The following is a 144179-nucleotide window of genomic DNA, read 5'->3' as shown; positions in this document are numbered from 1 at the left end:
TATATTTTAGCTACTAACCCATATCAGATATATGGTTTGCAAATATTTTCTTCCATTCTATAGATTGCTTTTTCATTTTGTTAATGGAACATAACTATTTCTAAATAGTGAACTTTATATTATAAATCTTTATTTCTGTGGGTGCTGGAAACAAAATCATAAAGAAATCATAGTTTCTCCCTAGGCATGAAAAACACACTTTCTTGAACACTGGAGACCATAAGCTTTTATCCAACGAGCAGGGTTTGATGAGCTGAAGTGCTGTTGTACAGGGTTTAAAAGTAATTGGAGTCAACATTTAAAAATTAAAAACTTTCCTATTAAAAAAATTCAAATTTGCAGTTCTTGTTGAGAAGTCAAAACATCTGTCCACACTGGGCTCACTTTCTTGTATGGCAGTGGTTACCTAGAATAGAGGAGCAGCTACCCCTTTCAAAGGTGCATGTATGTTTTCCACTTCAACAGTCCCCCCCATATTTATTTTTTAAAAATGGGATATACAGTATATGTGTATGTGAGTGTGTGTATACATTTAACTACATGTGTTTACATATAAGCTTATCTATACATATATAAATATAGTCACTTACATGTTAAGAGAAACATTTCTGTTAGGATACACATCACAGCAAACTATTATTATTATGTACTTCTCCCTGTTATGATACATCTGCATGCTTCACCCATTAGTGTTGCCTATTGAGTTTCTGCCATCATTAAGTTTTTAATCACCTTTCCAGATATTATGAAAACTGTGTTACTGATAATAACCTCCTTAAAAATTGATACTTTGAAATTTGATCATCTGGGAACTGTTCATACAACATTTTTTTTTAAGTTTATTTTGAGACAGAGAGCAAGACACAGACAACATGAGCAGGGGAGGGGCAGAGAGAGAGAGAGGGAGAGAGAGAGAGAATTGCAAGCAGGCTCTGCACTGTTAGCACAGAGCCAGACGTGGGGCCTAAACTCACAAACTGTGAGATCATGAGCTGAGCCGAAATTCAGAATCAGACGCTTAACCGACTGAGTCACCCAGGTGCCCCTACAAGATTCTTATAGCAAACATCTATTATCTAGATTATTCACAGAGATCTTTTCTTATTGTCTGATATAGTGTTTTATTAGCTGTTTTATTTTGTTCATTCAGACCTTATTCATTTGAATATAAGCTTCTACTCATACTCTTGGCCCACTTTGTACAACCCAGTATAAAGCTGGGCTTTATACTATGGCCTTTGTCCTATCCCATCTGACAGACTCTTGTGACATGATGTACATATATGTAACACTTATTTGTAATCTATATTTATGTTTGCAACCTGTAGCAACATGTTGTTTGCTGGAGTCTGAAGCCCAGCGTTTTTTTTTCTTACGTTTGTAATATCTAATACCTAAAACTGTTTTGTGCTACACAAGTAAAGAAGTCACAAAGTAAAGGTGCAAGTAAAAGGAAAGGGAGCATTGTATGATCAGAGAGACTGGGGTTGGAGGGGAAAATACACATATAAATAAGTTATGAGGAATATTAGTGGTTTAAAGTAAAGCTATGAGGAATATTAGTGGTTTGGAAGTCACAGTGAGCAACCCTCCATGCCTCTGAGTTTTGACCTATTGAGGAAAAGATCTAAAGAGCTAGATATGCAAATAGGATGACAATTACAGAAAACCTAATTGAAATTGCATAGGAATCCTATCAATTCTTATGGTTAGAACACTGAATTACTAAAGCGGAAGTGGTTATGAGGTGTTGGCCAATTTCATTCACAGTTAATTTAGGTAATGGTATTTGTACCATTATACAAATCTTGTGGGTTTGTATAATTATTATACAAATCTTGTGGATCCAAGTATGACAAAGTACTTGTCATATATGCAGAGCCTCTCTTTCTCTGTCTGAGGTGGACAGACTGTAGTTATTGCTTGAGATAATTCTTATATAACATTCTTGGACTGCTTTTAAAATTCTTTCTAACTAAGGCGATTTTTAAGAAATTTTGTACCATCTCTTGTTTTGGTGTGGACTTATTGTATGGCATGTTGGCACTGTCTTACACACAGGGAAACACCTATAGTTGTGGTTTATAAAGGGCTTGTAACAATATGTGTTTACAAATTGCTTACTTTGAGATGGACAGGTGAAAGACACTATATAAGTGCCAAGTATTATTATCTGTCTAAATCTAGCTGAGTGAATAAATCTTTTTAATGCCCGTCTTAATGACACAGTTGTTCCATATGGTGGACTTCAAACGCATAAAACAATCCAGAGTTAGTACGTTCCCTGGAGAGAACCAGATTGTCCAGGTGTGCCATATTTTAAAATTTTTTTTTCAACGTTTTTAATTTATTTTTGGACAGAGAGAGACAGAGCATGAACGGGGGAGGGGCAGAGAGAGAGGGAGACACAGAATCGGAAACAGGCTCCAGGCTCCGAGCCATCAGCCCAGAGCCTGACGCGGGGCTCGAACTCACGGACCGCGAGATCGTGACCTGGCTGAAGTCGGACGCTTAACCGACTGCGCCACCCAGGCGCCCCCAGGTGTGCCATATTTTAAACTCAGGGTAGAATTAAGAGACACAGCTTCTCAAAATTCTAGCTCAAACAGCAACTCAGACCAAGTTAATTTCTCCTTTATTGTTTCAGACAACGCAGAACTCTTCCGCTAATGAAACAAAACCATGTATTATCTACTGAAAAGCAGGTCCTATTCATATTACGGTATTTGGGTCTGTATGGATTTTGGGAGGAAGGCCCCTGGAGCTAAGCTACTGAGACTGAGTTATTTTCATAAGCTTGATTAAGTTTGATGAGACTCATTCTGGGAAATGCTGAGTCCACGGCGATGGTGCTTCTCAAGGAGGTCTTTGGTGGTATCTTCTAGGTCTTGATGCATTTTGTTCACTGTGGTTCAAATTCCTCATGACCATAAGCCTGGCAGATGGAATTACCAGATACAGGCAACAAGGTCCAACAACCTCTGAAAATTATGGTACATTCATAAAATAGATCTGGCTTTGAGAATGGTTTGATTTTTGGGGTGTCTGCGTGGCTCAGTCAGTTAAGCCTCTGACTTTGGCTCAGGTAATGATCTCATGGTTCCTGAGTTTGAGCCCCGCATCGCGCTCTGTGCTGACAGCTCAGAGCCTGGAGCCTGCTTTGGATTCTATGTCTCCTTTTCTGTCTGCCCCTCCCCTGCTAGTGCTCTGCCTGCCTGTATGTCTCTCTCTCACTCTCTCTCTATCAGAAATAAATATTAAAAAAAAAAAAGAATGGTCTGATTTTTATTGAGACAATTTCTGTTTTCTTCTTCTTCTTTGTATCTATTGTTGAAATGGAGCTCTTTATTTCTGATTGATGTAACATTCTTCTTGCAAAGTAACTCAGGTGTCCTATGTGGCATCTTGGGGAAGCTGGCTAGTCCTGTGGCCACGGAGGACTGGAAGACAAAGTCTGAATGAGTGACTGAAACCAAAAGTCTTGCTTCTTGTTGGGTTGGTCTGATTAGCTTGGTGGTTATGTCTTGACTGTTGCACTGCTTAAGGCATAGTCATTATGAGGTCAAAGTGGACCATGCTGACACTAGATCAAATGCATAGGCCATATTTTCCACCCCAGTTAGCAAGTGAATGCTTTGAGTGCAGAGAAGACTGGAAGAGAGGTCAGACCTTGAAATATGATTCAATTGTCCTTGTTGTATAGCTAGAAAAATAGTCTCTGAGTTGCCTTACTTGTAATAACTTCTTACTTGTGTACAGTTTACAAAGGGTTGGGTATCCTAAACCCAACTTAATGCTTCAGCCACCATCCCATGTTGTAAGTCTTCCTAAGAAGATTTTAAATGCTACCTGATCCCAAATTCAAAGAACTATGGGGTCTCAGATGCAAATGATAACTCCCAGAATAATGATAACTATGTATTGGTGACAGTGATGACAGAGATTGCAAAAATTTACTGAGCACTTGCGATGTGAAAGGCGTTAGCTTAACTAACTTGCCCTTAACTCTTGTCAACTCACTGAATTTGTACAACACCCCACTGAAGTTTGTATTACATTATCCGCATTTAACAGATGGGGACTCTGAGGACAGAAAGTTTGTTTTATTGCCCAGCTAATATTTGTTGGGTCCAGAATTCAGATCAGGGAGTCTGGCAACATAATCCATGTCATAAGCCCCTAAGCAACTTATATTGGAATTGCCAAAAAAAAGAAGGATTCCAGAATTGGTGGGCTTATCGACAGAAGAACTTTTTCTAACATAACTTTGAAATAAAATAAGGTAATGGGGCAGGGGAATTGGCAAAGGTGATGACACAAGTCCCATTAACTAGTTTGTTACAGAAGAGGATGGGAGGACTCGTTAGTCCTAAGAGCTCCACCTGAACAATGCCACCTTCAGTCCAAATTATTGCTGAATGAAGGGGAGGGACAGAGTGGCTAGGTGATCAAAGGCCTTCAGAGAAGGATGAAGGATGAAATGACAGCCGTGGGCTCTTCCCTGTCTCCAGAAGTTCACTGCACTGCATTTAATAATTGCTTCCTATTATTGCCTGACTGTCCTTTCCAAATAAATCTACCTGATTGGGATGGATTTGGTGTAGGAATATCTGTTCCAGCCTATTAGCCAGCAACTTTCTTGAGATTTCCCTGTCCACATTTATTAAAGGAGATTGGGTGATAATTCAGCCTGGGTTCTGGTTCTCCTCCTGGTTTTAGAATTACAATAATGAGTACGGATCTTAAGCCTGAAAGTCAGCATTTTGTTTTCACATCATCCTTGTCCCTTAGCAGCAGAGGCAGGAGTATGAAACTTTGGGTGTGAAACAAAACCATCATACATCAGTGCTCTTGGTGCATTTATGATTGTGGGAGATTTTAGGGACAGGTTTTCTCCTTTATGCTTTTATTTTGCTCTCTCAAAGTGAATGTATATCTAGCTATGCTGGATGCTTCTGTCATTATCAAGCAATAAAATAAACCTCTGGAGCCAAAGGATGGGGCATCATATACCTTAGGATGGATAATATGGAAAAAGCCCTCTCTTCCTTCTAGAGAATTGGATCTTCACAGTTCCTGATAATATGATAGATACAGAAATGTTTCTGGGTCTCCTCAAGTTCTGAACTTAGTACCAATGCATGACCAGGCCTCCAGAAGAGCAGTGATTTTGTTTAAAAAATCACTGTCCCCAATATTATTGACGGTATTATTGTTGAGCTCATAATATGGGCCAGGCACTATTCAAAGCACTTCACCTGAAATAATTCAGTATGCACAATGGCTTTGTAATTAGGTATTACTGTTGGCCACATCCATTTAGCAGGATTGGAAATTGAGACTTGAAAAGACCAAGTACTTACCCAAGGCCATGTAGCAAGCACACTGGGACTCAAACATAGATCTTCTGGAGTCCTAGGTTAGTGCTCTACCTATTCTCCTCTTCCACCTTTCAGCCCTGGATGATCAGGGGACAACTTGGGTGTCAGTGAAATGTCACCAACACAGAAGACAAAGCAGAAAAAGATGGAGATAAAGAGTGCAGAAAAGAGCAACAATATGGATTCATGGCCATGGCAATCTAGGAAAGATTTCTGGAATGAAGAAGATAATTCAGCCACACTGGTCATGAAATTATGCTTGAAGTAATCAAACATAACATTTTCTGAGGCAGCAGAAAGACACTCAGCTCTGAGGGGCAGCAATTAGAAGCTAGGTGTTTTCTACCCATCTCACTTAATCCCCACCACCTCTTGTTCCCATTTTACTAACGGAAAAACTGGGCTGAAGTTGTCATTTCCTTGTTTGCAGAGTTAGGAAGTATCAGGGCAGTTATATTAGCCCAGGTCAGGGTAGTTCCACATGGAACAGCCCACAAGGAGTAAAGTGGAGTCTAACCAGCACATACCTCCAGAAATCATTTTGGGAAATGTTTCTATATAAACAGAGACAATTCAAAGAACCAGCATGAGATCTGTTCCTATCTCTGTGTCTGCTTTTGTCTCTGTCTCTCCCCTACACACACACATACACACACACACACACACACACACACACGGTCCTGGTGCAGTTCCACAGGAAAAACCCAAACAATGAGACTTTTTAAGGAGGAAGACAGTGTAATATTACTGCATTACTTTTCAACTTCTGTAATTCCTGAGAGCATATCTGGAAAAGTGAGGGGGTTTAGTGAGAGAAGTTAACATGCTTTATCTAAAACAACCTTTGGTGATTCGATTGTAACTTTGATAAGGGAATTCTACCTTTTTGGTTCTTTAAATATGTTAGAATTATCAGTGGTCTGCACCTAATCCTACATAATGTAAAAGTCATATTTAATTAAATTAATGTAACTGAAATAGTTCAGTTGGCTTAACTTGTTCATTTTCTCTAACTAAATATCAGCTTACACTAAAAATTTTATTAATCACAGTAATGAGAATTTTTATATTAAATATATATATTACATTTAGTTTAAACGTTAATAGTCTACATTATTTTAATAAATTGTGCTAAGGGAGTATATATGGAATAAGTCTCTCATGCAGATTTTATTGGTTGCTGCATAGTTAATAGACACTAATGTGATCAGAGCCTGGATGTGATCATAAGATCAGTAGTTAAAATGATTGAAATATAAATTAGGAGCTGGAATAATTGTTTGTTAGAAGCTCAGATAATAACTGTTTGGTAATGCTCAGAGGGTCGAAGAAATAAAACATTCAAATGTGCAGCAGTAGCAGGCAAGAGAAACACTTTGAGGCAGACAAAGGCACTGGATGCTTTTCTGCTAATTGCTTCCCTCTCTCTCTTTCTCTCTATGGAGGCCTAGCCCCGCTCACATCTTGCTCCCTGTTGGTTTCTCAGTGAGCCTTCTACCCAGCAACCAGAAATGCTGCTTTGTTTCCATCTCCTTTGCTTTCCCTACTCACAGTGCCTGAGTCCTTACTAATGCTGAGAAACCATCTTGCTGCCATCTTGCCATTAATATGCCTGATTCTTTAAGAACAGGTAGGAAAGCCACCCTTGGTTTATATGGGCTGAGATGCTCTCTTTTCTATGGCAGAGGTCAGTAGATTCTTTCTGTAAATGTCTAGATGATGACTATTTTAAGCTTTTTGGACCTTATGATCCATGCGAACTTCTCAACTTCGCTCTTACAGGAACAGAAAGCAGCCATTAGATGATACTAAGCAAAGGGACATGGATGTATGTCAATAAAACTTTACAAAAACAGCTGGATTTGGCCCACTGATCATAATTTGCTCTCTCTTCTATTTTGCCAGAAGTTCTCCTCACCCAAGGCACATTTAACTTCTTTTCCTAAAAGGAGATTCTCAGTTGAAATACCTTTCTCAGCAATGGAGTTATAACAAACTTCTTAAACCTGCTTGTGTTCTGTGAAGTCCCGGCAAGGGAAAATTGGTGATAGTTAATAAAACAAGTCATCTATACTCCATGACCTGGTAGCCCAGAGGTTAATTTAAAACCAGTGTGGTTGTATATAAGAGACTTAATCAAATTTCTGTCTTATAGCTATGAAGACTTTCTCCAGACGGGATTTGATGGTGACCAGATTTAATCCTACAGACTTTTTGTGTAATTTTGATAGGGAATTTCTCTTTCGTATTTGAAAATTTTCTCCCAAATTCTTGGTAGAGTACTGAAAACTGTGTTCTTCCCCTTCTCCTTCTTCTCCTTCCCCGTCCCCTTCCCCTCCTTCTCCTTCTCCTTCTCCTTCTCCTTCTCCTTCTCCTTCTCCTTCTCCTTCTCCTTCTTCTTTCCAGAGCCTTTGTCTCCTATCTATCCTCCCCATTCTGATTAATTCACCTGTCTACCTTTTGGAATATTTTCCTTTAATTATTTATCTTGGTGGTTTGACTTGGAAAGTTAAAGTTACTTTCCCACAGAGAATATTTAGTGTTTTTGAGCAATATGCCCTCTCAATCTCTTTAATAAATTCCTTAAGGAATTTGGGGATTTCTGACAGCAATTTTTGAATAAAGGGCCTCTGATTTCCTTTTCTTCCACACCCCCAGATACCATATAATTCTAACATTGTTTCTCTTAATCTCTTCTACAGGTCAACTATTTCAACTTTTGACTTCAATTATTCACTTTCAATGTTTATGTATGTTAAATTCATTAATTTCTATTAAATTCCCTTAATTTATTCACTGTGGGCAAAGCACTGTGAAAGACGATATTGATGGAGACACACTTAAAATAGCCTCTGCCCTCAAGGCACTGATCATTAACCTAAGATACAAGGTTGCATATGATAAGTACTATGTGAGTGGCACAAAAGAAGTTAGTAAATGTGTAAAGGTCATGAAGACCATTGTTCTGTGGGGCTAGAGTGTAATAGCGGATGTTGGTTGATTTTTCTCTGGAATATCTACATTACTTTTGTGTGACAACCATAACCCAATTTGCTTTGGGACTACCATGCCTCTTTATTCTTAGTCAATGTTCCAACTGACTTTATTCCCAGGGCCTCACATGCCAGGCTAATGCTCAAAGTCTACTCACCTGGCTATAGTTGGATTTGCTAACACACATAAAACACCAGTCTGGGCATCAAATGTTGTGTGTGTGTGTGTGTGTGTGTACACACATGTGCATGTGTGCCATCCCAGAGGCAATTTCTCTCTTTTGCTGGACTGAAATTTTTTGACAAAGGGAGCCTGCAGGTGCTGTGGGCCACTATGGAGATCCTCAAGTGTAGTGAGTACAGAGAAGCCCAGTAGAGAGTTGGATCCTGCTGACCTCATTTGAGGTCTGTATCAATCTGGAACTGAAACTGAACTGGACCCCTGAACTGCCTGAACCCTACGTTTATGAGCTACCTGAACTCTACATATTTTTAGCTTAAACCAGTTTATGTTAAATTTTCTGGAACAGAGATATTGATAGAGTACATGGTAACAGAATGTGAACTTGAAAGATGGTAGAACCTTTATAGGTAAAGATGAGGTCACAGTTTCTAAACATTTTTGTTTACATGCAAACTTCTGTATTTGACAGTGTTGAATATAGTTTTCCATTTGGGGCAAAAATACTGATTCAGATGTTGCTAGTGTTGGAAGTACTCACTGTATTCATGACATTGCCCACAGATGCCTAAACCATTCTAGGAATCCAAAATAATCAAAACTGGAAAGGGAAGTTCTGAGCACTTTAACACATTCCTTTATGTAACCCACTCATTTCCCCCAGTAACATTTCCACTGGCAATCTATGTTACACTTCAAGGTCTCCATAAGTGCCTTACTTTTTCACCTGGTATTTCTAGGCTTTGCATCCCATGAGATTTCTTAGCAGAAAATTGCTATTTTTACCCCTCTGTGAATGTATGGGAAAAGGAAAGAAAACGAATATTTTTAGAAATCCACTATATATAGAGATTTATATTTTATCTCAGGATTTTCTGTAATTCTAAAAGGAAATTACTATTACTCTCTTTAAAGATGAGAAAAGATAGGCTTGATGGGCTTATTTAATTCATAAAAGTTGCATAACTAGTACACAGAAGCATCAGGATTTGAACCTAGGTCCCCGACTCCAAAGCCCCTGCTGATTCCGCTATATCACATTGTTGTCACTTTCTACATAATCTCTGGATGACAAGCCAACCATACCCCATTTTCACTTTCTACTCATTGACCAAGGTAGGGGAGCTGGCAAGAGCCCAAGAAAAGATTTCTCTGGTTTGACCTCTCTGATACTCCTCATGGAGTTAGGCCATTATTGTGGTCCAATGTCAGAGCCATTGTTGTACCTTGGGGTAGCTGTTATTTCACTTTTTTTGTCTATTGTGATTGGTGGAGGTGCCTTAAGGCTCCCGACAAGGTGACAAGGCGTAAGGCTGAGAGTGTAGTGTTGTGGCTTTTGGCTGCAGTGAGTCTCTGTAGCTTCTGTTGTTAATGGCCACAGCTGTTGGGGAGGGCTGGGGGAGGGCTTGGTGCTTGTCACCTCTTCAAGCACTTCCGGGCCCTTCACAGCTGGACAGCCCAGATTCTATCAACACTCTGCAGAGTGCTATTCACAGCTGGATCCCTGCTCAGCTCTGACACTGTACAGCTTTTTCAAATAACAGCACTTTCAAAGAACATGTTTAAAGTCAGCACTTCTACCCTCGCCTTTGACTCTAGCCTTATTTGATGTACTGTCCCTTAACTAGCAAACCTAAGGGGACCCACTGCACCTGCTCAGCAGGGCCATATGGAAGGAAGGAATCTAGGGAAGTTGGCAATTGTCCCTCATCCTTCCCATTTCATTAATCATACACACCAAACTCTAAGACCAGCTCTGAATGCCCAATCATCTGCCAGGATAGACAAATAAACTAAATTTTGGTGATTAACAACCTGGCCTTGGAGTTGGTCAGAAATGGATTTGAATATCTGTGCTAGCATTTAGTAACTATATTATTACTAGGGGTGTCTGAAGTTTTAAGTCTCAGTTACAAAATGGGGATAGATTCTACTTCACAGGGTCTTTGTGACAATTAAATGAAAAAAATTATCAAGAGCTTGGCTCACAGTATGTATTAGCATGTAGTAACTGTTTTTACTGAGTGTTCTTGGTTCCTCTATTATTTTCCTGTTTTCAGTTTACATCTACTTCTTTGATGAACAAAAATGCAAATTATCTTCCAATTTCCATTGCAGACCTTAATATTTTGCACTTCAACTTTCCAGATGTGTGGGAGAAAATGTTTCTAATACTCTAGGGTATATCTTTAAACTATCTTTGAATTTTGTTACTGAACTCAAATAACTTTGCCCAGAGGGACAGTTGTGTAATGTCATATTGCAGCGTGTTTTTGGAAGGAGCGAACCACATCATCCCATATGGTAGCTCCTCCAAAGGGGAGTTTGAGGGCCAATGATTAAGACCTTGCTCTTTTGATTTGCAAAGTCTGTGGTCCTCACATGGATATCAAGAACTTTTACCCAAGCCCCATTTGCTCTATACTCAGAGAGATGCTTTCAGGATGATATGTTTTGAAAAATTTGGATTCTGCCATCATGAGTTTTCTGAAGGGTTTTCTGCAGTGCAGTATTTCTTGAACCAGAAATCAGGTGTCCATAGCATCCATATTGCTGAGTAGAAGGAATCTCAAGTCAATGGTCTCAGCTTTGATAGCAGCAGGACAGGCAAGCATAACTGGCAGAGAAGGGGCTGGTAGGATTCCCTGGGGTCTTGGAGATTCTATTATTCTCCCTCTATCTTGGGCCTGATTTTAATACCATCCTTGGACTTATAGAGAACTATCACCTGAAGCCCTCTACAAGAATCAGACCCCTCCCTGGAAGGCAGAAGGCATATCTGCACAACATTCTTCACCTTGGCACCAGATCACTTCTGGCAGTCAAATGCCAGGATCAGCAGCACAGTGTGGTTCTGAAGACACTTCAGGGTGGTTTGTAGTCGAGTAACAGTTGAACGTAGCTAGTGCTTTTAGGACACAAGAACTGGGGCAGAGAAAGAGCACATTGATTGATCCCCTGCTGAAAATGTGATGAATAAGTTGAATGAAAGGGAGGATCACTTAATGGGTTCAACTCTGCTGTAGATACTGTGAGGCTGGAAAGAAATACAAAGCTCAGTTTCTGTCCTTAAAGAACTAGTATTTGTGTTGGCAAGGCAAGAGTAAGGCACATGAAGCAACAGGCTAGATGGGGGAGTGTGTGATTAAGTGACGACCGAGTAGTACAGACAGAAAGTGCTCTTGGGGCCTGGCCTTGGGAGAGATGGTGGAGACGGCCAAGTGTTGACAGGTTTGCAGTGATCTGATGTTTTTGTGAGATGTTCGCCCAGGGTTAGAGACGCAGTCATGGCTGTGAATGTGGCAATTCCAAAAATCACATCTCAATGATTGTTTCATCTTCTCAAGTCCCAGACCCCTGTTGATTGAGGAAATCACATTGGAAACTTTTCAGGGTCATAGGATAGTATTTTGTGCTTTCTAAGAAGCCATTTAGTAAGAGTTTCAACAGTTCTCAAGTTCTGGTAGACTTGTAAATTTCTAAATGTATGAGATCAGGGTTGCCTTACTTCTACTCACTGACTGCATGACCTTGAGCTTGTAAACCTGCTAAGCTTCACTTTCTCTGCTGAATGAGAATGATAATACTATCCTCACAGAGTTGTTATGAGGATCACAGAAGATAATGTATACAAAGTGGTTGGTACATGGGTGGGTTTTTTTTTTTTTAATTTTTTTTTTTCAACGTTTTTTATTTATTTTTGGGACAGAGAGAGACAAAGCATGAACGGGGGAGGGGCAGAGAGAGAGGGAGACACAGAATCGGAAACAGGCTCCAGGCTCCGAGCCATCAGCCCAGAGCCTGACGCGGGGCTCGAACTCACGGACCGTGAGATCGTGACCTGGCTGAAGTCGGAGGCTTAACCGACTGCGCCACCCAGGCGCCCCCATGGGTGGGGTTTTAATACAAGATAGTTTTATCATGGCTACTGGTGGGGCTGTAAAGAAACATCTTTGAAATATAAAATATAAATCAGAAATCTATAATTTTTTTTGAAGTATAAAATCAGAGAATGTGAGGGCTGCAAGGGAGCAGAACGATCACTTGGGCCAACTCCTTGTTTTATAGACAAGGAATGGAGGCTGAAATAAACTAAATTATTTGTGTAACAACACACCAGCACTAACGTTGGATAAGCCACCATGCCTCCTAACTGGTATTTCATAGCATTTCCTTATCATACGGCCTCCTATGCTAGATTGGTACAGTAAATTATTGAGTTAAGAAACTCCTTCTTCATACCTGTCTCCTTCTTTCACTGTCTTCCTCTGATATTATCAATAACTACTTTGTGTTATGCATTATGAGGGAATTAAAAGTAAACGAGATTCAGTCCTTGCTCTCAAGGACTGGGGTCAGAAGCAGGCAGATTGGGTTTATATCCTTGGACTTAACCTTCAGCAAGTTACTGAAACTTCCTATCTGTCTATTAAAAGGGTATAATAAGTATAACTACTTTCTCGGGCTTTTGTGCAGATAATTGAGAATGCAGTACAGTGCTTGGCACATAAGAAGTGTTCCATCAAGGACAGCTATATTTATACAGGAAAGGCACCAGTGGCATTGTGTATAGGAGAGAACAGAATGGTAAAAATGGAATCACAGAATCATAATAAAGGATGTCTGATGCTAAGTAGTGATTCTATTCCAATCCTGGAAGTAAAGTTCTTTCATGACTGATTTTTTCATTCTTCAGCAATGGGTTCTAAGGTATTACACTAGACAGGAGACTCAGAGTTACTAAAGCCTTTTTTCAAAGAATGCTTTCCACCATGCTTAACATCACAGAGTGATGAGGCTCAACAAATATGAGACCATTAAATTTTCTTGGGAAGTCAAAAGTGGTGAATCTGGACTCCTTTTTTAAAGTATCTTTTGCCAAATTTTTATTTCTCAAACCAGTTTCTGATTTGTAGCTTCATCTAGGCATATGAACTCCCCGTGTTCCTTACGGTTCTATTTCAGATCCTTGTTTCATCAGCTCTATTATTATACATCCTTTTCAGACTCACTCTCAATGTAATCATACCTACCATTTCCTTTATAGTGATTTACGACTTTATTAAAGCTCTTAGATTTCTGTTCAGATTTCTAATCTGTTGACTTGGGTCACTTTGTATAATTTAATTATTGTCAGAGGTTTTGCTAAAGGTAGGGACACCTGCATTTAATTAATGCACTGTTTGCATATTTTACATCATAAATAATGATGCCCAATAAATTACATCTTAATACTAATCCTGTAGTAGTCTCACCACAACTCCCTGCATTTAAATCCCTGCCATGGATCAAATCATCGTCAATGGCACTTGACATCTAAATTTTTCCCCAGGACCTTTCTGACCACTATGATGATTCTTCCTTTTTACTCACATATATTATAGTTCTATCCAGAGCTTTTTTATAAGTTGACCGGTAAAGATGAAGAGTGACACAATTTGACTTTTTTTCTCTGTGATTTCCTTTTCCGGATATACAAATATCAAGAATCCATGGCCAGGAGCCAGTTCATCTTTTTCTAGACGCTTAATCACAAATCTACATAAAGATCACTGTGGGTTATGGTGGAATTGATGGGCCCCTGTTTCGAATACAGCTCCTTCAGACTGTACAAATCAAAGTCACCATTTTAAGAAAGTATTTCAATTTTACTTTCATCAAAGAGTTAAAAAGCCAAAGCCTTTTAGCGTCTCATTTCACTTACACACATAGCCCATTATAACCTGCATAAACAAGGATGACAAGTTGAGATTAATGAGAGTCCCCAAGTGACAGAACAATTTAATTGTCAGAAATCATAGGAGCTGAACTTTACCAGTGTATTTATATAAGACAACCATACTCTAAAAACTTCCCTAATTGATTATGACCAATAAGTAATAACTTGGAAAGCAGTTTTCTGGTATACAAATAACAAATGACTCATAATAGTTAATTGAGGTATTAAGATGCATAAGGGAAGAATATTAGATTGACTAGATAAATGATTCATAATGTAAGGCAAATAATTGGAGAGTTCATACTCCTAAGTAGGATATAGCTCATAAGCAATGCTGAAAGTACATCAAATAAAGGGAATTGTGTTGCTAAATGAACTCCCAGCTAATTGGGTATCATAGCTATGTTGCCTCCAGGACCCACTGGATCCTTGCTTTCAGGCAAAGTAGTCTTCTGTAGATCCTTCTAAACCACAGTCTTATCTTGGATCCTGCAGCCCTTGCAACATAAGGGTATGAGGTCAGAGGTGGGGTGGTGGGTGGAGCAGCAGGAAGTGGACTGTATTTTGGCCAAGTGCATACTATATCGCCTAGTCCTGTCTTTCAAGGGTAAGTCTCTGACTGGCCATTGGCCGAACTTTGGGGATCAAGGGCACACGATCTAAAGTCTCTCTCAGCAATCTCCATGCTGAACTTACTTGCAGATGGCGGCAGCAAGTTTGGGGATCCTTTGCACCCAAATATCTCTGTTTTCCATGTGTGTTAGATTGTTCTCCATCTCAAATCCCAGTAGGTTAAGAAGTTTGATCAAAGTCAACAGCAGAAGTAAGTGGGTACATTTAAGCATTCCAACACCAGGTTATGTTCTCTGTAGTCTCTGTCTAATATAATTAAGGATAGTTTCAGGGGTGCCTGGGTGGCTCAGTTGGTTAAGCATCTGACTTTGGCTCAGGTCATGATCTTGAGGTTTGTGAGTTTGAGTCCCCTGTCGGGCTCTGTGCTGATGGCTCAGAGTCTAGAGGCTGCTTCAGATTCTGTGTATCCCTCTCTCTCTGCCCCTCCCTTGCTCATGTTCTCTCTCTCAAAAATAAACAAACATTTACAAAAATTTTTAAAAAATTAAAAAAAGAACAGTTTCTCAAAAATGTGATAAAAGAGCACAGTTTTCTTTTAAGTCATTGTCTATTTTGTCTTCATTTGCCACATACAGGTTTTAGTGAGTGTTGTATATAGTATTTATGCATTAGAGCTGTACTACAATTTCTTGTTGGGAATTTCATACAAAATCCTGCACTCTCAGTGCACTTTGGCTGACTTTAATTTCTGACTGCACAAAGGTTCCAAATATTCCAAGCCCATTTCAAACTTCTTTCTGAACATCTTCTAAAATTCTGTTTTGCAAGTACATGGATGTCACTTAACTTCTCCAATAGCAAAGTTGGTACCCTGTAAGTTTCATCTTACTTTAATTTTAAAACAATAACATCTTTCACTGATTTTAGTGAGAGACACACAGTGTTTGTTAAGTGACTAACTACAACATGTGTGCCCCACGCCATTCCAGGTGTTTGACTTTTAATCCTCACTAACCTTTCAGAAATAGAAGCTAATCTTTTGTTTTGCAGATGAGAAGCCTGAACTTGAGGGAGATTAAGAGACAAAGTGTATTTTATACCCTTCTTCTCTTGGTACCCTTTATTCCCAGTTATGATGGGCACATTTTCTAGCACCGAAGTAGACAGTTCAATAAATACCAGTAGAATCTAATTCTGCAAATGCCTGATTAGGCTTTAGGATTAATGGGTAAATAAATTTAGACAGAGAAACACTGTTCTATTTTCCCAACTAGAGAACTAACACTCGGTGTCTGATGGTGATTTGGTAGCATTTTTAAGAAATAAGAGACTGGGGGCACCCGGGTGGCTCAGTCGGTTAAACGTTTGACTTTGGCTCAGGTCATCATCCAATGGTTCATGGGTTTAAGCCCTGCGATGGGCTCTGTGCTGACAACTCAGAGCCTGGAGCCTGCTTCAGATTCTGTGTCTCCCTCTCTCTCTGCTCCTCCCCTGCTGGTGCTCTCTGTCTCTCTCTCACTCACTCAAAAATTAATAAACATTAAAAAAAAAAGAAATAAGAGACCGTACTTACATACATACATATCTTAATTGTCTGAGGAAACCTTCATGGAATATAGTTTCTTAATTTAGAAACATAGTTGGTCACAGCTCTCTTCTGGGCAAATCCCCGCAATAGCTTCTAGTGCCTTTTGGGGCAAAGAGCCACAGTCTTTACAGATACCTGCTGTTCCTTGAACTCTAGGCTCTTCCTCACATATCTACATATAGCTCAATCCCTCACCTAGAAGTATTTGCGTAACTGTCCTTCACCTTCTCAATGAGGTTTATTTACTCTGGCCACTGTATTTAAGAGGGCAACCTATGCTGTCCCCAACTCCCAAACTCCTGATCCCCTCAGTCTATTCAATTTTCTCTATCTTCCTTAGCACTTAACATGCTTTAACTTATAGGAAAAATTTCTAATTTATTGTTTTTATTGTTTATTGAATTTCTCTCACCATGAAGATGTAAGATACAGGACGGCATGTATCAACATCTTGTTCACTGATATATCCCAAGTGCCTACAGGAATGTCTTCTCATGGCACTTGGGTGGCTCAGTCACTTAAGCCTCTGACTCCTGATTTTGGCTCAGGTCATGATCTCATGGTTAATGAGACTGAACCCCATGTCAGGCTTCGCACTGGCAGTGCAGAGCCTGCTTGGGGTTCTCTTTCTCCCTCTCCCCCTCCCCTACTTGCTCTCTCAAAAATAAATAAATAAACATTTATAAAAAAAGAATGTCTGCTCAATAAGGGCTAAATGAATGGATAACAATAAATATTTGTTGAATGAATAGAGAGTAAACTACTTTTTTCTTAAATAATTTAGTCTTTGTACTAAACTATTCTTATTGTCTGGGAGTTAAAAATGATCATTGCTGGATCTGTGCAGATTTTCAAAACTTCTTCATTTTATTAGGTGTCTTGCCTTTTAAAATTTTTTTTTTTAACGTTTATTTATTTTTGAGACAGAGAGACAGAGCATGAATGGGGGAGGGTCAGAGAGAGGGAGACACAGAATCTGAAACAGGCTCCAGGCTCTGAGCTGTGAGCACAGAGCCCGACGCGGGGCTCGAACTCATGGACCGCAAGATCATGACCTGAGCCGAAGTCAGCCGCTTAACCGACTGAGCCACCCAGGCGCCCCTGTCTTGCCTTTTAAATTTCACCTAAAGATGTAAAAAAATACACCATTTGGTTATTTTTAAGTACAGTGAAAAAAACTACTAAAAACTTAACTTCTAATTTTCAGTAGTGACTAGCTCTAAGGAGAACATGCTGCCATCTTGGTCTGTCTAACTTCTTTCACTGATGAGGCATTCAAAGAACTATGGCGGTAAGTACTACACTCACGGATGCTCTGCTGGTGAGTGGTTGGGATATGGAGGAGACACTTGAATGTTGATGGCTGGCCTCTCAGAATATTCTTGTTGGACTCTGTTATAACTGCCCCACCAGTCTGGCATGTGTGTTATGTATGTCATTCTCCTAAGTGACCACAGGGAAGTTTGTTCTTTAAATCTCATGAACGTCTTTCCTCCCTCTTCTCTTCTTAAATGATCTTCAAGTCAAAAGCTGCAGTTCAAGTGAACTGCACAGTGGGGAAAGCTATCGCTGTAGCATTCCAGCTCAAGTCTGGCCCTTTTGCTTAAGAAGGCCAAGAGCAGTACTTTTTGAATGTTCCTTCTAGACGTGCTTGAAAAATAGCCCAGCTAGCATTCCCCTAGCCTCCATCTATGATTTCACTGGGAAACTATGCATAAGATACTTTGGAAATAAATATACACAAGAAATTACAACTTTGTTTGAATGACCCTCTACCTTGGAATGTCTAGAACTGTGAGAATTATAAGGCCAAGAAATATGTCCAGGCCTGCTTGCTTGAAAAGTTACTGTTCCTTATATGGAATGTGAACAGACAGGGAGCTGAAGTTGTATAAACTAAATGTAGATTTTTTTTTCCCAGCCACTTCTGTGCCTCATCCTTGACCTATTTCATTTATAGGTTTCTTTAAGATATTATGGCTTGTAAGTTCATTGCCTTCTTGATGATCTTCCAGCAGTGATTTTCAAAATAGTCACTATTTTACATGGTCAGAAATATCCAAGGATGGATGGACCTAGAAAGGGTCAGCCCATGAGTGCACGGGTGCAATCAAATCAGTAGAATGTGAGGCCTGCTGACATGTGGGGAACTTGTTAGAGTATTCCAGGTACAGTTTATTCATTAATGTTAGAAAATTTAAAATGTAGACATCCAGAAATATTTAGTCTGGTTTTCAGTAAGGAAGAAGGATGAGTGGATTCAGTCAAAGACCCACAGCACAATAAATATTTCTTTTACTCTATTTCCTTGATAATGGAGAAAACAGAGCAACAAGCAGTTGACCTAAAGATAAAAAATAGAAATTCTATTTTTTAATAGGGGTACTTATTTTATTGTACACCACGTAGAATGGACACCTTTTATAATTTTGCTTTGCACAGAATATTTTAATGTAAGCAATTCAGGATACTGATAGCATATGTTTGAAAGGTTATGCTTTCATTAATCCTCACCGGCAGTTCTTAGGTCTGCCTGGGTTCAAATCTCAACTATACCATTAACCAGGATACATGTCTTATCCTCTCTAACCTACAGTTTCTCATCTAAAAAATGAAGATTAAAAATAGTACCTACCTTATAGGATTGTTGCAAAAGTTTAATAAGTTAAATCAACATAAATACAAAGACTGACAATTACATAGTGTTTGGTAAGTAGACACAATTATTAATCTCACTAGCCATATGTATTGATTGCCATATTTGACAATATTGGAATTTTGTAAAAAGTAGAAGGTAGATTGTAGAAAGATTCCACACATATTGAAATTGGCCCCCTTAGAGGAACTCACTGTCTTGTCACTCAGGTTTCTTTCCCTTTTCTAGACTTAGGTCTACATTTTTAGTACAAATGGAGAAGAGTGACAGTTACCTAAATAATTCAAAGTAAGTGTTCATTTTTGCCTTTATTATTAGAATCATTCAGATGGAACCTTGCATTTCTTATATGCTTAGAGTATGATCTTACACTTGTACTTCACTAAGTTGCCCAGATATGTACAGATTGATCTACAGATTGACTCAGAAATAAAAAAAAAAATCTGTAACAGATAAAATATTGCTGTTTCTCCCTAAAGCTTATATGTCAATATTCCATTTCACTAAATGCAACACTCTCAACTCATTTTATGAGGTCAGAATTATCCTGATACCAAAATCAGAAATAACACTGCAAGAAAAGATAACTGTAGGCCAATATCCCTAATAAATATAGATGCAAACGTTAAAAAAATCTTTTTAAATGTTTATTTATTTTTGAGAGAGAGAAGAGCACATGCATGAGCAGGGGAGGAGCAGAGAGAGAGGGAGTCACAGAATTTGAAGCAGGTTCCAGGCTCTGAGCTGTCAGCATAGAACCCGACATGTGGCTCAAACTCACAAACCATGAGATCATGACCTGAGCTGAAGTCGTATGTTTAACTGACTGAGCCACCCAAGTGCCTTTAAGTGTAAACATTCTTAACAATTCAGCGAACTGAATTTAGCAGCATATTAAAAGGATCACTCACCATGATCAAGTGTTATTTATCTCTGGGATGTAAGCATGGTTCAATATATGTAAATCAATTAATGTGAGACATCACATTAATAGAACAAAAGAAAAGAGGGGTGACTGGGTGGCTCAGTCAGTCGAGTGTCCAACTTCAGCTCAGGTCATGATCTCATGGTTTGTGAGTTCAAGCCCAGCCAGCATCAGGCTCTGCACTGTAAGTGCGGATCCTCTGTCTCCCTCTCTACCTCCCCCACTGTCTCTCTCTCTCTCTCTCAAAATAAATAAATAAATAAATAAATAAATAAATCATTAGAAACATTTAAAAAAGAATCATGATCATCTCAATAGATGCAGAAAAAGCATTTGACAAAATTCAGCATCTATTCATAATAAAAACTCTTAACAAATTAGGCAGAGAAAGAACATATTGAACATAATGAAGGACACATGTGATGAGCTGATAGCTATCATCATACTCAGTGGTGAAAGGTGAAAGTTTTTCCTCTAAGATCAGAAACAAGACAAGGGTGCCCACTGTTACCACCCCTAATCCACACAGTACTTGAAGTCCTAGCTAGGGCAATCACGCAAGAAAAAGAAATAAAAGGTATCAGTATTGGAAAGTAAGAAGTAAAATTGTTTGTCTTTGCAGAGTACATAACTTACATGCAAAGAATCCTAAAGATTCAACTGAAAAACTATTAGATTTAATCAATGAATTCAGTAAAGTTTCAGAATACAAAATTAACATACAAAAATCAGTAGTGTTTCTATATACTAACAATGAATTGTCTGAAAAAAAAGAAATTGACCTCATTTACAATAGCATCAAAAACATAAAATACTTAGGAATAAATTTAACCAAGGAAGTGAAAGGTCTCCACACTGAAAACTACAAGACACTGATAAAAGAAAGAAGGCACAAATAAATGGGAAAGTATCTCATATTCAAGGATTGGAAGAATTAGTATTGTTAAAATGACAATACTACCAAAAGCCATCGATAGATTCAACCCTGTCAAGATTCTAATGCATTTTTTATAGAAGCACACAAAACACTCCTAAAATTTATATGAAACCACAAAGATACCAGATAGCCAAAGAAATCCTGAAACAAATCAGGAGAAGAAGAACAAAGCAGGAGGCACCACACTCCCTGATTTCAAGCTATATTATGAACCTATAGTCATCAAAACAGCATGGTAGTGGCATAAAAACAGACAAATAGACCAAGAGAATGGAATTGAGAGACTAGAAATAAACCTATGCATATATAGTCAACTAATATTTGACAAGGGAGTCAAGAATACTCAATGAGAAAAGGCAATCCCTTTAATAAATGGTGTTGGGAAAATTGAATGTTCACATGTAAAAGAATGAAACTGGACTCCTATTTTACCTCACTCAAAAATAATTAACTCACAGTGGATTAAAGACTTAAATGTAAGACCTAAAACCATAAAACTCTTCGATGAAAACAGCAATTATACTCCTTGACATGAACCTTGGTAATGATATTGTGATATGATACCTACAGCACAAGAAACAAGATGAAAAACAAGTGGGACCACATCAAACTAAAAAGCTTCTGTACAGCAAAGGAAACCATCAACAAAGTGAAAAAGCAACCTACCGAATGGGAAAAATACTTGCAAACCAGATATTTGATAAGGGGTTAGTATCCAAAACATATAAATAACTCCTACAACTCAATAGCCAAAAAAGTAAATAACCCAATTTTTAAAAATAGGCAGGGGTGCCTGGGTGGCTCAGGTGTTTAAGTGTCCGACTCTTGGTTTCAGCTCAGGTCATGATTTCGTGGTTCAGTTTGTGAGTTGGAGCCCCACATGGGGGCTCTGTGCAGACAGTGTAGAGCCTGGTTGGGGTTCTCTCTCTGTGTCTCTCTGCCCTTCCCCCACTCAAGCTGTCTCTGTCTCTCTCAAAATAAATAAATAAATAAATTAATTAATTAATTAATTAAAAAAATAAAAAATAAAAATAAAAATGGGCAAAGACCTAAATTGACATTGCTCCAAAGAAGATATACAAAAAGTCAACAGGTACATGAAAAAAATGTTCAGCATCACTAGTCATCAGGGAAATGCAAACTAAAAACATAGTAAGTTACCACTTTACACCTATGAGCATGATAGAGATAAGAAATGCTGGCAAGGATGTGGGGAAGAAAACCATTGTGCACTATTGTTGGGACTGTGAATTGGTGCAGCCATTGTGGAAAACAGTATGGAGGATCCTCAAAAAAAATTAAAAAGAGAACTACCATATGATCCCATAATCCCACTTTTGGGAATGTATCCAAAGGAAATGAAAACACAAACCCAAAAAGATATCTGTATTTCTATAGCCAAGACATGGAAACAACCCAAGTGACTATTAATGGATGAGTAGATAAATAAATTGTGGTATATATACATGCATACACATGCATGAATATATAATGGGATATTATTCAGCCATAAAAAATGAGGAAATCCTACTATTTGTGACAACATGGATAGTTCCTGCAGGCATTTGCTAAGTAAAATAAGTATTATACAGAAAGATACGTACTGTACAATTCACTTACATGTGGAATCTAGAACAAAAACAGAAACAAACTCATAGAAAAAAAGACAGACTTGTGGTTACCAGAGGTGGGGGTAAAAGGAGGGAGAACTAGAGGAAGGTGGTCAAAATGTACAAACTTCCAGCTATAAGATAAATAAGTACTAGGGATGTAATGACAACATGATGACTATAGCCATAACACTGCTGTGTAATATACAGGAAATCATTAAGAGAGTAAGTCCTAAGAGTTCTTATCACAAGGAGAAAATTTTTTTCTTTTCTTCTTTCTTCTCTTTTTATTGTGCCTATATGAGAAGATGGATGTTAGCTGAACCTACCATGGCAATCATTTCACAATATATGTAAATCAAACCACCATACTGTATGCCTTCAATTTACACAGTGACGCATGTTAATTATTTCTCAATAAAACTGGGAAAAAGACTCCTCACACTGCTTCCTCTTCAGGGCAGTCTCTTTCATGTGTACAATGACCCAACAGCAGACTTTTTCAGAGAGGAAAGCACGTGGAAGGCTTTGCCACTGCTGTCAATGAGAAAAGGTCAGCTTGGAGGAACATATTATAATTTTGAAATGAGTAAATGTAGAAAGAAGGTATTTGGGCTCTGGCTTACATATCAATCTGTGGTTTAAGCTTAGTGTTTTTATTTGAAGTGCAGGGGGCCGGAAGTGATGTCATCAGCTTTTCCTTGATTAGTGCCTCTACAGGACTGAGTCGAGAACTGGTCTTCCAGATGACTGGAATACTTTTATAGCCGCTTAGGTATTTTTTTCACGAAAATAAATACATATTTTACACTTAGAGAAGACTAAAGGAAGGAGTCTCAAATTGGCTTATAAGCTCAGTGATGGAAATAGAATGAGTATTAAATCTTTCTATTTCATTTGAAAACACCATTTGTTGCTAGAGGCTTGGATATAATTCAGGCTCTGGGTAACTTTGATTTTGGTAAACCTGATTTTCTAGTTTTTAAATCTCCAATCACTAAGCATCTGGGTTTTACTCTTTAAAGAAGCTAATACTCTGACAATACTTAATATTTTCCATTTTCAGCAAAGGCAGCTTTAAACATTTCCTAGTGCTAATGCATGATTTGTCTAAGCATATTAGCTAAATCTAATCTTTCATTACTGCTGGTTTGCATCTCTATTTTCAGATGGTTAATTGGCTGACTTTCTGCAAAGTTCAGTTTTTGTTACAGGTCTGATCAAGCTTAACAATAATTTCCTATATTATATTAGCCAAAGTAATGTTTGTTTATGAGCTTAGAGTCATATTTATTAACATCCATGATTAACTGAAAATTGCCCCATGTGGTATTTCAATCCACAAATGTGTTTTGATTAGAGAAGGGACAATTATTCCATTTGCATTTGATTCTAACACAAATGGTATAATTTTCAGCTCTCTTAGTCAAACAGATAATAGTGGAGAAAAGAAAAGGTAAGGCCTCCAAAAGACTGCCCATGTGGCTGCTGCTTTCTGATCGTTTAGATCCTGATGTAATTCTTTTCTTTGTAGCACATTTCTATAAAATAGTTTTTGGTATGGATAATTACCTTAATTGTTCATCTAGTCTCTAAAGCATCACTGGGGCATTATCTGTTATGCCGCTTGAAACTGATCATTGTGTACTTTCTAACATATTTCATCCTCTTTAGGATTGGATGTCTGACTATTTAGATTTAATACTTGACGAATATTCTGCGTGTAGAAATCTGGTATATAAGAAAAAAATATATTTTGAAAAGATGATTTATGTTCTCTTTAATTCTGACTACTTTCTCTGAAGCTTTTGTGACCTGACATAAATCTCCAAGTCTGCCTTTTTATCTGGTAGAATAGAATTTAGCTTTTCACAGACTGTTTGGACTATCAGCAGTCTTTGAATGATCAGGGGATCAGGGGGGTCTTTGGAAGCATTGAAGTTCCAGCATGGGGTTTAATGGGGGCCCAAGGCATGACAGGGCGGGGGTTGGCCTCCCCGCACCTGCTGACATTGGAGTCACCGCACAGCAACTCCTAGGAGACTCAAGTCACTTTATGCTGGAGATAAGAACCACCCTTTAGGGCCAAAAATCTTGTTTTTCCCTTTCAGACAGGGGAGTTACCCTTTCATTCGCTGCTCAGAATAATTTATATAAGATGACCTGACTTTTGCTGTCTTCCTTGGGCTGAGAGCTATATAGATGCAAGTTTTGGTCCTATGCTCTTTTAAAGCTGGAGTTAACAGAATGACAGAAAGGCACCAGTGCTTAGCACAGTTCCCGAACATCTCCACCATGCTGGTTGAATGAATGAATGAATGAATGGTTCAGAACATCCTATGTGACCATAGACCTGAAGCTTCCATTTCAAGCTTCTATGCTTCTGATGGTTTCTTTACCCTGTTTGCTCAATTAGCTGTATCCAAAAGTTTTGCTCTAATCCCTAAAAAAACTTCATCAGCACATCTTAAATTTTTTTGATGAGCTTTAATCTGCATAGAACCCCCTTTTTGTGCCAGAATGCTAGCTTGAATAAATCAGCCAGCTCAAATTGAATAAATCTATTTAAATACTTATAAAATATTAAGGATGCATTTGGGAAAAGCCTCTAAGGTTATTGTGGCACCCATGTACCTCACAGTAACTAATTTATTAAGCAGTTTGCAAACCTGGGAAGAAAGGAAAAAGAAAAATGGTTTCATAAACCAAGAGCAGAAGCCAATTTTTCAGCTCAGATGATGAAAGGAAGCATGCATTTCTAATCAAAAAGACAGATAAGCCTTCTCTCTCCCACCATTCCCTCACCGGTAAAGTGCCTTTTCATCATCAACAACACTCCATTCCTAATGGCTGCCTGGGCCTTTCTGCACCTTCCCCGTACGCTGGTAATGTACACACAGCATCCCTTGAAACAGGAGCCCATTAGCTGCGGCAGACTTACCTTTTCACATGACGATCTTCTGTTGCAAGTCATCAGCGCGGTGTTAAATCATCCCTACTGGGCACGCTCAGAACCCTGTCGGAGGGATAAACCGATATTTAGAGCCATAGCATGAAAATTGCTTTTCAGCCCCCTTGAAGGACAGTTAAAAAAAAAAAAAAAAGGAAGGAAAGGGAAAAGGTCATCAACTAGGCAGTTACCACCAAGCTCATTCTTTTGCCTGGGAGCTTTTCTTCTTTGGATTTCTTTAGATGATCATTTGTGACCCTTAGTCTGGTACGTGTCATGGCGGTCCCTTTGTGCGAAGAGTAAGGTCAGGGCCCACATATCGCTATTGTTCGGTATTCCAGGTGATCCTGCCTCTCCAGCACTTAATAGTACCCCCCTCCCATGGCACTGCAATACATGTTTATATTAATGACAGCTGTCATTTTAAATGAGTTTGGCCTGCCTTGTAAGGTTCAGAAATATTACCTTTCCATTATTCTCCATGCTATCTTGCACAGGTGTTGCTGACTGTAGCCGTTGTGGGGGCCTATGGAGAATCCTATACATAGATCCCTAATAATGCCTTAATTGTCCCATCATTTCCCACAGGCCACCCTGAGAGAGTGCTCACTGGTTCCTCCTGCCTCTCCCCACATGCATTTATTGGGCATACATTGATACATTAATAATAACTGTATTAGGTTTAATACAGCATATGTAAAGCATGTGGAAATATTGGGGACAGGGAAGATAGAGTCTGTAGGAGTCACTTTGTTGTTTATTTTTAAGGGACAGTATTAACAAACTACATGTTAAACCTAGCCGTGGCTTTTTTTAGCATCATCTGCCCAGTTTGTGCAGGAAACAATAAACATGATGCCCAACAAGGACTCCAAGTTCAGTAATGGTTTTTCCAGGCTCAGCTACTGGACAAAGAAAAGGGTTTTTAGGGGTAGCCCATATCTTCTTTTACCCAGGTAAAGGGGGAGGGTGGACTTGATTTCTGACAAGCTGCAAATATATGTGGAGTCAAGTCATTTGTTATTTTAGGCCTGAGTTCCCAGGCACGTTTTCTCAAGGTGCTTACATGCAGCACATTTCCATGTTTTTCTTGCTCCAGGAAGCTGGTCAAGACATGCTTGAAAACAGGAGTATGTTCGACAGAACTAGAAACTCATCTTTCCCAGCAGGTAGGGTGACATTTCCCCACAGCTCTGAATACCGAAGGAAAGATTGCAAGCAAGTTGAACAAGACCACCATTCCTGAGCATAATTCATTTCCTGGCCACCATCAGTGCCTCCTAACATTTGTCACCATATCCCGGCTTCTCCCAGGACACAGCCTTCTGGCTGTGGTCACTCTGATCTGGTCCAGTTCAATTACCATGGGACATCAGCACGTCTGAGGGTCTGCAGCCCTGTGATTTTTCCTTTGATTGGTTTTGTCCCTTTAATGGGTCACCACTTGAATCTTAGTTTAACAGAAGCATTCAGACAAATTGGAGGAAGAGCTTAAAGATCAGAGAACTAGAACTGACTTTTTCCACCCCAGGCTAACTTCCTGCAAGGGAAGTGGCAGGACAAAGCTCAGCAGTTTCCCTGGGTTTCCCCGAGGATAGGATTCCCTGCATCTCTCCAGAGGCCACCCTCTCCCTGGAAAATTCAGATTCAGTAAATCTCCGTTGAGGCCTGTGAATCTGTTTTTAATAGAAGACTTGGTGATTTCTCTCAACAGGGAAGTTTCTTTGTAAGGATTTTGGGGAATGTTCTTTTGGTAAATATATGCCAAAAATTCCTGTTTAGACAGCAAGCTGATGAGCATTTTGATGCATTGAATGAGTGAATACTTTCATTCCAAGTCCAGCCACACAGAGTCTACTGGATAAGATGATGCCAAAGAACAAGTTCGTGTAAAGGGAGCAGTAGAGGGAGAGGGGAAGGACGTGACGAGATGAAAGAAAGTTCTGAAAAACTCAAGGCAGTGGTGGGGGGTGGGGGTGGGAATGGGGAGCCTCAAGGAGACTGAAGCCCCAGGACAGTTATCTCTGCCTTCACAAAGGCTGGTTTTAATCACTCTCTTGTACCTTTTGCTGGTGTCGTTTGTCAAACCTTCCCATAAAAGTTGCAGAGTGAGGTTATGCAGCGGGTACCATCATCCATCTCCAATTATTGACCGGAGTGGGAGGTGGTTCTCCATTCCTCCCTCTCCAGCCTGCCGTCTGCTTTTGTTCTATCCTGCAACCTTTCAGCCCCACGCTGGAATGGAGCACAGCCCCCACGGCCTTGCAAACAAAACCCTTCGCAGCCTGTTGCATACGCCTTCTGGGTGTGCTTTCCTGGCATCTGCTTTAGAGACTTCCTCTTCTGGGGATTTACCGATTTGAAACAAATCCCTGGGCTTTGGCCCTGAATCCCATAATTTTAAACTGTGTGATGATCAGAGTTGTTCATCAAGCTCTAATAACAATGTGGTAGGAGCTGCTTTCCTCTTGTCTGATCTGTCCTCGGTTGTACTGCCTGCTTTCTGCCATGGGGCTCAGATGTTGCAGTTGATCTGCCCAATGGGTTTACAGGCAGGACGGGAGCAGGTACATCAGTAGATGGGGAACAGGAATACCTTCATGTACGTTTGGCCCTATTTTAATCCAAAGACAACTGAAAATACCAGTGACTAAGGTTCGTGAAGCACTTAGCATGCCATGCTGTGGGCAGTATTCCAGGGGTTTACGTGGGTTAATTTGTCAATCCTCACAACAACTCCACAAGGCGCAAGGCTGGTACTATTGTTGAGCCCACTTTGCATATTCAGTCTGTGATCACATGGAAGCAGATTCAGGTCCCTACGTCTATCAGCTTCCCTACTGAACACATGGCCTGGAGTTTGAAAGAGGAAGGTATCTCCAGACAAGGGTACAAGGAACCACAGGGGTTGAAAAGCACCCAGAGACTCATTCTGTATGACAAGTCTGTATAAGATTACAAAAAAATAAGTGGAGTTTTCAGGAAAGGCCAGTGACTAGAACTATAAGATGATTAGAATTTATCCTTTGCCTTAGACCAGGTAAAATGCACAGAAATCAGGCATGGGTGGTCAGCACAGCTAGTGGAATGACCAGGAAGGAAAAAAATGAAGGCACGTGTAAGCTGACACAGCAGCGGGTCCACCAGGGGCTGAGTCTGGGACCAAATAATCAGCATTTGATATCAATGAAGAGAATAACTGGCTGACATACGAATTTGAATATAAATACTTTGAAGCTATCTTGTTTTTCATTTGGCCCTTTACCAACTTTACTGATAACTTCATTTTGAAAAAGATTTCTCTGATTTTACTTGTATTTATTTTTTGGTTTGATAACAAAAGATGATTATATTGCTTCCCTTACTACTGGCATCTTTCTCATGGCCCACAGCACATTATTTTCCTTTTGGCCTTTCTTAAAACTGATGCTAGGGGAGATAGTATTGTCTAGCATGGCACTTTCCAAAAGAAATTTAACGCAAACCATACAGGCATATCAAAAATTTCTAGAAGCCACATTTTTTAAATGAAAATAAAACAGATAAAATTTATTTTAACCATGTGTTTTATTTATCCCAACATATCTAGTGCGTCATTTCAACATTTCTCTGAAATCTGGAGTGTAGTTCACACGGCACATCTCATTTGAGAGTTGTCACAGTGTTCCAAGTGTTCAATGGCTGTATGTGGCTCATCGTTAGCCATCCTGTTGTATGGTGCCATTACAGTAGTTAAAAGTCAACAAAACTGGTCATATTTGGCTGTCTTGCTTTTTAGCAGGTTATCCTTTGAAAAGTTAGTTACCACGCTAAGCCTCATTTTTCTCACTGGTCAAATAGAGACAATGATAATAAATGATTTCATGCATAAAACTGTACTGAACCTGGGCCCTGTGCTGGGCTCCCAGAAGCATTCAGTAAATGTCAACACCAAGACCTCTATAGCCTAGCTCCCACCCTGGATCATCTCCTTCAGAGCCCATGCAGGCTAAAGTTAGTGCTCAGTTGTTAAGAACACTAGGCTCCTTATTTCTCTCTATAACAATATAATTATCTATCTATCTATCATCTATCTATCTTTCAGTAATTCTCAACTGGGGGCATCTAACTGGTAGAGGCCAAGGGATCTGCCAAACATCTATAGTGCACAGGATAACCCCCACCTCCATCATAACAAAGAGTTATCCGACCCTAAATTTTAATAGTGCAGCGACTGAAAAATGCTGATTTAACCAGACTAACCTGTGTGCACATGTGTATATATGATTTTATTATTCTTTGATCACTTTTGAAGTAATTTGGAATATGAATTATAGACATAACTAGGAAAACACCAGCTTTAGTCCTTGGGATACCTCTCACTTATTTTATAGAGGGACTCTGCACAAGAAATTGCATAAACAGGCTTCCTCAGGCTTTCCAGAGGGGAAGCAGTATGATTTGTGCAGTCATATGTGGGAGGCAGATGAGCTCCCACACTCCTGTGACCCGCGACCAGTCAGCAGAGGCTCCACTATTGTGGGGCTGATGGGATCGTGACAAGACTTTGGCTTCCACTGGACTTGCTCCCTTGCCAGAATCGAGTGCCATGTGAAAGCTGACAGCTGCCTTTCTGCTCCCCAGGGCCTGCTGGGTCACAGGACCCAAGGAGAAGGAGTAAGAAGTAGTCACAGTGCCAGTTCTGGGGCAGGTGGCCCCATGATAAGGCCCCTTACTATCCTCTTCCAAGTCCTTTCTCTCATTTATGTTATGAGGAATGTACTCAATTTACTATGCACCCTTAGAGGGGCCTTGTGGGAGATGGTTCCACCACCCTACCTGCAGATAGTTTTAGAGTGCCACATTTATTCACAGGGCTTCCTTGGGAATTTGCAGGCTGCAGGCTATAAGACAGCTGCACCAGCTTGCCTTTTCTCCTTGGCATTGTCTCAGAAGTCTTTGTGAGGTACTTCTTGCCTTAGTTCCTACACTTGTGTGCTTTCTCCCTCACCACTGTGCTATTTTCCCTTAAGGTTTTCCAATTAAAGTCTTTTGGGCATCTCAGGTGACCCTTGGAAAAAGCACTGTACCCCGTGTAGGTGCTGGGGCTCACTTCACTGAAACTTCCAGTAGACAGGGGTTTTTAGTCCCCTTTGCTCCCAATTGTATTGAAACCTCATTTGTAAATCTTGCTGCAAAAAGCTGCTTCAGTGCTTCTTTGATTTCTGCCTTCTATGGAGCAGCTGTTTTGTTCGTCTTTGTTCGTGATTTCCTGGCCGGCTGTTGATGGTGTCTGTCATTCCAGTGACCAGAAGGCACCCTTGCCCCGTTCTCTGTGCGTGAGGGTGAATACAGCACTCTGGTGAGAAGCACGTTACAAGGCAGCTCCTTCAGCTTCTCATGGGATCAACTTGGGCTGATGAAGCAGAGACGTCCGGACTGTAGTCTTCAGCCGCCACTAGTTCTGGTGACCTAGTTAACTCCCCAGACCATACAATCATTCTCAATAAAACAATGCAAACTCTCCATTAAAATTCAAAGTAAGCATGAGCCCCAAGAGGAAATGTTCTGGCTTGAAGACCATGTCTGGTGAACAGATGGATGAAAGCCAAGAGACTGGCTATGTGCCCTTGCCAATGCTGGGGAGCTATTCCTCTCCCACATGGCTTCCTCTTTCACCGAATGATCAGGTTCCTTCTGGCCACCTGGAAAACGCAGAGTCAAACACCTGTTTAAGTAGATAGGCTGAGCTCTGGGCCTGCCTCCACTGATCCATCTGTAGCGCCTGACCCAACATTCACCAGCTGCTTTACTGAGCATGAGGCGGGGCACGGGCTTTGATGACAGCATTAACAATGCACTTAAACCACCGCAGAGTTGATGCTTCCCACATCGGTGGGGATGTGCAAACTTGGAACCTGGGGCCTGCCCAAGTTTTTCCAGACTGGGGGAAGGGAGGTGGGCTGTGAGAGCACAGTACAAGGCCAAGTGAGCCCGCACCCATTGCTGGCCTCAGCGCTGGGGCTGAGGCAGACCTTCTCTAGGAGCAGACGGTGGCTTGGCTGGGCTGGTGTTCCAATTCTAGAGAGAGGAGGGCATTCTGTTGGAAGCAGCCGTGGAAACCATCATTTTACATAGAGCAGTTCTCTCCTCTGTCTGGGTAGAGCTCAGCTTATGGAGAAAGCTCAAGAAAAGAGGAAAGAGGAAAGATCTTCTTTTAGCCTTTGCATTTGTACGTGTGTGTGGCGTTTGCATTTTCCTTTTTGGCTAGGTGATGTTGAGTCTGTGCTCCTTTAATTTTATTGTCACCACTCTCCACCTAATAAAAATGGTCACTAAGCACAATTAATTGTGTGGTGCAAGGCAAGCAGAATACTCTATCCCAGTACATGAGTGCCCTATATTCTCAGAAGCTGGATTGTGATTTGGGAGAATCTCAGGTGATTTTGGAGGGTGGTGCCAGAAGAAATACCACAACCTGGTTCTTAAAGCAATCTCTGAATAGTTGAGTGGTAAAAAAGGAATCACTGCCACCTTTCTTCAGGCCTAATATCTGCATTCAAGGTAGAATAATAAATGGGCCCAAACATTCTATTGAGTCCTTAATATGGGCCAGGCACTGCTGTAAGTACTCTTCCTAATTAACTAATTTAAATCTTCACCACCCTAGAAGGGAGATAGCACAGTTTTACAGATGAGGAATTTGATGCACAAGGAGGTTAAGTAGCTTCCTCAGGACAGCGTTGTTAGCAAGTGCTGGAGGTGGGACAAAGAGGGTTCCAGGCTGCTGCGACCCAACGGCTGCATCGGGCTTGAAAATAATTATGAATTATGTTCACTTACCTCCTAGACAATTTAGAAACAAATTCATTTTTAAACATTTTTACCACAAGGCAATTCTAAAGTGCCTTTTTCCAACATTCAAACACGGTTTTTGGGTAACTCTTTCCCAGGTGACCTTAGTGCTTTCTCCCCCTATGTCTTATGCAGGCCTTGGGTCACAAACTTCATGGCCTCTTGGACGATTTCCAGTCCCATCTACTTCTAACTGCTCAGAACTCTGTGAGCAAAATAATTTGGTGAGTGGTGATGTGAGGGGAATGCGAGCATGGCAGAGTGTGGAAAAACAAAGACAGATTTACAGCTACCAAATGCAGGGGGTGCAGGGTGAGGCGAGAGGGCCCCCGGTCTGTCTTCTCCCTTCCTCTAGTGACTCTCTTCCGCCTGGAGTCACCTGCTCTCCTGTGTCCCAAGTATCCATTTGCTCCCTAACCATCAGGGAGCAATTGTCCTTAGCTTGTTAAGTGTGAGTATTTGACCCAGGGCTCAAATCAGTCTTTGGTAACCATGCTTGACAGATTTATCATTGATGAAAGGACAAGTCAATCTACTGAACCTTAAAGCTGTGTTGTTCTGGGAATCATACCAAGTCTCAGAAGATCTCTCTATAGCATTAAAAGACCCTGGTCTTCCAAGACCAGTGTTTTCCACTGTGGCTCCCCCATAGTCAAGAAATATCCTTTATAGCACATATCATAGGTGGAAGAGGAATGAAGGCAATAGGGGAGCAATCCTTGCAGTCAATTCATCTTTAACACTTGCTGGCTAACTCTCAGGCCTGTGGAGTATAGGCCCCAGTGGGCAAGGCCATGGCAAGTACATCTATGTGTCTGATGTGTGATAGAAACCACCCCCCCCCCCCCACCGCCCATAGATGGTACAGATAGAGTATTCCCTACATTTTATCTAATTCAATTCTAATGACAGGCAGAAAAAAATTCAGAAGACATGGAGTCTAACCTCAATTCTTCACTTATTAATTGTGTGACCTTGAAGAAGTCACCTAAAGGCTTTTGGTGTTTCCTCACTCACTGCATAAAGGGTTTGGGCCAGATCATCTGTCATCTCCTGCTCAGTGATAGTACTAATGCTTATAATTTCAAGGTGTGTGGGTGGAGTCAGGTTTCCATTTTACTTGGGGATTCTAAGGAAAGTGCAAGACTCTTCAAACCATGACAAATATAGAAAGCAAGCAAGTTTATCATTTTCACTGCATGCTGTATGTATATAGATATATAAATATGTAGTCAGCATCTGGAACATAATGTAAAAATTTTTTCTGAGTAATTTCAAAGCATATGCCACGTGCTGAATGGAGATTTCTAGGACTTCTCCAATTGCGAACTTCAACACTCACCTCTAATATATTCCGACTTAAAGTGTGCAACCTTGTTTAAAATGCACTGCTAAAGCATATATTTTCGTGTATTGCTATGTCTGAATGCATGATAACCAGGTTGAAAATCAAATTATCTGTGTTAGGGTGAATATTATAGTGTGAATACTGCCTGCTGTGCTGTGAATGAATCTTGTAAACACAATCAAATGCATCTTTCCCTTTCTCACGCGTTCAGCAACCCCCCTGCTCGGAGAGGCGATTCTTCACCTTCCACTTCCCATTGTCACCGCGGTTCATGTTTATTGTGGGTGACATCTTCAGCTTCCACACAGTGTGAGCTCTGCCATGTTGAAACTGAGCATTCTCCTCAGAACATAAGGCTTTAGGTTAAAACCTCTTCTTGAATTAGGAAAAAGAAAAATAAAATTTGCCCCCCTTTTTTTCTAGCAGTATGTGAAATGCTTTAACTACAAGTGTCCACCCAGAAATTGCAGGTCTCTCAATCTGTTTTGTGGAAAGGAAAGAGGAGATGTGTAAAGGGAGCCATTTTTGCTCAGTTGCTAATTTACTAAGTTATCCCAGCGGGAGGAGAGGGGTATGCCCTGTGACATTCAGAGAGGACCCTGAACTTCCGGAAGCATTAAGCCAGCAGAAAGCCGAAGTCTTTCAGCGGGGAGAGTGAGTGAGCCCCGTGCTGTCACAAACTTTGAGTCACTCCTGTACTGCTGTCTAAATACTTTGTGGAGCAGTCATGGTAGTCATTCATGGAGTGCATGGCTTTTGATGCTAACAAGGGATTAAGGGAGGACTCCATATGATAAAAGGAACTCCATTGTTCCAATGCCATACAAGGCGAGGTTGCCGTGAGGGCTGAGCAGAAGATGGCCCACACAGGGTTGTACTAGATCTTTCCTCCCTCTGGCAGCATCTTTACCTACTGTTGCCAAATCTCCGAGGTTCACAATTGCAACTTCCAGAAAGGGAAAATAAACTCCATGAATTATGGGGTTACCCTGACCAGTTCTTTATGTAATAAGTCACTTAGTTGCTCTCTTAGCAAAATAGTGTAGGTGATAGTATTGGGGATGGAATTTCTTTCTCCTTTCCAAACCCTTCCTTTCCTCTTTTCATATCTATCCTTATTTGACCCACAGCACTTATCACCCCATACAGGCTCTATAGCTCTCAAGAAGACCACCCTGACCCGTACCCACTGCAGAGTGCCTGCCTTGGGCAGCCTTCTATTGCTTTCCTGTACGCTCCCCATATTCTAGTTTTTTCCCCATATTTACATCTCCCTGTCTGTGGACTCTGAGGCATGAGTACCTAAAAGGGTTCATAGCTCAATTCCCAGGCAGAATTCCTGTCTATCAGAAGTCTTCCATTCCAGGAAGAAGAAATGGTGACAACTTAGACACTGGGGCAGACCAGAAGTTTGAGCAGCCTATGATCCTTTTAGTTCTGGGAACATGGCTTACAGGGAGCCACCCAACCACATAGTCAGCCTAGGTTGTTCCCAGGAAACATTCTTATTTATTCATCATGGATTGTGACAATTGGACACTCACAAACCCTCCCAAGAATAGTAATAGGGGTCCAGAGTTATCTTTCAGGCAGGGGTGTCCTCCTCCAGCCCCTAATTTTTTCCATGCATTAAAAAATAAGGCTAAAATGAAGCTCAAATGGAGTCTTAGGAGGAAAAGATCACAAAAGGAGATTCTTTATGCCAAGTATGGAAGAGAGAAGGGGTCCTCGTGGCTGATACTGCTGTTGTCTTATCAGTGACCTGTATAGTGAGAGGCAAGGGTCATTATTTTAGTAACTAGCTGGAAGAACTACCCCCACCTCCCCTGTAGATCTTTGTGGGCATTGACTGATGTTAGCAAAAAGCAGCCCGAGAAAACACTGGGGAAATGCAGGGATTGATCAGCTTTGAACACGGAACCCATGAAGATGATAATATTTCTCCATTTTCACCCCATATCCTCCCATGTTCCATTGCTCCCTCCCACCCACACACCTTCCAGTGTGCAAGCTGTCTCTCCCAAGTCGCCTCCCTCCCTTAAGGTTACACCCATTTTCTGAGGCAGCATAGATCAGGACTCCTCTTTGAAACAATGCAAGGGGCGCCTGGGTGGCGCAGCCGGTTAAGCGTCCGACTTCAGCCAGGTCACGATCTCGCGGTCTGTGAGTTCGAGCCCCGCGTCAGGCTCTGGGCTGATGGCTCGGAGCCTGGAGCCTGTTTCCAATTCTGTGTGTCTCCCTCTCTCTCTGCCCCTTCCCCGTTCAGGCTCTGTCTCTCTCTCTGTCCCAAAAATAAATAAAAAACGTTGAAAAAAAAATTAAAAAACAAAAAAAAAGAAAGAAACAATGCAAAACACTCAAGGCCTGAAACATTTGAGTATTCTAGCTGAGGGATTTCAAGATGGACAGGAGTTTGGAAGTCCCAGAGAAGCATAAAAAACAGGAAACAGGATTCCCTATGGTCTCTTAGCTGTTGCTTCACATACGTTACCCACAATTCAGCAAAGAATTGTGCCTTGGGAGAAAAGCAGGTTTTATATGCCCTAATAATAGAAACAATAATAACTATCATTTATTTACCACTTACTGAGGGCCAGGTACTAAGTTCTAAGCACTTTACACACATTATTCCACTTAGTTTTCAAAGATTCCCATTATTACTCCCTTTTACGGATAAGCTAACAGAGGCTTAAAGAAGTTGCGTAGCCTGCTTAAAGTTATAGTTAGTAAGTGGCGGATTTGGAATTCAAACTGAGGCAGCCTGACTCTGGAGACTACAGAGAGAATGTATGTGTGTGCATATGCACACACACCCACAAGTAAACTCCTGAAAGGGCAAGGGCACTGTTCTCTGCCATAAACTGCAGCCTGAAAACTAGTCCTTCACACATAGTAGACACTCTATAAAGGTTGAATGAGTGGTAAGAGAGTGGATTTAATTAAGGCTCTACTAAATTCATGCATTTAAAAAATAAGATAAAACTAATATTTGTCCATTCTTTTTAGCATTTCAAATTGGCTGTATGTGTTGTCTCATTTTATTCTTATGAAACTATGCAGTTGGGATGGCACACTTCAAAAAAAAGAAAGTGGAGCCCAGAGAGTCAGAGGCAGACATTTCTCACAGCTAGTTAGTGATGGTCATAAAAATGGTTAACATTTCATCATTTCCATGCATCAGGAGCTATGCTATTATTACCTTTTATTTATCCAATTATCTAATCCCAATAATCCCCAAAATGTAGTTTCTATTATCTCCTCTTAATAGAAGAAGGAACCAAAGCACAGATAGGCTAAGACCTCACACTTAACATATTCACCTATGCGTGTGTTAGTATTAAATTTGTTCAGAGTTAGGATTAGCTCCTGTGTCTTAATGGTTTTTCTTGTATTTTGATTCACATGGTATTTTACCTGAAAAGGGTACCTAGGAGATATTTTCCTCTGATAGAACTTGAGGCTAAGAGAAGGCAACAGATTTTCCTGGAGTCAAACAGCTAATGGCATAACCAATAACAAAATGAGACTAGAACTGTGCTGTCCAACGAAGTGGTCACCAGCTACATACTGCTATTTAAATTTGAATTAATTAAAAGTAAATAGCTAAAGGGGCACCTGGATGGCTCAGTTGGTTAGGCGTCTGACTCTTGATTTCGGCTCAGGTCATGATCTCACAGGTTTACGAGTTCAAGCCCCTCCCCTGCTCGTGCTCTCTCTGTCTCTCTCAAAATAATAAATAAATAAACGTTAAAAAAAAAGGAAATAGCTAAAAATCCAATTCCTCAAGTTGTATTAGCCACATTCCATGTGTTCAGTCATCCCACATATTTAATGGTGATCCTATTGGACAATGCAAATGATTGATTTCATGTCTCTTTGGTTTATTTTCCTAATATACTCATGTTTTTGTTGGTAGATCCATGTGCATGTATTTTCCCACTAGATATGACTGTGTGTTAGGAAACCAAGGCTCTGCATTTATCCACTCATTCTTGCCTTCCTGTGTTACAGGCCGGGCCCGGCATTGCCCTAGGCAACATACAGCCCTGTCTTTCAAGAGATTTGTGATTTATTTTAAGAAGCTAAAACCATTTCTGAAACAGCTAAAGAACAATTCAAAGCCATCTTAGGAGTAAATATATTAATTCCTCACATTTATGTTGATATCAAGAGTTTACAAAGGGCTTTCGCATGCCATTGTCTCACTTAACTCCAAAATAACCAAATATGAGAGCAGATATAATTGTTCCCATTTCAGAGATGAGAAAACTGAAGTTCAGTATGTATAAATAACCAACTTGAACTGACATATGTCAAAGCCTAGATTAGACAACTCCTGTATGTATGGTCATATTGGAGGAATTCAAGGCAAGAGATATAACCATAAAGGAAAAATTTCTGATTTTCATCGTCTAGTCCAGGCCCAGTTTAGGAAAAGTAGAGATGCATAGGGCATGAATGAAACACAGCCTCTACCCTCTCAGAGCTTGTCATCCAGTTCAGAAAGTATCCATATATCAATAGAGAAAGTATAAGTTACCAAGCAGCAGATGTCCTGGTAATATGCAGTCTTGCTCCTTCATGTAGCCTCACTACTTAGCATGGAGCCCACCACATAGTAGGCACTCAACATAAATTTGTGTGTGCATGTAATCAATGCTTGGGTCCAAGAGAGGGAACAGACAATGTACATAATAATTCAAGACTCTGAAATGTGACTCCATCTATTTATGTAGTTGTCAGTTAAAATGTACACTGACTTCTTTCATTGCTTTTGAACTGCTTTTCTGATAGCAATTTTTATATAAACACATCTTTACCTCAGGAAATTGGCTAGGGCATTAGATTACCAAGAAAGGCTAAAACTATTGTGGGAAACAGCAAGAACAGTTTGCATTTAAAGTAAAAATAGGAATGGAGGAATGATATAGGAGAACTAGTCACAGACAGCTAGCTGTTGGGCCCAAAATGTGAGAGCCTTTTGGAAAATTTTGGGAAGATAAGGTTGTCATTTGGTTTGGGGTATTTCTGTCTCTTGACCCAATTGCTAATGGAAGGGATGTTTTTATTTTCTCAAAATATATTGAAAAGCTTTCTTAATGACTCCAAGTATCCTAGAGAAACTTTGAATTGGGTACAAAACTGCATACTGGGAGGATCAATTCTATTTTTTTTTAAACTTCAAGGAAAACTTAAGAATATAGAATAAAACTATGTTTTATTCATCTTCACCATCCCAGTAGACAATGACCAAATAAGCAAATATATGAATTATATTTGGGAATGTTTCTAATCTAATTCCAATCAGAAATAAAGATGTAATTGTAAATTGTTTTGGACTGTTATTTTCTCACACAAGTCTTTTCAAACTAAGATGTTCGTGGTTGGTATAGGGGAAGCCTGGAGGAGGGGAGAGCCCAAAGCTCCCCCAAGATTTACCAGTTTCTTAACCACTTGAGGGATGCTACCCCCAAGGTTAAATAGTGTGAAGCCTTGAATTAGACGATGCTTCACTCTAGTACCCATAGGTTCCTCTTTCTCTTGTCTGGGTCCTAACTTGGGAAGCAACATAGGCCTGATAGCTTCAAAGGAGCATCTACAACTTAAATTAGAACAGGAGAGAGACTTTAGGGGATAATTCTCTAAGAGCCTAGGATACTGCCATCCTCTCTTATGTGAATTTCTATAGCAGCCTCCCACAGGTCTCTCTGCCTCAAACCCTTGCTCTTTGCAACCCATCTGTCTTGCCCCTCTACAAACTAGCTCCTTATTGCCTGTGAAATAAAGTATAAACTCCTTGCCCAAGCATTCAAGGCCCAGCACCATCTGACACTAGCCTGCTTGTAAAACCTAATTTCTTACTACTCCAATCTAGACTAACCACTTTGCTCATTACTTTATAATTATATTCATATTTAGGATGATTCTCTAAGGTTTACCCATACCTGAAATTGAACCTCCAGGTTTCTGCATTTCCTTGGCCTGTAGTAAGATGCAATGCTTACTGGATGGATGGATAGATAGATGGATAGATGAATTTCATCCTTGTGTTTCTTCCAATCTCAACAATTCTTTACTAACACATTTTACATTTATCTAGTCCTACTTTGAATCCTAAATTGCTGTCTCTACCTAGTTGGCACTCAGCATATGTTGATTTGAGTGGTTAATTTTTAATTAGCTAATTACTTAATTAAATCAGTGAGTATTTGTTGAGTGCCTGTTATATAGTAGGCACTGTACCAGGCGCCAGGGATACAGACAAATGAGCTTCCAGCCCACTGACAGGAGTTCTCAGCCTAACAGGGGAACAAATGAGAAAATCACCAGTCAGAGCTATAAATGATACACACAAGGAGTGCTGTGTGAGCTCATTGAGGAAATCCAGATGATGGTGATTCAATAACATCTGAGGGACTAAAGAAATATTCCTAAGAAGTGATAATATTTGATCTGATGGATGCTCACTTGTGTGTGTCTTTTTTCTCCAAATCTACCAGCACAGAGCTTTTGTTTTGACCAGAGCCTCATACTTGGTAATAATAATAATCTTTTGAATTTTGAGCTGCCTCACCATGATTAAAGAGATTTCATATCCCTATCTCAACTGAGATTCTCACAAAACCCCCAAGGCAGGAGAGACACAGGACCCAAGAGCAATATCCATTCAATCTCCTGGTCAGTATTTACGTATGTATGTATCTATGTATTTATTTTTGAATTTTTTATGTCTACTTTATTAGCTTTTAGCATTTTCACACTTTTTAATTTATTATTGTTATTGTTTTTATTATTATTATTATTATTATTATTATTATTTTTAATTTACATCCACGTTAGTTAGCATATAGTGCAACAATGATTTCAGGAGTAGATTCCTTAATGCCCCTTACCCATTTAGCCCATCCCCCCTCCCACAACCCCTCCAGTAACCCTGTTTGTTCTTCATATTTAAGAGTCTCTTATGTTTTGTCCCCCCTCCCTGTTTTTATATTATTTTTGCTTCCCTTCCTTATGTTCATCTGTTCTGTGTCTTAAAGTCCTCATATGAGTGAAGTCATATGATATTTGTCTTTCTCTGACTCATTTTGCTTAGCAAAATACCCTCTAGTTCCATCCACATAGTTGCAAATGGCAAGATTTCATTCTTTTTGATTGCCTAGTAATGCTCCATTGTATATATATACCACATCTTTATCCATTCACCCATCGATGGACATTTGGGCTCTTTCCATACTTTGGCTATTGTTGATAGTGCTGCTATAAACATTGGGGAGCATGTGTCCCTTTGAAACAGCATACCTGTATCCCTTGGAAAAATACCTAGTAGTACAATTGTTGGGTCATAGGGTAGTCCTATTTATAATTTTTGAGGAACCTCCATAATGTTTTCCAGAGTGGCTGCACCAGCTTGCATTCCCACCAGCAGTACAAGAGAGATCCTCTTTCTCTCCATCCTCACCAACATCTGTTGTTGCCTGAGTTGTTAATGTTAGCCATTCTGACAGGTGTGAGGTGGTATCTCACTATGGTTTTGATTTGTATTTCTCTGATGATGAGTGATGTTGAGCATTTTTTCATGTGTCGGTTGGCCATCTGGATGTCTTCTTTGGAGAAGTGTCTATTCATGTCTTTTGCCCATTTCTTCACTGGGTTATTTGTTTTTTGGGTATTGAGTTTAATAAGTTCTTTATATATTTTGGATACTAACCCTTTATCTGATATGACGTTTGCAAATATCTTCTCCCATTGCGTCAGTTGCCTTTTAGTTTTGCTGATTGTTTCCTTCACTGTGCAGAAGCTTTTTGTTTTGATGGGGTCCCAATAGTTCATTTTTGCTTTTGTTTTCCTTGCCTCTGGAGACATGAGTAAGAAGTTGCTGTGGCCAAGGTCAAAGAGGTTTTTGCCTGCTTTCTCCTTGAGGATTTTGATGACTCCCTGTCTTACATTTAGGTCTTTCATCCATTTTGAGTTTATTTTTGTGTATGGTGTAAGAAAGTGGCCCAGGTTCATTTTTCTGCATGTCGCTGTTCAGTTTTCCTAGCACCACTTGCTGAAGAGACTGTCTTTATTGCATTGGATATTCTTTCCTATTTTGTCAAAGATTAGTTGGCCATACGTTTGTGGGTCCATTTCTGTGCTCTCTATTATATTCCATTGATCTGAGTGTCTGTTTTTGTGCCATACTGTCTCAATGATTACAGCTTTGTAAAACAGCTTGAAGTCTGGGATTGTGATGCCCCTTCTTTGGTTTTCTTTTTCAAGATTGCTTTGGCTATTCGGGGTCTTTTCTGGTTCCATACAAATTTTAGGATTGTTTGTTCTAGCTCTGTGAAGAATGCTGGTGTTATTTTGATAGGGGTTGCTTTGAATATGTATGTTGTTTTGGGTAATATTGACATTTTAACAGTATTTGTTCTTCCTATCCAGGAGCATGGAATCTTTTTCCATTTCTTTGTGTCTTCTTCAATTTCTTTCATAAGCTTTCTGTAGTTTTCAGTGTATAGATTTTTCACTTCTTTGGTTAGATTTATTCCTAGGTATTTTATGGTTTTTGGTGCAATTGTAAATGGAATTGATTCCTTGATTTCTCTTTCTGTTGCTTCATTGTTGGTGTATAGGAATGCAACCGATTTCTGTGCATTGATTTAACATCCTGCAACTTTGCTGAATTCATGAATCAGTTCTAGCAACTTTTTGGTGGAATCTTTTGGGTTTTCCATATAGAGTATCATGTCATCCACGAAGAGTGAAAGTTTGACCTCCTCCTGGCCGATTTGGATGCCTTTTATTTCTTTGGGTTGTCTGACTGCTGAGGCTAAGTCTTCCAATACTATGTTGAATAACAGTGGCGAGAGTGGACATCCCTGTATTGTTCCTGACCTTAGGGGGAAAGCTCTGTTTTTCCCCATTGAGGGTGATATTAGCATTGGGGCTTTCATAGATGGCTTTTATGATCTTGAGGTACGATCCTTCTATGCCTACTTTCTTGAGGGTTTTTATCAAGAAAGGGGCCTGTATTTTGTCAAATGTTTTTTCTGCATCTATTGAAAGGATCATGTGGTTCTTGTCCTTTCTGTTACTGATGTGATGAATCACATTGGTTGTTTTGTGGATATTGAACCAGCCCTGCCTCCCAGGTATAAATCCCACTTGGTTGTGGTGAATTATTTTTTTAATGTATTGTTGGATCCGGTTGGCTAATATCTTGTTGAGGATTTTTGCATCCATGTTCATCAGGGAAATTGGTCTATAGTTCTCCTTTTTAGTGGGGTCTCTGTCTGGTTTTGGAATCAAGGTAATGCTGGCTTCATAGAAAGAGTTTGGAAGTTTTCCTTCCATTTATATTTTTGGAACACAAGAGAATAGGTGTCAACTCTTCCTTAAATGTTTGGTAGAATTCCCCTGGAAAGCCATCTGGCCCTGGACTCTTGTTTTTTGGCAGAGTTTTGATTACTAATTCCATTTCCTTACTGGTTATGGGTCTGTCCAAATTTTCTATTTCTTCCTGTTTTAGTTGTGGTAGTGTATATGTTTCTAGGAATTTGTCCATTTCTTCCAGATTGCCTGTTTTGTTGGCATATAATTGCTCATAATATTCTCTTATTATTGTTTTGATTTCTGCTGTGTTGGTTGTGATCTCTCCTCTCTCATTCTTTATTTTATTTATTTGGGTCCTTTGCTTTTTCTTTTTGATCAAACTGGCTAGTAGTTTATTAATTTTGTTGATTCTGTCAAAGAACCAGCTTCTGGTTTCATTGATCTGTTCTACTGTTTTTTGTTTTTGGTGTCAATAGCATTAATTTCTGCTCTAATCTTTATTATTTCCTGTCTTCTGCTGGTTTTGGGTTTTATTTGCTGTTCTTTTTCCAGCTCTTTAAGGTGTAAGGTTAGGTTGTGTATCTGAAACCTTTTTTTCCTTCTTTAGGAAGCCCTGGATTGCTATATACTTTCCTTTTATGACCACCTTGGCTGCATCCCAGAGGTTCGGGGCTGTGGTGTTATCATTTTCATTGGTTTCCATGTACTTTTTAATTTATTCTTTAACTTCTTGGTTATCCCATTAATTCTTTAGTAGGATGTTGCTTCGTCTCCAAGTATTTGTTACCCTTCCAAATTTTTCCTGTGGTTGATTTTGAGTTTCATAGTGTTGTGGTCTGAAAATATGCACGGTACGATCTTGATCTTTTTGTACTTGTTGAGGGCTGATTTGTGTCCCAGTATGTGGTCTATTCTGGAGAACGTTCCATGTGCAATGGAGAAGAATGTATATTCTGCTGCTTTAAGATGAAATGATCTGAATGTATCTGTTAAGTCCATCTAGTCCAGTGTGTCATTCAAAGCCACTGTTTCCTTGTTGGTTTTCTGATTAGATGATCTGTCCATTGCTCTAAGTGGGGGTGTTGAAGTCCCCTAATATTATGGTATTATGATCAATGAGTTTCTTTATGTTTGTGATTAATTGATGTATATATTTGGGTGCTCTCACATTTGGAGCATAAATGTTTACAATTGTTAGGCTTCTTGGTGGATAGACCCCTTAATTATGATATAATGCCCTTCTTCATCTTTTGTTACAGTCTTTATTTTGAAGTCTAGATTGTCTTATACAAGTATGGTTACTCTGGCTTTCTTTTGTTGAAAATTAGTATTATAAATGATTCTCCATCCCCTCACTTTCAGTCTGAAGGTGTCTTTAGGTCTAAAGTGGGTATCTTGTAAACAGCATATAGATAGATCTTGTTTTCTTATCCATTCTGCTACCCTATGTCTTTTGATTGGAGCCTTTAGTCCACTGATGTTTAGAGTGAGTACTGAAAGATATGAATTTATTGCCATTATGTTGTTTGTAGAGTTGGAGTGTCTGGTGGTGTTTTCTGGTCCTTTCTAGTCTTTGTTGCTTTTAGTATTTATTTATTTATTTATGTCTTTTCTCCCCTCAGAGAGTCCCCCTTAATATTTCTTGCAGCGCTGGTTTAGTAGTCACAAACTCCTTTAATTTTTGTTTGGGAAACTTTTAATCTCTCCTATTTTGAATGAATGACTTGCTGGATAAAGAATTCTTGGTTGCATATTTTTCTGATTCAGCACATTGAATATATCCTGCCACTCCTTTCTGGTCTGCCAGGTTTCTGTGGATAGGCCTGCTGCAAACCTGATCTGTCTTCCCTCATAGGTTAAGGACTTTTTTTTCCCCTTGCTGCTTTCATGATTCTCTCCTTGCCTGAGTATTTTGTGAATTTGACTATGATATGCCTTATTGATGGTCAGTTTTTGTTGAATATAATGGGAGTCCTGTGCCTCCTGGCTTTTGATGTCTGTGTCTTTCCCCAGGTTAGGAGAGTTTTCTGCTATGATTTGCTCACATAATCCTTCTACCTTTTTTTCTCTCTCTTCATCTTCTGGGACCCCTATGGTTCTGATGTTGCTCCTTTTTAATGAGTCACTGATTTCTCTAATTATTAAATCATGCTCTTTTGCCTTAATCTCCCTCTTTTTTTCTTCTTCATTATTATCCATAAGTTTGTCCTCTATATCACTGACTCTCTGCTCTGTCTCATCCATCCTTGCTGCCGTGTCATCCATTTGAGATTGCAGCTCAGTTATAACATTTTTTATTTCATCCTGACTAGCTTTTACTTCTTTTATCTCCACATAAAGGGATTCTAATCTATTTTTGACTCCAGCTACTATTCTTATTATCGTGATTCTAAATTCTCGTTCAGACATCTTGCTTGTATCTGTGTTGTTTAAGTCCCTGGCTATTGTTTCTTCCTGCTCCTTGTTTTGTGGTGAATTTCTTCATTTCATCATTTTGACGGGAGAAAAGGAATTAATGAGGTAAAAAAAACTAAAAGTAAAAAAAATTAAAATTAAAAACACACGCACAGACAAAAATCAAATAAATTATGCTAGATCCTAGGTGTGTTTTGGTCTGGGCGTTAAAAGGGACTTGATAAATTAGAGAAAAAAGGGGAAAGAAAAAAAAAGGAAATCATTTGAAAATTTGAAAAAATGAATACACTAAAATAGAATAAAATGAAATGATGGAAGTAAAATGGAATTTCAAAAAATTTACAAAAAAGTAAAAAATATAGTAGAAAAAAATTAAAGAAAAATATTTTTAACAAACAAACAATAATTTTCTCTTTCTGCATTCAAGAAAAAGAAATGAAAGAGAGGAAAAAAAAAAGAAAATTGAATAGATGGACCAGACTGAAGTACGATTGAAATTACTTCATTTTCCCCTGGAAGTCAAACTATGAAGCGATTTATAGTCCATAAACTAAGTAGGCGGAGAGATTTGTGTTTCTGAAGAGCAAGGTTGGCCCAGTTGGGCGGGGCTTAGTGTAAAGGTGCCATTCTCCACTTGATGGTGCTGCTTAGCTTACTGGGGTGGGTTGTTGTGGCACTTGTAGGTGTGTATGTCTATACACGGGAGCGGGGAAAATGGCGTCACCCAGCTACCCAGTCTCTAGTATCATAACTCTGTTCTCCAATTGGCGACCATGCACCCGTCCTTTGTCTCCGCCTTCCATCCACTGCCCACTTTTACACCATCCGTGACCAAGCCTCAGGCAGCACCTCCCTTGAGTTTCATCTCAGATGCAGCTGTTTTTCCCAATCCCTTACTTCTGAGGGACTGTAGCTTTGACCCGTTCTGCCCCTCTGCTGGAGGGCCTCACTGAACAATGGCCAGGTGCTGACCACACCCAGGAACGTTTGTGGGACTGTGCTGTTGCTGATGCCTAGAGACTGCGTGGCCAGCCTGCTCCAGAAAAAGTTCATGTGATCATGTAGCAGCTGCGTTTCAGGGATTATGGAAAATCACAACACACATATGGCACCCAGCTTGACCCTCAATGACCTTGTTCCAGCACCAGCGAATGTGGTTGTTCTCCAGGGTCAGCTGGCACATTTGCCTTTGGGGGAGCCGCACAGCCACCAGATGTCCTCTCAGGAGGGGAACCGCCTCTCCCTATGTGGCCTGAGGACCCCCAGACTTCACTTTGCTCCTGGGGATTCGTCCTTCTCAACAGAGCACCACCAGGTATTGAGCTACAGAGTTTCAGACTCTGTGCTCCCCCCGTTTAAAACATCTTAATGGAATTTAAACCTTCTCCTTTCTCCCTTTTTAGTTCAGTCCCTGTGGCTGTTTCTACTTTTCCACTTTCTCTCCAGCTGTTTTGGGGGGGGGGCTTGTCTTCCCCACCCCCGTCTCCATCCTCTCTCTGCACACAAAAACAGCTTCCTGCTGTTATTTTTTTCAGGACAAAAAAGCTTCCATGCTATTCTGCCATCTTGGATCCTCTCCCCTGGTTGGTATATATGTATAAGGAAGGTTTTTTGTTTTTGTTTTTGTTTTTTTTTTAATACCCGCTATTGACATTTCAGTCCCACTGGGAAAATTAAAGCATGAGGTTATTTAGGACAGGTGAGGAATATGTAGTCAGTCTTTAATGAAATTACTCATCAGTTCCACTTTTCATTATGGTTGATTTAGGCCTTATTTTTGGAGGGGTGAGAATTAGGGGCAGGTGGAAAGACACTTGGAGAATCCAACTTCACAGGACATCTTGGAGTCTGAGGGTGGATAAATGGTGAGAGCGAGAAGCTTTCTTTTTCAAATGCATTCAAAGAAAATGATGTGTCAGGGATACTCTCAGCCATAGAGGAGAATGGAGGTGATCTAAATGGGGAAAGAGGAGACATTTATGCTGACTAAAAGAGACCAATATCAAACACTCAAGTTTTAAAATGAAAGTTGAATTGTGATGAGTTTTGGTGGGCCCCCTCCTGCTGAAAGAGCTTTGCCTTCTTTTTTTTTTTTTAATTTTTTAAATGTTTATTTATTTATTTTTTTAATTTTTTTTTTTTAATTTTTTTTTTCAACGTTTTTTATTTATTTTTGGGACAGAGAGAGACAGAGCATGAACAGGGGAGGTGCAGAGAGAGGGAGACACAGAATCGGAAACAGGCTCCAGGCTCTGAGCCATCAGCCCAGAGCCTGACGCGGGGCTCAAACTCACGGACCGCGAGATCGTGACCTGGCTGAAGTCGGACGCTTAACCGACTGCGCCACCCAGGCGCCCCGATGTTTATTTATTTTTGACAGAGAGAGAGAGAGAGAGAGAGAGATAGAGCATGAGCGGGGGAGGGGCAGAGAGCGAGGGAGACAGAATCCGAAGCAGGCTCCAGGATCTGAGCTGTCAGCACAGAGCCCGACACAGGGCTCGAACTCACAGACCATGAGATCATGACCTGAGCTGAAGTCAGACGTTCAACCAACTGAGCCACCCAGGCGCCCCAAAGAGCTTTGTGTTCTAAATGCCAGGGGACTTCTCCCTCACCTCTGCTAGCAGAGTTTTCCTTGTCTTCAGGAAACTGCTATATAAATATGGCAGAAATATGTTCGTGGATGTACAAGAAAGAAAAGATGGGCTTTAAATTGCAACACAGTGAAAGTTTGTAATCCCAGCACTTTACCCCGACTCTCAGTATCTAATCCTTGAAGCCACTTGGTGAAACTCAAAGATTACATGGTAACTTGACTAATAATTTAAGAGCTGACAAAAAAAATATAGTCCACCTTCTAAGTAAAGATCTGTGTGAGTCATAGTCCTAAAAGCTCCTGTATTTAGGCTGCAAATGTAAAAGCACTGAGCAGAAACTACCCAAACTCCTTTGAAATGAAAACAAACCTGGTATGTCAAAGGCACAAAGATTTGTAGCCATCACTCATTCATGTAAGGTCCCAGGATACTCATGAATCTGGGATGGTCCAGACCAGAATTTTCAGTTTTGAGTGGGACAACTTTCTTGAACAGAGGGCCACAAAAATATTGGAAACATTTCCTTTCTTCATGTTGCTGTTGAATTGTTTTTACCCGAGAGACTATTAAAAACACACAAAGCTTTTGGCTCTTAAAATATGAGACCTATTTGTCCAAGTAGCTTTGTTTTCTTGCAAAGTGCGTTCTGGTCTTAGGTTGCAAAGGAGTAAGATCTCCTGCCAATATTTTTGCATGCATGTTAAGATGGATGCATTAGCTACTTCGTGGTAGTGGTAGTTTGTTGTTCTTTTGTAAAATATGCCATGTTTTGAGGAGGATGGGTTAGAGCACATTGTGGAGGTTAAGAATATGGGTTTTGAGGTTAGGTAGATCTAGGTTTGAGTTCTGGCCAATCGGATCACTGGCTTCATGACCTCGGGCAAGTTTTTTAACCTAAGAGTAGACTGCTTCATCTGTAAAATGATGATAAGACAACCTACCACATGGGATTGATGTATGCAGATAAAGCCCTTCACATGGTGTCTGGCATATCATCAGCACTCAATAAATAACAGTAGGTGTTATTTTTGCAATTGCCACTATTCCTACCATCACCTAAATACCATGGAGTCTTGCTGAATCCACAGTCTGATTTAAGACATCAGACTGTTTTCAGGCTTCTAGTGATGGCTTCTCAGTGCATCAAGCATATGCTGTGCTATGATCTGGGAGTTAACAGTCTCCTGGATCTATGTATGATTTAGAGGATAGTGTGCCATTTTGTTTGATGCAATTAAAGAGAGACAAGGACACATTGGAGCATATCTAACACAGTCATTGCAGGATGGTGAAATTAAGTCGTATGCAGAATAATAAGAAACCTGAAGGTATTTACCATAAAGAAGACTTAGAAGGAATAACATAGCCCCTTCCAGATACGTGGAAGGCTACAGTATCAAATAGACACTGGACTAGATCAGAGTTTCTCTATCTTGGCATGACTGACATTTTGGGCTAGATAATTTTTGTTGTGGGGGTGTCAGGTGCATTATACAATGTTTAACAGCATTCCTGGCTTCTATGTGCTAGATGTCAGCAGGAGTTTTGGTGGTTGTGACAATAAAACATGTCTCCTAGGAAGCAAAATCATACCTTTGTTTGAAAACCACTGCAGGAGATAAATCTTATAGAACAGAGTAGAACTATCACCAGCTTATGGAAATGCCCATGAGGAAGGTGTTTGTTCATCCCAAGGAAGACTTTGTTAGTCTTTGAAGACTAACTAACAAGGCCTCGTCACCAAATAGATATCTCAAAGAGCAGTGAGCCCTCAAGCCAAGGCTGGGGGACTGTTGGGATTTTTCTAAATGGAGTACCTATTTTGGGTGGATTATTGGTGTTAATAATTTCCATCTTTCTAATTTTCCCATATTTTCTCTTGTTTTTGAAACAAATTTCTATCATTTTACTTTTTATTGAAAAAATTTTAATGTTTATTTATTTCTTGAGAGAGAAAGACAAAGCATGAGTGGGAGAGGGGAAGAGAGAGAGGGAGACACAAAATCCAAAGCAAGCTCCAGGCTCCAAGCTATCAGCACAGAGGCCAATGTGGGGGTTGGACTCATGAACTGCAAGATCATGACCTGAGCTGAAGTAGGATGCTTAACTGACTGAGCCACACAGCCGCCCCTCTATCATTTTAAATAAGATCTCTTAACTGAGTCTCATCCATCCTCAGTACACAGTTATAAGGAGAGGACCAACATATTGGGATGGGGGGGTGTGTGGCATTGAAACTCTGGACTCTGCTCTACCACTGTTTGTGAGTCGCTAAACCTCTCCGGGCCTCAAGATCCCAGATGCTTTCATTCAAATCCAATATTCCATGGTTCTAGAATGTTGTTTCCTAATTGTGATGTCAAACCATAAACTTTCTGTGTCACTGCTTCTCTTGTATAATTAGTGGCATAATTGGTAATTCTGAAATACTCTCATCCACTCAGATCTAGATAATCTGCTTGCCGAAGTGATTAGCTCTTACAATCTGAAGAACAATAAGATAAAAACTTATGAGTTCTAGATTAAGCACAAATGGATATTACATTGCATTATTAAATAAAAACGTGTAAGCTTTGAAACTGCTTTCTGCAAAAAAAAAAAAAACCAACACAATGCTGTGTGTATAGAAGGTAATCAATATATAGTAACTGCATTAAATGAGATAAAAGTTCCCTGCTATATAGTGGATTTTATGTTTAGAATCCAGCATATAATCTGATTCTTGGAACATTATCATTATTCCCAACTATTTTAAGTTTGAGATACTTTTTTCTGTATATAATATCTAACAACACTGTATTATGTTATCACAGATCTTTCTTACCAAATGACTTTCTGATCATACCTTTCTAATATGAAGAGATAGCATCAACATGTTTTCTTATAAAACTGGCTAAATGTGTCCATTGAAAAGATAATAAACTGATTTTCAGAGGATAATGCATTCTATAATTGTACTTCTTCCAATTGAATTAACCACCATCATCTGCCTAAAATGTATTCACTTCTGAGGTCTAGAGATTTGTTTTGCCTAACACCCCACTTGAGGATGATTAGACTAATAAACCAAGGATAGAGCTAATCCAAGAGGTAAGAATGGGTAAGAAAGAGATCATGACAAGAGGAAGAAAATGCTTGAACTTCTCAAGCAAGGATGCCCCTATTCTTAGATTTATTATAGATGGTCCATTAGCTTTCTTAAAGTGACTATGTCAGTCAGAATAGGCTAGGTTATGATGCAGTAACAAAGGAGTCTCAAACTTTAGTGGTTTACAACAATAAGGGTTATTATGGTCATGTCCCTCCTGGGTGTACTTCAGTACTGTTCCCTGTTCACCCTGTTCACTCCTGTTTACTCCCGAACTCAGACTGGCAATGCAATCTCCCTTTGGGACATTGCTGGTAATAAAGTAGAGGGGAAAGAGCCTGAAGACACACACTGGCTCTTAAAACTTTTGCAAGTCTGTGACACACAGCACTTTCCACATAGTTCACTGGGCTATATAGTAGGTCGCATGGCCAAGCCCAATCAATAAGGGAGTGAAATTATAATTTTCCTCTAGAGAGGGGGCCATGAATATTTGTGAACCATAATATACGCTGCCATAGTTATTTTCCTGCAGAATTAATCACTGGTCAGAGACAAGCTGAATGATGTAAGCCTGAAAAATGGAAGCACACCTGTGTGCCCATTCATGGATGGGGAATTTGGAAGGGCATTTCTTTGTCTGACAATCTTCCTTTCCCTCCTGCTGAGTTGGGTGGGGAATCTGAAGCTCTGTCATCTTTCCCACAGCCCCTGTTAACTTTGGGAGAGAAGGTACCAACTGTGTCCCCTGATGGAGTGGAGGTGGCAGGCACAAACTGAAACACGGTGTTTTCTCATGTAGTTACTCTGTTGGTGCATCTGTGGGTGTGTGGCCACCTTGCTAACTAACCACCTGTAGAGACATTTAGAAATCCATGTGTCTGGCCTTATTATGGCAAGACGGTTCCACTGGAGCTGAGCGTGAGCAGGTGGCACTGATGAGCTGCTGTCTGTCTAGTTAGTTTGCCTTTGTGGGCTTCTCTTCCTTTCCAGTCTCCATTGCTTATGACATGTGTGTTGTTGAAATTGTGTCAGAGTGAAAATCTCTCATTGACCGTAAAAGGGGGAAAAACAGGCAAATGTAGCATATAACTTCTCTGCATAAATCTCCCATGTTGCCTTAACCCCTTGGTGACAGGAAAATAGCTCATCTAGAAGTTCTTTTCATTGCACATTGGAACACAAATTCATTGTTTTCTTTCTCCTCTGCATCCTAAAACAGCACACCTCCCAAATGTTTGGGAAGCTGTGACTCTGCAAAGCTCCTGAGTATTCCCAAAGAACAAACTTGGAGTCTAACGTTAGATGATGTCAAATGCTAAATGTCCTCTTGTTTGGGAAGCCAAAGAACATATTTAGATTTGAAGTCATCACCTATAATCTACTAAATTCATGATTTTATGATATGATTAGGCAGGCTTTTCTCTGCAATGGCCTAAAAATAAGATAATGCAATGGAAACTGAATTCATTGGATGTATAAACAGTCCTCTCTCTGAGATGGTGCTTTCTCCGGGTCAGATTTCTTGTGATTGGCAGGAAGCTGTGACAGCTCATATTGTATGTTCCTAAGAGGAACATAGATAGAAATGGTCAATTAGAACTGCCACTCAGCCTCTCCTCATGTCGGCTGCTGGTGGACTGCCACCTGGGTTCTGAACTAGCTATTAAGATGGGGAAATCCTGCTCCCCATTGTCATTGGGTTAAATGAGGTGATTCCAGAAAAATCTTAATTGCATGCCCACATACCCAAAGTTACAACCCAGAAAAAATGAGGCAACTTACACAGTGGGATAGAATTAGCCATTCTCCAGTAGGTACAGGATAATTCCTCTGAGTAGAATATTTTCCCCTGATTTTTTGTTGTAACCACTGAGGCAGATCTACCCCTTGTCCCCCTGCATAGATTTCTCCTCTGTGCACAAAAATCTTCCCTTACCCTCACTACACATAGACACACCCCCTCCCAAAAGCATGTAGCACTGCAGCTATGTGTGTGATTTTCCTTTCCTCTTTCTTCTTCCAATGCCCTGATTTCTAGGTGAATAGGGTCAGTCCAGAAGCAGCTGGTTGGAGTTAGTCCTTAGCTAATTTCCTCCTTAAGTTGTGAGAGCTGTTGCCAAGTCATTCATCTCTCCCTGCATGTTTGTTGTAATGTTGCAAAAGAAAACAGAAGGCAAGTTCAGCCCAATATGAGAAACTAGATGAGCAGGTGGGAAAGACATACAGAAGTTCCACCAATGCCATCATGAAGAAAATGTCATCATCCTGAAGGTGAGCTAGAGAGAATGTTGAACTTGGATCCAGATATCTTGGAAGTGGTCTTTGGGATTAAGTAGGTGGGAAAGATTAAGGAAAGGAAAAGAGAAGAGGAAGGGAGGAAGGGGAGGGGAGGAGAAAGCATTCTATTCAGGAAGGATAGATGGAAATGAAGGAGAGAGACTCTCTCAGATATCAACATGGTCTGGAGCCTTTCCTCCTGGATTGAGTTGAAAGGAATTAGGAAGCACCTAGACAGACTGCACATGGGGTGAGCTTGAGCAGGGGAATGGGCAAACAGCAAAATATTGAAGTAGACTGTGTGGATATAGAGTGTGTGAGAGCCCCTCCCTTCTGTAAGTCAGAGTCTACTCTACAATTGCCTGGAGCCCAGATGAAAGTGGAGTAGCCAAGAAACATCCTGCTAGCGCTATTGGCTGATACCTGCCTTCTGTCCCATCTTCCAGGTACTGCTGAAGTCACCTCGGGGTCCAGGCAGGCATGGGGAGGAGGGACTTTCCCTCCAGCTATTCATGCAAGAGGGAAATCCTCCAGCAAAGCCACCCAACATATATCCTGTGGTCTAGTCTTGGACTCTCACTTATGGGAGCTCATTTTGAACAGGCGCTTATTTGTGTCAATTCTGTCAGAACATAAATGCTTTGTCCTCTCAGATACAAATGCCTGTACTAGGGATGTTGGTGGCTCATTTCAGGAGCCAGTACTCATTGAGCTATTATGAACTCAGACTGGGATAAAGCTGCAAAATAAGTCAGAAGCTGGTTTGCTGTTCTGGAGAGACTTGTGCTCTAGTGGGAAAGGAATGACTGACTACCTCACATGAAACAGCAAAAGGTGGGTGGGGACTTATACTCAAGTACTGAAGTTTTGGTCAGACTTTAGAACCCTCTGAGATCAGAGAGAGTGGGACTGCTCAGAGATGTCCCTTGGCAGAGCTATGTGAGGAGGTGACAGAACAGAAGGAGGAAAGCCAGAAGAGCATCCTAGGTCAGGCTGAGGTAGCTTGAGTACATTGGGTAAACTGGGTGTGACACGAGTCTGTGGGGACAGAAGCTCAGGAGTTGGAAGGGACTGTTAACATGTGAGAGTTGTTGCTACTGGGTTTTGCACCCTCACCATGATAAAAGACCCAGGATTCAGATTAAAGACCCAGGCTTTTGTAGTATTTATAAAGTGGCTACTAAATGCTTTGGACTATGTCAGGTCCTGTATATATAAAAAGCCAAGGGCAATATCTGGGGCATAATAGTTCCTCAATGCGTGTTTGGGAGTAATTGAATTATTTTCAAATTGTGAGGAACCTCTTTCTTTCTCTTCCTTCCTTCCTTCTCCCTCCCTCCCTCCCTCCCTCCCTCCTTCCTTCTTTCTTTTATTTTCTTCTTTCTTTCTTTCTTTCTTTCTTTCTTTCTTTCTTTCTTTCTTTCTTTCTTTCTTTCTTCTTTCTTTCTTTCTTTCATAGAGGAGGAAAGACTACCAAAGTATGTTGAAGCAAGTGTTGCTTGGAGTGAATTGAAAGATGATGCAGAATCTGACCAGAGCGCTAGACTCCTATATTCATTTGACTCTGGAGAAGCTGAATTTCGCTGTCCAATACCATCTTGAACTCAAATTTTTCAAAGCAGAATTCATTCTCTTTTCCTCAAAACTTAATTTCCCTCCCAATCTTTTTATAATTTCTAATATAATAGCATCCCTGGACTCAGTCACCCAGACTTAAAACCTCAGTCATCTCAGAAGGAGGGAGAGAGGGACAGGGAGAGGTAAAGAGAGGGAGAGGTAAGGAGGGAGAGAGAGAGAGCGAGAGCGAGAGAGAGAGAGACTTTACAGAACCAAAATACATAGAATATATTTTCTATTTATAAGAAATAAATACTGAGGGGTGCCTGGGTGGCTTAGTCAGTTAAGTGTCTGACTCTTGATTTTGGCTCAGGTCATGATCTCACAGTTTGTGAGATCAAGCCCTGCATTGGGCTCTGCACTGATAGCATGGATCCTGCTTGAGATTCTTTCTCTCCCTCTCTCCCTGTCCTTCCCCTGCTCTGGTGTGCATTCTCTCTCTCTCTCTCTCTCTCTCTCTCTCTCTCTCTCTCTCTCTCAAAATAAATAAATAAACTTAAAAAAAAGAAAGAAATATTGATTAAGTGGCATTGTTGCTGAAGAGGAAACTGGAGTAATTTACAAATGAAGTTTAATATTTTATACCAAGATACATCAGGATATTTAGAAAGAGGGAGAAAATAACATTGGGAAGGAATCATAGAGTTTCCTTCTACTTCCTGACAACCAGAGCAGAGAGTAGAAGGAGTATTTTCCCATGACACCTGGCTCCTTACAGGTCAAGAAGACTTAATGGTGGCTCAAAAGTTATGGTAAAATTGACTTAAACACATTTCTGGGACATGGTCCCAGATGAGAATTCCAGCTTTGTTTCACTTAGAGAGGGAAGGATTAGGGATTCCTGATTTAGAGCATTCCTGTCTATGAAGGAGCTGTGGGCTAACAAGAAGCTGGTTTCTGTCTGGAGAAGACATCAAGAAGGACTTATATATGGAGACATTTGTGACAGCGTGGGTCACGAGATCCTGAAGAGCAACATCTCTAAAAAATTTTGTGATTTACATTTTGGAACTCTCTCTTCTCTTTTTTTCTGTCTTGCTGTCTGTCAAATTAGGATCTTCTTATCATTTAATTAACTTCTGAAATATCTCTTTGGGTGTAAGAAGCTTTTATGATGGGTCAGATTTTTTTAAATATAATTTATTGTCAGATTAGCTAACATACAGTGTGTAAAGTATGCTCTTGGTTTTTGGGGTAGATTCCCGTGGTTCATTGCTTACATACAACACCCAGTACTCATCCCAACAAGTGCCCTCCTCTCAGTGCCCATCACCCATTTTCCCCTCTCCCCAACTCCCCCATCCACCCTCAGTTAGTTCTCTGTATGTAAGAGTCTTTTATGGTTTGCCTCCCTCCGTCTCTGTTTGTAACTATTTTTTCCCCTTCCCTTCCCCCATGGTCTTCTGTTGAGTTTCTCAAGATCCACATATGAATGAAAACATGTATCTGTCCTTCTCTGACTTATTTCACTCAGCATAATACCTTCCAGTTCCATCCACGTTGCTGCAAATGGCATGATTTCATTCTTTCTCATCGCCAAGTAGTATTCCACTGTATATATAAACCACATCTTCTTTATCCATTCATCAGTTGATGGGCATTTAGGCTGTTTCCATAATCTGGCTATTGTTGAAAGAACTGCTATAAACATTGGGGTGCATGTGCCCCTATGAATCAGCATTCCTGAATCCCTTGGATGAATTCCTAGTAATGCTATTGCTGGGTTATAGGGTAGATCTATTTTGAATTTTTTGAGGAACTTCCACACTGTTTTCCAGAGAGACTGCACCAGTTTGCATTCCTACCAACAGTGCAAGAGGGTTCCCGTTGACCTGTCAGGCTTGTAAGGGGGATTCCATGGAAAGTCCTAATAATTCACCCCACAATTCACTCCACATATACCAAATATGTTTCGAGCCCCTGAAGTGCTACTGGCAATGTTGCAAATACTGGAAAGTGGGGGAGGAGATTCACGTGCTCATTTATGCCTACCGAGTAGCTGCTGGTAAAAGCCCTGGGAGTATAGCACTGAAGACAGCAGTCACAGGCCTGCCCTGATAAGGCTTCATTTTCAGTGGGCTTGGAAGACATAGGTAAATACATACACAGGTAGGTAATATAGTGACAGACAATGGTCAGTATTAAGAATGGGAAGAAGGGTGAGGGCTGTGATGGTGGTTGTGATTTTATGTTTATATCTTATATGAATGGTCAGAGAAGTTTTCTCAAAGGAGCTGACATTTGGCAGAGATCTGAATGAAGTGAGAGGACCATTCAGGTAGACCTCTGGATAAAGAGACTTCTAGGCAGAAAGGATGGTCAGTGTGAGGGTTCTGAGTAGGTGTGTCTATGGCATGTTAAGAAATAGCTGTGAGGCCCTGTGGCTGAATCCATAAAAGGAGGGGTAGGGAAGGTAGAGGTGAGATTACTAGGTGGAGGATAAAGTGGGGCAGGGTGGAAGCTAGGATAGAAAGCCAAGAAAGCACAGACCTTGAAGAAGCCACTGTCTAGGGAGGAAACACATATGCCAACAAGTGCTCAGAGTACAGTGTGATGAGGACTCAAATAGAGGAGGTCAAAGTGCAAATGCATATCTTGGGGAAATGGAAATGACCTTGGCCAGGGGATCCATGGATGGTCCTAGAGAGAAATCACATCTCAGATGCATAGAGAAGACTGAGCGGGGTGTTTCTAGATGGAAGAAAACAAAACCAGCCTTACTAACTGAAGGAGAAGCATATGCAAAAAAATAAAGAGGCACAAGAGAATGTCACTTGTTTGATGACACCAAGGCATCAGGGATGGTTGGACATCTGGATCTCTGGTGAACATAGTGATTAGCAAGAAGGGTGGTTAGAAAAGCTAAGTCATGCAGACTCTAGAAAGCCTCACTTGTTTGTGAGTTTATTGTACAGACAATGGATATAGAACCATCAGGGTTGTTAGCAGTAAAATGAATAACATTTGGAAAGATTATTCTGCCACTAGTGTGAGGAGATGTAACTATTTCTACCTTTTTTAGAGCACAGAATTTGGGTCATACAGAACTGAATTCAAATCTTGCCTAGGATGGGTATTAGCTGGGTGATCACAGGTAAGTTTCTTATGATCTCTGAGCCTTGCTTTCTTGGTCTTTAAAGTGAGAAAAATAATATCTACTTTAGGAGAGTTATGAAGATTATATTTTATTTTTTTAATTAAAAAATTTTAATGTTCATTGTTTTTGAGAGAAACACTGAGCATGAGTGGGGGAGGAGCAGAGAGAGAGGGAGACACAGATTCCAAAGCAGGGTCCAGGCTCTGAGCTGTCAGGACAGAGCCCAATGCGGGGCTCGAACCCACAAACTGCAAGATCATGACCTAAGCCCAAGTTGGACACTTAACCGGCTGAGGCACTCAGGTGCCCCTGAAGATTAGATTTTAAAAAGTGCTTAGCTTAATACCTGGACCATCATAAGGGATAAATTACTTTGAGTTGCTTTTATTATTGCAGAGTTGGGGTGGAGAGAGGTGGGAAGCAGGCGAACTGGTAAGGATACCATTGTATTGGTGTAGGGGACACATGCCAAGGGCCCAAACTATGACAACGGGGAGAGGAGGGGATGAAAAGAGATTCAAGAAATATTTATAGACTGCAACTGACAGAACCTGATAACTTTTTAGCTATGAGAATTGAGCTGTTGGGAAAGGAAAATGGCTCCAAAATTTCTAGGGAATACACAAGGAGATTGCTGTGTGATGTGATCATTATCAAAATCTGGGAGAACGAAGAAGGAAAAAATATCTAGAGACCTCTTCAACTCTCTAGTGGAATGTTGCCTTACTACCCCACCAAAACTACTCACAATAGAAAATAGGAAATTCTCCCAAAGAAAATCCAAGAGCTATCAAGAAGAGGAAATGGACATAAGGTTAAAAAACACAATATCTTTGGAGAAGTGTCTATTCATGTCTTCTGCCCATTTCTTCACTGGGTTATTTGTTTTTCAGGTGTTGAGTTTAGTAAGTTCTTTATAAATTTTGGATACTAATCTTTTATCCAGTATGTCATTTGCAAATATCTTTTCCCATTCCATCAGTTGCCTTTATGCTGAGTGAAATAAGTCAGTCAGAGAAGGACAGATATCATATGTTTTCACTCATATGTGGATCTTCAGAAACTTAACAGAAGACCATGGGGGAAGGGAGGGGGAAAATAGATACAAACAGAGAGGGAGGGAGGAAAACCATAAGAGACTCTTAAATACAGAGAACAAACTGAGGGTGGACGGGGGATAGGGGGGTGGGGATGAAGGAAAATGGGTGATGGGCATTGAGGAAGGCACTTGTTGGGATGAGCACTCAGTGTTGTATTAAGCCAATTTGACAATAAATTATATTTAAAAAACACAATATCTACTACAATGTCTTAGGCTGGATTCTTCTAATGGACAAGAGTGATGTTTCATACATTTTATTTATTTATGTTTTAAATTTTTTTTAACGTTTTTTATTTATTTTTGAGACAGAGAGAGACAGAGCATGAACGGGGGAGGGGCAGAGAGAGAGGGAGACACAGAATCGGAAGCAGGCTCCAGGCTCTGAGCCATCAGCCCAGAGCCCGATGCGAGGCTCGAACTCACAGACCGTGAGATCGTGACCTGAGCTGAAGTCGGCCGCTTAACCGACTGAGCCACCCAGGCGCCCCATTTATTTATGTTTTAAATTAGAGAGATACCCTAGTGCTATTGATAAATAGGCACTAATGAATAGTCTTGGAAGCTGAGGCTGAAAATGGTGACAATGTTGATGGAAATCTTTTTTTAAAATGACAGACTACTGTCTGTACATACTAATGGACTTAGATAAACCTTTGTTACCTACCCCACCACTACAATTCTATGATGCAGCTCTAAAGTCTTACACTGCAGTGTTACGAAATAAATAATCTCAGATGGTGCCTAACACAAGGCTGTCATCTTCCATGTGACTCCTACTCAGTCCCATTGCCATGTAAAAATGACACTTCTCTTTGCTCAGGGATTGATATGTAAATAGTAGTATCTCGAGGAATATTCTAGAGTTCTCTGAATGGGATCTAGGAGAGGTACATGGAGAGGAGAGATGGCAGAGCAGTATTTACGGACAGCAGTCCAGAGGAAGGTCTCCATTCTGCCCATTTCCCTGGGTCAACTCAAGCTGAAAGCTCACCCGGGGGAGTTGTACTGAACACATAATTTTGCCCTGGATAATTTTTTTTGATATCAAAGAATCAAGTTTATACAAGCCTAAGCCACATTGCAAACAACAGTACTTCCTGGATGGAGCATGAGTAATTAGCTGTGAGCGTCATGACCGTTTGGCCCCTAACCTACACTGACGTTTTGAGACACAGTGGAGTAATCCACATAGTTTTCATAACATAAAAGGCTAGTCCCTTAATGAACATCTTATCTGGGAAGCCCAGCTACAATATATTTCTAGAACCTCATAATGATCACGTTTCCTTTATGTTTTAGTGCTCTTAAGCTAAATAGGGGGTAAAAAAATGGATGGAGAAAAATGTCAAGTTAAAATTCTGTGGTAAGACCAAAGCAAAAACTACTCCAATGTTAACGTGTTTGGATGGACTGCAAAGCAAAATACATGCAATTATTTCTCATGAATATTCTGCAAAGCGTCTGCATTTTCCTTGAAGTGGCAGCAGATCCAGGAATGGGAGGTCTTCTGTTCCACAACTGCTTATGAGCATTGGTATGGTGGGGCGTAAATTACAGAAGCCAGGATTTCATCCACTGTGCAAAAGACTATAAAGATTTCTGTCCCTTATTAACTACCGGGCTGCCACTAGGTTTATGAATGGAGTTTAAAGTTCCAAATAGCATGGTACGTGTTCTCAAAGCACTGAGAAAAGTTTTTCACAGTAGTGGTGGTCAGGCACAGAGAGAGGGAAAGAGAAGGAATGGAAACTCTGTGAGCCTCTCAAGGGCTGGTGGTGGCCATCCGCCAGTCAGGGCAAACAGGAGTGCACTTTCTGTGCTAAGTAAATAAACTTAATTGTAAGTTTATAAGGCCACAGAAAACATAAACTAAGAGTTCTGTTCCAAGTCTGAAATGTCTCCATTGAAAGTTCATGGAAATGAGAACTGTCTCTTTAAAAATCAGAATCGAACTGGCTGGAACTTGTAACTGCCCAGAACAGAGCCCCAGGGGCCAGCGGTTAAAAATATGATTTTTATAAACAAACCTGACATTGCAAACTTAGTGCAAAACCTTATGCATATAGCATCACTTATGTGTGCAACTTGTTTAAATCAGAGCTGCAGGAAGACGGAAGTAAAATTGGCACATTAACCTTCTGTTTAACAATGTTTTATATACAGTGTATTTTGAAGTTGATGGTGATGCCCCCCTAGCCCTCCAAGAGTTAAGACTGTGGGTATTTTGTTCTGAAATTTTCAATGCATATTTTTAGAAAATTCAGCTCTAAGTATATGCTTGGTACACAAAATATTCTGGGTGCAAAATTTTACCTTGCTTCAGAATTCCCTGGGGTGTCACCAAATTCATTCCACTGAATTGAACTTAGAGAGAAACATTATAAATAATACTTAACTAAGGTCCTTCCCTCCCCTCGTGCTTAACGATTAAAATAGAGGTGGTTTCTTTTTCCTTTGGAAATTTATTAGCCAATATTCCCTCACCCCAGTTCATCTCCTTTGGTATTTGAAAAGAAACCACAGAACACTAGCTGTTAATATTGTTTTAAGCCTCACCCTCTTGCTTCACCGTATTTTGGTTACATTTGCTTTTAATATGCCACTTTGCACAAGTTTAATTAAAATCATAACAGCTCAATCCTGTACATTTAGACAACAGTGGATATCAACACGGATTTCAGGGATTATGAAAGAGATGTAAAAATCTTGCAGAGTTGAATGGTTGATTTACCAATAAAGGAGATGGAAAATCTGTTTCTTAAACACAGAAATATTTAACACGATTAAGACTCATTTGCTTTTAGTACAGTTATTCCAAAAGATCATGTGTTGCCCTTGAGAGTGTTGTTCTGAACGACATGGTTTTTATTTGAGTTTGAATCCTCTTCCTCATGCATGAAGTCAGTTTATCTGTGTTCTTAGTGTAACCCCAAACATCATTGCTTCACCCCGCCTCCCTTGAATATCCGTCCAAGTTGGTCGTCTGTCCTTCTCTTCCCTTCCATTCTTGAACTTACAAACATTTTTGAGTCTTTTAGACGGGCAGGAGGATTTTGTTGTTATTTGCTGAAGCAGTGGGACTAAAGCTAGCTTTATATGCCTGATGGGTGGAGGATGGTTAAGGATGGCCGGGTGCAATTTGAGCTTTGGAAAAGATTTACCAGATGGGATGATTTTGAAAAGGTTTGGCCATTATCTTGGATGTGGTACGTGTAGTACTTTCTGCATGATTTCTCTGAAGTGATTAACCATTGTATTGCTTATTTCTGCAGTGCATTCTATGATCTTCTCGGAAGCATGTGTGGTATGCTTAGTTCTACTCTATTAATTATATGGGGTATCCTCAAATCTTTCCTCTATTGTTTTGCTATTAAGGATTAACGAAACATTTTCTGCCATTCATTTGTGAAACTGCGGCCTTCCCCTTCTCAGAGCCTCTTCTCCATGCCTACAGAGGACTATTTTTGGAATATGTAAATTTACACCTCTAAAATATCAAGAAGAAAACCTCTGATGAAAACTACAACATAATTTCAACCACAAAGAAGATGTTAAATTCCATTTTGACATGAATTGGAACTGAATAGATGTCACAATACAATGTAACTTCATGAGATTTACTTATACCCACAGAAGTCTGATATGGAGAGGTGAATTAAGGACAAGGCATCCAATTTTGGTTCTAAATATTGCTGGGCTTTTGTGGGATTCAACCAAACCCCAAATGCTAGACGAACATCTCTTCAGATTAAATTGCAGCAGATAAATATTCAACTCTGGTTCAGTTTACACTCAGATATTTTGTTTGCATTCCCCCAAGTTCCTAGTAGTTACAGAGATGCTGGCAAAGGGAAAAAGGCTTCATGTGAATGTTTCCTATTCAGAAATATCCCTGAATGATCGCTGCCAAGATATTTAAAATTTGTTGTCCTTAAAAATCCAGGTCTGTATTTTGGTCAAGGTTGGGACAAAAATTATTAACTTCTCTCCTCTATACCAAGTAAAATCATGCCTGGCTAGTAATTTACTTGCATTAGGAAACCAAGTAGGGAACTTGTCCTACTTACATGCAATCTTCTCATTGGATACTTTAGCACATCTATAAATTCACTTTGATGAGTTCAAACAGAATTTCATATGTGCAGGAGAATAAAATATCATCGCCTGATTGTTGCCTATCTGACCTTGAATGTAAAATGGGTGTTGAGCCATAATTTTGGGGCCTCTCATTTGTGCAACATAATGAAGAGTCAGAAAGGATTTATTTTTAAAGACATTTCACAAGTACCATTTAGAACCATATTAAATTATTTCCTATTTTCCGTGCTTACTACCTTGCAAACACTGCCAATACTTCAGAGACTATTTTTCTATCTCCCAGTGCCAACAGAAAATTAGATCTAGGTATCTACACTTATAGCTCATGTTGGACCCAGAGTTAAATGTTTTCAAAACATTAGTGGTCATGTTACATGACTGTATTTCAGTTAATTCTCCCTGGTTTCACACCAGCTGATAATGCTCAGCTGAAAAAAAAAAAAGGCATCCTGCATCATATGGCTACAGCCACTTATATTCCAGGGAAATACATACTTCTACAGGACCTGATACCGGGTAGATATCTTCCTATTCTTTCATTTTGTCTGAGGGTCGCAACAGTACTAATTAAGTCTGAACAATAATTATCATTCTGATCTTTGGTATTAGCAACCTATAAATTTCTGAAATTAAAAAATTCATTTCTCTTACTATCAGAGCTTTGCCTTATATTCCTTCTTCTTTCATTTTTTCATTCTTTCTTTTTCTTTTCTTCTTTTAAACAGTATATCAGGATTTGAAAATGCATCTATCTCTTTTTCTGCTGAAAAATAACAAAGAAAATTTACTTCTATTAATCAGGGTTGTGGTTAGCTTTAAAATTTTATGGCACATATCTTTATCATTCATTTATACATTTTCTTCTGATTGCAAAAAAATCTTTTTATTTATTTTTAATGGAGACAAAATTGGACAGTGTAGCAAAAAACAAAGACAAAGGTATTATTCATTCCTATTTCTATTGCATAGAGAAAACAATGCTTTTAATATTTTGGTGTGTATGCTTTGGTCTTTTAAAAATGAATATTTATTACAAAGATATTAGGCAATTTATCTTATTTGCTAAGCAGTAATTGTCTATATTTTCTTGTGGTGTTTGCTTCCACAACATAGGATTATAATTAAAGCATAGTATTTCATTTTACAGTCACATAATTAGCCAATTAACCTATTTTTATTCATTTAGGCTATTTTCAGTGTCTTGCTGGTTAGAGATACTGTTATTTTTATTTTTAAGGTTATCGATTTGATTTGTGTGGTAAAAGCAATACATCATTAATTAAATTTACCAGAAAAAAATCTTAGCTACTTTTGTTTTTTCATTTTGTAACATTCCTACTCATGACCTTTGCCCATTTTTTCATATTGGTATGTTTGTATCTTATTTGCAATTTGCAGCACTTACAGAAAAATACTCTCTATATCAGGGATGTAATACAAATACTTGTATTAAGTTTTGATTTTTTAAAAGAGATTTTTCCCAAATCCTGTTTATTTTCTTTTTAAAAGTTTTTGCCATAGGTTTAATTTGCCATGTTATCCCACCACAAATCATGCATATTTTAACCTACATTTATTTATTCTGGCTTTATGGTCATTTGCTTTTCATTTAAAATGTAATTTATTTCTGGGGCTCCTGGGTGGCTCAGTCGGTTGAGCTTCTGACTTTGGCTTGGGTCATGATCTCATGGTTCGTGACTTCGAGCCCTGCATTGGGCTCTGTGCTGACAGCTCAGAGCCTGGAGCCTGCTTTGAACTGTGTGTCTCCCTCTCACTATCCCCCTCCCACTAGTGCTCTCTCTCTCTCTTTCTCCCTCTCTCTCAAAAAAAATAACCATTTAAAAAAATATTTCATGTAATTTATTTCTAATTTATTTGGGGTATGCTATGGAATTTATCTTTTCTAAATATTAGGAAGTGATACCAATTTATTAATTGATCCGTTTTACATTTATGAGAAAGTTGTTAGTTGGTCCACATTTTTACATTTTAAAATGTTTTTCTTTCCTTTTTCTTTCTTGTATTATTACATCAGAACCTTCAGAATAGAAATAAATAATTATTGAAATATTAGGCTTATCTTGTTTCTGAATTTAATGGAAATGATTCCAGTATTTCACATTAATTATGATATTAAGTATGGATGTTCTGTGACATACACTTTAACATTTAAGGAATTGCCTTGCTACTCCTATCTAGCTGTTTTTTAAAATCAGGAATAAATGCTTAATATTATCAAAATCTTCTATAATGTCTATTAAATGACAGCGTTTTTCAGTATTTCGATTTTGCTATGATACACTATACTCATTTTCCAGAAATAAAGGTGATTTGCTCATAATTTATTATTCTTTTAGCATAATGTTAGACTTAATTTTGTACGGTGTGTGTGTGTGTGTGTGCGTGTGTGTGTGTGTATGTGTGTGCGTGAGTGTGTGTTTCAAACTCAATATTTATATTCTATTCATTCCTACTATGTCTCCTTAACACCAGGGTGATAATCAGGATATGAGAGCTTCAGAAAATGAATTAGAGATTTTTATATTTTTGATGTTCTGAAATTACTTAAATAATATAGAAATAATCTTGAAGTTCTGAAAACACTTTGTCGTTGCTCTTTCTATTGAGGTATTATCCACAAAGCATTAAGATGCACTGATCTTTTGATCTTTTGTGTATAGTCCAGTTAGTTTCCTCAAATGCATACCTCATGTAACTCACATCCAAATCACGTAACTCACTTCCACTATCCCAGGAATTGCATCACGCTACTTTCCGGACAGCATCCCCTCACGTTCCTGAGGGCTGTGCTTTGGTTTTCATCACCTGCCTGTGCTTCTACTTCATATCAATAAAATCATACATTTGACATCCATGTTGTTACATATATTCATGGTTCATTTCTTCGTATTGCCAAGTCATAGTCCATTATGTGCATGCGTCCCACTTTATTTATCTGTTTCTCTGTTGATAAGCTTTTAGTACTTTCTAGTTTAAAGGCCCTTATAGGTAAAATTGCTTGAACATTTTTATACAAGTTTTCCCATGGCTAGCTGTTTTTATTTGTCTTGGATAAATACCTAATAATAGACCTTTGGAGTCATTTGGTAGGCAATCAGTCTGACTGCCAGAAACTGCCACTTTTCCAGAGGTTTTAACTTTTACACCTCTACCGGCAATGTATGTGAATTCTCGATGGTCTACATCCTCACTAACACTTAATATTGTCAATCTTTTTAATTTTACCAGCCCAGTAGGTGTGTGACAGTATGTCATTGTGATTTTAATTTTCCTTTTCTTGATGTCTAATGATATTAAGCATCTTTTCAGGTGCTCTTTTGACATTAATGTATCTTCTTTTGTGAAGTGTCCGTTCAAATTTCTTTTGCCCATTTTTAAATTGGGTTGTTTGTCTTTTTACTATTGAATTGTATGAGTTCTTTACATATTGTGGATACAAATCCTTTGTCAGATATATGTATTGCAAATATTTCTCCCGTGGCTTCATTTTGTCCATTCATTCTCTTAATATTATCGTATAATAATTAAGTTTTATCAGAACATTAAAGATATATCTTATTTTGTACATATTTAGTCACATCTTTTATTAAAATTTTTTTAATGTTTTTATTTATTTGTGAAGGAGAGAGAGAGAGCATGAGAGGGGAAGGAGCAGAGAGAGAGGGAGACACAGAATTCGAAGCAGGCTCCAGGCTCTGTCAGCACAGAGCCTGATGCGGGACTAGAACCAGCAAACTGTTAAGATCATGACCTGAGCCGAAGCTGGAGGCTCAACCGACTGAGCCACCCAGGGGCCCCAGTCACATCTTTTATATATTGATATGTAGATTACTATTTTCATTGTTAATTAACATACAGTAATTGCACTTTCGGTTTTCTCCTTGAATAAAAATTTATTTAGGAGCAAGATATTTTAGTTCTCAAGTTTTAGGAATTAATTTCCTTTTCCTTTTTGTTCCTTTTCTATTGGATAAGGTAACCTTTATTATTTCCAATTTTTTAAACTACCCATGATGGACATGGTGATACACAGCTCGGATTTTCTTTCAGGAAAGAAAGACAGATTTCATTCTGCTGGGACTACTGCAGGTAGATAGACCTCAGCAATCAGAATCCTTGGGATGTGCCCCCACTGAAGTGCTGCCCCACCCAATGAGACACTCCCTTCCTTGGGGGGACAAATTTAATGACAGATCTATATTCCCCAACTCACAGCTCTACTACTGCCTCTGTCCAATCCTGACTCCCCTCCTTCCATTCCATAGATGTTGAACTCCCTTAAATGCTAATCTCCTTCTGAGAATATGGTTTTCTGGGAGGGAGCTATATCTGCAATAATTACTGAGACTGATTTTGTGTGTGTGGTGTCTGAGTCAGCATAATCAATTAAATGATCACATTTGTCATTATTACAGGGGTATTACAAAAACAAAACAAAACCATACATAAACAACAACAAAAGCAAGGTGCATTTGCATTCTTTCACTGGAGGATGCAAAACCTGATACAGTTATTGAACTAAGTATCTATATTTATTTAATCATTTTTTACTTGTATCTACGTTTTGGCACTTGATTCATCAAAGAACATTGTCTTAATTATCTTCTATTGGCTTAAAAAAACTCATTCTTAATATTTTATATGCTTATTTTATATTTTATGTGTTATATAACATTTTGATATAATAATACTGTCTGTATAGAGAGCAAAACAATATATGTTATTAGTGAATTGTATCTTATATCAGCATGAATGAACTCTCATCCATTCTGTGCTTTTGCCTTTTTTACGTGACATTGTTTCAGCCCTTTCATTGCTTTTTACTTATATAATTTATCTTTTTTGCAGCTTTTTACTGTTTACTTATTTGTACTGCTTTCTTTTAGATATGTTCTTATTAACTGATGTAGTTGTATGTTTAAAAAATTGCTTCGAACTAAGAGTTTTTTAAGAAAGGAATGTTTAACTTTTATACTTTTGGTTATAACTCATATATCTGGCCTGACTTCTGTTACTTTCTGTAATTCTGTTTGTCATGCTTTCTTATTATTTATTGTTTTCCAAAGTTCAGGATATAAGCCATGCTTTCTTTGCTGGATTCCTTTATAATGTATTAAGACTGTATATTTTGCTTCAATTCAACTATTGGTGGAAACCTTTCAATTTTTTAAAAGCATTCTTTAACCTACTTTGTTTCAATTTTAGATTAAAAAAACATGTTTTTTTTTAAAATATATATAGGAGGGAACATTTATCAGGCTTTTATTTCTTCCCAAGTCTCCCCAATTTTTCAATTTTGGATTCTGTTAATAAAACCTGGAATTTCCAACCAAGATTATTACTGGAGTTTTCCTCTATTATACATTTTCTCTTAACTAACTTAAGTTCTTAAATTTGTCCTCTCTTTCATGGATTTCACTTTTGTTCTTGATAATTCTGGCCTTTTTAACCTCCAAAGTGTTTTTTTTCTTTTATTCTGCTATAATATTTTTAATTTCCTTGATATCATTCTTATAGTTTCTTTACATTGTGCTACCTTTTAATTTTAGTCTATTTTATTTTTACATGTCCTTGTGCTTGAACATAACAATTTACTGAAATAACCAGATATTTTCTTTCTTTTGATATTCCAGGGCAATTTTTTTTTCTAATTCTCAAAGGCAAATGATTTGTTATTTAATTATTTGTGTCCTGTAGCATCTACAAGGGTGCTTCAGACATTCTATGGGTTCGATAATTTTGAGTTTTTAATTATAACTTCAAACTAGGACTCAGAATAAACTCCTACCTAGTACTCTCAACTCTTAAGTTTCATATTTTTTTGAATGTTTATTTACTTATTTTGAGAGAGAGAAACAGAATGAGCATGAGTGGGAGAGGGGCAGAGAGAGGGAGAGAGAATCTCAAGCAGGCTCTGCACTGTCAGTACAAAGCCTGACACAGGGTTCAATTTCATGATTGATGACCTGAGCTAAAACCAAGAGCTGGACACTTGACTGAGCCACCCAAGTGCTCCTTAACTTTTGTATTCTTAAATCTAACTGGAACCTCATATCCTAATTATATATATATATATACATACATACATATATGTATGTGTATATATATATATATATCCTAATTATATATATATATACATACACATACATATATGTATGTATATATATATATATATATATATATATATATATATTCCTGCTCAAAAATCCTCACTAATTTTAGTGCCTATAGATAAGTCCAAACTACTTCACCTGCACTGGAAACTCTAATCTTCTTTGCCTGTGTTTTCAAACTCATCTACCACTCTTCCCACGTGACTCATATCTGCTCATTTATTTACCCTAGCTGTTTCTCTTGCCAAAAATTCTACCCCTTGCCTCTTGATTTAAATGCTTAACCAGTTTTCAGAGCCCACTTGAAATCCTTCCTCTTATATAAAGATTTTCTTGATCATTTCTTCCCAAAGTGACCTATTCCTTATCTGAACTCCTCTAATAGTTACCATGTATCTGTTCTATTGGGTGCTTACTTTTATTACCTTTTATTTTTGGGTTATCTTGGTAGGTGTTGATATCTCCCCCAGCCAGAGGAGAGACACTGAAGGCAGAAGTCACACAATTATTGTTGCTGTTGCTCTTGTGTCATGTGACTAAAAATCCTCCGATTCCTAGTAGACAACCTTGCCTTTATTGAGTCTATAGTAAATAGTAGCTAACTGACAAACATGAATAAAACTCATCCATAATCTTTGGGCATTTCTATTTCTGATCCTGGTAACCTAGTACTTACAGCTAAAAAAGTACAAAGCAATGTCAAAATCAGTTCAAAAACCACTTTATGAGGGGATTACTTCCCAGTGTGTAATGAATTAATGTTCCAGCAACACTTTAAACAATTATCTTAGTTTCCTGTTGTAAGTTGTTACTCTTCAAGAAAGCATTGGCATGTTCCCTCTTCTGACTTCAATCTCTTGTGGCTTCACTGTTATTTGGCAAAGATGAGTTGAATTTGTCAGAGTCTCTTAACTCGGCTTTGAGAACCAGAATTTAGACTGTGTTCCCACACCTTGATCACTTATTAGGTCCAGAGGCTTTTAAGGCTAAGTCAGGCATAGTAATGGTTTACATGACTAAATTTCTTGGCAAAGCAAATGACATCTGCAGAAAAATGGGAATTCTTTTTTAATCTTTTTTTTTTTAAACGAGTTACTGCAGATGGAGCTGGTGATTTTCCTTGGCATTGGATTTTATGTCACACAAAGACCTGTGCTCTTCTAAAAACATTGCCACAATTTGTTGATTCTTTGTCAAAAGCTCTGACAGTTTGTTGGCACATGATATATCCCTGCACCTGTCTGGATGAACTTAAAAATTTGTGTATTTAAAAGAAATATTTATAAATACTTCAGCATTTAACATGGATTTGAGCATACTCAGTGACTATGTAGAGCACCTAAATTTTGAAATCCAATCCCAAGTCTTTCTGGAGAGGTAGTTAACTTAGTTTCCTTGGCAGTTGTAACAGGGAGCAAGAGGATACTTCCAAATAGTCCAGTGGTTTCTTCCAGTGAGTCTTTAGACTCATTAACCTTCTTTATCCTAATGAGTATGCAAAAGCCCTTGAGAGAGTCACCATTTTTAAAATGAGGTATCTAATACGCCCTTTAAAAGTTCATAGATTGAAAGCCTTATTGTGGCTGTTCCTTTTAAATCTGCAATTATAACAATGAATATCCTCTACCATTCTATCCATCTACATGTGGTTAAACGAAAACGGTGGTTTTTAAAAGTCAGTATAGAAAACCACTGAATGCTATACAAGTGTTGGCTCCAATATCCTCCAATATCCTGAATATCCTGAAATCTTTTTCAGAAAGAGTTATCTATGACATCCCCTTAGCTGGGGATAAAGGATGGTTATGTTGAAGGAATCATTAAATGTTGAGTAAGAAGAATTTCCTACTGGACCCATAACTGACCGTATTGCGTGTGTGTGTGTGTGTGTGTGTGTGTGTGTGTTTGCCATTTCTACTATAATGTTTCTGGTATTTAAAAAATAGTTTAATATTTTATAAAACAGAAATTACAAAGTAGTCTTAGTCTTGTAACCTCATTAATCATAGGATTTCCTGAGACACAGTATGGCATAATAAAATTGAATTGGCTTCTAGTTCTCTCTGATGCTTGCTAGCTGTCTTTTCAGACAAATCACTTGTTTTCTCTGAGTCATCTAATGTAATTCTCACACAGAGCAGAGGTGAGGATCAAATGAAATAATACATGTATAAGTAGTAGATTGTTTTTCTTGTTGACTTGGAAGAAGGGTCATATGTAAACTATTGGCTATTTCAGAATAAAGTTGTGCAAGCCTTGTGGCTAAAGAATAGCTGATGAATGGAAACACGGAAGCTCTAGAAAATAGGAGTCCAAGGGAAAGGGTAGAGCTATGAAAATAAATATCCTACATCATTCTGCCCATGCCTGTTCCTATCACTCTTTGCCTGCTGTAATTAAAAAGGAAAATCACATTCACATAGGAATGCCTGGAAATAATGGTCCACACTTCCCTCTGGATAACTGTGCTTCTGCCAAAGTTCTGAAAGCTGCTGCACATCAAGAAACAGACTATTAGAGAGACCGACTTCCCTTGAAATAGATCTCCAAGGGGATTTTGTGTGACCAGAAATTTCCATTGAAAAGAGATGTAAGAGAAGTGAACAAACAGAAAGGAGGCATTCCTATTTTAAGTGTAGATGAGAACTTAGGAATAAGAAATAAGGATTGGCTCTTAACTAAATGCTTGGAAGTGGAAGAGACCACACAGGTGGGTTTGTCTTATTCTCAATTTTATAGATGATGAAACTGAGGTTCCCAGAGAGAAATCTGTTTACCTAGATTTGTAGGCTGAGCTTGTGCCCCAGTTGGTTGTTGTTCTAGCTTAATTTTTATTAGCACCTTCGTCTCATACTCAAAAGCATCCTGTCTGGCCAGTGACTTGGCTGCCACCAGGAATGGCGTCAGTAACAGCAGGGCCTAGACTGCCCTCCAAATCTCCATTCCTACTCCTCTGCACTCCCACTACTCCACTATCGTCTCTCCTCCAGTTAGCTGGGACTTACTCTATTTTTCAAATAGGAATCCGATTATTTTGCTCATGTGGGTCCAGAGACATTTGTTTAGAACTCTAAGAGGAACATAAAAGATACTCAGAACACTAAGTTAAGTTTAGAATTGCTAGAAGAGAATTCAAGGCAAAGTTGGTCAAATATCACAAGTGGTCCCTCATTCAGTCAGAATATATTGAGGTAACTATGTGTCTAGCAGACTGAGTGAAAGTTCATGAGTCAGCATTTCATGCATTCTTTTTACATCTCTTTTTGGGAAGTAAATAAATAATACTGAGCACCTTCTGAACACAAGGCACTGTGAAAGAATCAAAGAAGTGATGATGGATGATCCTCTAGAGACTACCGACAACTTGAAGAGGTACATTTGGCATTCTCTAACCTATAAGTTTTCATTTAATCAGATAGTATCATGCTAATTTAATGGTCAACATTTGCAGTGTGGATAGTTTAAAATGACTTGGTAATCAGGTAGCAGCAGTCTGGGATATATTTGAAGTATTTGGTGAGGCAGTTGCTGGGTGATGGGAAAAGGGGGAAGAGAGAGAGAATTTCCCAGTACCCCTCAAATCACACCATCGAAGTCATTTCCTACATGAGCCCAGACCACAGGGTTAGGCAGCACTTCCTACGGAATGAACAAAGAGCCTTGTGTACTGGCTACATGGGCTAAGGTGCCAGTTACTTATCCCTGAGAGGTCAGAAGCACGTTAGAAATCCTCCCATCGTGGTTGGTGAATCAGAGTGCTATAAAATATGAGAACACAAAACCTAATGGCTTAATGGTTTTGGCTCTGGCTTGGTTTGCAGGAGCCTATCTTCTTACAGTCAATGAACCGTTTCCAACCTACACTTGAGTTCTTTAGTGGAAGGAGAAAACAGATGCGCTGTTGGAAAAATGGGACTCTAATCCAAACATCTAAACAATATTGCTTGGAGGAATTCAGAATGGGGTCCAAGAGTAGAAAGAGAAATATATTCGAGCACAGGGACTCTTAAAGTTTACTTTCCCCTGTCTACTGTCTTTGGCATGGTTTAGTCATCAGTAGCAGTCATCAGTGGCTAACGATTTGGAAGAAGTTGGAAGTGGGGATGGAGGTAGGGGTCACCCACGATGGTCTATACCAGCTAACAAGGAGGCTTTCTTAAATTGTTTTCCCCACTGCATGGGATGAGATCTTTTATAGGTTTGGGTCAAATCCATTCAGATATAGTTTTTAAGTCTGGCACTTGTTCAAGTTCTCCAGTGGTAGAACCCTGTACGAATTAGATGTCTTTCAATTTCCAGAACCTTATTATGTGATATAAGGGATTCCTTAGACATGGTCTTCTTTCTTTTTGTTTTTTTTTCAGTATATGAAATTTATTGTCAAATTGGTTTCCATACAACACCCAGTGCTCATCCCCAAAGGTGCCCTCCTCAATACCCATTCCCCACCCTCCCCTCCCTCCCACTCCCCCATCAACCCTCAGTTTGTTCTCAGGACATGGTCTTCTTTCAAAAAAGGATCCTTTCTCAAAAACGTTTTGCCAAATTATATCCCACAATTACTGAGATGTTTGACTTCTTATCAGTTGAAACAAGAATTAATTTGTATGTCAAAGACACTGGTTGATACCAGTAAGCAAAAATATATGATGCTATAAAAACTCCATATACTTAAAACATTTCAAATTCGTTTTTTAAAAAATGTTTATTTCTTTATTTTGAGAGAGACAGCAAGTGAGGGAGGGGCAGAGAGAGAGAGAGAGAGAGAGAGAGAGAGAGAGAGAATCCCAAGCAGGCTCCATGCTGTCAGCATAGAGCCAGATGCTGGGCTCTATCTCACAAACATTGAGATCGTGACCTGAGCTGAAATCAAGAGTTGGACGCTTAACCGACTGAGTCACCCAAGTGCCCCAACATTTGAAATTCTTTAAAAAAGCTAATGTTTGTGTGTGTGTGTATGTGCGTGTGTACTCTTTATGCCCTAAGATGCATATAGAGTGTAGAAGTCAGTCAGAATCCTGAATTAAGTAGGAATCCTTGTTAGTAACTTCTTTGTTCCAGCAATCATGTGATATGTTTAAGTCCCATCTTGATATCTATCCATACTTACAAATAAAAATACTTACCATTGACCATGCCTATAATCAAAAGGGTGAACATCAGTGACTCCTTTCTTATCTGTATGTAGCTAACCCCAGATAAAGTCCTATAAATTACAGAAAAACAAACAATAACAGAATAGCTTGCCATTTTAGAAATCTGGGAAACAGATTAGGTCTCTAGACTGAGTAAAATATGAGAGTATACAGTCATGTGTTTTTCCATCAGAATTGTTGGTAAAGAAACCAGCGTATTCATAAGAAACTCTAAAAAATGAAATGCAAGCTAATATATAGTGAGAGAATACAGATGAATGGTTGCCTGAAGATGGGGTTGGAGGTGGAAAGGGTAGATGGAAAGGATTTGTGAGGAAATAGTAAACATTTAGGGATGATGGCTGTATTTACTATCTTGATTGTGGTGATGGTTTCATGAGTGCATATGTATTTGAAACCTTATCAAATCATGCCCTTGGGGTGCCTGGGTGGCTCAGTCGGTTGAGCGACCGACTTCGCCTCAGGTCATGATCTCACAGTCTGTGAGTTCGAGCCCCGCGTCGGGCTCTGTGCTGACAGCTCGGAGTCTGGAGCCTGCTTCGGATTCTGTTCTCCCTCTCTCTCTGCCCCTCCCCTGCTCATGCTCTGTCTCTCTCTGTCTCAAAAATAAATAAAAACATTAAAAAAATCATGCCCTTAAAATACGCAGTTTATTGTATCAATAAATTCAATAAAGCTGAAAAAGATTAAAATTGTTAAAAAATAAATGTAGCGCATGAGAAGCTGTATTAGAATGTAAAGGCATTTTCTAGTGTGGCCCTAGAAGCTCCATTAAGGACATCATGTTGTCTATTACAATGACTGGAATTAAGGAGATTTCAGTCTTACTGATCTCAACTGCTGAAACCTGAAGTCCCAGGACAAACCTTCATGCATAGTAAATGTATAGAGTATAGTTTAAGTGAATATACAAATGGAGGCAATATAATCTCAAAGTATATAGCAAAGAAGGATATACTTGTTAGGATAGGATGATATATCAATTATTTGGCTGATACTAACAGAATCCAACCACAGTGGATAAGTCATACAAGTATTTCTTCTTTTGTGCAACAGTAGTGTAGAAATAGGTGATCCAGGGCTTTCTGGTGACTCTCCAAAAGCATTAGGAACTCAAGATAATTCTACTTTTTTCTGCTTCACACCACATGGCTTCCATCCTCAACAACTAATTTTCCCAGATAGCAGAAGTTCCAGCCATGATTACTGACTTTCAGAAACAGGAAGATGGCAGTTTCTCCCTGCTAACACTGTTCACTGTAAGTGACTTTCTCTGAAGACCCACACAATATCTTTACATTTCATTAGCTACATTTAAATCAAGGGAGACTGGGGAATATAGATTATATGTCAGATGTCAATGTGTGTAGTTAAAAGTCAGATTTCAAATAACAAAAAAGAAGGAGAGACTGGACATTGGGTGACAACCAGCTGAATCTACCATATGGGGACTTAATATTGCTTTTGTGATTATTGTTCCTCCTGTTCTTGGAATCAAAGCTGAATAGTAATCACTTAGGGTTTATGGAGCACATTTCTAGGTGTGGCCTTGAACCACTCAGGTCTTTTATTTCACTATAAACATTTGGCAGACTTCAAGCAGATTGAAAAAGAAATGGCTGTACCTAGAGGAAACCAGCAACACTGAATTCCAACTTAAAGATTCATTCTTCCACCAAGCAAGGAATACAGGTCAAAGGCCATTATAATAAAAAGATTGTCCAGATTCTTTTATTTTATTGTATTGCATATTTCTGAAGACAAATGGGTTATTGCCTAGGGCTCAGAAATCTTTTGCTATATAGAGATTTTTGTCACAATAATATTTGTTGTGATGAAATTTGACCTACATTATATTTCTTTATGTCTGCTGCCTAATTTCCCTTAGGGCTCTGGTGTTCAAATTTTTTTAGATGGGGAAATCCTTTGTTGGAACAAAATCTTGTGGAAGCATACAAAGAAAGCAGATAAAATTGATGTGACTCTAGGTGAAGAATTATGAGTAGGAATAACCTACAAACCCCATGAGCTCATCTACTCTCCAATCTTCACTCTACTTCAGACCACACACACATGTTGGGTCATGGTTTAACTTATTTTGAGTAAGATTTACATCTGTCTGGTCAAGAATGAGTAAGAGAAAATATTTTCCTCCACATATCTTTAGATAAAAGACGACCACTTAAATCTTCTAATTTATACACTAGTTAAGAATTTGAGAGTCAGTAATAATTTGGTGTTTTTAAATAGTATCTTGGCTTGAAAAACAGAAGCTAATCAACTGGTGAGGTTATGCTGTTGTAAAATCTTATTATGGCATGGAAATACAGCTCTTCCCTACACTATTACAATATGTGCACACATCCATTCTAATGGGAGAGAAATTACTGTGTTGATCATTCAGTTAAGGAATAGTTTTTCAGAAAGTGCATAGTTTTGTTTTTGCAATTTGCTTTGTTTTGCTTATCATATCCATAGGTAAGCATTGTAGACTTAATCAAAAATAAAACATAAAGTTCTTTTACTTTTAAAATAAAGAAATTAAAAAATAAAAATCAAAAAGTAAAAATAAAGACAGTTTTAGAGAAAAAAATATTTGGAAATAAGATCATTGGAGAAACACCACTTTTATGGTTGTGAAATAACTGCCGTGTGTGTGTGTGTGTGTGTGTGTGTGTGTGTTGTTAAGAAAAGAGGAAAGTTTTAGGAGTCAATTTGGCTTTTTTCTAATCCAATGAAAGGCCAAACAAAGAGATTCTGATTATAATTGAAGGGAATGCATAGCGATTTCCATTTTGCTGCATAAAAGTCTTGAAGAAGCTACTTGATATTTAAGGTGATTATTAACTTCTATTAAACAGACATTCACATTATTGTCTAAATTGGTGGTACTCAAAAGGGAAAGACATTTCAGATATGTGCGTGTGGGTTTTGATTCTTAAAATATTTGGGGGTGCTACTGGTAATTTGTAGAGAGGCCTGCGGTGTTACCTGTCCTACAATGTGCTGTGTGACTTGTAGGACTTCCAGATGTCCCACTAGACATCCACTCTGTCTTACAAATCAGCACAAAGTTATCTTTTGCATGGTTTTAACATATGCTGACACTAGAATTAGAGATGTCCTTTCCTTTTCTTTTGTTCAAAGCTTTATCCAGGTTTGTTCACCATTTCAGGAAGTCATGTCACGGGCAGCAGAATCCTTTGTGGTATCTGTGCCACCAGCCCCTCTATGTGTGGCAATCTTAGTGATGATTCAGCGAATAGGTACAAGTACCTTCTAGTGTACTTGTCTCTGAATTTTACATACTGAGCTATAGATGATTTTCTTATAAACTATTTTACTTTTATTTCTCCTTTATATTTAATTATGGATGCAGATAGTAATTCCTGGGGTTATAACAAGTAGATGTTACTTCTGATAAAGTTGAGAACTATTAGCCCAGAGATTCTCAATCTTGTCAATATGGACACTATGGGCCAGATTATTATTTGTTGTGGGGATCAGTCCTATGCACTGTTAGATCTTTAGCAGCATCCTTTTCCACCCCTCATTAGATGCCAGTAGCATCCCTTCCACCCTAGTGGTGACAACCAAAATTTTCTCAAGACATTGCCAAATATCCCATGGGGAACAAAATCATCCTCAACTGAGAACCACGGCATTAGTGTAAGATATCATAAGAATTCTAGAATATCAGATGTGCTCCTTTTTCTAGCCCACCATTACTTAATAATGAACGATTCACCTGTGTTCTTTGAAACTACTGTAAACAGTTCCTCCATGCACCCCACGTGCAAGTTCGCTTCAGTAGCCCATCATAAACGTGCCAGCTGTTGTTTCTTTCAGAGTTCTGTTTTTAATTGAGGAGGAAGAAAACTGAGCTTGGAAAGACTGGGTTCTAGCCCAGTTTTGCCATATCCTATTTGTGTTACTTTGGACAAATCATTTCATCCCTCTTGGTCTCAACTTCATCTGTAAAATGGAGGATTGGGCCAGATAATCTGAGGTCCCTTCAGCTCTGAAAATCTTTGATTCACTTTTCTCTGACTCACCTCTTTAAAAATGTGTTTGGCTTCTGGCAATTCTATATGTGATCTGGCAGGAGACATCTCAAACATGTTGAGAAAGTGTACGATGAATTTTAAAACAGTGATACTAATGAAAAAATTTCACTCAGAAATTTTAAAGTAGTTCAACTGAAGTTAACAAAAAAGATTAACTGCTGATTAACAAAATCTAAATTTATTTAAAGCCTTCTTTTCCAGGGGCATCTGGGTGGCTCAGTCGGTTGAGTGACTGACTTTGCCTCAGGTCATGCTCCATGGTTCATGAGTTCGAGCCCCACATTGGGCTCACTGCTGCCAGCCTGTCAGTGTAGAGTTCACTTAGGATCCTCTGTCCCCTCTCTCTCTGCCCCTCCCTTGCTTGTGCTCTCTCTCTCTCTCTCTCTCAAAAATAAAAATAAACATTAAACAAATAAAAACCTTCTTTTCTAAAAAACTGCTCATTTTGAAATAGAGCAAAAATATTCATTAGGATATGAATGAAGGGATACACTTGGACCTCCTTAGGGAGCAGAGTGAGTCAGTAGTTTGGCCCATGATCTAGATTGATGAGGACAGAAAACCTGAAGACTCAAAATGACACTGGTGTCCATGTTGATGACTCTACCTCTAAAAGGCCAAGCCATATGGGTGACAAATGAAAAGTAATCAGGTCATATACTGTTTCTTTCACATGGCTAAATATCTGTATATTTGGAGATAGAGTATACAACTAGTTGGCTGAATTTTCACATATTTCTTCCAATGGTTTTGACTTAAGAAAGATAGAACTGACTTTTTGGGGTTGACAACAGGCATCTCTAAATCTAAAAGGTCTCAATTATGGATATGTCCTATTTCCTCTCTCCCGATACATAAAGAGGCTCTGTTAGCCTTCTCTTTGTCAATGGTGGTGATAATTGGGAACTAAATGCCAAACTTAAAAGGCATTGCAATCCTGTTGAAGGGGAGGGAAACTTACCAAGCACTCCCTATATGCTAGTCATTCATTACTTCTAATCCTCAAAATGGTTTACAAGGTAAGGAATTGTAATTCCTATTTTATAGATGAAGAAACTGAGTCTTTGAGATGATCTGTCCAAGATCATGTAAGTACTAAAGGGAGCCTGAATCCTTCTGATTCCAATGTCTTCACTCTTCCCACTGACCTACTAAGTTGCCCTCAGGTTGGCTGAAGGTGGGTTAGCATTGGTGTATTTCCCAAATACCACCTCTGGCCAAAGTACAGTTGGAAGAAAAAATTGTAAAGTTTGTGTAGCTTGTGTTCATTTCTTCTCTTTCCTTTCTTCATTTTCTGTACCCTTGAAAGTCCAGCTCCATTCCAGGCATCTGTATGCCCACAATGCTCACTACACACTCACAAGTTTCTACAGCACTAGTCAGGACAATCATCCCATAATTCTCCAAGAATCCTCTGCTGTCAAATCTTACCCAGCCAAAATTCCATTTCCTTAGGTTCTGCTCTCTGCTAAGTGGTGTTGTGAGGTCATGGCTCTACAGATGCAACTGCCTGCTACTGGATTAGTTGACTAGTCTTTCAGAGGTATGAGTGTCTTAATCAAGAGACAAATCCACCCAAGAACTTTCAAGAGAAGTTGGGGTGCTATTGCCAGTAACAGGGTCTTGGTGACTAAGCAGACTAAGCACTTGTGCCAATACTATTGACATTTTTATGGACCTCGGAGCTCTAAGCTCAAATGGTATAATGCTGATAAGACATTTCAGGCCAGTGAATTTAAGAGGGGCAATAAAGGGACAACTGGACCTTTTGCGGGGGGCAGGGGGGGTGTCTCTTAAAATACACCTTGCACCAGACCAAATTCTTCCTTATGATGAAGCAATTTTTGATCAAGACAGGAAATGACCAAGGAGTCTAGGTTGGCCTAACTGGAAAAAACAAACAAAACAAAACTTCAGTGTTTCAGTAATAAAGAGTTCCAGCATGATGCAAATGGCAATAACATGGGGAACTAGGCTAGGCATGATCTCTGATTCCGCATTACAAATATGTCAATTACTCCATTGTGCACACAGAGCTTCTATTTATTAATCAATCATCTAGTACTTTATTGAGCACTTATTGTGTCCAAGGCTTTGCGCTGGGTTAAGATAAGGGATCTTGTTAATATGTAAAGTACATTTACAAAATGATGTAAATTAATGTGAGGTTTGCAGCAGGATGTGATATTGATATGTATATTATAACATTCATTTATTTGTGCTCAATTATTCCACATACATTTATATGAGGGATGAATATTCCTTCCAGCCACGATGCTAGATACTGGGAGATATAAATTCAGATACAGTCTGAACCTCAAGGGCCAGTTGTCTGATCAGGGACATGTGTACAAATATGATTATTCTACTACAGTGTGATCAGTGTTGTGAAAAAATCAGTCATCCGGGCAAGTTTTGACATGACAGTATGCAGACAGTGCAGCTAGCCCCTGTCTTGAGATAATGAAGACACATCTTTGGTTGTGTCTTCACAACTCAACTTTTCCCTAGAGTTGAGCCCGAGAGGATGGGGTGTAAGCCCGGCAAACTTTGGGGAAGCTGGGGCAGGAAGGGCAGAGGGTATAGTATATGCAAATTTTGGAGACAAGACAGAGGCTGGCCAGATATAAGACTGTCAGTAGTTGATTACGGCAAGAGTTTAGAATTTAAGGCACAGAAATAGTGGGGGATATTGGTGGAGAGGTAAAGAAAGGCTAGTTCATGAAGATATTTGAATGTATGCCAGGGAACTTAGATGTTATTTTGGGGACAAGAGAACTTCATTGGTGGATTTTAATCATGGCTGCAATTTCAATGATTATATTGTATTATATATGGGGAAACAAAGTAATTTTGCTTTCCTAGAAAATGTAGTAGATTAACAGAAATGCATGAAGCCAATAACATAATTATCTTGAAGATTTTGACTCATCTATGGTGGTGAATGAGCCATAAAGTGCTCAAATATGTTCTTCCTTCTCTCCATGGAGATCTCTGGGGTGAGATTTTTTAGAAAATCAATAAAAGGCATTTTTGAATAAGAAGTTAGTAGAACTCATAAAAAGACTTGAGTTAGAGTAGACATTTTGCAGCTGTTTCTGGCCGAAACCAGAAAGTGAAAATTAAGCAGCTAACACATCTCTCTTTATAGATTTTATTAAGGAGACAACCTCCCTTCACCCCCACCACCCGTATAACTCTATGTGCTTTTTTTTTTTTTAACACGAAAAGATTTTTTTTAATGTTTTAAAGTTAATAAAATATACAACTTGACCTGGGTAATCTGAACCAGTTTGCAAACTCGCTTTATATCTGGATAAAAAAATAAACCTTCAGATTAACAAACTCTTGGCAAATTCCCTGCCTCTCCTGTTAGTGAATTCTTTGCTAGTTACATTTCCGGCTCCCCAGACACAGGGATGAATTAAGCCTGGGAGAATCAGGCTTGGCTGTAATTACATTAAGCATTTTTTTGCAGCGAGAAAAAGTGTGTCACAGTGTACAGATATCCTTAAGGTGACATTTGCTCTGACCTGCCAAGTTTGGGACCATGCTCCAGGTCCTTGGATCTGATAATAAGAGATCAGATCCAAGCCAAAAGCACTTTTTGGCCAAAAGCACTTTCTACCTTTCGGATCATTACGGATTTTGTCATTTAGGTAAGTGATCATGCCGTTGGCTAGACAAATTAGAAGGTGGAGGTCAGGTTACTCAGAGAAGGCTGTAAGAACCGGAGTCAGTACAAGTTTGTACACTCCAGACTTAATATTGCCTTAGTTCTTAAGAAACTAGGCTCTGGTGAACATGTGAGGGAAAGTGTATTCTGGAAAGAACTGTTATCCAGGACTTGGGAGCAGTCAGATGTCGCTCTCATCTTTTTCCTAACATCCGTCCTCCCAACTTTGCTTCATGACTCATCTTTTCCAAGAAGCCTTTCCTGATGAATCTTCTTCCATCTCAATCATTTCCATGGGGATATTATTTGAATGATACAACGTTGCTTTTTAGCCTGCTTTGATTCTCTACAATGGCTGCATATCTTTTGCCTTTCTCTTGGCACTGTACTCAATGCTACTCATGCAATATGTGCTTAATACTTTGTTGAGGACATTATGAAAGAACTTAATGCTCAGAAAGAGAAAAAGTGTAATGCCAGTACCCAGTTACCTTGCAAGCAAATTTTCCTTGCATAATCACATTTATTACTCTCATAAAATATAACACTATCCTTATTACTTTTGGCAGTAAAAGAAAGCCTCTAATGTATACCTTTCCTACCACACCTCGCACACTTAACCATTAAGGGAGTTCTAAATAGAGGGTGGAAAGACATGGAAAAGGCCAAATTCTTCCAGCGGGAGCCAAATGACTTGGAGTGTGGAAGTTTGATTCTGAACTTAAAGTGGTCTGGGAAAACATAAACCTTTATGTCTTAAGTGACCCACTGGCCCCTCCAGTGTTTTGAAATGGAGTCCTCCTTTCAAAGTCTTCCCCTAGTTCTTCTTTGAGGAAAAGAAGTCTGAAACTTACTTTCAAAGCTCTTAAGTGTAAAAATAAACAAGCATTCAGTCAATGGGGTCCCCGATGCCTCTCTATACTACAACACATTTTTGAGTCATAAATCATGGCTCTGACAGGTCTATGATGATGCATTGTGTTAATACATCATAATGACAATGCTGATGATGTATTAGTGCAATATATCCTGAAAGCCTATCACTTTAGAAATCTATGTTTATAGATAGCAAAGAAAGGATTTGAGGGTAGCAAAATTGAGAAAGAAACAGGCACAGGGAGCGTTCAGGATTGTGAACATCTCTTTTTTACAAACCAAGAGCCAGAAAGAGAAGTCAAAAGCTTCTCCCTCCCAAGAACCAATGGCTTCCCTCTCCCAGTAGTTGTGTGATGGAGACAACTCCTGGAAATGTATCATCTACCAAACTGAGGGCCACATAATCGGCTCTTGGCAGGGCCAGACTGAACACAGATCTTCTGAGTCACAGCCCCACACTTTTTCCAACACCTCTGAACTCTGAGATGAATGAAATATATTCTATGTACACTAAACAGAAGCTCTGTTCTAGGTAAACCCATTGGCTAAAATGTTTTGGTCACACGTGCACACGCACATGTGCTTTCGCAATCTTTAGCAGTCAGTGGTCTTTTCTCTCTAGGCTTCTGGTAAGTGATGAGATTCAATGAGCAGCCTAAGAATATTAATGCAACCATTTCTTTTGTTGGAGATTGAGTGTTGCAACAGATTGGGTCCCAGCATTTGCTATACTTGGCCATCAGACTAGACCAAGTGTTAATCATACATCAGTCTTTCCTTCAAAGCAATTCAGCAGGGGAGCATTTGTGGTGGCTTGACAGTGATGAAGGCAGGTAGTCCTCTGATTTAGCTTCTAGTCCTGCCTATAAAATAAGCTGAGTTATATAAAAACTTGTGCTGTCTTCCTAATGGGAACAGTTGGGAAAAACACATACTTTTTGTGAGAGAAAATTCTTATTACATCTTTTCTATCATATCTTCAGTTGTCATTTCCAGTCAATCTATAACTGACTTTGACATACTTAACTCATTTCAGTTCAGTTTTAAGATGTTCCTCGAAAAGCAAAACAAATAAACAAAAGAGAGAAGAAAAAAATAAGTGGAATATAAAAACCATTTAGAAGTGCAACGAAAGTACTGAAGGAGAATAGAAAACTCAGTAAAACTGATATCTCTGGTTAGGAGATGGGCTGAGACCTCATTTTACATCGTTGAAAAGTAAATTAGATTAGATTTATAAATTAGATTATAAAATGGTTGGTAAAACAGAGTCAAATGAATCCATATTTAAGGATGAGCCACTTACTTTTTAAAATCAGATTATAAGTGAGTTTACTGAAATACATAGGTAAGTACATTCTTAAAACAGCAATTCTTTTCCAACAAAATTCTGGAATTCAGATTTTCCCAAATTAAGGCAAGTGCTACATACCATAAGTGAAAGTCTGATGCACATCCAAGTTGGGCAGGAAAGAGGGCACTTATCTGTTAGTGTTTTCCTGACACTTGAGTCACATTTTGTGAGTGCATATTTTGCTGCACATAGTGTCTGTTTCTTATGAACTTGCATATAGTCTGTTTCCCTGTAGACATGCTGCTATACAGATGTGGGTAGGAAGTGTCTACACTTTTCATGCTATGTCTATATTTCCAGTGTGTAAAATCTTAATGCATGTCTATTGCTGATATATTCGCCAGTAATACATTTCTAATGTCTTGACTTACCCTCTCTACCTCCAAACTTGAGATTTCCAAGTATGCTTTTGAAAATATGTATTCCATAAAAATTAATATTCAGTGGCTTTATAGAGATAATCAGTTATCAGGACCATATTGTGAACTTAAAAATACTCCCCGACCTTGTTTATTCAACCAGTTTCTGTCAGTAAGTGTTGGAACCCTGGGGCAGAAGGAACTTTATTACCTCCCACTGAGTGCTAGGAAACCACTAGGGAAATGACTGATGTCTCACTAAATGCCTGTCTTGCAGCCTGATAAGGTTAAGTGTCCAGAGAGGGGCACTAACTACCAGAGCTCACCAGCCATGGCTTATTCCTACCTGAGCTGACTCTATTGAACATCAACTTTGATGACTATTGCTGTCTAGAAAGTTGTAAGGTTGCTGTAGAGACTGATGACAAAAACCCAAGGGTCTCGTGGCAAGCCTCCAGACCTTTGAAGATCCACAGCTTTCTGACCAGTGGGCTTGTGGTAATGTTTGTTGCTCTTGGCCTTGAAACCAATCTGTCCCACACCCAAATTGAGCATCTGGAGAAAGTACAATTTCCAAGAACTGTTCCCAGAGGCCATATCTATCTCTCCATTACCAGAATAAAAATATCCCAGCTACTCCAAAGTACCTAGCTAATGAAAAGCTGTCTTATTTGCCCAGCTGGATTATCCAGATGATCTATAGGTCAACTTTCCCCTGCTCTCTTACATCTCCCATCAAATCAAGGGCATAGAATACTTAAACATATGTTTTTAAAATTCTCCTTGTTGTCATTCTCCAGAATTCATAAATCATTTTTGCTCTTATAAATCTACAAGGCATTAATGCATGAGACCCAGGGGATGGTAACAAGGGCAGATGAGGAGAACAGCTCCCTTTTCCTACTCCAGGGCCATCAACCTCTTAGGACCTCAGTTTCCCTATCCATAAAATGAAGGTTTGAATTAGATGAGAACTAAGGTATTTTAAGTGGTATCTTATGTTTAAAGGGTACATTTCTATAACATGTAATTAAAAAGTGAAAAACTATGCTCATCTCAATTACATTTCCAGAAAACAACTTTGAAGCCTATAGATTTTCCAGAAGCCGATGATGCTAAACCTGCCATCTATAGTGAGATAACAAATCTGTTTCCCCCCACCATCAGAAACACGTTACAAGGAACTCAGACCCTAATTAATCCCTTTTAAGCCCAATTTCCCCAAACTGACTTTATTAACGGTTTGTTTCATCAATTTAGAATTACTATGGGATTGTTCATGTCTATGAGCATGCCCATAGCCCATCCTTGTTCTGTCATTATCCCATGCTATGCTTCTTCATCAAGGTGCCAAAATTCTAGTTATGCCTTCTACTTGGGGGAACTCAATCTGCAAATATGTATTTGAACATTAACTGCTACATGCCCATATTTCTGTTTTATATTGTAAGAAATGAACTCAATCAGGAAGTTTTGGGCTACTGTTGAAATGGTTCTTTGGTATACAACGGTAGTGAGGAGAAAAACAAATCTTAAAATCCAGACTCCCCCCTCTCCTCTAGAAGGTGAATTCCTGGCCTGGAGGTAATTTTGCCTTGCTGGGAGCCTCAGTGAGTTGTTCCAGAGATCTTTGGAAGTGAGAACCACAAAAGAAATATGAAGGATGAGGGGTTTCTGAAGCAATCTTGAAGGTCAAGGGAAAAGAGAGAGGTAGTTGGACAGTATCAGGCAGATGTACAGAATAAGGTGAGGGAGCCAAACAAATGTCTCCAGTGGTGGAGTATTCTGAGACTTTTAAGATCGGGGACTGCCCCCATTTTGGCCCATGTTGCTGTAATAGAAACATCCTCCTCCCTTCCATGCCTCACATCCCACTTTGAATGAAATCTCTGTGAGCATAAATATCTTAGAATAATACAGTGATTGTGGAGATGGAGGAAGCATCTGAGTTTCTCATTTAGAGTCTCTTGGACACAGCAGGCCCAGAGTGGCAAGATAACCCACACACTGAACTTACTCAGGAGAAGTGGGAATTTAGACACAGAGGTAACCAGAAGAACCTCTGAGAATTTGCAGGAATATTGGGGTCTCTCTTAGACTCCCACAAGGTTCAGAATGTAAAGTTTGAGACAATCTTATCTGGGCAGGGAGACCCCAGCTGACATATGGGTTCCATTATGGGGGAGGATTATTGTTACACTGGCATAGGGAATTAAGCTAATCTCCTTATATCAGACTTTATCCGCCTGTGGTAATATTTTGTGGAGTAAGATAAGCCCTGGGACATATTCAAACGTGGGTGATAACACGTAATTTCATGACTCAGTTTTGCTCATCCAGTTCTGACCTCCAACTTTTGACTTTTAATGCAGATCTCCTCCTCCTTAGCCTTCCCCTCCCAATACACACAAAGAACAAACCATTAATCACCACTTTCACTTCCAGCCCACTCTAAATTCAGGTTAACTCAGTTAACTCCCTCGTATGTGAGTTGAAATGTGATTTCTTTCTTCTGCATGGCTCCCCATTTTGAATCATTCCCCCATCCCAATTTCCCCGTAGCACTTTCTGTTGTCTGATTTAGCCCTTAGCCATCCTCATGGTCAGCCCCTCCTCTCCAAATAGGGGGTTTTACTTCCTCTTACATCTTCAGTGAACCACAGTGACCTTTGAGGCTGATGCAGGTGCTTTGGGAGACCAGTTCATCACGTACTGCAGACAGCAAGGGCTGGGGTGAGCCATCAGCCCCTCAAAACTATGGTCTAGAACTGCCCTGGACCATATTAGTAATGGTGACCTGGAGGTGAAAGGCTCTGTATTCCATTACCAGTCTCCTGAGTAATCTACCTAATTCAGTATCCTTTCATTTAATTGAAACATTATTTTCTCTCTGTTAGCCAGGGCACTCAAGCTGGTATAGCAGTGTTAATCTTTCAGCTGATTTCCATCTTTGCGGAATTACCTTTCTAGCAATTAGACCCACTGGTATAAATTTGCCTTGCTCCTTCCTGGGGTTCAATGTTAAAATGGAAATCTCTAAGCTCAATGCGTTTTCCTCCAGGCTGACCCAGGGCAGATATTAATTAACTGGGGTGTCGTGAAAAGGTTGAGCTTGAAAAGCCAAGTAGGAGAATACTTCTCTTGGGATGCCGTTGTAGCCAACAGATGGACTAAAGAGGGTGAAACCTGGATGGGGAAGAATCACATTTAAAGTCAAGTGGAATGACTGCACTATTAGTGAGCTGGGGGACAAGGGTTATGCTGGAAATACCTTAGTATTGTCAAGTAACAAAATCTTTTGTTTCCTTTGTTGAAGCCTGAATAGAGCTCATTTCCGAACATTCTCTAAGACAACCAGGGTCACAGTGGCCATCCATCTCAACTTGCCTGGCTGGAACTGAGGGGTTCCAGGAGCAGGGTATTTCCAAGCTATAACTAGGAAAGTCCTGAGAAATGGGTATGAATTGGTCACCCTAGGCAGGTCCAGTTTCTTAGAAAGGTGTAAAAGCCAGTTGATTTCTCCATTTTATGTTAAACTTCAGCAATGAGTAGCTTAGGACCGCCATCTTATATCCTGAAATAAGTGTTTCTGAAATCTGGCATCTGCTCCTACAATAGTTGAAAAGCTACTGCTAGATTTTCAAGGTCATTAGGACTGCTAATTGACAAATCCAATGACCCTCTCTTAGACCGTGCCCTCTCCCTAGGATTGGACACCACTGAAAGCATCACCTTTTTGAGCTCTCTTCTTCATTGGACTTCTGGGACAGTTTTTCCCATTTACTTCTTTCCAACCACTTCTCTTTCTCCATTGTCAGTTTCCACCTTCTCTGTTCTCTCTCTGCAGTTACTCCTGTAGATACTGTGCTAGTTATTTACCTGTCGCCTCCTAGTCCTGCACTTTTACATTCTGTTCTGTTCTGTTCTGCCAGGGCTGGGGGTTAGCAAACTTATTTTTCCGGGCTTGCTTGCCAGCTGGCTTGCTGTCAGACTCTGTCATAGAGGCACTAGGGGGAAGGTCAGAAAGTAGGAGAAAGAAAGGAACTCCTTCTCTTGGCTTCTATTTACTGTCCTATAAGGAGTGACCACTTTTGCAAAATACTTTATGTGCATGATTTCTAAACACTGCACGATGGTAGGATAGGTGCTTTCCCCTCCTGCAGATAAAGTGATTGAAGCTCAAAGAGATTAGGTAACTTTCCAAATGTCACGCAGGTCAAGTGGAAGAGCATGGTCCTCTAATTCCAGAGCCTATGCCTTCTCTCTGAGTTGCTGTCTTGCTAGTTTCTTCAGCTTCAAATTCATCTGACATAGAGCCAGTAGAAGGAGTATTTCTAAATGTCACTTTTAAAAACTTGATCCGTAGCTACAATCCAATCAGTATTTACCAAATGAATTGAACATACTGGTTCTCTAATTAAACACTTTTTATAAAGTTTTAACAATTTTAATGAAGTATAGATGATAAAATAAACTGTACACATTAAAAGTGTACACTATAATAATTTTTGACATATATTCACCTGTGAAATCATTACTATATCAAGACAATGAATGTATCCATCAATCCTAGAAGTTTTCTTCATGCTCCCTGCTAAGTGCTCATTTCCACCCTTCCCCAGCCTCTCTCCCACCAATTACCAGAAAATCACTTATATGCTTTCTGTCATTCTAGATTAGTGTGTATTTACTGTAATTTTTTTAATAAATGAACTCATACAGTATATACTCTTTTTTTCCCTCTAGCTTCTCTCACTCAGTATAATTATTTTGAGATTCATCCATATTGTTGCATGCATCATTACTTTTTATTACTCAGTACTATTCCACTGTATGAATATACAATTTTTTGATTCATTCACCTGATGACAGACACTTAAGTTGCCAGTTTTCAGATATACAAATAAAGCTGCTATGAACATTCATGTATAAGTCTTTGTCTAGACATATGCTTTCATATCTTTTGGGTAATCGCATGCTAGATCATGTGGTAGGTATATGCTCAATTTTTTGAGACACTGGCAAACTGTTTGCTAAAGTGATTGTATCATTTTACATTTCACCAACAGTGTAGGAGAATTCCTGTTGCTCCATATTCTTTCCAACACTTCATATGACCTGTCCTTCTAATATTAGCCATCCTAAAAAGTATAGTAGTATCTTACTGTAGCCTCAATTTGCATTTCTCTAAAGATTAATGATTTTGAATACAAAAATAAGTGCAAAATGGGTGAAAGACCTAAATGTAAGACAGGAAACCTTCAAAATCCTTGAGGAGAAAGCAGGCAAAAACATCTTTGATCTTGGCCACAGCAACTTCTTACTCAACATGTCTCCGGAGGCAAGGGAAAAAAAAGCAAAAATGAACTATTGGGACCTCATCAAAATAAAAAGCTTCTGTACAGCAAAGGAAACAATCAGCAAAACTAAAAGGCAACCAACAGAATGGGAGAAGATATTTGCAAATGATGTATCAGATAAAGGGTTAGTATCCAAAACCTATAAAGAACTTATCAAATTCAACACCCAAAAAACAAGTAATCCAGTGAAGAAATGGGGAAAAGACACGAATAGACACTTCTCCAAAGAAGACATCCAGATGACCAACCGACACATGAAAAAATGTTCAACATCACTCATCATCAGGGAAATAAAAATCAAAACCACAATGAGATACCCCCTTATACCTGTCAGAATGGCTAACATTAACAACTCAGGCAACAACAGATGTTGGTGAGGATGCAGAGAAAGAGGATCTCTTTTGCATTGTTGGTGGGAATGCAAGCTGGTGCAGCCAATCTGGAAAACAGTATGGAGGTTCCTCAAAAAATTAAAAATAGTACTACCATATGACCCAGCAATTGCACTGCTAGGTATTTTTCCAAGGGATACAGGTATGCTGTTTTGAAGGGACACATGCACCCCAATGTTTATAGCAGTACTATCAACAATAGCCAAAGTATGGAACGAGCCCAAATGTCCATCGATGGATGAATGGATAAAGAAGATGTGGTATATATATATATATATATATATATATATATATATATATATACACACACACACACACACTGGAGTATTACTTGGTAATCAAAAAGAATGAAATCTTGCCATTTGCAACTACGTGGATGGAACTGGAGGGTATTATGCTAAGCGAAATTAGTCAAAGACAAGTATCATATGACTTCACTCATATGAAGACTTTAAGACACAGAACAGATGAACATAATGGAAGGGAGGCAAAAATAATATAAAAACAGGGAAGGGGACAAAACATAAGAGACTCATAAATATGGAGAACAAACAGAGGGTTACTGGAGGAGTTGTGGGAGGAGGGATGGGCTAAATGGGTAAGGGGTATTAAGGAATCTACCCCTGAAATCACTGTTGCACCATATGCTAACTAATTTGGATATAAATTAAAAAAATAAAATTAAAAAAACTAAAAAAAACAAGATTAATGATGTTGAGCATTTTCATGTCTTTTTGTTATCCATACATGTTGCTGAAGTATCTGTTCAAATTTGTTAACCATTTTTAATTGAGTTGTTTGGTTTTTTATTATTGAATTAGAGTCCTTTTCATACTGTATATACAAGTTCTTTATCAGATATGTGATTTGCAAATAATTTATCCTACTTGGTGTCTTATCTTTTCATTCACAGTGTCTTCCAAAGAGCAGAATTTCTTATTTTTGATAAAGTCCAATTTATCCAATTTTCACTTAGTGGATTATGTTTTGGTGTTATATCTAAGAAATCTAACACAGATGGGCTCACACAAGTTCACAAAGATTTTCTCCTATTTTTTTCCCCAGAAGTTTTAAGTCGTACATTTAGGCCTATGATTGACTTTGAGTTGATATTTCTATACATGAATGATATTGATCTAGGTTTTTGTTTTTATTTTCAAATGGACATCCAATTATTCTGACACCATTTGTTGAAAAGATTATCCGTTCTCTATTAAATTGCCTTTGTGCTGGGGCACCTGGGTGGCTCAGTTGGTTACGTGATTGATTCTTGATTTTGACTCAGATCATGATCTCATGGTGGTGAGATTGAGCCCCACCTTGGACTCCACACTGAGCATGGAGCCTGCTTGGGCTTCTCTGTCTTCCTCTCTCCCTGCGCCTCCCCTGCCCACACTCTCTCTTTCTCTCAAAATAAATAAACTTTAAAAGGATATAAATAGATAGATAGATAGATAGATAGATAAACTGTCTTTATACTTTGTTAAAAATAAATGGATCATATATATGGATCTATTTTCTGGTCTCTCAATTCTGTTCCAATGATCCATTTGTCTGTATTGATGTCAATGCCACAATCACTATAGCTTTTGAATAAATTTTGAAGCTAGGTAATTATAAGTCCTTCAGCTTTGTTTACTTTTTCAAAGTTATCTGGGCTATTTAGGTTCTTTGAATTTCTTTATAAATTTGAGAATAAGTTGGCCAATGTCTACAAAATCTTGCTAGGGTTTGATTTGTATTGTATTGAATCTACAGATAAGTTTTGGGGAGAATTGACATCTTGAGGGTATAGAGTCTTTCAATACACGAACACGGTATATCTCTCCATTTACTTGAGTCTTCTTTAATTTCTCTCAGCAATGTCTTGTAAATTTTAGTGTATAGGTTTTGCACATCTTTTGTCAGATTTATCCCTAGATATTTCATACTTCAAAGCTAATATAATAATACTGATTTTTAAAATTCAGTTTACGACTGTTAATGATTAGTCTGTAGAAATGTAATTGATTTTTGTTTTGTAAACTGCAAACTTGCTAAACTTATTTATTAATTCTAGAAGCTTTTTGGGAGATTTCATAGGATTTTATACATAGATTATTATGTCAGTTGCTAAAGAGAATTTTATTTCTTCCTTTACAATATGGGTCCCTTTGTTTCTTTTTCTTGCCTTATTCAATTGGCTAGAACCTCTAATACTATATTAAGTATTAGTGGTGAGATTAGACATTCCTGTCTTATCCCTGATCTTAAGGGGAAAATCCCCTAGTGTTTCAGCATTCAATATGTTGTTTGTTACAGATTTTTGATAGATTCCCTTTATCAGGTTGTGGAAGTTCCCTTCTATTTTTAGTTTATTGAGAAGTTTGTCATATGAGCATGTGTTCCTATAAAGATAGCTTTATCAGATATTTTTTCTTTTTCAATTCTAGCTTTTGAATTTCATGGTCATCTAAAGAATGTATGTACATATAAAATAGATTTTGTGGATGTGCTCACTGCTTCTTCAACCATCCTGACCTCTTGATCTGCTGAGGAGGAGAAAGGATGGATGGCACAGGAAAAGGAAACCAGACTTGCAAGGACTTTCTGGACAGGGGCTATTTCTTCAGGCCTTGAATCCCATATCTAGGGAGTTTCCTGGAACCATGAGTTGGCCCTCAGTTCTATTTTATTTATATATTCATTCATTCATTCAGTCAGTCAGTCAGTCATCATTTTACACTTTTCCTTCTTGTTAGTTGATCTTATTTTCACTAATCACTATTCACTTTATCATTTCATTAAGTGGACCTTTTGCTTTTACTTTTTATTTAATGCCACTTAGTCTGTCATTATTTACTTAAAATTTTTTTTAAGTTTTCATTGAAGAGTTTTTATCACGTCCATTCAATCTTGAATCTGACGATTTTATTATTTGTGTTTCTCTTTTTATTTTAAAATTGCAAGCAAAAATCATTGATTTCAGGGTAGCATCAGTGAGAACTATCCATGGAATTAAGCAGGAGGCCTGAAGATTTCCCCCTCCAATGATCTCAGCTTGACTCTTCAAACCTTGACTCCTCAGGGCTGCAGGTCTTCAGGAGGCACCAGCCAAAATTGTACTCTGTAAATGTCAGGAGGCAACTGTTGCAGGAATTCCATTCACACACAATAAATGTGTGTGTTGTGCAGCAGTGACACTGCCCACCTTGCAAAGGATGATACACTGAGTTCTAAAGTTTTTAAATGGATGGGGCACCTGGGTGGCTCAGTTGGTTAAGTGGCCGACTTCGCCTCAGGTCATGTTCTTGCTGTTGATGAGTGCCGGCCCTATGTAGGGCCGTGTGCTGACAGCTCAGAGCCTGGAGTCTGCTTCGGATTCTGTGTCTCCCTCTCTCTCTGCCCCTTCCCCCTCCCCCCCAAATGAATAAACATTTAAAAAATTAAAGTTTTTAAATGGAATTAAACAATAGCTATATGGGCCACTCTACCTTTCCAAAGATCACTTTAATTCTGCATTCAGTCACAGTGCAGCTGAACCACTGAAACAACGTTGTCTTTTCATATCACAAATCATCCAATCCTTTTATAAGTATATGAATTATTTAAATTGATGATCTCTATTCAGTACAACCACTGAACATCAGGTAAATATATGGTTGCATAAGAAAAGATGAAACTGTGTAGTAAGGTTCCAGCCAAAAAAGATTCTCAAAACTCCTTTGTTTCATTTTTGTTTATGATTTCTAAAATTTCAATTTTATTTTTATTTGATTTTTATTCTGAATAAAACGCAGAATAGCAAGATTAAAAAGAAAGAACCAAAAGGTGAAAAATTAAATAGCAGAAGTCACTTAAGATTCATCATGATAATGACTCAAATTGCCTTCAAGACAAGCTGCTGCCAAAAGATGCTTCTTCCAGGAAGGATCTTAGGGAATTTCTCTAAGTGGATAGTCTGCAGGCTAAAGAGCAGTTCACTAGGGCTAGAATTAAGGTGGATATTGTTGTCGAGATGAATCTGACCTATGATGGACAATCAGCTGCAAACAAAACGAAAACAAAACGTAGAATTTCACTGTATACTTGCCAGCTTCATTCCATAACTACCAACTACCAAAGTATCTCTGAGTAGAAGTAACGAAGGTTACTTAGTTCACTCTTGCTCAATACCCTAAAATGAGAGACAAATGTGGACAGGCTAAATTCTCCACCAAGCAATTTGACTGATATTCACTACTTTCTCCGTAGTGCCTGTGACCTCCAATCCAGTGCAATTCTTGGCAAGTAAATTTTCCAAACACCCTATCTAAGGCTCACCCTGACACCTGTGTCAAATGTTAACATGCTCCACTTTTCTCTGAAACTTTTCCATTTGCAAAAGGATAAATCCCTATGCTGGGGACTGTAAAAAGATACTGTATAGATGGCAGATGATGTTCCTCCTTATCAGAAATTTACAGCGCCGATGGAGGAAAGGTTTATGTGCAGAAATAGTAAAATCAAGTGGGCATTATTTTGTAAACCATTGGAATAAGACAAATAAAAAGGAAGAATGTGAGCATGAAAGACCAAGGAAGAGATGACATTTGGCATGTTCTGGAGGGCTGATAGGATGCCATTTGCTGGGAGGTCTCTGAATGCTAGCATCTCATCACGTGTTCATTCTGAATACCATGGAAGTTCAGTGCGTCCAGAAATAGTGGTGTTAATTTCTGTTTATCCCCTGTGTTCTTCCCCTGGGAGTCTTAATAACAATCAGTAGCAGGGAAGAGTGGGTGCTGATGGGTTTGTTTTAATGGTTATCCTATTTATTCCTCCAACCTTGGGCTTATAGCATGGTCACAGTTTGAACAGAGTTTATGTCCAGCGAAAGATACCCAGGGTTTTTTACCCTACTCTTCACATTCTATGGCAGTTTTGTTATTTATTTCACTACATTTAACCCATTTTTATCACGTTTACATCCCACAGATGTTTACTATGTACCATTTATGTGCAAGTCATTGTTTTGGGCCTGGGGAACAAAACAGCATTCCTGTCCTCTTGGAGCTTCCTCTATAGCGGGAGGAGACAATACAGAAATCAATGTTTATCTGTCTAAGTATTTATCTATCATCTATCTATCTATCTATCTATCTATTAGATATCTAGATATTTATGGAGTTGAAAACAGTGCAACATAACACGATATATATTATATAACCATATAAATACTTATATTTGTATATGTGTATAAAAACATTTACTTTAATATCTATTAATAAGTGTTATGGGGAAAACTTCAGCAAGGAAACAGAGTATGGGGGCAGAGAAATTTTTAAGCAGATGGTCAGGAAAGTCCTTTCTGAGAAGGCAACATCTGAGCAGTGGCTTAAAAGAGATGAGGGGTGAGACATATGGATATCTGGGACAAGAACATTTCAGGAAGAGGAACCAACAAGTGCAAAGGCCCTGAATTACAATTACGCTTAGTGTGCTCAGGGAAATTGAATTCACAATGTGAAAGAGTCAGCCTGCTATGTGGAGAAAAGATTATAGAGGAGAAAGTAGAGAAACAGGGAAACTAATTAGGGTGCAACAAACAGGCAGGTAAAAGATGATGATGGCTTGGATCTGGTGGGTAGTGGTGGAGAATGCATCCATTTTTGGTTCTAGGATGTTTTTAAACATTTTAATGTCTCTGAAATTGGGATGCAGCTTCTAACTGATGGCGTCTTACTATTACTATGGGCCAGGAGACATAGAGATGTAGTTCCATTTATCTGCACATGCACCCCCCTGGTTTGGAGCTTTTATTCTCCCTCAGTTGAGTCACAGGTCACAGGACGGTTGAGCATCCGACTTCAGCTCAGGTCATGATCTCGCGGTTTGTGAGTTCAAGCCCTGCATCCAACTCTGTGCTGACAGCTCGGAGCCTGGAGCCTGCTTTGGATCCTGGGTCTCCCTCTCTCTTTGTCCCTCCTCCCCGCCTTGTGCTCTGTCTCTTTCTCTCTCTCTCAAAATAAATAAGCATTAAAAAAATAAAAAAATAAAAATAAAAAGACTGAGTGAGATCACCAGAAAGTGAGTGTAAACAAAGTGAAATCTGAAGTCACTTATTTAAAAAAATTTTTCTTGACAGTTTATTTATTTATTTTGAGAGAAAGAGAGTGAGCAGGGGAGGGACAGAGAGAGAGGAAGAGAGAGAGAATCCTAAGCAGGCTCTGGACTGTCAGCATGGAGCCTGATATGGCACTCGAACTCTCAAACTCTGAGATCACAACCTGAGCTGAAATCAAGAGTTGGATGCTTAACCAACTGAGCCACCCAGCCTCCCTAAATCTGAAGTCAGTTAGAAGTTCAAAATTGTGGAAGAAGTTTCAACATCTTATATTGGGAATATGTGTTCTAGATCCTCATGTAGGTGGAACATATACTACCAGTATAATGAACCTGCCAACCTTACAAAAGCCTTGGATTCATGATTATTTTTTTAAATGCTTGTTACAGAAGAAAATAGTGCTGAGCAGATATTCCTAATTCAGTTTGTCTAAATAAGAATCATTCTGAAAAACACATTTGAATAACTGGGGAAGAATTTAAGTACTACATCCCATTAAAGCTCATTAAAGAATAAAAAGTAATAGCCGTGGGCTCTGCATAATAAAAAAAGAGTCTAACCTTATGTGGTTAGGCTTTCAGTTATACTTTAAGAAAATATTTTAAACTATATAGTCACACAAATAAATTTTCCAGAAGTACAACTTTCTAGTGTAGATAGAGCTGAAGGCTGAATGAAGTTTCCTAGATCATGCTCCTGACAGATGAGGGAAGGGAGGCCTGAATCCACCAAGGGACTAACCCAACTGAAACAGCACCCTGAACGGCTATGAACCAAAGCCAACAGACACTTTTTGCTTCAAGTTCAACATACTTCCTACCATACCAATGACATGCCACACACACACTCACACCAGGGAAATTTGTGACAAAATTTGTAACTTTTAAACACAAAACAAAGTCTTATTTAACAACAAGAGAAAAACGTATAGAGATTGCAATTGCACATCAGTATGCCATGGATCTTTGAGTTTCACTGGACAGTAGTTTAGTCTGAGAAATCCTGTTTCAGTTTTGTCTGCAACAAAAAATAAGATAAAGCTGCACCCTCCACTTAAGGCAGTCTTGTGTGAAAGCAGAGAAATTGAAAAGTCTTGCATAAGACTAATGCTTGAGGGGTGCCTGGGTGGTTCAGTCAGTTAAGCGTCCAACTCGATTTCGGCTCAGGTCATGATCTTATGGTTCATGAGATCAAGCCCCGTGTGGGGCTTGTGCTGACTGCTGACAGCACAGAGCCTGCTTGGGATTCTCTCTCTCTTTCTCTCTGCCCCTTCCCTGCTCTCTCTCTCTTTCTCTCTCTCTCAAAATAAACAAGTAAACGTTAAAAAAAAAAAAGGCCTTCCAAAGCAGGCCAAGCTGATGAAAAAAACAACAAGAAAACAAAACAAACTAATGCTTGAATCCTGTTCAGATAGTCCTCATAATTAATAAATTAAACATTAAGATTAATTGAGCATATAAATGTGACCATTCCCCCCCACTAAAGCATATGATCATCCCCCTTCTCATAAGTAACCCTTAAATTGTATCAATTTATTCCACTTCTTATTTGGTATAGGCTCAAATTTACAGCACCCCCATAATGAATGTTAACAGAACCGTCTCTCTCTGTCAGTATTCCTCAGTATTAGAAAGCTGCTCACTGCATTAAATGGTAAAAAGAAGTTGTAACTTTGGAATTGGAGTTAAGTTCATACTTTAGCCCTATTACTGCTTGGCTGGGCAGCATTTCCCACTTTCTTAATTTTTCTGAGGCTGAGACATCCAGAGTTAGGGTGGTATTACTTGAAAAGATGGTTGTGTAAAATAAATGACTTAGTGAAGATATGTGAAATCTTAATACAGTACTTGGTAGTTAATAAATATCAATAAATGGCTTTCTCAGTAAAAGAATGCTCATTTAAGCCATCTTTCTTCCCTAGGCTTGTTTACTTTGTAGCATATCCAGGTTGTTTTCTTCACTGTATTGTTACAGATAGTAAAAACAAATAAAAATGTATTTTATGATGTTATGTTCCTTTTTATTCAAGAACTCTAAACATTGACAATCTTTCACACACCTTTTTGGGTGCTCGTTTTTTGGGATTACTTGATTTCTATTCAAGTTGCAGAATAAGCAGCTCCTGTTTGTTTATCAGAATGTCTCTATGTACTACTTAAGGCAAATACTATTTCCTTCCACAGAGTAAAAGAAATCGTTGCTCTTATAAAGTATAAATATAACTTCATTTGATACCTTCACTTTACCCTACCTACCCAAACACCACCTTTGGGCTATCTAGTAAATAATCGATTTAGAAAAAATAACTCTGAAAAAATAATCCCATTACACTGTGATTTCTCATATATTTTTTAACTTATTAACTAGTTAAAGAAATAGCTGCTTAGAAGCTTCTTTAAAGGAGAAATTGAATGTTTTCTGCAAACAATAGCCACAACAGGGGTGTCTGGGGTCTCAGTTGGTTAAGCACCAGACTTCGGCTCAGGCCGTGATGGAGCCCCACGTTGGGCTCTCTGCTGTCAGTGCACCACTTCAGACCCTCTCTCTCTCTCTTTCCCCTCTCTCTCTCTTCCCCTCCCTCACTCTCTCAAAAATGAATAAACATTAAAAAAATAAAAATAAACAATAGCTACAACAGCCACCCCACCTGTGACTAATGCATCCTTGCGGTTTAGATGGCAGCTTAGCCTAAGAAATACCTCCTAAATTTCAACAGGAACATAACTAAGATGAAATAAACCTGCCCCTTCCACTCGAGGAAGTATCATAAAAGTGCCAAGAGGAAACTGAAATGCCTTCCAAAAATGTACATTTTTGCACTGTGTTCAAACTTGAGTTCCTTTTGCCTAAAGTTCAGTTGTAAAAAGAACCAGCTGTGGGACCGAGAGCCACAAGTCTAGTGCCTGCAGCCTGGACATTTGAGGACTGTAATGAGAGTGGGCTGTTGTCTACCTAGCTGATGGCTCAGGAAGCTTGTCTAAGTGAATGCTCTATCACCAAGGAAACGCTTCCATCACAGCAAGTCTAGCACCTTCCCATTTACAACTCACTTGACAAGCACAGCTGTAAATAAGTCTGCACTCAGGAGGAGGAATATGCGGAGGCCCTCACTAGCACCTACTGTAAGAATTATAAATTGCCCAATTTGGGGACGAAGTGAGATGCTTTAACAGAAGTTCAGAACAATGACAGATCTGGCACCGAATCTATTGCACACTAATTGTTTCACTGAGATAATTTTGAGGTAATTACACTCCACCAATCCACAAGTAACCTCAGTCAGGCTGTATTTAATCCAGTGTAGCTTGCTATTTCTGAAAGGTCAGGAAATCTCTTTCCTCACCTCTAACTGCTCACCTTTCTTGGGTGCACTATGGGGATGCATAATTCCAACAGAGTGGAAATTCAGTCAGTAAATGAAGTTGAGGCATAAATATTCATAGCAAAAACTTTTGGGGGGAAAAAGTCAAGAAATGACATGAAGGCAATCCCAGCCCCCTTATAGAGATGACTAAGATATGCTCTGAGAGTTTACAAGCATTTGCTTGAAATCATATTCGGTTATTTAAAAACTCTTTTCATGGCAATGAACATATCCCTGTGCCAGTGTTTGGATACCTCATTCATGTTTTGCTCATCGAAGAAGAAAGCAGGCGCACTTGGAGTCTTTCTAACTCCTCTCACTTCTTGGGGCACTTCTTTCCTTCTCCAAAACTCTAGTCTTTCAAAAAAATTCAAAGACTTATCCATGTTCCAATGTAGCCAAACATGCCTCAGCTTACATAAAATTACTTGGAAATCTGGAATTTGTACCATACTTTGAGGTCTGCTATTGAATTAATTCATTATCAAAACTGGGTAAGCAATTCTCAAACATCAATGCCAAAGCATTCTATAAATTCTGAATTCTACAAAGACAATAACGCTGACCCCCCATCCAAAATATGTGTGTATATATGAGGAGTTAGTATATTTTACTATAAATGGCAATCAGTCATTAGTGGTAACAGTAACTTTTCTCTTTATCACAAATATCAGACTTAATTCTTATCATATTCAGCCCAAAGATTTTCTCAAGGTTAACTTTCCTTCAAAAATCAACAAATAGAAATCTCATGATGTGATTAAATTTTAGAACTAATGAATACAAGGAAGATCTTTTAGGACACAAAGTCATGTACTATATCTTCTTAATCCCTGAGAAAACTACTAAAAACTTCCCTTCCTTGTCAGGATGAAGCATCCATCAAAAACCACCCCAAGATAAACCTGAACTTTCGGTAGTTTTTGGCATTCAACCATCAAACAATGTAAGTAGTCACGCCGTGTGGCTTAATGTGGGACTCTGCCCAGGGCCAGTCAAGGCCTGAACTTGCCCGTCACAGTTAGAAAAATTCAAGATAAAGTAGAATTTGTTAATTATGTGCAATCAAGATAATTTAAATATTCAAATACATGAAACTTCTTTAGTTTTGTTTACTTGTTTTGTTTTACCATTGGCTGATGTAGCAAACTCCAAATTCACTCCAAATCCAGTGAATTCAAAGACTGAGCTTAAGAACTGAAAACCCGGGGCACCTGGGTGGCTCAGTCGGTAAGCGTCCGACTTTGGCTCAGGTCATGATCTCGTGGTCTGTGGGTTCGAGCCCCGCGTTGGGCTCTGTGTTGACAGCTCAGAGCCTGGAGCCTGTTTCAGATTCTATGTCTCTCTCTTCCTCTGACCCTCCCCTGTTCATGCTCTCTCTCTGTCTCAAAAATAAATAAATGTTTAAAAAAAATTAAAAAGAAAAACAAACTGAAAACCCAACTACCAAGAAGAACTGTGAGAATTGTAAAATGACCTATTTGGTGGCACTTTTTTTTTTGGTAGCAGTTACTTTTTATTTTACATATAGGTTAGCCTGAAAGAAGATACATGACTAGTATGTCCCAAGCCAAATGCCACTAGAAGTCAAGAATGTCTACCTTATTCCTTCCAGTTTTCCCTGCTCAGCTGCATGGTATAAAAAGAAAAATATCTCTTCAGAAATTCTTATGATATTCATATACCTAATTATATAAATGACTTTAAAGGATTTTGATTACTTTCTTGAAAATTGTGGATTAAGACACTGACACCTTTATCCTTCTACTACCAAATTGTAAAACAAAGGGGAAGGCAACACACACTTGTTTATTTATTTAAAAAATTTTTTAGTGTTCATTCATTTTATGTGTGCGTGTGGGTGTGTGGGTGTAAGAGAGAGAAAGAGACACAGACAGAGACAGAGAGAAAGAGAAAGTGAGAGTGGGGAAGGGGCAGAAAGAGAGAGGGAGACAGAATCTGAAGCAGGCTCTAGGCTCTGAGCTGTCAGCACAGAGCCCAATGCAGGGCTTGAACCCAGGAACTGAGAGATCATGACCTGAGCCTAAGTCAGACGCTTAACTGAGCCACCCAGGCACCCGCCACATACTTGTTTAGTTGCGAGCTATTACATATGAGGTACCATGCCTGGCATTTTCATGCTTAATCATGGCAAGATCACAGAACTGAAGGAAAGACCAATTTTTTCCCTTCCTCTTGGACTCAGTTTCCTTACTCCTGTAGCAATTGGCCTAGAAGGTGCTCAATAAACAGTTTGGGAAAAAACTCTTTTTTTGCCTTAAAATACAGCATGTTAGATGGACAAAAATGAATGTTCTTTCTATGGGATCAGGGCCTTCCATCTTACAAGAACTACTTCCTGTCACATTTTCTATAGCACATACTTATGAGTCTCAAGTGAAAAACAAGTAGTTAGCCTTTGGAAATCCTACGGGTAATATGCAACCTTCCTGACATTTAAATTGTTTTTAAATGCGTTTGGTGAGACACAAATATACTATTCCAAATTCAAGCCCAAACCCAAAGGTTTTCTTTCCTGTTTCCCATTTTCCGGGGACTTCCAAGAATAGCCATTTCTTAGTTCAGTTGTGAAATACAATCCTGTTATCACCATCCAGGGATGTTGAATCATGACTAAGGGGAACTAGAAAATATACAATTTGTTCTTATGGCTTCCGCTACGATCTTATAATGTTTATTTAATTATTTATATATTAATTTATTTACTAACTAATAATCACCCTGGAAACATGACTAGATCATAAAATATTCTAACAGCGCAGATCAAAGAGGAATGCTAGTCTTCAGTAGACTGTCTTCCCATTCGCCTTTCTTCAGTCTTCTGCTTTCATAAAAGAGGTGATGTCATAATTTATGATGTTAAGCTGACTGGTGAAATGTCATTACACAAGCAATGTTTTAATTGATGATGTTAGGCTGGTTAGCAGGAAAGTGTCAAATGTCACTTTTGTGACATAAACTGGCAGTTATGATTATATAATATCAATTATTCTTTGGAAAACTGCATTAGATCAGTTAGAGCTGAGCCGATTTAGTTTGTGCAAGTTCATTTTTTTTTTCTAGCTGTTCATCTAGTTCTAATTATTAGGAGTAAAGTACACTTTGGATGTAGTTTAGACTTTCCTAATGTCATCCCTGGAAGTATAATAGGTGTATTATATGCCCCCTGTGTTGCACAAAGGGGTGTAAGGAAAATCTGTAGTGACCTTCCAGAGAGAAGGCTGTACCGCGAATCTTCCTCCTCCTTAACTGAAACTCTTGAAATTATTTTAATTGTTAGTTGAGATTTAACTGAAATTTGACATTGTGAAGGAATAAACTTCAAAGACTCTTAGCTTATTTTGGTTTTCTATCAATATTAGCTGCAAAGTTAATTTAAATTTAACCCCAAACTTCTAAGCATACTTGCCTCTCTCCTTTTCTTTTTAAATTAAGCTAAGAAGAAGAAACAAAAGAAGAACCATTTTCTTATATTCTTTGTCGTTTACTATAGACATCATTTTGAAACTGTGATAAGTTAACTAGAAGGATATGGGAATTCAAAACTCAAAAAAATCTAATGATAAACAACAAACCCAATGATAAAAATCTTAATGAGACATACCATGATAGCAACAGCTACCAATTATTGTAATTGGTATAGCCAGGCGCTGTGCTAATCCTTTACATGCGTTGCCTTATGTACTCTTCGTAACAAATGTGTGAACTAGATATGATTAATACCATTTTGCATGTGAGAAAAGTGAGGTTTACAAATATTTTGGCATAAAATAAACAATTTGTAAATGCTAAGTGTTCCCAGGAGTAGTGGAGTAACTTGACATCGGGCATACATGGGAAACACACCCATGGAGGAAGTCATCCTCTGCAGTCTCTGCAAGGCGAGGCCCAGGAGCTGAGCCCCAGTGGGAGGGCTGGACGCGAACAGAATGCAAGTGGAGGGAAGGTGGTGAAGCTGGGGCAAAGTGACTGTAAATGTGTGTGCATGTGTGTCTATGCATGTGCGTATTGCAGGTGTGTGCATCCATGCATGTGTGCATGTATCCACAGGTGTTTGTGTGTGAATGTACACACCTGTGTCTGTGTGTGTCTGTGGGCTTCTGTGTGTACACGCATTCATGTGCTCTGTGTGTGTGTGTGTGTGTGTGTGTGTGCACCTGCACCTATGTATGCACTTATGTTCAGAGGGTGGGAGCTAGTGGAGGGAGAAAGCATAGAATAGCATTAAGATAGGAACAATATTAGGCAGCTGTAACACAGATGCAGTGCAGTCTGGGCAACTGATATAAATTCAAAAGCAGGGCATCTCACTAGAGCAAAGCCCAGGAGGTGCTATCCTGAGCCAGGCATTATCCTTCTGACTGCTGGATTGTGGGTTGTCTAGTGGTGTCTAGACTTCTAGGGGAGGGCCCACGGTGTCCAGGGCAGGAGGTAGACCTTCAGATGGTAGCACATACTTCCCAGGTGGTACAGCTATATTTCAGTAACTGAACAGCAGATGCCATCTGATCTTTACAGAGCTGAGCATCTATGAAGGACATGGACTCATAGCTTGCTGGCCTTTCCCCATTCCTCCCTTATCTCCCATTCCCAACTCTCTTCCCACTTCTCCAAACTGAGCTGCCTTCTTCCTACTGCTGTTCAGGGACTCCCTCCAAGACACTGAGCTGACAGCTCTTCAACCACTTCCATTTTCCAGGCCTGTTTTCCTTCTTACAGGTATGATTTTGGTGAAAACTAGGGGAAAAACATCCAAACCTGGAGCTGAGTCAGTGGGAATCACAGAGGAATGTGAAGTCCTAAGCAATATCAGACATTCTAGAGCTTGGGTGAAGGGTTCTCATATTCCCTCTCAGACTCCATCAAACCACACCAAAAGAAGAAATTAATCAGTAAATATGCCCCACATGAAAAAATATCACATTCTTGTTCTTGGCAACAATTTAAATCTTCCTAAGTCTTCACGGCAAGTTATTACATTTGCTCCATCCAAGTTTCTTCTTCTTTGTTCTTTTCTCCATTTCTACCTTGCTTTCACCTTGGTTTAGGAGCAAAACCAAACGATTTCATTTGGAAAGTGAGTTAAAAACAGAATGGATCCCTGGGACTCTGGTATTTCCCCTATGGCTGTAACTCAAAGGAGAGGGATGGCAGGTCATAGGTGAGGGCTGGAGCAGGCGGGACAAATAGTAGCAAATGTTGTTCAGTGCTTTGTGGATTTGTAAAGCACTTTTATGTAGAAACATATTGTTTCTTCAAGTGACTTTGTAAGATCATGATTATTAACATCTCCTCTGGCAGAAAAAGAATAATGCTCAAAGTAGTTTAGCAAAACAGCTAGTAGGTTTCTGAATACTTGTCCCATGATCTTTCCAGTGCCATGTGGGCAGTTTTAACTTCTCACTCTGGTCGTTGGAAGAAATCTTGATTACTCATGCTACCTGATTACTCAAAACTGATTAGGTTTGATCTCTCCTTGATGTAAATACTAATCATCACTTATTCACTCCCTCCCCCCCAAGTATATTCATTCAACAAGTGCTGATTGAGCATCAATTATGTGCTAAACACTGACCTAGGGCCAACTGTGCCCTCTTGGAGATTATATTCTTGTTGGGCCCCTTCTAACCCTCAAATCTAAAAAAAAAATTATAAATGAAATCACTTTGGCCCTCAGTATTCTAGGATTTATCTTTCACATTAGAAGCAGGTCACTGGGTCCAGCCCACAAACAAGGAGAGATTACACAAGGGCGTGAATTCCAGGAGGTGGGAGTTTAGGGGAGCCATTTAAAAAGGCATCCTACCAAAGGAACATAGAAGGTACCTCAGGGTACCCAGAATATCCTTATGCTACAATGACACACTTATCAAGGCACACAGTGAAACCAACAAGCCAAACTCGTCCTTCAGAAGGTGATTTCTTGTGTCTCATAGCTTCAGTGCTACCTCTTAGTTCCACTAAGGACTAAGCACTAAGCACTTGAGTTGTTAACCCTTTGAGGGTTCATGGCTTCTCCACAAAGGTCTTCTGTCTGAAAGCCTTTTTATTAGAGAACTCTTAACCACCATTTCTGATCTTCAAAGCCATACCAACATCCTATGTCAGCTGTTGTTGCAAAAAATAGTTCTGTGTAGGCTTCAGCCAGTTTCCAGTAAATACAGCCTTGCTTCAGGCCAGTGCTATATATCTCTTGCCTCTGGCAGACATGAAGCTTGTTTTTTGGCAACACTACATTGGGTGTTTTAAGAACTCAACTGGTACCAGAAAAATGTGAAAACTAGAAGGAGGAAGAATGACTTCTAGGTTGGAAGAAATGTTCACCAATGCAAATTGAAAGTCCATGGGTAAATGCTTCTTCCTTTGCCCCTTTCCTACTCTAGAACATGTTCCCACAAGACTGAACAACCAGTCACCTACAGTGATGTCTTTGTGTGGGGCTTTCTCTCCTTCCCATTTTTCACTCTGGGTCCCTGGGAACATGTTCCCAAATAAACTACGCACACATAGCCATTTTCTTAGATTTTGCTTCATGTGGAATCCAGGCTAAGACAACCTTCAAGCTTTAATGACTCAAAAAAGAACTAAATCAATAAATTACTGATGATGAAATTTGAGTGTTATTATACACAAGACACCCAGGCTGAAATAAATCTGATTAAGAAGGCGTTTTATGAAATGTGTGACTTACCAGATGTTGTCCATTCTGGGCACTGGAACATTCATTCTTACAGTTAGTTTCCACATATTTCTCTATTATGATGCTTAGTGGTTCTTTAAATTTGGGCTGTATAAAATGAAGACAACAACAAAAACAAAATAAGACTGACTCTACAATGAAAATAATATGGTATTTTCTGTAAGTTTTGATATACATCTACTTATTTAGGGCAAACTTCTCAGGGTGGGTGCCAGCAACATCACCTGGTGCAGGTGAACTCAGGGGCAGGACAGTCAGAAGACATGGGGTCTTCAGTTCCCTGTTCATCCTGCAGACAGTGTGCTTAGGCAGGTAGGCCACTGGATGTATTGTGAGGTTACTCTTCCCTTGAAGGAACATCAATTCCTGCTCGTATCCCCCTTTTTACAAGGCAATTGTGAGAGCAGACTTATATGGGGATAAGTATATTGGGCTTGCTTTGTTCTAATAACCTTAGCTTAGAACCAAAAGAAGGCTATTCTGAGGAAACACAGATGCTCAGTATCTTAGATATCTTAGAGATTTTGGTTGCTTGGGAAGTGATTTGGATGTAGTCCCTCATGTACCCAGGGAAAGTTGCAGCCTCATACCTTCCCTCAAAGAAGGAAGCCGTCAGTCACAGCTGGGTCACTGTCAGACAAGCCAGAGAGAGATCTGAGGTCACTCATAGGAAAATCCTACCCATCTCTTTACAAAAATACAATACACGGTGGACATAAGTGGCAATCCTTAGTTCCTCACCATTTATGATTAGTGATAATCTTTAGCCAGTGTAGCCAAGGGAATGTTCCTGAACTACTCTATGTTCTCCTTTGCTTGCTCCTGATGCACATTATTTATGCCTCTTGCTTGGGCAAAGTCTGCTCCTGGTTTCAATGGCTTTATTGTTAAGTGTTAGCCTTGCTCAGGTCCTTGGTAAGAGTAGAGTCATCAGCTAATAGTGTTTGTCAAGTGATTTTCACTGAAGGCTTTGCTTCTGACCCTTATGCTCTGTGCAATGCTGGCTGCGGCTGGCTCCAGGTTGCTGCAGCTCCCTAGTTCCCTCAGCTACCCTGCTGTGCCTGCCTTCTACATTGCAAGATTAAGGTTCTCTTCTGGACTTTTGGACGAGGCTTTGTATATATTGGAGACATGAAGGGAAAGGACATTCAAACCTATTTTTTTTTTCCAGAAAGAATGATTTTCTGCTTCTATTTGGAATTTAAAAAAATAAGTTCCCTTTTTGCACTATGGTAAGTACTTGCTGTGAATAACACTATTAACTTTCATGCCAGTCAACATGGCATAGGAAGAGATCCAAGGTGTTACCATTTCATTGTGTTGGCTTGTAAGTTTCACTAGGTATCATGATAAGTATGCCATCACAGGGGAGGGATATTTGGGTACCTGAGAGATCCCAGTTCTTTTGGTAGGAAGACTTCTAAAATGGTTCCCAATGATCCTTGCCTCCTGATATTCACACCTTGTATATTCCATTCCCTTGGTGAAGTAAGTCTAATGACTTGTTTCTAATGCAAATGAAAAGGTCATTCCCCTGCTGAGCCTTGAGATGACCCCAGACTTCAGGCTGACCCCTTGACTGAAGCCTGTGAGAGACCCTAAAGCAGAGGAACCAGCTAAGTCATCCCAGGTTCCCGACCCAGAGATAAATAAATAGTTTTGAGCTAAAGAAATAGTTTTGGAGTAATTCATAACACAGTAATGGATAATAAATACAGTGCCCTTCCAATTATAGGGATTAGGAGGCTGTCTCTCTTTTTGTGAGCCATTGTAACAGCATCCTCTGGTTGCAATACCCAGGAAATGTCTGTAATCTATGATCTCCTTTGAATGCAGACAGCCATTTTCCACTCCTGGATCACTAAGCAACATTCAACCTGTCAGAAACTAGGGCATACAAATTCTATTATAGCCACTATATTTAACACAGGAGCCTGGATAATAAGGTCAGAGATGTATTTTACAGCCTTAGCCTGGCATCACATCTTTTCTGGACTAAGGGTACTTTCTATAGTTCTGATTGAAAATAGCAGTTATTTTTTCTTTCCCCTGATCGGTTATCTTTACTGAAAATGTACAGCGCTGTCGCTCCTGACAAAGAGGACATGTATTAGACACCATGGGCTTGCACCTGAATACCCAAGTGATGCATTACATGAATATAATTTACATAATGAGCCAGGCAAAAAATGTGTCTTAGAGTGTACATGCTTGTCAACATTTAAAAATGTTGAAATCTTGACAGAGAGCTGCCTCTTGGAGTGAAAAAAAGAATGATACTTATTCCCCTCCCCCTTCAAACTCTATGCTGACGCCATGTCCCAAATACTACTCATGGAGTGAATTCATTGAGTTCATACCAAGAAATAACTCTGTTGTATGCTTAAATATTAATAAAACCAGCACAGTGGACTTATGTGGGTGCCTTGGGGCAGATTTCTTCTAGTTTTTCAATGAATAAAAAAAGGTTAAACTCAAGGACCAAGTGGATTTTTATGGTTAAGTCACAATTTATAAGTGGGCATTAATTAACATCAGATAAAAAATGGGATTACTAAGCAATCACATATAGCCTTGTCATTAGCGGTGGGCTTATAATTATAAACCTTGCTGGAATGAATAATTAAGAAATTGTAATGAAGAGCTCTGCTATAGGAAGGGCCTTGGAAAATGTAGACTGCAGTGTTTGGTGCAAGTTTTAGTAAATAACCATTAGATCTGGATCCAGTGCATTCCCCCTAGCTATCTTCATTACATCACCAAGACTGATTAAACTCTAGCAATTATGCTTGAATTTCAGAAGTATTTTAACTTTTTCTTAGACGTGGGCTTCTCAAGCTCAGACAAAATGAGCTTAGGAATCCAGGCAGAATTTTTAGGTTTTAGGTTGTAGATAGTTTTGAATAAATTTGCTTACGGACCTGAATTGAACATACTGCCTATATCAAATATGAGGTAAAATATTTTCTACTTTGCTTTTTTTCCCCCATATTTTGAGATTTAGGGCTATATGTATAGGGCATCAAAATGTGTATTCTTGATAGAAAGGAAAAACCTACCAAAATGGCTATTTGGCTGCTTAGAAACCCCGCCCAACCCATCTCTCCAAATACACATTATTTTATTAGTTCTACCTTTTAAAATACAATACATTCACTTATGCTTATCAAAAGGTAAAAAGGAGGAAACTTTTAGAGCTGATGGTTAAATTTATGGCATTGTAGATGGTGACAGTTTCATGGGGGTATACTTACCTTAGAACTCATCAAGATGTATATGTCAAATGTGTTACAGCTTTTTCGTGTGTCAAAAATAATTCAGTAAATAAAAGAACAACAAAAAGGATAATAGAGTTTAAAAATAAACACAATTTATTGTTCATTTTATTTTTCATTTGTGGTAGTAAATAAAGTGTTTGGAAGAATCTTTTGATGCCTCAAATACCTTCTCTTACCTTGACCTAGTCATTGAGAATTAAAAGGTGTTTATATGTGCAGCACTGGGCTAGGGCTTACACCATCAGCTTTCCAGGCTGGCTCCAGTGCTTAAACAAGAAGGCAGGAGAAATGCACAAAGAATAAAAAATTTTGACATATCGTGGCATTTATTTGCCCTATAACCTACTGACCTTGGCAAATTTCCTGGGGTGGGAAAGCATAAGCCACACATTGACCTAAATGGAATCTATCAATCCTGCTCAAATGTTAGCCAGCTAGTAATTACCTTACACACTAACGATTGAAATGCCAAAAGAATCAAAAGGCCTTTCCTTTGGAATGAAAAGTGGTCACCTGTGCTTTCTGGAGGATGTGGCCATTACCAATCTCTGGTGCTATAATGCAAGTGGACAACAATGGCATTGATAAATGGGGCTTGCTCCAGCCCAGCTGGCTTCTCTCTTTACTTTCACTTCCAACCTCTTCTCACCTCAGGTCTTTCCATTTGAAGCTCCCTTTGCTTAAAATGTTCTATCCCCAGATCTTTATATAGCTGGCCTTTCATGTAAGGATCTGACCAAACACCACCCTCTGTGATTTTCCATTCAAACTCTTCAATTATTTTTGGTATTGGGGTGGATGCATTTCTTTGGTTTCAAATCCCAGATTCATTTCTTACTCCCTGTGCAAAGCTGTGCAACTTATTGAATCTGTCTGCATGTTTATAAGTATGGATGGATGTATTCATGTTGATCCTTAATTATTCCAAAAATGATCTAAGATCACCATGTCTATTTATATTATTCAGGTGTTTTCTTCCACTTGTAGGGCCATGATATTTCTTCTTTCAGCTCTCAATTATCCTAATTTGATTCTAGGACCAACCGAACTCTTATGTGATTTTTGTTATTGTTTCTGTTTGTTTGTTTTTCATCACATTTTATTATTAGGCCACAACGATTTAGTTCTCCTCTTCATAAGTTGATAGTGAGAATTTATGTTATTAAGCAAAGGCTATATCTCAATAGGCTAAATGAATTGAGGATTTAAGACCAAAGTTTAGATGATCTAGACAAATAACTATAACTGAAAATAAAAGGGGGAGGGTGTAAAAATATGCTCATATTTCCCAGACTGGAAGGGCTGTGTTGCTGTATTTTCTAAATAATTCCTCAGCATTAAATTTTATCTCAGCTTCATAATTACCTAGGAATTTATAAGAATTAGGAATATTTGAGCAAGTTCATTTTAGAATCTGATGTGCAACTACTGATAGGAATGAGTGACTTCTGGATTATTTTTCAATAGAAATGGATTTGTTGGTCAGTGGTTGGTGACATTGGCTGGTGTCATTGTTGGTGACGTTGAGAACACTAGTTTAGTTGTGACCTGAGACATGAACCAAATAAATATGAATAACTATAAGTTCTTCTCTATGAGTTGTTGCAACCCAAACAGGCTGTTGAAAACTTACCATTGCCTCATGATATGACTGCCCAAACCACATTTATTGTTGATTCTGTTTTGTTTTTGATAATTTTCAATGATATTATTTAGTGCCTTTTGAAACAAGAAGGAAAAGATGGGTTGTACTAAACCCTGTCTCTTTGTAGTCTGGTTGACTCCTACGAGAGGAACTAGCTAATAATTAAATATCTGCAATGTGAAAAAAATAATTAGCTGATTAAATTTGTAATATAAGACAGGGAGGCTGTGATAATGAATCACTTAACTTAATACTCTTGAGATGTTTCCTTTGGAAGAAAAAGTTTAGTGAGAAATGAGATATAACGAATGGTTTTAAGACAGAGAAGGGGTATCTGCTAGCAGAGAAGAAATCTGAAGCACAGCTTCCACAGATGAGGTAAAAAAAAAAAGATGCTCTTCTACCTGACTGGTTTGGGTAATTTAATTCTGTGTGGCCGATCAGCATGTTTCATTCAGCAAGTACAATTAAAGGGTAACAGAATCAGCAGAAACGTAGTTCTGAGAAACAGTCAAAATGAGCATTTTCTCCCTCTCTCTCAAGCGTGCCCTTTCCTGTGGCCCAAAGTTATTGATTCTCTGACAATCTGTGTCCATCATGGAGGTCAGGAACTGATTCTTCTGTGAAGTAGGTGCTGGACCCAGTGGTCATACAGGTATTACCCTTTTCCATTGTTTAAATACTTCAGAACATTCTTGACAAATACTTTATCTTTTAAAGAATACTACTAAAGTGTATTCCTAAATTTTGGGAGTAGAGGAAGATAAACTCAAATCCATTCAAATAATGAACTGCATGCTTATGGGTCTGTAGTGGGGAGTATGGGGGTGGTAGAGAAATATAATGAACATACTGAAAGCTCAATTGTTTCACTTTTAATTATTTTTTTCTCCTGTTATTTACTTAGGCCATATATAGATAAATTTTATTCATGTACTATTTTCATGAATTTTGCAATCCACACTAAAGAACCCCTCTACTATGCTTTATGAAATTGGTTTAAGTCAAGTCAAATTTTACTTTGCTCCACTCACAAAATAATTTCCGTCAAAGCACAGGTTCAAAATGCCACTTAAATTTCTTCTACTAAACAACAGAATAAATACAAAATAACCAAAATGAAAAAAAAAACTTTCATATACCACTAATTGCACACGTAAATTGGAAAGTACTGACAGAATTCTATCTTTGAAATGAAAATATTCGTTTGCTTTGGCTAGTACCCCCTTCTCTGAATTAAACAGTCCCCAAATGCACAGAATTCCAGGACCAACCAATCAAGCAACAAACTAAACAAAAACAAAAAGCCCAAACTAAACAAACAGAGCCAAGGTGTTTCTGGATAATGAAAGAAATGCAGAATTTATTTTGGGAGTTGGCTTTACCCACTACCCCCAGAAACACATTCTGATTATAATGCTCAAACTCCTTGACTTGAGAAAGATGAGGAAGGCTGTATTATTTACCATGTTGTTTGTTCAATAAAGAAATTAGTAACAACATAAGACTTTTTATCATTTGGGTTTTAAACTCACAGTGAAACAATATGGCCTACCTGGCCAGCTGCAATTTTGTCTCAATTCACTATGAATAGATGTCTTTCTCCTTCACCTTTGTCCTGTCCAAGAAATCCCAATCCACTAGAATGATTCCATGGCATGGTCACCTACTGAACATAGGTATTCCATTGCATGTCATTACCCTTTATCCAGGACTGTCATTCTTAATGTGGACTGCAGATGAAAATCACTAGGATATGGGAAGCTTTTAAAATATGCCCATGCCTGAGTCCTAACCACAGAAATCCTGATTTAATCTTAATTTAAACCCAGGCAGTGGCATTTTCACACATCTCATTGAGGGTTTATTTTATGGAGCCAGGTTGTTGATTTTTCCCCCCATCATGGTAATTAAAGAACTAGGTAGCCATGTTCAAGTTCAGGTATGAGGCTTATGCACCAAAGAGACCATTTACAACCCCAAGTTCTTCCAGTCACAACCTCTCCTTCAGCATGGAGAGAGGAAGTGGAGACTGGAGGGCATTCCCTGTTAACAGGCATGGCTTCCCTGTGTTGGCAAGTTTCCCTGTGAGAACTGGCTTTCCGGCAGGCACGCAATGGAATGCAATATGGACCTTGACATTAATCAGACTGTGTCCTTTCCTCTTCTCTGCAAAAGAACAGCCCAGCCATACGGTGAAGAGACAGGGCTGTTTTATCTTGGCTGGATTCCTCTCTCTCTCTCTCTCTCTCTCTCTCTGTCTCTCTGTCTCTCTCTCTCTCTCTCTCTCTCTCTCTCTGTGTGTGTGTTGTTGGGGAGCACTGAGCCCTGAGTTTCAAACATTTACAATAATGTTTAGTAACAAGTAAAGAGCCCTGGTCAGATTTCTAAAGGGAAAAGCAGTAGGAGTCTGGAAGTCACCATTTTATTCATGTTTAGGAAATGAAGCTTTTTATTTTTCCCTAGCTATGTTGTCTCTACTGAGTTTTATGTCAGGAAATAGGAAGCTGAGGATAGCCTGTTGCTGAAATAAAGTTCAGGCTTTTTTCCCCCTCTCCCTCTTTCTGGTTTCCCTCCCTGAAACTTGGGTTCATGACAGCTTGTTGTTGGGCAGGGCATTAGCCTTTTGTAATTTATTGCTTTTAGATTAAATCTGGGGAAACTCAATATTGCAGTTGAATGATTAGAGCAATACCCCTTGGAGTAATAAATTTTCTTTGGTGCTGTGCATCTCCAGATCATGTTTCCCTTCTAATTACATTTACATAAATGATATTCTGTAAAATTAAATTAACATTCAAACGGTTACACTGGCAGGGAGAGACAAAAATTAGTCACCAAGTTGCATCTCTTAAAAAAAAAAAAACTCTAGTTCTTTTCATAATATGAATCACTACCCTCTCTCAAGTGTCAGCAATCAACAAAACCTAGGTTCCAGAAGAGCACAGGGGTGTTTGTCACCAGCTAATGGAGATGTTTTGCTTCTTTCTTGGAGATTTAGACCGCAAAGCCTCATTAGACAGTGACTATAGTGACTTTTCAAACTTGGCCACTAATGAATTGCTAATTTTCCTTTGAGCTTCTTGCCTTGAAATTTTGCAGTGATCCTGAGGAACGTCCAAATTGAATATGCACACAGAACTTTATTCTGGTCTGTATCTTCCTTACCACCCACTCTTCTTCTTCAGTGAGTCTTGGTTTTCGAGTCTAGGAGTTAACAGAAAGCCAGGGACTGGTGACATCCAGGACCTCCCTACCTTTCTGTGATCTCTTATACCAATTCAGTAGGTTTCCATTTTTATGAGTTTGGGTCTCTTTAGAAGTTGCACTATTTGGAGGGTTTGAATCAGTATCATCAGAAAATCTGTGGCTTCCTTGTTTGGCTAAGAATGTTAGTTACCTCAACTATGTTTGTGTGTATGATGTCAGAACAACGTCAGTAACCATTTCCATCATATCTTTTGGTAAAACCAATTCCATGTGTGAGCATGAGGATTTGATGCAAAATATGATCTCCTTTATGTAATAAAAAATACACGTGCCCTAAGGGAGGATGTTTAACCAAAACATTACCAGTGGTATCCCTGAGCATGTGTGATTTTTTTCCCATTTATTATTGTTTTTAGTGTTTGAATTATATACAGTCAACATGTATCATTTTTATATAAAATAGTAAGCTGTTGCAAAGCTTACTATCTTTTCATATGAAGTATCTTTTCATATCCCAGTTCAGGTGAAGAGATAGTTAAGTGGAATGCTAGCAGCCTATGCCTCCACTGTTTCTATTCTTCCTGTTAAGCACCAGAACCTATGATTCCACATTACCTGGGTTTAGCAAACCTTGGACACAATCATACCCATGGGTCATAATTACATATATTGCAATGTCTGATAAAATGTGGCTGTGAGGAGTCCACTTTCAAAATAATATTTCTGGAACCATGCTTATCACAGAAGATGATGACAGTATAAGAAGAAAGCCAGTACCTCTTTTCAAAGAAGCCTGTAGTCGCACATCCTTTCCTGGACACATCTATAATTGTTTTCCACCCCGCCTGACCTGACTTCTATTCTCGTTCTTGGGCTTGCATTTACTTGCACTTCAATTATTCATTTAATGTTTATGTACTGAGCACCTACGACATGCCAAAGTACTGCGATTGTCACTGGAGATAAAATGGGAAGAAAAAGCAGATGTGACTCTTGTTCTCATAGAGATTATAGTCTGCAGAGAAAGACAGATGGTAACTAAATAATCATAATGATAAATGTTTAATTATGAACTGAGATTAGTGTGCTAAAGAAGAAATACAGTCCTGGGAGAACATGAATTCAAAGAATCCACCCTTGATGGAAGATGAGGAGTGAAGACAGAGGTTGGGGAAGCATTTCTAGGGAAGGGAGACTTGAGCTAAAATGTCAGAGATGGGTCTAGGTGAAGACATGGAAAGTGGCCACAGGAGGGAGGAGGTGACCATACCAGGCTGAGATGACAGCATGAGCCAGTGCCTTGCAGGAAGAGGGAGTATGATGTACTTGATACATTGTGGCTGGATTACAGGAAGCTGGGGAAGAAAAATGAGTGAAGAGATTAGTGAGGCAGGTTAAGTTAGATAAAGCAAGACTCTTGAGGTCATGCTGATAATTTTGGTTTTATTCTCAGAGTAATGGCAAACAGCAGAAATGTTAGAACCAGGGGAGTGACATTGCGAAGGTCTCTCTGAGAGCAGTGTAGGAAATAGACTGTGGAAGAACAGTCAGAATGGCTGTGGGGGACCAGTTAGTTCAGTCTTCACAGACCAGAGGGGTGACCACAAGATGGAAAAAGGGGATGGAATCAAAGATGACTCTGAGGTAAATTTACATAATTTGGTGACAGTTTGGCCATAGGGGAAGAGGAGAAGGCAGTGACAAGAATGCCTGTTGGGTTTCTCACTCTACAACTAGATAGCAGTGGATGACGGAACAAGTAGAGAACATAGAGAGCAGGTTTAGAGGGATGGATGATGGCTCTAGCCTTGGGAATACTGAAATATATACTCAGGGGGAGGGGTTGGACAGGCAGATCTATAAAGCTATATCCTCGAAAGGAAGCCAAGGTAGGTTATGTACAGAAGGTAACTGAAGCCATGAGCAAGTGCAGGGCGCTGTGAGGGGGTGTTAGAATGACTTTGACTGACACGTCCGAGGTTCTCTCAAGTGCAGTACTCTCTCACTTTCCCTAGTCCTAACTGGTGGTCTGGTTCTGCAGTTTTCCTCCCACTTTCCATGGGTTACGTTATAGGAAAACTCCACATACTACTTTGACCCTGCCCTTGATAATGACTTGCTAGGTTTTGACTCTACCTCATCAGGTCCCTCTTCAGGGTCAGCTTCCACAATCCCATTGTCTTAGATCTTGGGGAGAGCTATGAAGCCATTAAAAGTGATTCTGAACTTGAAACCTGGGTCTTAGTTCTTCCATCTAGGCTTCGAGAGAGAGAGAGAGAGAGAGAGAGAGAGAGAGAGAGAGAGAGAGAGAAAAGTCTCCCCCCTAATTGATTCACTCATCATTTCTGTTTGTGTTGAGAGCTCATTTACAGTATACCCAAACGCATGTACTAATGAACCATGTCCTAATGGAGTTCTGCTACACAATGCAAGTGCCTATAATTCATTTCATACTTCTTCTGTACCACTCACATTATATCATGAATTATAGTTCTTTGCATACCTGTTTTGTCTCCCTATAAGAATTCAAACACCTTGAAGACAGGATTCTTGCTTTATGCAGTTTTATACCTTGAGTAGCACCCACTATTGTGCCTCTCAGATAAGTATACATCAGCATGTACTCACTGAATAGGTGTTGAATGACCAGAGGCTGTGGTCTACTGCAAAAAAGCAGTTGCAAGTATTCGGGTATGAGGTAATGAGAAATTAGGACAGGAAATAATGACCATATCAGGCACAAAGTAATGCCCAGTAAATATTTGTTGATTGCTTGAATTTTAGGAAGCATTGACAGGTAAAGAGAGAAAATATCAAAGTGAAGGATGGAATTAAAGTTACAGTTCATCAACATGCCATGTTCTTTTATGCCCTGCCTCTTGCTTATGTTGTTCTCTTGCCTGCGATTCTATTTTATGCTCCTTCTCCATTCTGCAAAATTTGGCCTAATGGTCATTTGCCTGTGAAGCCTTTTCCCCATTGGTTAGTCAGAGAAGGATGAAGGCATCCTTCTTCGTGACCTCCCAGATTGCACAGACAGATCTATTATATTATATTTATGCATATACCTGTCAGTTGTCCACCATTAAACAAGTTTCTCATGGGAATGCACAGAGTCAGCTTCCAGCACAGAAGAGGCACATAACAGGTTGGATGAGTGGAGACACAGAGACATAGATAGGGCTCCACACTCAGAGTTGAACATAATTTCAAGAATACTTATAATACCACCCCACCTTTAAAATACATAAATATGACTTATTAAATGCCTGAAATCCCCGTTTGAAGGAAAAACAACTATCTTATTCTAGAATTAAAATTCAGGTTAATGACCTTATTCTAGAATTGAAGTTCAGGCTAGCTCCAGCTACAACTGAAGTATGAACCAGGAAATGTGAACTCTGTCTTTCTTCTATATTTAAAATCCTATGGCTTTAGACAAATCATTTAAACAATGGTTTAGTGTTATTTTCTGTAAAATAGGCATAACAATCTATCAAACTAGGCAATATACATGAAAGCATGTTATCTACCATGACTGTATAAGTACAACAGAGTGTAACATCAGTATTAGTTGCTGCTTATGGGAGAAAAGTCAATGGTGGTGGCCTTAAATCTGTCATTTAATCCATAAATGATTAAGAGTGCATAATATGTGTCCAGGTTTGTGGTAGGTACTTTAGAAAGGAGGGGAAGTTTTAGGAGACACGGTTTGTATTTCCAAACTGGTTGCAATATGGCTCAGGAGACAAGACTAAAGCAAATCAACTAAAGCAAAATATGTGCCCATACAGAATTATATGCAATCAGACTATTTGTGCCATTGCAGCCTTCAGAAAGAAAAGGATGGGGGAGTATACACTTATTTTTATTTCAGGAGAGCCTCCCTTCCTTTGAGCTTCATAAACACCTCTGGGTTCATCCGTGAAAGCTTGCATCAGGATCTACTAATCAGTACCTCCCTTTTTAGCCATTCAGCCTCCTTTTCAGCGCAACTCAACTCTGAGTACTCCATGCAGCTGAAACTTTTGGCTCAGCCTCTCCAATCGCCACCTGCAGGCTGCAGAGGACCAAAAGCTCCCGCAGCCCTGGCTTTCCCAGGTGGGATGCTGGGTGCAGCTCTCAGAGCCTGATCCAGCCTGCTGGACTCTTGCTGCCTCCATCTGGGCCTGCTGTCAGTGGATGGATGCCCACGGCACTGGCTCACCCACCCGAGGTGAACAAATGGGACCAGTGCTCCAGAGCTCCTTGGGGAAAGCTAAGAAGGCCGGTCACCGGAACCCATCATTGCCTGTGACTTATACACCAGGGAAAGGTTAGAGAAATTTATGAGTGGATACCATATGCCAGCCCAACATCTGCTTCCTCATAAGGGGCATGAATATAGGACAGTGCTAAGTGCATTAAAGATGAGACTCAGGCACGAGGAAAGTGCAACATAACTGCTTAGCGGGGGTGATGACTCCAGAGCACTGTTAGGAGTTTTCATGTTCATGTTTTTTTAATCCATAGATTTTATTCTTCAGAGTAGTTTCAGGTTCACAGCAAAATTGAGGAGAAATATGAGATTTCACATGTATCTCTTGTCCCCACACACTTTTAGCCTCTCCCATTTTCAACTTCCCCCAGCAGTGTTATAATTGATGAATCTACATTGTTACCTATGTCAACACATCATCATTACCCAAAGTTTATAGTTTACATTAGAGTTCTCTCTTGGTGTCATACATTCTGTGGGCTTGGACAAATGAATAATGACATGTATCCACTATTATAGTATCATGCAGAATAATTTCACTGCCCTTAAAAACCCTGTGTGCTCTGCCTATTCATCCCTCCTTCCCCCATATTCCTTTCTGAAGGGAAACTTTATGTAGAACATCATATATAAATATAGATGAACTTGTTCTCTTTGGGGTACTAGGAGGCCCACATCCTTCCTCCAGCCTCCTCCCAGTCATCCCTGAGCACTGTCATCAGTGTTGGGAACCTAAAACAGTCTCAAACTACTTTTCTAGTTGATTGAGGGAAGGGGAAATTGATTTTATATATGTATGTATATACATACACATATATACATTAAACTCTGTATGCATTAAACTCTGAGAAAAGGCTTATCTTATCCTATACTGACATAATAAGATGTTTGGACAAGTGCTCATCACACACTGGGACCTTGTTTTTCAGTATCCTTGGTGCAGTTGATTATGAAATGTACTTGAAATAAATGATGAGTTAGCCTTCTTTTAATATGCTGAATGATTCGCAGAAGGTAAGGGGGTATGGTGTAGTTATCTTGATGCTGCTCTTTAATCTTTCTGAATCTACTAGATAGCAAAGATCATGTTTATACTGTGCTATTGCTCAGAGCCAGGTTGTGACATCCAAGTCTTGGCTGAGAGTGTCACACAGGCAGGCATGACAGTGGGTGGAATTTCAGTGATAGTGTCATCCTTAGATTTTGCAACTTTGGTTTCGAAAGTGGTGATGATGGATAGCGTCCTAGAGCCTGGAGTCGTTTTCTTAGCACTGTACATTCCAGAATTCTTCAGAAGAATGTCTTCTTCACTGCTGGCAGTTCCAGTCAATGCTGCGGCCAGACATAGTAAATGACTATCATCAGCAGGGTCATCATTAGGCATGAAAGTAACAATGCCATATTAAAATATTTTTAAAAAATTTAAACTTCTTAGTATGTTGAAGAGGACACATAAAACATATGTAAGTGCTTTAAACAAGCCTGCTCCAAAACTGGGGCTGTTTTGGATAATCATGGTAAAATAAAATAAAGAAGTAAACTCCACTTAAGTTTACTTAAAGAGGTGACTGAGAAAGGAAAATATGCTCCAAATTAACTTCTGATGGGAAAACCAAAGGGTCACCATCAGAAGCAGTATGGCAGAGTAGACTGGGCATCAGGTATTATTGAGTTAGTGGTAACTTTCCAAGTTCAAATTCTTTTCAGCTCTACTACTTATTGGTTGCACTGTGAACTTGAACAGAGACTAAATCTCTCTGATCTCAACATTCTCAACAGGGAAAAGAAACTTATAATTCCTTTTCATAGGTCTTGAGAAAAACCAGTGAATGGAAGTTTCTCTCTTACTCACCCATATCCATCTCATTCAAAGCTAAAAATGCGGGTTATATGGTTGATTTTACAGAAGGCAGCCTGATGCCATGGAAGAGCACCGGATTAAGAGCCTGACGATGGGTCAACCCAGTCACCATGAGTTCTCCTTTATCTCAGCTATAAGATGATTATTTGGAGTAACCATTAAGGCCTTAATCAAAACTCAAATTGTTTGGTCATCTTTGTAGTTGTTTTGGGAAAAATCAAGAACAATGATTACATATAACCAACAGCTTCAGATACAGCCAACTACTAGAGATACCATAGTTTGAAAGGTGCTCTACTGTGCTGCTCTGTTGCTCCAGAATGCTCTGTCACACGGGCTTTTTGCCTTTCTGAAATACATTGTCTTTCTCTGGACAAAGATGCTTTCCATTGCATTAATACTCTAAGCAGTCCTAGGCCAAATTTTTCATGATCCATGACAGTGTTTGGTGCCTTGTTTTCTTTGTTCCACATACTTATGTCCCCACTTTCTTCTCACTCTGGTTCCTGGGGAACAAAAGAAAGCTCACATCCTTCTGTGGAATAGTTTCACACTTCTTAAATTCAAATTGAGGAAAAAATTAATAGTTGAAAAGGGAACCCTCACCTCACCTCAAATATTTATACCAAGACTTAACGTTAATATGTAAAAACTAAGAATAAAATTTCTGGCACTGATATGTGAGTAGAAGATTTCTTTGGATATAAGACAATCCCAAACCCTTGCAATCAGACAGAGTAGATCAGAGGTAATTTTGCTTCCCCCAGAGGAAACTCTGCTCCTGTTTTTTTCTAGAGTAGACTGGGATGGTGGTAAGTCGATGTCTGTCTGAATATCTATGGTGATACTGACATTTTACTTGTGCCTGCTTTAGTACCAATATAACTTCTCCTGGCAATGGTGAAGAGGGAAAGGGTCTTACTTTTGTCTGATGCTATCAACTCGCTCTAGACTCCTAGTCCAACGTAACAGAGCCAGGTCGTTCCCCAGTGTGCCTTATCACCCTTGTGATGATGTCCTTCTCAGCCTCTGCCAGCAAAGGAGGACTCCCTCAGAGCACAGTCTGACTTAGCCCTCCACCCTGAGTCCCCACCTCCTGACATAGTCACTGGCACAGAAAGTCCTCCAGAACTGTTTGCTGAATAAGTGAAGAATGAAATTATTCATACATCATCAGAACTTTGTCAGAAAGGAATAGCAGTAACTCTGTGATGTTTTAGCCAATGAAAACAGCTATTCTGATAACCCAGTTTTATATTATGTTGACTTGGTCATAATTTGGATTATTTTCTTTTCTTTTTCTGAGAGTGAAGTGATGAGATAAATAGTAGATATCCAGGCTCTTTCCTTGTTAGACAAGTTACTTAACCTCTCCATTCCTAAGTTTTGTTATCGCTACAAGAGGGGATAATAATATAATCTGATTTGATCGATATGTTAATTAATGCAATAACGGGAATCCTTTCACAATGTATACAAAGGTCAAATCATCATATTGTAGATTTTAAATATCATACAATCTTATTTGTCGACTACACCTCAATAAAGTAGAAAATAATAAAATACAGAAGTACATACTCGCTGCAAAAGAAAAAATAAAATAATATAGCTGAATAGAGTAGTTGGAATAATTAAACTCAAACTTATTGGAAAAGTGCCTAGCACTCAAAAAATGTGTAATTACAGATAATTTTTTTTTAACAAGTCACTGCTTAGGCAGTATGGTGTAGTGAATTAGACTGAGAATCAGCCATGTGAATTCTAGTCCTATCTCTACCACTAAGTGTTTTCCATTAACTGCTTGGGAATTTGGTCCCTTTCTCTGTAGAAAGGAGGTGTTGTACCAGATGACTTTAAAGGTGCTTCTGGTTCTAACAGTCTATAGAGTCTGAACTATTTGGGTCAATAGGCCCCTGAGAGGTTTGGTTTTTGTAGTGAGTGACAGCAGCTCTCTGACTTATGGCAGTGTGTCAATTTCCTCCTGATTTGACATCTCGCTTCCTCTATTCCTGTTGTCCATGAATTCCACCATACTTCAAAGAAAACTAAAAACTAGTTTGACTTACACTAGGAAAATAATTATAAAAAAGATTTTTCTGCATTTTCATTTCTTAAAAGAAATTAGTGGCTTAAAGAGGTGAACCAAATAGAAATAGAGAAAATGGTCAGTTTCCCAGTCCTTCCTAAATTAAGATTTCACAATATTATTTTATTATTTGGTTTGAGGCAAATTTCTAGAATTACAGAATCCCCATAATATAATATAAATGCCAGCTTTAAAACAGTCCAAGTTATGTTATATTTAGTCAATTTGATATTTTAGATTTCTGATGTTTCTGTTCCACTGATTTGGAAATTTCAGAAATTTCCCATTTTGAGGCTATACCATTCGTGTGACATTCCAATCTACTTAAAATGATAATTATATTGGCTTCAATATCAGAACTCCTATTTATATGTTTTAAAAATCCCATTCTATTTTTTACTATTCTGCATATGCTTTATAAAGAACATGATACATTATGCACAATCATACACAGAGCTGCATGCTCAAACAATGTATGTGTTAAGGGTCCAAACAAAAAACTTTGGAGACCACTTCTTTCGATGATATAGCATGTACTTTGGTCCCCGTGGGCTGCAAAATTGGTAAAACATTTTGACATTCATAAACTCATGAACTGAGCATTCATTGAGCAGTTATTGTATGCCAAGTTCAATGCTAAGCACTAGCTATTCACGTGCTTTTGTTTACAAATTGTGCATTCCAAACTGAAAGTGTTCAGTCTACATGGTCCTTTGTTGGAAAAGACTCTAAGCAATAGTTTATCTGTGTCAGATCAGCTTCTCTTGAACTTGAGTAGCTTTGATCTTTTTACCTCCTATATTCATTTCCAACACATGTAAGTTTAGAGAACTGATAAATGTGGGACAATCAAATACAAAGTGTATGGCTGAAAAAAGTGACAAGGGACCCCTTTTCATAGGATAGGCAGGAGAAATTTCATGCCTGGCAGGTTTGGCACTTTGTGGCTGGCTGGCTGGCTGATGGCTGGGAGAAGGAGGATTAGGGATCAATAAGGGGCTGGCTGGAATCAAAAACAAGGGGCTAAGTTTTACAGGAAGTCTCAGGGAGGTTCAGTGTTCAGGTTATTTAGCTACTCTCCAAAGATGGTATAGTTTGTCATTGTCAAGGTTTAGAGGTCATAAAGGAAAGAATTTAGGTTTAGGGTATCCTAGGACCCCAAATGAGTTATGTAATGCTTATATTAGACAGAATGTGTGTGACATTACCCAAAGCAGCATCTGGACTCCTTAACTTGTATATGTAAGTCTTTGATATACATGCAACTTTGGGAAGCTTATATCCCATTATAAACTTGGTCCCTAAAGGCTTCTGATGAATATTATTAACAAGTATAGTCTTGAATTTGGAATCTCAACTATCTTAAACATTCAGAGCAAAGTTAATGGAATTATTATGGAAGGTTAGAAAGAGGGGAAATCAGAAGCTAAGAGGAATAGCTTATCTGATTGAGAAATCAAGAATCCAAGTCATCACAGAGGTAATGACTAAGTTACCAGTATGATTTACACCTGTATCAAATAGAGATTTTTAAATTATTTTACCATAGTTATTGGAAATAGCAGCAACAATTGAGTCTGGTTTATAGCACTGTTCAGAGTAAGGTGCAAGGCCAATCAAAGACTTTGGTTCTGGGGTTCTCAGTAACGACATATCTCTAGGGCAAATCACTAAAGTGGAGGAGAAAAGGAAAAACAACCCTGGAAAGAAATCATTTTCTTCTCCCCTTTTTTCAATCCAATATAGCTAGACCAGGCATTCCAGTCCATCAGGTGACTGTCAGTTTCAACAATCAGTAAGCTGTAATTCTGTGACTCTGGAACTTGTCACTTTGCAAGATTGTCTATTCAGATACTTTCTGTTGATTTTCAGTAATTAAAAAGGGTTAAAATGATCTTCTAAAAACAAGTGACAGAACAACTCAGAAGCTGCCTTCTGAGCAGCTGTGGAGTTTTGCTCCTATAGGAATGGGCTTTGGAAATGCAAAACAGACAACTTCTTACAGAGTACAACCCTACTTAGACGTGTATGTCTGAAAATAAAGTGAGAGTCAGTACTGGATTTGGGGTTGGAACTAGCCAGGATAAAGTAGGAAAGCAAGCTGAGTGGTCTGGCTGACATACCCACACTATCCACCTACACAGTGTCCCTGAAATGTCATGATGAAGTCCCATAAATCCATGAGGTCCGGGCAGAAGGACATGTCAAGGCAAGCAGCCTAGTCTTAAACCAGAGTGATTCTGTGTAATTTAGTGGGAGCTTCTCCCTATTTTCACCCTTTGGTGTCTCTATATATTCCAGGCAATAGTAATCACAGGTAATTTCCCACTCACCTGGTCACCAAGGCCATAAACACATAACTATACAGCTGAACCTACATTATTTCTAGGAAGGGCAAGGCCAGCCTGCGTATAACTGAGTGATCAGAGAGAACATCTATCATGGAGCTCAGGACAGAGCAGGAGTTCATTCACTACATCCATTCAACAAAAATTTACTGAGCACATACCACATGCCGGACACTGTTCTCAGTGTTTGGGATGCATCATTAAAAAAAAATGATCACTAGTGGCGCATAGGTGGCTCAGTTTGTTAAGCTTCCAACTTCAGCTCAGATCATGATCTCACAGCTCGTGGGTTTGAGCCCCGCATTGAGCTCTGTGCTGACAGCTCAGAGCCTGGAGCCTGCTTCAGATTCTGTGTGTCTCTCTCTCTCTCTTTGCTGCTCCCCTGCTTGCACTCCCTCTCTCTCCCTCCCTCTCTCTCTCTCTCTCTCTCTCTCTCTCTCTCTCTCTCTCAAAAATAAATAAACATTAAAGAAATGACAATGGTTTTGAAAGAAAAGAAAAGAATCACTAAACAAACAAACAAACAAACAAACCCTGCTCTTTTGGAGTTTACATCTTGTGAGGTATCAAAGAAGCTATTATATTCACAGCATTTCAGAAGAGAGAGTAAATGTGGATCATGGATGAGAGTCAGCAACAATATCCAGACCAGTTCATCCATTCTACATGGTACATCTTATAGTGTTATGGCCATAACCATTCTTTTCAGGACCATCTCTGGACAGAGAGGAAGAGTAGGTGTAGCTAGAAAAATTTAATCAGACAAATATGGATTAAAATCTTGGTTCTACCATCCACTAACTGTGTAACCTTGGCCAAAGAATTAAAACACTGTTTTAAATTCTTTATCTGTAAAATGAGGACAATACTCACCTCACCCATTTGTGGTATAGATTGAGAAAATACACACAAAATCTTTTCTACAAGGGGCTTGTTTATAGTAAAAATTTAATAATTTATGGTTTTCTTTTATCTTTGATAAGTAAGCATAGTTGTTAAGACAATTATATAACTCTTCTCATATTTTGGGGACATAATAGGCCAGTATAGTTCTTCTTCTTCTTCTTCTTTTTTTTTTTTTTTTTTTTTTTTTTACATTTCAGGTAAACTGAGACAGAGTGAGTAGATGGATTCTTTGATTATGACTAAGTCTGCTCTCCACTTATCAATCGACCTTCTGTGATAATCTTGATTAATCTGTACTCCTCTCTCCATTTATGTCATTCGCTTGAGGTTTCTGCTATTGGTCATCTTTCTATACTTTTCTATCCCTTTTGATCAAAATGCTTCTTATGGAATGGTTGAAATGAAACAACCACAAAAGAAGTTATGTGCATAATACAGATGGAGACAGTGGATGTCTGATGTTCTTAAATATGTCCTTGCATCTCTCTGGGCAAGAAAGTAGTAAACTCTGGGACAATCTCACCTCTGTGCAATAAACGTTTAAGCTCCAGGCCAGTAGACTTGGACAACTTCATGGAGATGCCAGGAGTATTGAACATAGGAGTGTCTTAGGGTGCTGAGCATTTTGCTTGACCCATAGTAGGTACTCAATTTTCCTTCCTCTACTGGTTATACCATAAAATAAAACTCAGCTTTGGTTAGATTAAATGGGCAGATGAGACAACTTTCAATATGCATTATTCTCTATCATGGTAACTCCATATGAAAATGAGGAATTTGTGGAACAAAAGAGCTATGTTCTTCAGTAACACTGGTATCCTGACGGCTGGAAAGACATATTTTTCTTAAGTGGCTGGAGCTTGTTGCCTCTGCTAGATACATCCTATTTATGGTGACTTTCTCTAAAGCTCATGATTAATGTGGGCTTTTAAAAATTGTTTTTCTTTGTGTTATGTAAATAGGGTTTTTCTCCAGTATGGCCGAATGCTGGTTTTAATTAAACTTAGGAAGCGGGGGGGGGGGGGGGGGGGGGGAGGGGGGGGGGACGGGGGTAGGCTGACACAGTGGAAGAACATCAGTGAAAATCACATTTATGTTTGGAGCATGGCATTTGAAAATAGAATAAATAATATGTAAGAGAGGACTTCTCCAAATGGGAAATTAGCGAATATGCTTAAAGTTTTCTATATTGTTCTCATTTTGGCTTAAGATAAGATTCTTCCTTTGGAGAGGAGGGTTTTATTTTTGTTAATCATTTGTTCTGTGTGTTTTATACATACTAAGCCATGAATCACCTTTCTTTTTGTTTTATTTTCCTCCAGAAAGAAATTCATTATTTTATGAAAGTGAATTTCACTATTAAATTAATCATGTTTATTTGTATTACTTTGGCCATAAAGTAATTGAAACTTGGATCAAGGCTAATCTGTAATGGACTAAAGGTAATTATGATGCAGAGAGGAAACTATCACTTTTGGCTAAAATTTACCTTTATTCAGCATACTCTCTTTTTACAAGAAAAAGAAATTAGTGGTGTAAACATGATTACTTAGAAAAAATTGTCTTCAAGTATTTGAATAACCTACATTTATTTATAATAGTTATGCTAATTAGAGACTAGTCTCATCTATTCCTCTGAGCAGGTCCTTAAGAGCTTTTAGTCAGCAATAGGATGAATGGATAAACTCTGAGATAAACTTAAATTATCGTCAGTATTTGGGAGTCGTAAAACAGTATTTCTTCAAAAATATTTCCTTATCTAGATTTTTTTTCATGGTTTTGGCCTGACCTTCCCCTCTGCTAGTTCAAATAAGTAAAACTGGTCTGCATTCCTAAATCATTCCTGAGAGTTCTACCTCCCAGCTTCCATCAATGGTGTCTCCCTGGCAGTTTATGTCCTTGTAGGCTGCTTCTCACCTGAGGCAGTAAGCAAGCTCACTAAGAAGGCTGATTGACTCCATCTCTGAAATATGATTAGGGTTAAAAATGTGCATTAATGGAAAGGAAAACTCTAAATTTAAGGCAGTCATGCTTCTTGTGGGGAGGTCAAAGAGTGAATAGATTATGGGTTACAGGGGATAAAGAAGGAAGGAGGAAGATTTATGTGTTCCATGGTATTTGAAACCAACTTACAATTGGCCCCTAGAGTCCAGAGATTTACATATTGTGTAGTCTGAGAAAATGGATGCAAAATTTTAGAATAGCCCTCAAAAGTGCCTCTTATGAGCTTTCCTGGTCAGCAACTTGCCTCCCCCAACCCTTCCAATTAAATATTTTTTAAGAAACAAATTAGTATTGAAAACAGTCTAATCTGCTTGAAAGAAATACCATTTGACTGGCAGTCATTGGGTAGTACTTAAAGGCACAAGTTCAATTTTTAATAATAATTGTGAATTTGTGAATTTGAGCAAATTCCTTAACTTCTGTGTCCCTCATCCTTATAAAGAGGATAATAATAGGAAAAAAAATTATTGTACATATTCAGCAAACAAGAATTCAACAGTATGCATTTTTTCAAAGAGGAAAGAGAGGTAAAAATAACTCAAATTGCAAAAATGATTCCATCTGCCATTCCACTCAATGAATATTTCCCCAGGTAAACGTGAAGTGGAAGGTATGAAACTGTTCTTCCTTGATTTGGTCTTAATTTCTGAGGTCCTTGTATGATGTGAGCATCTCAACAATCCTAATGTTATGCAATATCTAACAAAATACCAATAGCATCTTTCACAGAACTAGAACAAATAATCCTAAAATTTGTATGGAACCACAAAAAAGCCTGAGTCACCAAAGCAATCTTGGAAAGGAAGAACAAAACTGGAGGCATCACAATTCCAGATCTCAAGGTATACTACAAAGTTGTAATAATCAAAACACTATAGTACTAGCACAAAAATAGACACATAGATCAATGGAACAGAATAGAAAGCCCGGAAATGAACCTGTGATTATATGGTCAATTAATATATGACAAAGGAGGCAAGAATATGCAATGGGAAAGTCTTTTTCAACAACTGGTGTTGGGAAAACTAGACAGCTATGTGGAAAAGAATGAAATGGACCACTTCCTACACCATACACAAAAATAAACTCAAAATGGATTAAAGATCTAAATGTGAGACCTGAAACCATAAAAATCCTTGAAGAAAGCATAGGCAGTAATTTTTCTGACATCAGTCATAGCAACATTTTTGTAGATTTGTCTCCTGAGGCAAGGGAAATAAAAGCAAAACTAAACTATTGGGACTACATCAAAATAAAAAGCTTCTGCCTACACAGCAAAGGAAACAACCAACAAAGCTAACAGGCAATCTACTGAATGGGAGAAGATATTTGTAAATGACCTATCCAATAAAGGGTTAGTATTCAAAGTATATAAAGAACAGATACAACTCAATACCTAAATAAATAAATAAATAAATAAATAAATAAGCAAAGTAATTAAAAAATGGGCCAAAGACATTTATCCAAAGAAAACCAACACATGGCCAACAGACACATATAAAGATGCTCAACATCACTGATAATCAGGGAAATGAAAATCAAAACTGCAATGAGATGTCACTTCACACCTGTCAGAATGGCTAAAATCAAAAACACAAGAAACAAGTGTTGGCAAGGATATGGAGACCTCATGTCCTGTTGGTGGGAATGCAAATGGTGCAGCCACTGTGAAAAACCATTTGGAGGTTCCTCAAAAAATTAAAGATAGAATTACCATATGATCCAGTAATTCCACTACTGGGTATTTATCCAAAGAATATGAGAATATTAATTGAAAAAGATATATGCACCCGAATATTTATTGCAGCAATATTTACAATAGCCAGACTAAGGAAGCAGCCTAAGTGTCCATCAACAGATGAATGGATAAAGAGATGATACACACACACACACACACACACACACACACACAGGACTATTACTAAGCCATAAAAAAGAATGAAATCTTGCCATTTGCAACAACATGATGGAGCTAGAGAGTATAATGCTAAGTGTATTAAGTCAGAGAAAAATACAGTATGATTTCACTCATATGTGGAATTTAAGAAACAAAACAAATGAACAAAGAAAAGAGACAAACCAAAAAGCAGACTCTTAACAACAGAGAACACACTGATGGTTACCAGAGTGGAGGTGGTTGGGGCGGATGGGTGAAATAGATGAATGAGATAAAGAGTATACTTACCATGGTGAGCACTGAGAAATGTATAGAATTGTGGAATCACTATATTGTACACCTGAAACTAACAGAACATTGTATGTTAATTATAATGGAATAAAAATTTTTAAAAAATTAAAAAACAAAAAACCAATTCTAGTGTATTTCAAGTACATACTTTTGTACAATAGGGTCTTAAATGTATAAGTTACTACTTTCTTTGGGCCTCAACTGAACAGTGAAGGAGGTAAAATTGTCATCTTATTGAGAGATGTCGTGTCCATCACTAATAGAGTACCTTTCTTCCTTAGGTATTTTCAGTGAGAATGTTGACTGTGTTTTTTGTCTTATATGTTGATTTTCAAACTTCACACCCTGCCCCCCTCCCTGGTAAGCTGTAACTCCACTTTTATGGCTACTCTTAAAAGGTAGTTGGGTCATAGTAACAGAAAGTGGAAGTGTGGTTACTAGGGGTTGGAAGGAGGATGGGGAGCTATTACTGAATGGGTACACAGCTTCTGTTTGGGATGATAAAAAAATGTCTGGAGATGGATAGTGGGGATGGGTTGCACAGTACTGTAAATGTGCTTAATGCTACTGAATTGTATGCTTAAAAATGATTAGGAGTAAATTTTATGGTATGTGTATATTTCACCATACTAGCAACAAAAACAGCAGTTTGGAGGGTTCTGTGAGAAAATATTCATATTAAACACTGAACACAAAGTCATGAACAGCCAATGTAAATAACTATGATTGTAAGAGAGGCGTTATTTGGTGACTGCTTATGGATCAGTGCTACCTATCTGATTTTATGCCTTTTGACTCAGTCTAATTAATACACATTCTGGGAGGGGATGTGATGCTTCTCCTGACCCATAAGCATACTTCAGGACATAAATCACAGAATTCCTCTCTGCATCCCATTAAATCCTTGCCCCCATTATCCCACTGCCCACCTGTCCTCTGTTTCTATGTGTATCCAGCCTAGCCCAGGCAAAATATTTGGGTTTTTGCTTTCATTTTCATCTCTGTGATCACCATCTGGGCTTGTCTGCATTTCTCTGAGTTTCATCCTTTATTCTCTTTGAAATCATTTTGGGTTCTTCTTCCTATTCCTTCTAGTTCTTTGCCCAGGGTCATTTCCTACATGAAAAACCTCAGTCCTCAGTTCTCAGGATGCCCATGGGGCTCTGCCTCAATCCTCTTTTAAGGATATCATACATAGTACTCAGATTAGGAAAACAGGGGCTCAGGATTTTGCTTTTAGAACCATTCAAGGCTCATGCTTCTGTGTGTGGCAGGGAGAAGGTTGAGGGTCTGGTGTGGGCTTTCACCTGGATATGAAGACCGCGAGTTTGAGAAAATGGGAAGAGCCAAGTCAGAAATAGAGTGGAAAAAGAGAGGCAGAAGGTATTGAGAGTTCAGAGAAACCACACTGAGGCCAGGGAAAGAAACAATGTTCAGCATAGACAACTCTGATCTGAAACCTGGAGGATATTTACTTCTCTGGATGTAGCCATCTGTTTAAAGTTCCAGACCATTTCTCTCCTCTGCTGGTTCTCCTCCTGCTTAAAATGGCTGCAAGTGAATCCAGAAGAGGACCTGAGATTACAGTGTGACGGGATCTCAGAGGTGGTATAATGCATCTCTCTGACTTTCAGATGAGGCATGGCCCAGAGAAGGGAGATACTGTGCTCCAACTAACCCAGCTAGCAGTGGTGAGGTCTGGACTTGAACTCAAATCTCACTATCTTCAATAATCCCCTTGTACTTTGCAGCCTTTCATGGGTGAGAGCCACAATGATGGAGCTGTGTAGAACCCTACCAAATATACCACCATATGCATTGCAGCAGGTAATAAATGCTTCTCGATGGTAGTGGTGATGAAGATGATGATGATTATGACCATAGTGAAAACTCCATTTAGATGAAATTAAATGATACCGCATGGATGAGAGAGGAAAATGCCATGCTATTTAATGGCTGACATGTAAGATGAATTTGGTAATGAAGCTCTGGGGCTTATCAGGCCAGAAAACTGCATTCTCTCATTATACAGCCCTTAATGACCCACTTATTACTAATATAAAGGAAAAGATATACATATAAACACATGTTACTGAATGTTTGGCTGCAAGAAATGAAACCAGCACACCAGCTTGAGGGGTTAGCAACAGACGCTGTTTCTGTTCGAATGATCAAATTTGCTGTTTTCCAGCTGGAAAATGACAACTGAAGTAAAAGGGTAAAGGATGATTTGACTATGCTTATAAAAAAGACAAGGAAGAGTAATGTAAAGAAAGCAGGTGGAGTTGGCTAGCTCTAAGGATCTCTACAGGGGACCTAGAAGAGGGAATAGATTCATTTGGAAGTCTGACTTATGCCTTTTGTGTGTGTGGGGGGGGATGTGTCTCTCTAAAAGTATTCAACTCCTCACTTCTACGGTATTCATTTCTCTGACAAATTCAGTTTATCCAAGATACAGCTAGCTGATAGCCATCAGCGAAGCCAAAATGGAGGTCTCATCTTGTCACAGAATCTTATGCACTTCACCCATTAAGAGTTCTTCTTAGGTCCTTGCTCAGAATTTGACACCCAATCTTAGAGAGTTACCTGGTTTTCTAGCTCACTGGAGATTACTAGCAGCACACCTAAGGTGTGAGATAGGTGTTTTGTCAAAGTCATACACTTTCAGACCAGAGCAAGTGATACACTTTGGCACTGGAAGTATCCATCTCTCTTATCTGGAAAACTGTATTCTTGGGTAAACTATTTCATGCTGCTGCCCTGTTGATGTGGTCCTGCTTTAGTGCTGCCAGGTTTGGAGTCCTGCCTCAAACATGTATTAGGTAATGATCTTGGGCAAGATACTGTCCATTGCTAATCTCCAGTTTCTTTATTTGTAAACTGGGGAATATAGTATCTACCACACAGGGATGTTCTAAATATTAGCAGATTCATTTGATGTGCACTTAGTGCTTAGCTTCATGCTTAGAACATAGGAAATGCCCAATACACATGGTATTATTGTTTTGCTGCTGCCAATATTAACACACCATTCTTCCCTTCTACTTTTGATTATATACATTGTGCAGATGTAAGGGATGAAGTAATAGGGCAAGGGAACTTATGACGTTGGGAGGACAAAACAGTGAGTCTCACCCTCATGTCAAGACTGCTACCAACAAAGCCATGCTGGGGTCCCCATCCCAATTGCTCTCTGTCCCTTCCACTCAAAGCAGTATATGTATTGGTTTAACCCTTTATTCTTTATATGACAATTTTGCAAACTTTATCTCATTTGACCTTCACAATAACCTTATGAGAGTAGTACTAATCTGTCCCATTTCACAGATGAGAAAGAACTTGCTCACATTTAACCAGATCTTTTTTTTTTAATTTTTTTTAACGTTTATTTATTTTTGAGACAGAGAGAGACAGAGCATGAATGGGGGAGGGTCAGAGAGAGGGAGACACAGAATCTGAAACAGGCTGCAGGCTCTGAGCTGTCAGCACAGAGCCCGACGCGGGGCTCAAACTCACGGACCCGAGAGATCATGACCTGAGGTGAAGTCGGCCGCTTAACCGACTGAGCCACCCAGGCTCCCCACATTTAACCAGATCTTAAAAGAAATAATCTTGAGCTTGAGAGGTATGCTCCAAGTCCAGTGGAATCTCTCTTGGGTTACTCTGCCCCATAGACCACGACTGATGACTTAACAAAATAATTGTTAATGACTTGGAGAGGACTGGTCCAGGGAATATGTGGGTTGTTGCTGCTTTAGAGAATATAGGAGATGATATGCAACTCTATAGAATTGGATGCAAAATTCACAATAATTCAGATAAAAACTGGATCCAAGCTTTATGCTGCCCAACAAACTATTTATAAATAAGTTTATGGTACAAATAAAGTGTGAAAGAATGTTTTAAATCATTAGAGAGAAAAAAATCTGTATTCAAGCATTCTTAAACATGTTTAGAATATCATTTTCACATAAAAATTCAACTACCAATTACAAGTTAGCCTCATCTGGGTTTAAGCAAGTCTACAGGGATCTATATGGGTGAAGAGCCTCAGTGTGTGGAATATATTGGCGTGGTGCGGAGTTTGATATAAGAAAATGGCATCTTTTATTCAAAATAATGCTTTCTCCATGTTTTCTCAGTAAATTCAGTAATCCTTTTTTTCTCAATTAAAAAGGCAGGAAAGAGGAATGAAGAGAAGAAATTAATATTTATTGAGCATCCATGCAGGAATATATGCTTTGCTAGGCACTTTTACATGTTATCTCATTTAATCCTAAAATACCTTTTTGCATTAGGTACTCATTATTCCCTTCATTCAAAAGGCTGTTTCTTGGAATTTGTACAATAGCTGTTTTCTGAAGTATTTGTGATAGCATGTGAAGGGTTAGAATCAGGTCACACGCTTCCCAAAGATATGTTTTATTTGGCATGCAATATTGTTTTAAAAATTTTAAGCCAATTTCCAACTTAAAGAAAATCAGAAGTTCTGGCAACATCGGGCCTACATCCAGAATGGCCAGTGGCTGGAGTGGACCACAGACAACCCTTTCAAAAACCTGTGACATCTAATGTGCCATAGTCACCCTCTGGCCTGCTCTGCCTGGTGAACATTGCCTCCCCATTGCTGGTCAGCATTTAAGTGTTGACTCCTAAAACGATGAGTATGGACTGCTATCTAAGAGCTTGGCTATATTTATTTGTTGAGAAGGAGGCATTTGTATATTAGCACACCTCATTTTTCAGATGAGAGCAAAATTGAATGGGGAGCAGTGTTGTCTAATGGAAACCAAGGAACCCCATTGCTTCTGCTGTATCCTTAATGACTCTGGAGCACCTTTACTCCCCTCCATTCCTTTCTGCCTGCCTTCAGCAAATATTTTTAAAGCAGCTGGTATGTGCTCAGCACTGTGAGAAAGATACAGAGATGATTGATTGGTGCCTGCCTTCAAGAAACATGTAACCTAGAGGCGGATAAAACATAGGGGGACATAACTATGATATGAGAGAGTGAAATAAGCTCTATAACAAAAGAACAAACAAGTGCCTGGTTGTACAGAAAGGACAGATTAATTCTGACTTGGGGGATCTATGTGAGGTTTTATAGACAGGTATTACTTAATCAAGCCAGAAGGGTCATAGACTTTTTCTTATTGCAGTAAAATATACACAACATAAAATTTACCAATGTAACCATTTTTAAGTGCACAGTTCACTAGCATTAAGTACCATCACAGTGTTGTGTAATCATCACCCCTATCAATTGGGTAGACTTTTTATTTTTAATTTTTTTAGTAGGCTTCACACCCAGCATGGAGACAAATGTGGGGCTTGAACTCATGACCATGAGATCAAAACCTGAGCCGAGATCGAGAGCTGGATGCTTAACCAACTGAGCCACCCAGGCACCTCTATTGGGTAGACTTTGGATGGATAAAGAAAGCAAGTGACACTATCAGGTTCAATTACTCACATGAATTTTTAGGATAAAATTGATTAATTTACTCATCTGCTACCTCAACTAAAGAGGATATGAGATCTTATAAAAACAGAGTATCCAATAAGTCCAATTTATAGAGTTCTTTGGAGAACTAGAGCAAGAAAATGAAAATGATACTAGACAATGGGTTTATTCACAGAAATATTTCTAAAAGTTGAAGACAAATTTGTATCCAAGCTCCATAGCTGTAAAAGCAAAAAGAATGTAGGAATTTTTTTAAGTTTTTAGTGTAAAGTTGTTATTGTAGAGGTTTTTATTAACTGTAATTATTTTTGCTCCCATCATATATATGTTGTATACTATTTCTTTACAAATTGGGTGCTTCAGATTCTCTTTTTGAAAGTAAGCTGTAGGGTAAATATATATATATATTTTTTTAATTTTTTAATGTTTATTTATTTCTGAGAGATAGAGACAAGTGTGAGTGGGGGAGGGGCAGAAAGAAGGAGACACAGAATCAGAAGCAGGCTCCAGCTTTCAGCACAGAGCCTGACGCGGGGCTCAAACCCATGAACAGTGAGATCCTGACCTGAGCCGAAGTCAGATGCTTAACTGACTGGTCCACCCAGGTGCCCCAGGTTAAATATATTTTTATGTGTGTGTGTAGACAACACTGCTTCCCATTCAATTTATATATTTAATTTATATATATATGTATTTATATTTATAGTATATATATATATACATATATATGTGTGTGTGTGTGTGTGTGTATATATATATATATATATATATATATATATATATACACATATATATATTATTTCTTCTTGGAGGTATTTTATTTTATTTTTAAAGATTTTTTAAATGGTTTTTTAAATATATTTTGAGAGAGAGAGAAAGACTGTGAGTGGGTGGGCACAGAGAGAGGAGAGACAGAATCCCAAGCAGGCTCTGCACTGTCCGCAGAGCCTGAGGTGGAGCTCAATCTCACATACTGTGAGATCATGACCTGAGCCAAAATCAAGAGTTGGACACTTAACCGACTGAGCCACTAGGTGCCCCGTCTTCTTGGAAGTATTTTAGAACATAGCACCTATGTAATTTGTTTATTTCAAAAGACCATTTTCACAAATTTTGTTTAAAATTGTGTATTTTATAACTTTGTCAATTACATGGATAAAAATAGTAATAGTTAATAAATGCATAATATGTGCCAGGCACTGGGCTAAGTGTTTTGTATATGTTACCCATTCTGTCCTCAAATCTCTGTAATATGTGTTCTTTTATTTTGTACTCATTACAAAGTGAGGCATACAAAAGCTATGTAACTAATACAGAAAATGAAGTTTGGGCTCATTCTTGCATTTATATTGCACATAAACATCTTCCTGGTGATGGACATGGTCTCTCTTCTTCCTACTTCCTGAAGAAGTTGGAACAAAACACAATACCGTGTGTGACTACATGCATGACCTGTTAAAAAGTGAAGAATTGTGTGGGGTCAAGGATTTTTGGTTAGAAAACAAAATCTGAGGGCCACAAGCAAAGGCCCCAGGTAACAGTAGTAGGAATCAGATATTGGGGGTGAGGTAGAGGCAGGGGTCAAGCTGACAGTCTTGTTTCTGGCTTATGTAACTGCACGGACTGCTAGTCACTGGGACAGTAATAATAACAATACTCTAGGGCAGGGTTTGGCAAACTTTTCCTGAAAAGGGCCAGACAGTAAATAGTTTAGATTGTGTGGGCCACATGGTCTCTGTCACAACTACTTACTCTGCTGTAGTGTGAAAGCAGCCATAGGCCATACGTTAGCGAATGAGTGTGGCCATGTGCCAGAAAACTCTGGAGAACAATTCACTGGCCCTTTGTGAGGAGGCAAGAATGTATTCACCTTCTTTTCTGCAGTGTCCTATAGGCCTCCATAGTACTTTCAGTGTTTAAGCTAGATTTACTGAGGTTTATAATCCTCAAAGCCTTTTCAAAGTTGTATAATTTTCACATTACCCCAATGAGCAGGTTCTACCCTGGTTTTATTGATGAAGAAACTGATACTCAAGAACTTTAAGGGCCTTGCACAAGGTCACTGAGTTACCAAGAGGAAACACCAACACGAAGCCATATGTTCTGACTTCATAGGTTCTGCTTCTATAACATGGATTTGTCTATCTACACATATGTTATAATGTGAAAAATTACTAGAAACATTTTGGATTGCCTTTGTCATAGTGCCTGTATGCTACTCCTGAGTATGTTACTTACTCATTCATTCATTCATTCATTCAACCAATATTTATTGAAATCTCTCTTAAACCAGGAATAGTGCTAGACCCTAGTGATATAAGGACAACCCAAAGTAAAGGAGGTCAACATCACTCAAATAAGACAATAAAATTTACATTATTATGATTATAGCAATAACTATGAAAGAGAGCTATATCAAAATTTCAAAGCCTATGATAGGGATATTTGATTACATCTGCAGAAGTCAAAGATTTCCCCTAAATAAAGGATAATCTATCAAAGAGTGAAAGGATAGGAAGGTTTTTTTGTTTTTTTGTTTTTCATATGAAATTTATTGTCAAATTGGTTTCCATACAACACCCAGTGCTTCATCCCAACAGGTGCCCTCCTCAATGCCCATCACCCACCCTCCCCTCCCTCCCACCCCACATCAACCCTCAGTTTGTTCTCAGTTTTTAAGAGCCTCTTATGATTTGGCTCCCTCCATCTCTAACCTTTTTTTTTCCTTCCCCTCCCCCATGGTCTTCTGTTAACTTTCTCAGGATTCACATAAGAGTGAAAACATATGGTATGAAGGTTTTAATGAGGTCAAAAGAATTAACAAACTTTGAGACAGACCATGATCTGAGCCCAAATCAAGAATTGGACACTTGGGGCGCCTGGGTGGCGCAGTCGGTTAAGTGTCCGACTTCAGCCAGGTCACGATCTCGCGGTCCGTGAGTTCGAGCCCCGCGTCAGGCATCTGGGCTGATGGCTCGGAGCCTGGAGCCTGTTTCGGATTCTGTGTCTCCCTCTCTCTCTGCCCCTCCCCCGTTCATGCTCTGTCTCTCTGTCCCAAAAATAAATAAAAAACGTTGAAAAAAAAAAATTTAAAAAAAAAAAAAAAAAAAAGAATTGGACACTCAACAGACTGAGCCACCCAGGCACCCCTTGATTTCTCTTTCTTCCAATAGTTATTTTAACAAGTGTTTATACATTCAATTAGTCAAAGGTTTATTTGTACTTTTGCTATTAATTGCTAGTTGTGTTGCATTATGGTAATAGAATATAAACATTTTTTCCCTTTTTAGAATTTATTGAAGTGTCATTATAATCAGCACCAGTTTCCTTGTAGTCAATAACTGATTAATTTTTGTCAGTTTTTTAGTGCTTGAAAACTATATTCTCTGTTTTACAAGGTACTACCTTCATTATGTATCTGTTGATACTTTTAAAAATTCTATTACTGAATATTCTGTCTCATTAATTCTAGCTATCTTTCTGTCCACAACAGAGAAAGTTGTTGAAATCTTCCTAACATTTTATTTACTTATTAATGCTATATTATTGATGGTATTTTTGGAATTCTACATATTTATAATAGATTTCTCTCCATAGATAAAATACCTCTTCTTTATCCTATTTGAAAGTTTTTTGACAGTATTTGAAAGTATTTTGATAATATACATATATTTATATGTGTATCTATTATGTGCATTTATTTCCTTTTATTGATGCTTTTTTATTTTTTTTTAATTTTTTAAAATACTTCTTTATTTTTGAGAGAGAGATAATGCATGAGCAGGGGAGGGGCAGAGAGAGAGGGAGAGAGAGAATCCCAAGCAGGCTCTATGCTCAGCCAGAGCGTGACATGGGGCTTGATCTCACGATTGGGAGATCACTACCTGAACCGATATCAAGAGTCAGATGCTTATCCAACTGAGCCACCCAGGTGCCCCATGTATTTCCTATAATTTTAATTTTTTTCTAATGATGTTATAAGCCTTTCTTTTTTTTGTTTCACTAGTAGTTATCTTTAAGTTCTGATTTAATTTATTTTCAAAACTTTAAATTTATTTACAATAAGAAAAAAATCTATAGACTTCCATGTATTAAGATAAGGAATGTACTAGAATCTTAATTCTTACAATGCCTTCTCTTTTCATATTCCAATATTTGTCGAGATATCTGGACTCAAATATAGCTTATTATTATTAAATGCTTTTCTATATTATCCATCTTGCATTTCAAAAATAATTTAGAAAATTAAATTAACATTTGTGAACATATATGCCACATACACAAATTAGACAATGTGTGTTTAAATAGATTTGGTATTCCACACAAGTCCTTGTACAATATTCCTTAGCCATTTTTAAGTTCCTTATTTTAACCCATATTTCTGTTGGTGGGGATACTTTATAATTCTTTTTATTTTGAGGAAAGGTATGTTAATGTTATACTCTTCGGACACTTGTGTATCTGAAAAGTAGCATGGCTATGACAGGTGTATTGAATCACCTAGACTTTTATCTTCTAGAGTTCAGTGTTCTTATGAGGCCAGAGCTCAACATGATTTTTGTTTCTTTATGATAGTAACAACAGTATTTTTTACTATGTATTAAGAACTTCATATACACATATTTCTATATAGAGATACTATCATTTAATCCTGCCAACAAATCTATACATTAGTAATTATTCTCATTTTATCAATGGGGAAATGAGACTGAGCGAGGTTGAACTCGTGAGAATGAGGCAGAGCTACGTTTCTGATACCAGACTCAGTTCTTAACCACTAGGTTTATATTACTTTATTTTGATACCTGTAAATGAACAGGATTTTTTTTCTTTACTTTTTAAATGAGAGAAAAAATCCACATCATGCTTAGATGTTTATTCATGATTTTTAACTGTTACTTGGTACACCTATTTTTATCTGAAAACTTGGCCTTTTTCCAGCTTAGAAAAGTGTCCTTTTCTAAGAACAGCTTGATTATTACTCTTGATCATGTGTCTAGTTCCTTCTTCAGGAGTAGCAATTGCCCCCTTTGCTCTGAATCTTGGGAGCATATCCCTGTCTTATCATACATACATGCCACTGGTCAAGGTTCTTGTGGCACAGACCTTGCTGGTTGAGGAACTTCATTTTCACAGATTAATCACAGGGAATGAGTCTCCTGATGTCCAGGAGAGACTGCTTCAATGGAAGGAAATGTACAGCCTTTCTATGGTCAGTAAGGATGTCCTTGACCTCTCTGAGCCTCGATAACCTCATTCCAAAATGGGGAGAATATTTGCCATACCTACCTCACAAGATCAAGAGAAATAAGACATGAGTGTGCTGCAGAAATTGAAAAGCACATTGTAAACAATCAAGATTTTAACAATTGTTTTTAGTGCTATATCCTAAGCAATGATCAACACATATAAAATATCACTGCTTAAAACAAACTAGTCTAAAAAAATAGTCTAGGACTGTCATTTTACAAATGAGAAACATGGGTCCAAGAATTTAAGTGACTTACGCATGGTGTCCCAATTAGTAGCAGATCTGAAGCTATACTGTGGCAAGTCTCCAGCAAAGAGATCTGCATTATTTTTATTTGTGCTTGAGACACATTTTTCAACCAGGAACAATGTGGTAAAAGCTAGGTCATTTGCTATAAAGCCCTTCAAGGCTTTGCTTCGACATTTTTCATATGCAGATGTCTCAGGGAGTTAATTTGGGGTGTAGGCAGTGAGCCAGCTTGGTCAAATGCTACAGGCCTTTTCCTTGGTTACTGTTTGGTGATTTTAAAAATGGATCTCCCTGCTGTGTTAAGAACAGCTTCCCCAGGGAAAGTGTGGTCTGCATAGCTAAGCAGGTCCCCTAACTTTTTCCTGGGGTTACTCCTTTTAAAGCAAAACTTGAAAGAAAAGAAACTAAAAAAGCAAAAGTCTACTTCCTTAAAGCAATAATCAAGCAATATAATTTTAGTAATATTCTAAGATAGCTCAAATATTAAATTAACATTATGTGAAGGGATTCATAGCCAACACAAGTGAAGGATAGTAAACTAGAGCAAACCTCCCATTTAAAAAAAAATCTTTCCTTCTTAACAAAACCCCCAGATGTGCACCAAGCGATCAGTGTTTCCATTAAAAGTTCAAAAGATGGAATCCAGATGTTTCTCTCAGCTCTGTGCCCTTTGACCCGATGCATTTACTTGCTCTTGGAGGTTTTGGTCACATGACTCCCTGAACTTTATGCTCTACCTAAATAGCTCTGAAATTTACTCTATGATAATGGAGCATAGAGTTGTTTGGGTTGGGGATCAATTTCATGTCTATGAAGTGCTGCTGAAACTTTAAAGTTTTCCCTTTTCCTTTTAGTTCTTTTAAAAAAAATGTCTGTGTTTAAGTCATGTTATCATTATTCTATCTGGAATTTTAAGTGCTAAGCATTTTAAGTGCCAAATGTTTGACCTACATTGGTAATAGAGGGTCGAAACGGATAAAGGTACTAATAGAATATAAATTATCTTTCTAAGTATTGTAAATAGAGCATTAATAGACATCACTGTAATGAGATGGACAAAATGTTCTAAGAAACAAATTGCTTTAAAACATATTTCTTGGCTTTCAATAACCAATCAAAAAGCCATCTACACTTAAACAACATAGCAACAAAAATTGCTTTGAGGAAGATAAACAGCCTTCTATCCTGGACACAAATGATAGCTCTTAGCCATAGGATGGCAACAGAATCTTTTGGAAATTTAAAACAAAAATGTGTGGAAAGATACACATTTATAGCAGTAAGGATTAAATGTAGAAAGTCGGTTGTAATATATAATGATAACTGAAGAATGTTCATGTGGGTCTTTTTTTTTTTTTCCCTCTAGCTTTGTAGGCAGTTCCCAAATTGATCAGAAATAGTATTTATAAATTTAAATTCCTGCTGTGTGGAAAATAATAGCAAAGCCATGTTCATTTTTAATATTTTCAAAGGTCCTTAAAAATGGCATTTTTCACACCATAAATCTGTAGTAGTTGAATGTTGGGTTGCTTTCTCAAAGGAATGTTGAGTGTGGGGCTGCAGCCTGCTGTGGTCAAGCTTGGTGGGAAGAAAGTGTTGCTAATGGAGACCCAAAGGATTCTTACAGTTAGTTTCTAGCCAGTGTTGCTTTTGACAAAACCATAATGGTACAACCGAGAAAGATCAAGAGAGAAAAACAATTCTCTGACATTAAAAGGATTTTCCAGAATTACACTTGGCAGGTTTTCATTCTTCACTTTAATATTTTGTTTCTGGAAAGGCCCATTCTGGAAAAAGATAGATGCTGGGTTATCTATGTAAGGAAGATCCCACCAGGAAAAGCAAAATAGAGTATAAACATTACTCCTCCTTTGAGAATACAATATTAGCCACTAGATCTTCTGATAACAGTTCTCTTGGATGGGGTGCAACTGGTTCTCTGGTTCTCCTGCCCACTGGGAGGCTAGTTAGTCCAAAGAGTAGAAAAAAAATGATCTCCTATTTGTTTCCTAGGGCTAGGAAGATGACTTTGTCATCTGTGTATGTGAATGATTTCCCTACATTTCCTATCACTCCAGTTCTAGATGATGAACAGAAATTCCAAAATAAAAAATGCTCATAGGGGCGCCTGGGTGGGTCAGTCGGTTGAGCGTCTGACTTCGGCTCAGGTCATGATCTCACAGCTCGTGAGTTTGAGCCCTGCGTCGGGCTCTGTGCTGACAGCTCAGAGCCTGGAGCCTGTTTCAGATTCTGTGTCTCCCTCTCTCTCTGCCCCAACCCACTTGCATTCTGTCTCTGTCTCTCTCAAAAATAAATAAACATTAAAAAAAATTTTTAAATAAAAAAAATAAATGAAAAGTGCTTATAGTTTTTATAGCCAAGTAACATTCTTCCTTTATACATAATAATTAGCTAAGATATTTCTATCAGATTTGCTCATATTTCATTTCATATGGCTATGTGGCTTAGGTTTAGCTCAATAGGATTTACTAATAAAGACAAGGAGTAATATACCAAAATTGACAACTGGCAAATAAATCAATTTCAAATAACAGCACTTCTATAGCCAGTGTTTTA

Source organism: Neofelis nebulosa, chromosome 9 (genome assembly GCF_028018385.1).
Source record: "Neofelis nebulosa isolate mNeoNeb1 chromosome 9, mNeoNeb1.pri, whole genome shotgun sequence".
Lineage (NCBI taxonomy): Eukaryota > Metazoa > Chordata > Mammalia > Carnivora > Felidae > Neofelis > Neofelis nebulosa.
This window is presented reverse-complemented; position numbering follows the sequence as displayed.